Below are 144,179 nucleotides of genomic sequence, written 5' to 3'. Positions count from 1 at the left end.
GCCGGGGACGGAAAACCGGAAGGCGGACGCCCTGTCCCGTCAATCTGCAGTTAAGGAACCATTGCCTGCAACCGAGCGTTCCATCATTTCCCCGAGGATGGTATTGGGGGTTATCCAACCAGATACTTTCCTGAGGGGAATAAAGAGAGGGATCAGGTCATTCGCATGGCGGAGGTGGCTCCTCAGTCACAGAGAATGGCAGCTGAAGGACGGGATACCCCTGAAGGGCAGGTGCCTATTGATACCCACGCCTAGGCTAAGGAAACAAGCATTCATCTGGTGCCATGACTCTCCATGCGCAGGTCATTTGGGCTTTGAAAAAACGGTGGCTAGCATGGGACGGCATTTCTGGTGGCCAACCATGAGAGTGGATGTCAGGAGGTGGGGACAGGAGTGTCCTACGTGTGCTACCATGAAGGCCGACCATGGCCGAACCCAAGGGCTCTTACATCCACTTCCGACCCCGGATAGACCATGGGATAGCATATCACTGGACTTCGTGGTGGGCCTACCGGTAGACCAGGGGATGACGGCAATACTGGTGGTGGTGGATTACTTGACGAAAATGGGGCACTTCATCCCCTGCAAGAGAGTCCCTACGGCCGGGGAATTGGCGTCACTACTCCTAAAGAATGTGGTACGACTGCATGGATTACCTGGGGTGATCGTGTCGGACCGGGGGTCGCAGTTTACTGCGCAATTCTGGAAGACTTGGTGCACTGCGCTGCATGTTAAGACCGCCCTGTCCACCAGCTACCACCCTCAAACGGACGGCCAAACCGAGCGCCTGAACCAAACGCTCAAACAGTATCTGCGATGTTTTGTGGACCAGGGCAGGGAAGAATGGGTCGACTTGCTATGGGTTGCAGAGATAGCCTATAACAACGCCACTCACAGCTCCACACAGTCATCTCCGTTCTATAGCAACTATGGCCAACATCCCAGGTTCTTGCCATTTCTACATCCGTTCAGAGAGGACAGGATTCCCGCCACAGCGGACAGGGTGGCACACATAAAAGACACGTTGATGCGCTCAAGGGCTGTCCTAATAGAGGCCAAGAGAAGATACAAGGCTGCGGCAGATAGGAAGAGAAGGCCCGGGCCACTGTACCGCACTGGAGACTACGTCTGGATATCCACAAGAAACATGAGGTTTCGAAAGAACAGTGTGTTCCATCCCAAGTACATGGGCCCCTATCGAATTACCAAGTGTATGGGTCCCGTGAACGTGAAGGTGTGCTTGCCCAAGTCATTGCGGATACACCCTGTCTTTCATGTATCATTGCTCAAACCAGCACCCTCCAAGCCGTCTGGGACACCTAGGCCGGTATGCGTGGAGTCGGAGGTGGAGTATGAAGTGTCGGGCATACGGGCGTCCAAATGGCGCAGGGGGAAGCTGTGGTACCTGGTTGCGTGGAAAGGCTATGGCCCGGAGGAGCATTCATGGGAACCGGCTGAAGGGGTTCATGCTCCGCGCTTGGTCTCCTTGTTCCATCGGCGTTTTCCTGCCAGCGCTGGACCCGTGGGGAGCCGCTGAGAGGGAGGATGTACTGTCAAGAATTCCTGTCATACAAGGGAAACACGCCCTTATGTAAACAGGAGAGCTGTTACATAACTCAAGGGAAACACGCCCTTATGTAAACAGGAGAGCTGTTACATAACTCAAGGGAAACACGCCCTTATGTAAACAGGAGAGCTGTTACATAACTCAAGGAAAACACGCCCTATAAAGGGAGGAACCGGGAGGTACAAGGCTGTCGGATATTGTGTTTACACCGACGTACCTGCTTCGTGAAGAGCAGTGTTCCGGAGTGGTGCTCCAGTAAGGCAAGAACGGAGGTAGGTCGAGTCGTTACTCCCTGGGCCGTGTCTTGCCCCATCGTCACCTGTGAAGGACCCGGAAGCTCTACCGGTCAACCATTGAGCTTCGCTTTTTGACTCGGCTGAGTCCAAGCGCAGTGGCGCTTTTGCTGGTTGGAGTCGTAACTCCCAGCCCGACCAGAGACACAGGGACTGCCAGCTGTAACGCACACCAGGAGGTGTTTGCCGCGTTACAGACTCGGAAGTCCACAGGATCGATCGAGCGGCTGCTCTCGGTTCAGTCTTCTTGCTTGTGATTGGGGTATCGGTGACGCATCACCAGGAGGTGACTCCGCGTCCCGGTGCAGTCTGAGGAAGAGGTTGAGCGGCTGCTCCCTTCAGGTAGAGACCCCGGCTGGGTGTTTCCCTGACTCCTCGATTCTCCCCAACACACTTCGTGCCCCTCACAGCCTACCGATTGGCATTGTCGGCCATTTCATTTCTGCCCTCTGTTGGCATACGCCGGGATCGGCGTATATGCAGAGGACGGTTAGGACCATCCGTGCTGTGGGCTGGTAACGTACTTAGCCTGGAGGATTCCAGTGACTATAACTTTTGTTTGTTCTTTGTATTTTATTTGCCTTCATTAAAAGAACTAACCCTTCACAAGTGGTTGCGTCCTCATTGTCGTGTCTGTTAAACGATCCTGAGACGTTCAGGGCGTTACAAAAACATCCATAAAAGTACATACAAATTGCAGCATTTATCCCTATACAAAATAAAAGTTACATCAGCAATAATAAGTAAGATATGTGCAAAACAGCCAAGAAAAGTGCAAATGCTTCTGGATCTAACAGGCCATTTCCATTTTGTTCGACATCAAAGAATAAAAAGTTAAAATTGATAGCTCTACAAAATACATCCATTTAAATATATATAAAACATAAAAGTCATCTCAATGAACAGGGGTAAAACAGATCTTATTAATCAAAGCACATCTAAGGGAACACCCGTTGTGCAAAAATGCAATGTGCAAATAAAAGTGCAATGTGCAGATGGTGCGGGATGATTAAACAACCTATCAGGCCGCATTCATTGAGGCACGAGAACGAACAGCAATTTTGAGAAAGTGGCTAACTCTGGAGATTACATCGTCAGTGCTTAGCATCAGTAAAGTTCTGAAAGCCTCATTATAGTCCGTCAAAGCACTAACTCTAAAATAGGGAATTAGGAAGTGTTTGGTATATTTTGCATAAAAGCCACAAAACAATGTAAAATGCTGCAAACTTTGCTTCCCACCTTGGTTACGTGGACAGTCTAAATTTCCCAAATTATGGGTATAACCCAAAGGGAAACAAAGTAAATTTACCACACTTCCATCCCTAAACCTAAATAGCAAACTCCTGTTCCATTTGCCCAGTTTCTTGCGCAAGTAACCTTGGGGCATATTATGTGGCCTAACACAAGGTTCTTGAATAGGAATATACCTAAGGATTGCTGGCTTAGCGAGTTCAATATTTTCTCGATTCACTCGGTACAGATCAAATAAGGCCCTTCTTACTATATTCTTATGTGAAGAGTCTATTGTTTCAGGGGCTAAGAAAAGGTGCCCCATTTCTACACTTACTAAACTCTTCTGTACCGCTTTAAGCCAGGGAATGTAATTGGCCCGCTCACTTTTTAGACAATCTGAGATGATATCACGGGTCAACGAGGCAGCGGGGTTACGCCAAATTTTTAACCACAACAAAGCGGGTCTTGATTTTATAAAATCCTCTATGTAGGGGAGATTCAATTCTCTATGACATACATAGGAGGGTGCCGAAATAACCCCCCCCCCCCCCCGGGCCTTCCTACAGAATTTATTTTCTTCTATCTGAATATTGGTGCAATTCGAGTAACCCCACACCTCGGCACCATAAGTTCCTGTAGGGACGCACTGGATCTTATAAATTTGTAAGAGGGATGGAATGACCTCGACATGCTTTGGTTGGCGTAGAGTAATTATAGAATTAATGGCTTTGCCCAATTTGTTCCTCCCTCTGGCAACATGAGGTTGCCAGGATCCAAAATCAGACAACAACAAGCCTAGATAAGGGAAGGTACAAGTGCTGTTTAAAACATTATTCCCTGACGTAATATGGCAAATTTTATGTTTCTTTGGCCCGCAAGACATTATGTAGGATTTTTTAAAGTTTGTACATAAGTCAAGATCGGCCATATAAGAAACAAAGCCTGAGATTAAAGTGTGCAGTGCATTGGGTGTACGACCTATAAGTACCGCGTCGTCGGCATAAAGAAGTGCGGGGAGGGGATTGCCATTGATGAGCGGAACATCGGTGGTTAGTTTACCCAAAGATGTGCTTAATTCATTTATATATAAAATAAAAAGCAGGGGAGCCAGGACGCAGCCTTGTCTTACTCCCCTGCCAATTAAAATCTCGCCCGAAACCTCACCATCGTTATTAATACGGACACGAGCTTTCAAATCGCTGTGTAGATGGGCCAAAAATTGAACCAACGGTTCATCCAAACCGTGTCTAAGCGAGGCTGACCATAAACGGGAGCGGTAAACAAAATCAAAAGCAGAACTTAAATCCATAAAGCCTAAATAAAGTGGGGATTTTTTAGCTATGGTATATTTGTCTAAAACTAAATTTAAGTTTAAGCACTGCTCCACCGTCCCTACATTGCTTCTAAAACCTAACTGACATGGGTGTAAAATTTTATTTTCTTCAGCCCAAGTACTGATCTTATTTAAAAATGACCCTACCCAAGATCTTCAATGTATTGTCGATTAGTGATATTGGGCGATAGCTGCCAGGGTCAAGTCTATTTCCTTTTTTAAAGATGGGTACGATGGTGCTGTTAGACCAGGAATCGGGCAGTGAAGCAATAGATAAATTATTAAAAACATTACACAATAGTGGTGACCAAAAGGCAGGCTCTGATTTTATTAAATCAATGGATAGTCCATCGGGCCCCGGCGCTTTGTTTCCTGCACTTTGAAAAATTGCGTCCTCCACCTCCATTATGGAAATGTTCGGAAACTTAAAAATTTGGGAATTTACCACGGACGGGATCGGTGCCGTATAAATATTTGTAAAGTGCTCCACCCATACATCCCCTATTATGCTACAGTTTATGGGAGTAATATTGGAGCCACGTTTATTGGAGTAAACGTTTTCAGGTTCTTAACCTCGCTCCAAAACCCAGCAGCATCCTTCGTTGCTGCTGTGCGTACAAGGGATTCCCAATGGGTTTTTAAGAGCTCCTCGGAGCGTGTTTTTAAAGTGCGTTTGTAACTAGACCTCAGAGACCTCACCAATAACTGATCAGGTGGGTCAGCTTTTAGGGCAATTCTCAATTCTCTATTTGCTTTAGAGCAGGAGTTATCAAACCATCTCGGGTTAGTGTTAGTGTTAGTTAAAGCGGGCTTAGATATCTCCTTTTTTATGGTCTTGCACAGCTCCGAAAATGCTTCCACAATCGCTTGTCCCGGGCAGTCGGCGGATAGACAGGTGGATACTAATCGGGGGTTAGACTTTATAACACGAGCTAACACCCCCTTATTGTCAATCCCCTTCCAGACCACCCTGAGTTTGTCTGTTGACGCGACTATGTTTTTAGCCCCTATTTCTGTCCGTTTCACCTTTTTGTTAATAGATTTAAAACTAGATAAAATCGGGTGGTGGTCGCTATATGCAGTCCTAGCGACTATGGCCTCTAATAAAAGATCCACAAGTGGGGAGGTTATGAATACGTAATCAATTGTAGATGCACACCCTTGCCCAACATAAGTAGCCACAGGACATTTATTTTCAATAGTATTTGCCTTTTCCATGACATTGATTAAGTCCCTTGTAGCCAGATGATTAAACAATTCTTTACCTCTTTTACAAGGGGGGTTTTGACGGTGGATGTGTGCATTAAAATCTCCTCCTAAACATATCCCATCAAGTTTACCACACTTTTGTCCTTCTGTAATGTCATCAATAAAATTAAACAACTTTATAAAATTCATATTAGGATGTGTTTTAAAATCATTATTATAAAAATGTATTAAACATATTCTTATTCTACTGATGTAAAGTAATGCCTGAAAGCTCCTATCATATGTTTCCAGCTGTTCGACTTTAACGTCTGCACCAATTTTGACCCAGATGGAGAGTCCCCCACTCGGTCTACCCAGAACTGGGATTGGTGAAGTTTGGTTAAAACAACTGTATCCATCAAAAAGTAGGGAAGTAGTGCACCAGGTTTCTTGAAACATCAAGATGTCAAATTTGGAAACCCAATCCACCCCGTCCCCATTTGTTACTTTAGCGTTAAGATATCATTCCATAAGAACAAATATTAGATAAGACCAAAATAGAATAACTATCATAAGGTATCATTTCATAAGTGGAACTTCATAACTGAAATAGCAAACAATTGTACAACTGTCAGATCATTGGTGATCCGAGTTGCCATGAAGTAATATATCAATGTAGATAGATTATCGCCTAGAAAAAAGCACTGCATAACGAAAGAGGTAGAGTAAGAAGTAGAATAAAAAGTCGAGTAAGAAAATGGAAACAATGCTCGAATACCGACTTATAGCAAAGGGAGTAGAAAAAAGGAAAATAGATATGAGAAGAAAAATAAATACAGACATACAGACAACCAGTTTGTATAGAACAAAACTGTAGGGATGTAAACCCAGTTATAACTAAATACAGTACAGAGGATTGCATAGACCTGTAAACAAGAATACCAATTAGGACAATAAATACAAATCATTAGGGGCGAGAAGTACCAAGAAGAGAATCTGAGTCCATCTGAGATTAAATTGATTATCCAAGAACGTTGAAAGATCTGAAGGTTCATAAAAGATCTGTGGATGAACTTGGAAAGTGATCCGGAATCTTGAGGGACCAGAAAAAGAGAATGGAATATTCATATCAGTGAGTCTCTTGTGCAGATTCAAGAAGCCTTTACAACAGATTACCGTGACTCTGGCAAAATCTTGTGAAATTAATATTCTGTGACCTTCACATTGTATTTTCTTGATCTTCCTCATTTGTGCCAGAATCCGATCCGTATGTTGATAGCGTAAAGGTTTAAAAACCAGAGGCCTTTTAGAAGACATCGTTCTTGGTTTAAAACATGTGACCCTGTGAGCACGCTCTATCTCAAAGTTTTTAGTGAAGGAAATATTCAGGCCATTTGGGATCCAAGTAAGAAAGAAATCAATTACTGAAGGAGCAGAATTCTCATAATCCTTTGGTAATCCAAAAATACACAAATTACTTCTTCGATTGCGATCTTCCTGATCTGTTAGATCCCTCCTCAATCAAGTAATAGAACGCTCAAATTTTTATTGTGCTTTGCTTGTTTGTTTGTAAAGTCTTCCACACTACTGAACTTGTTTCCTCATTAGAAACACGTAGTGAAAGATTTTTAAGATCATTACAAATTGCAGCCACCTCTACCTGCAACAAGTCAGTATTTGTTTTGGTACTTTGTGCAATATCATGGACAGTATCGAGCTTGAGTAATATCGCTTCCAAAATTCAGGCAGACTCAAGACTACCCTTAGCTGGGGATTCCGGAGTAGGTGAGGACTGTTTGGAGCACTTTAGATTTCCCTAGGAGTCTCTGACTTTGGTGTTAACACCCATGCCTTCCACCATTGGATAGGCTCGTAGCAAGCGAAGCCAGATAGCCTTAGTATGGTTAGAAGGAGCAAGTAAGGCGAAGTATGCCCTTAAAGGTCAGGGTGAAGAAGAAACCTCTCCAAAAGCCAGTCAAATTCTCCCTGTCATGACGACAAATCAATACAAAGCGCCAAGGCAAAATACTATCATGGCACAATACGTCACATGGTGTGAGCAACCAGCACTACAACCAGGCATAATACCAGAATACAGATATTCTATTGGAGATCGCAGTATGAGAAGAAGTTTCAGTCAGCTGCCGCCATGTTGAAGTCTCCGATTATGAAGAGAAAGCAACCTTGCGCAATACTTGGTATTTATGAACACGGCGATGTGTAAAGCAAAAATAATAATACAGTACAGTACCTTACGCAGCATCAAGATAGCATTTAGCAACTTTAAGAATGAAATTTAGCTTCCCTATGTCATGTTGTGTGGAGAATTACACCAACGGCCGCCATCTTGGAAAATATTGTGACAGAGCTCTTTTTCGTGTTGCAGCTTCAAATTGAATGACACGAGGAAACAAAACACTCCCTGATGTTCCCTAGGTGTTCCGCCACTCTCCGGAGCTTAACGGCGATTAAAAATCACCAGTAGCACATAGTAAATGAGCATCCGCACCGGCAATGTTACGGAGCTCAGAAGAAAGCAGCCATCTCCGCTGCGCGTCAAGCCACTCCCTCGCAAAAACTTATTTTCAAGGTAAGTCGCATGTGAAACTACAAGATATAATTTTCACTTGTTTGATGCTTCAAAGTAAAGCAATCTTTATAGTGAGTTTTTTTAATTGTTCTTTCAAATTGTTCATTTTAACATTTAAATGGTAAGTAATTTCACATCTAATGTCAGTTACGTCACCGAAAACACAAAAATGAAGCACTATTGGTATTTCCTGTACTGTGACCTTTGATGCTTTTTGCAGATGCATCCAGAAGGGGTTGTGGCCATATGTTGTGCAGTCTGAGTGCGGCTGCTGCTGCTTCGCTACTGCTACTGATGCTAGAGATTTCGAATATGTGACGTTACAACGCGGTCGTTAGACCGCGGTACGTTACATCGCAGTTATTACAACACAAGTCGTTACAACAACTTGCGCTGGAGGGCGCTGGACTTAGGAATAGTATGATTTACTATTCCAACTCCAGCCTACGTAACAGTGGGGAAAGTGTTGGAATAGTAAATCATACTATTCCTTAGTGTATAGCGCCATCCAGTGCAAGTTGTTGTAACGACTTGCGTTGAAATGACAGCGATGTAAACATACCGTGGTGTAACGACTGCGTTGTAAAAGTCATTCGCCGATATTTCTTCACTCTCTTGAGGTTCAGAAGCTATCTCACTTGTTATTTGGGCAGTTAGTAGTGCCTCATCCTCATAGGTAATATGCCTTAAGCTCATTGAGATGTCTCTAATAAAGTGACCCATTTGCACTAGGAGATTGAGTGTTACAACGACTTGCAATAAGGTTGAAGTGGCATTTGCCAATCTCCTAATGGAACAGGTTAAACTATCCATTCGTGCTGCAGTGCTTCTCTCTCTGCACCTTGGATTGGTATTATCCTCTGCCAGTTGTAGAGATAATTTCTTAAGAATATTGGCTAAGCTGTCCATTTTTGTGTCCATCTTTACTTCATTTTCTACCAATTGATTGGCCACATTATTGAGGCCAAATAAAATGCATTGCTGCATTTTTGTGATTTTTGTTATCTATGATTATCTGCTTATGTTGCAGAGTCTGAACTTGTAGCCTGAAATTTTCAAGCCCACCAAACAACTTGGCATTTACAGCTATATTTTCCGCCAATGATGCTTGGTTGGCATGAGACACTTCCAGGCACTGAGTGTGAGCACGCTGGTGTCATGGCCTCACAACTGGCTGAAGGATTGGACAATGAGGCTGTTGGACATCATCCTCATCCTATGATGGTGGCTGTGAGGAGAACAACGCACTGCTGCAGTGGCCATGATGTGTGGTTGGCTGACTGTCTATTTCAAAGGGATCTTCCATCATCATGTGCGAGTCATCCTGTCCCTTTAGATGTGTGCCATCCTTGTCTTTTTTAGGTTAATCTGCTTAAAGAATGAACGTCAAATACATTTCTGCATGAGTGAAAAGCAATTGTTACTATTTGCAATTATTTGTTAAATACATTTCGAAGACTGATACTAGTGAGTGAATTATTGATTACATGTCCCATAATGCACTATGATAGATGTGTAAAGACTCCTTACTAAAAACTCTGTATTATGATAGATAATGAATGCATGTAGATGACACTTTTATGGTAACAGAAGTGTAAATCAAAAATATTGCACTTACTTTGAGATGTTGCAGAAGCAGATGTATCAATCCTAGCTCAACCCACAACAGCCTCTGACTACAAAATAGTCTCCACCATCGACTCCATTGTAGTGGGTGGGAGGGACAGCAGAGGGGCCACCTCTAGTTGCTTGGAACTCACTCAGCCGAGTCTTAATCTTCTCCTTTGAGCGCGACTTGAGGTCCTACTACCTCTTTCTAATTTAATCAGTAGAGTGCAGTGTTGCTCCAACAGCATTTATTTTTTTCTGCATCGCCTGCCATATTTTGTTTTCTATGCTTCTGGGACAGTCATGGAAGATCTCCCAAACAGGAGGTCATGATTGTTCTAGTACTCTTCTGTTAGAATTTCAATTTATTTCTCAGAGAACTTGAGTCTTCTTTTTCTGCTTATTCACACAGCAGAGGAGGGGAGAGGGTAACGGACCATCCTACTCCGGACCCCCAAAAAACACTTTCATACACTAGGAGGAGTAGGGAGTGATAAAATATCTCTATATGTGGTGGAACGTGCTCTGTGTCCTAATACTGCCCTCACTCACACAATTTTGTGACATGCTTCATCATAGGGCTGCTTCAAAACACCCCCACGCAACCAACGCCTGGGGTGGAGCAATAACTTACGGCTGAAACATGTCAACGAATTGGCAGTAAGGAGTGGTGTAAGGAGCCCATTGCATCTCCTAATCACCACCATCCTTTACGTTTTTAACCCTGGCCGGAGGGTCCAGGAATAAATTGTATGCACAGCGACACCTCAGAGCTAGTTTTAACTTAAACTGCACTTTCACTTCCAGTGATCCCAGTCACTTTATACATTGATTGTTTCTCTTATGTATTGTGTTTTGTCTTCCCCTACCCTATTGCTCCACCCCAGGCGTTGGTAACGCGGGGGTGTTTTGAAGCAGGCCTATGATGAAGCATGTCACACAATTGTGTGAGTGAGGGCACAGAGCACGTGCCACCACATATAGAGATATTGTATCACTCCCTACTCCTTCTGGTGTATCCAAATTTTCTTTTTCTGCCCCTTGCCTCCTTCCCAGGCTCTTGACATTTTCCATTGAAAGTGTAGTAAGCTGTGGCTTGCTGCTAAAATTTGCATGTTGCAATGGAAGCAGTGCGACATCTCCTCTCTGCATCCCTGGATTCAAATGAGAATCATTTCCTCATTTTGAGGCCATTACATAAAGAAAAGAAGTGCTTCTCTGTATTTGCAGTTGCAGTTGCAATTTTCAACAGAGGTCGCAAATTTAGTAATCGCAAAATGTGAAAACCAAAATAAAGAAGCGACTAAAATGCGAGTAGCAAAATATGGTCACAACTTGATTGTACATTCTGTTTTGCAATTCCCTAACTGTGATTTGCAAAAAATCACAATTAGAAAATCGCAACTCAGATCTTTCGTACATCTGGTCCCATGGTTCTCTAATCTTTTATTTAGCAAATCAGCTGCCCACACCAGCACGACCTTCATCTTAAACAGTGTGCTAACAATTTACGAAAAATCATTGCTGGTCTCTAAAACGTTAAACATGGGCTGCACTATAGTATGTGGATTTAGTCCCTGGCAGTAAACAAACTAAGCTGTACTTATTCAGACAAAACACATTGCAGCAATCTACTTCACTCATAAACTTTAGCATGTGCCGTGGTGATATTTTTCGGTTGTTGTTGCCTCTTCCTGAGCTACCCAATGTTTGTTGATTAAAATTACACTTTTTATCAGGTTACAAACAATATGCTGCCACAACACCTGTGATCTACACATCATGTTGGTAATACTGAGTACTGAAAGATTGCATTTGTGAGTGTATAATATGGAAAAAATATATTTTTGAAGAGAAATTGGAGATTTGAAGTGATGTGCTGATCGTATACTATAAGTTAATGTGTATTATAAATGTTTATGTAAGCTAGTGACAACATGACGTGTTTCATGAGTTCAATAATCAATCTCCTGGTCTTTGATCAGTCTCCACCTTTCTGTAACAGACAGTATGTTTCTATTCACCTTTGCACTCCCAATTGGATACTCCATTACCTGTTAAAAAGCTATAGTAATCCATTTTATTCAAGTGAATAATTCAGAATATATGGAAATGTTTGTTAGAAAGCTAATTGGGAAAGAAAATGTACAAATGAATTTCCAACTACCAGATCTATTCTCTGAAATCCATCTGATCAGAAGCAGTAACACTCAGACAGTCCCAAGGCAAATTAGTTAATGTCCCTACAGATGATCTACTGGACCAACGTACATCAGAATCTAATATTGTTTCTTTCTTCATCTGTGATGGGATCCAATATATTATCAAAATTAATGGTTGTTGATTAAGGAGATTATTAGGCTCTAACTTAATTTTTCAAAAGCATATGGCCATAACAAATTAGAAATATTTGTTGATAAATCACTAGGAACCTCTATCATTATTCATAAAGAACATTTCTTCATCTTTCTAAGTATATGAAAAAATGTTGACTAATTAAATGACAATCCAGCTTGATTTAATTAATGTACTCATGTTAGGAAGTGTTGGCATTATACCCAATACATTTTCATTCTATAATTCTAAAATAAAATGTTTTAAATTATAACAATAGTGCTCACTGGTCACTAATATTTGTATTAATTTAAGAAAGTTAAATGTTAGCACATAATTTTCAGATCCAACATATTTATTTTTAATATTTACTTCTGAGACCCAATTGATCCATTGCAAATCTTTTTTTGGATTCATAATGCAGAGTTCCTCTATATGGAAACATTATCATAGATATAAAAACTATGTTATCTATCACTTGGTTCATTCTTAATTTTTGAATTCACAGGAGTTGGATCAACCATGCTATCAATATGTTTATTTGAAGTGATAAATGAAGACAAAGCAAAAATGCTTTGACAAATGTTGAAGTCGCTAATTCTTGTTTTAGAGATTGTCAGAATGCACTGACCTGATTGCTGGATCCAATAGGAGTGATGTACTGTTCCACAGGTCACCAAATCCATGTCCAACCATTCATAGTTTGGCTATAATTGTAGCAGAAGACCCACAGAAATAGGGATGGAACAAGACAGAAAACAGAGGCACTGGGTTTCACCTCTCTGACACATCACTCTGCTGGGTGCTATCATCTACTTGAGTTGTAGTGGATTATTTAAAAACAAGATTGCCATCTAAAAATCTTATCTTGTTGCATACTCATTGAACCCTCAATATAACAAATTAAATGCCCACAGTTTATCTCTAAATCTCAGACACGCTCGGGAATATTGGCGAGCCTTGGCGTTCCTTGAAATGAATATAAACAACACCTATGCTATTGTTCTATTTGTGTTCAGTTCAGAAATTCTTTCGGGTTGTTCTCTAAAGTGAAAATGTATTATTCACCAGGTTATATAGTGTGCATTCATGCTATTGAATCACCACTCTAAACTATATTGCTACAATAGGTAGAAATATATTCCTTCAGGATCAACTTGTTAACAGGACTTTTAAACCAAAGTTTATTTTCAAATCACAATTTAGGGCCTAATTACCATGCGGTCGGAAATGGCTCAGATCATTGGTCGAAGCCACTCTGACCGCATCATAATATGCCGGTTGGATTCTTTTCTGACCATCCCATTACAATGGAGTTGGTCAGAAAGAAATGTGAACAGTCATTCCGACTGGCTTCCGACGGGCTCGGAGAGCCCATCCACCCGACGAAATGTGGTCATTAATCTCAATTGGCGGCTCTTTCCGCCTAAGGGATTACAATGTCAGGTTTACACAGCCTTTCTCTGCTGACCTTTCCAACACAGAAATGGCTGTCAGAACTTGGCTTTGGGGGCTCCCAGCAGGGCCCCCTTTGGTGCACGGCCTCCGGTTGGAGGCCGAGGGGGCACCTATGATGCCCCCCTGTTGATCCCTGCATCTTGTGGCAGGGATGAGCTGCACCTCACATTTTATAATGGGAGCCTGCATTCCGCCCGTAATGCATGCTCCCATTGTAAAGTACAGGAGTGTGAGCAAACAGTGTTCGGTCGCATCCTAATTAGTTGGTCGGGAGCGCAGACCGGGTGTTGGTTGGTCCACTGAACGAGACAATGTCCTCTGCCCGACATCGTAATGTGGCCCTTAATGTCTTGTAACTCTTCTCCGTATCTAGCTCCACCTTCCAATCATGTATTCAAAGGAAAAGTTCAATATCTGATGTTTATCCAAAATGTTGAAATGCACTAGGCCACAAGGGCCACAAGGTAACTTATACTCACTGTTTTCAAGATGGCCACCAACATTTCCAAACATTGTGAGAATTGTGAGGTCTCGTAGGAAATTTTGTTTCTGATTTGATTTCTGGTGGCTGCAAGTCATGCACCTACAGAGAAGTGAAGCCTTTCGCCAATTGGCAGCTATGCTCCAAGATCATTGTTGGCCTTTCTTTTGCTGGAATGAGTGCAGCATTGTTGTGTTCAGAGTATTTCTCTAGGAGGACAAGCAAGTTTAATTTAGGTGAGTTTTTGTCACAGATCATGTCAGATATTGTTAAAGAAACATTCTGAATAATGCACAGTACTTTAGGCAGGATTCACATTTTAATTGCATTGGTCTTTTGTATTCTGATCAAGTTTGAATCCTGTAACTTCTGGTGTCTCTCTAATATAACCAGCTAAAGACTTCAGAGCTAGATCGAAAAAACGTGATACAGGGCATCTTTTTTTAGTCACATGAAAATCATCAAAACTTTAGCATGATCTCCAGACTATCATGCTTTGAAAGATTTGTCAAATTTATCGACAAATTCTAATTTATTCAAAATTCGCTAAGTTTGCAATTTAACTCATCAAATGCCTTCACAGAGTGAAGTGACATCTTAATAAAAAGACTTGTCAGAACGTGGAACACAAACCTGGTGCTTTTCCTCCTGAGGGAGCGACACGCATCTGCTGGGCCACTGACCCCCTACTACAAACACCAAGGTGAGTACAAGGAGAACAGGAAAAGGGGGTTAAGGAGAGCGAGAGAGAGAGAGAGAGAGAAAGATATGCAGGTGATCTGTACCTCACTGGGTGGTGTCTGTCTGTGCTGAAGTATAGCCTCTCTTTTAAGCTGTCTTGGTCAAGGGAATGCTGCTCTGATGCCAATCTGGAAATAATACTAGCCTTATTACCTTTGTTTTCCTAAGTCTTGCACAGAACAAATCTCTTGCATATTCTGCTCCAATCCTCTGTTTCACATTACATACCAAACACCCCACAGTTCCCCGCTCTCTGCTTTAGAGTACTCTGACCAACGATTGATTGCACAACTGGAGAAGGAGCATCGAACTAATCGTGAATCTTAAGTACTCTCCTTTCCCTTCGAATGAAGTGTGTAAATAAATCTCAAGCTCACTTTGTCTCTCTCACTGGATGGTTCAATTTGCGGTCTGACTGAGTTCTTATCAGTTTTCCTCGTGTGTTGAATATGGCAGCCATGCACTTTTGTTCAAACCTTCCCTGAATATTATCGTCAAACTCAGGATGAGAGGAAGTGTTTTGCGCACCCAAGAATAGTTTCTTTCAGGCGTCACACAAACATAATTACGCACAAGTTGTAGCTCCTTTGCAAAAGCTATCGTGTTTTTCCTAGTACTGTTCTTCCAACTACTTAGCTATTGCATTTAAGGTGCATTAGCCTTTTACAAGTGTTACTTTTAAAGTTCTAGGTATCTTCTGTGCCCAGGTTGGTGAGCAAAAGTTCAGATAAGCTGTCTTAATTAGGTCCCTGCTCCTTACCTTAAATGTTCGGATCTTCTCTTTTGTCTTACATCTTTCTTTTGGCATTCACAGTCATTGGTGGTTTCAGTGGACCGTTCTCTGCAGCCCATTATGGTCACTAGTGGCAAAAAAAAAACAGGAAAGTGGTGGCATAGGGATGAGTGTGTCCAAGAGGAATCCTCACTCCTCCAAGGATTCTTCATAATGAATGAGGTAGACTGTTTGGACGTGGTTGAACTAGGCTGCAGGCTTTCGCAAGATATATATATATATTCTCACTGAAAAAGAACAATTATGGCATCGCAAATCACATAATTTGTGAGAACAGAGTGCATGGTAAAGTGGCGTGTTATAGTTAAAGTATTGTGGCTCCTAAATTAAATACACTGTGTATGAAGGTGCATGAGTTATAATAATTTGAAGGTGTTGTGTAAAGTATAATTTAAAGGTATAAGTATAACTTTAGAATTACTATAAATTTTGTGTAGATTAAGTTTAGTTTCTATAGACAAAAATAATGCTCCAGTGTCATTGATTGGAGTATTGGTAAGTGGAGCATCATATAGTAGAGTGGAGGAGAGTGTCGTATAGAGTAGTATCACAGAGTGTTGTTTCGTAGAGTGGAGTGGAGTGCAGTAGAGTGGAGTGACATAGCGTACAGTGGACTAAAGTGTCATAAAGTAAAGTGGTGTGTTGTATAGTAAAATGGCGCAGAATGCACTAGAGTGGACAGGTGTTGTGTAGAGTCAAGTAAACTGTTATAAATTAGATTGGCATGGTGCATTGTAGTGTTGGAACGTGTTGCATTGTGTTGTATAGTGGAGTGTAGGGGCATAGAGTGGAGTAGAACATTGTACAATGTAATGTAGGGCATTGAGTGGAGTACAATGTGATATAGTGGCACAGAGTGTAGTAGAGTCTTGTAGAGCTGAGTTGCATAGAGTGGAGTAGAGTGTGGTAGAGTGGAGTGGCATAGAGTGGAGTGTTGTACAGGGCCATATAGTGGGGCAAAGTATTGTGCAGTGGAGTAGAACGGAGTGGAGTTCAATGGAGTGGCATAGCAGAGAATGAAGTAGTGTGTTGTAGAGTGGCGTGGCGTGGAGTGAAGTTGAGTAGACTGGAGTAGCTAGCGTACAGAGGAGTAAAGTGGAGTGGAGTGGTGCGGTGTGATACAGTGGAGTAGTCTGGCATGTTGTACAATTTTACAAAGTGTCATAGAGTGGAGTAGAGTAGAGTGCTACAGAATGGATTATGGTGTTGTATTGGGGAGTGGAGTTGAGTAGAGTAGAGTGCAGTACAGTGTAGTAGAGTGAAGTTTCATATACTGTTGTATAGTTGAGTGGCTTAGAGCAGCGTACAGTGGAGTAGCATAGAGTGCAGTAGTGGAGCACAGTAGAGTAGAGTGGAGTAGTGTCACATAGAGAAGAGTATAAGAATTGGGGTGGAGAGGCATAGAGGGAGTTGTATAGAGTGGAGTAGAGTGTTGTACAGCGGTTTAGAGCAAAGCGGAGTACTGTAGACTGGCATTCACAGGAGTACAGTGTTGTACAGTGGAGTGCTGTAGAGCAGAATATAGGGTTGTAGAGTGGAGAGGCACAGACTGTCGTTAAGTGGAGTGCAGTGTTGTTGAGCGGAGTACAGTGGAGTGGCGTTGAGTGGAATTAGGTAAAGTGGAGTGGTGTGCAGTGGAATAGTATACAGTGAAGTGGCATAGAGTGGAGTGGAATACAGTGGAGTGGTGTAGAGGAGAGTGGCTTACAGTGGACTAGTGTACAGTGGAATGTCATACAGTGTAGTGGCGTGGAGTGGAGTTGCATAGAGTGAGATGGTGTACCGTTAAGTGGGGTACAGTGGAGTGTCACACAGAGGAGTGGCGTTGATTGGAATGGCATAGACTAGAGTGGCATATAGTGGAATAGTATACAGTGGAATAGTGTGGAGTGGAGTGGTGTACAGTGGAGAGGGGTAGATTGGAGTGGCATACAGTGGAATAGCGTACAGTGGAGTTGCATAGTGGGGAGTGGTGTACAGTGGAGTGGCATAGAGTGAAACAGCGTACAGTAGAGTAGCGTACACTGAAATAACAGAGTAGGGTAGCAATGGAGCAGCTTAGACTAGAATAGCATACAGTGGAGTGGCGTAGAGTGGCGTGGCATACAGTTGACTGGTGTACAGTGGAAAGGGGTCGAGTGGAGAAACCAGTCCTGGGTTGCTTGTTTTACAGTTCATGGAGGACCTGGCTTGGCTGGCAGTTTGGGCTGGACAGTTCCAATCTGGGTAGGGTCAAGAATGATTTGCGTATAGCTGGGTCCAAACTGAGGTGGCATGGTGTTTAAAATATAGATGGATTGGAATGCAGCCCAAGTAATTGCCAGTGGCTGACATTAATTCAAGCATTCCATCCATCGTTGTTTTGTATAATTCAGTTTATTGCCCTAAGTGGGATTGGTATCCCAGATGCGGGTCCTGTGCACACTGTCTCACTGGAGCCAAGCTGTACCTGGCTGATGAGCCCATAACTAGGGCAAAACCAGTCCTGGGTTACTTGTTTTCTGGTTCGGGAAGGACCTGGCTTAGCAGTTCGGGCTGGACAATTCCCATTGGAGTAGGGTCAATACTGATTTGCATATAGCTGAGTCCAAACTGAGGTGCCATGTTTTGTAAAATAATGATGGATTGGGATGTGGCCCATGTAATTATCAGAGGCTGAGATGAATTCAAGTATTCCATCCTTCACTGTTTTGTATACTTCAGTTTGTCGCCCTAGGTGGGACGGGTATGGTCTGTTATGACCCCTGTGCACACTGCGTCACTTGAACCAAGCTGTACATGGCTGATGAGCCCATAACAAGGGTGAAACTGGTTTTGGGTTGCTTGTGTTCCAATTTAGGGAGGTACTGGCTTGGCAATTCGGGCTGGACAGTTCCAATTGGAGCAGGGTCAAAACTGATTTGCATATAGCTGGGTCCAAACTGAGGTAGCATGGTGTACAAAATAACAATGGGTTGGGATGTAGACCCGAGTAATTACCAGTGGCTGAGATTAATTCAAGCATTTTATCCATCACTGTTTTGTATGCTTCAGTTTAACTTTTGTAATGGCTGTCATTAGCCATTCACATACTGCCTTGTCATTGCTATGGACCGCTGTACTTTCACGCAATACTGTGAGCTTTTGTGAAATTACAACCACCACAGATGGTTAAAATGTCTTAGAACCTAAAAAAATACTTACCCTACGTACCTTTAGCACCAAAGCTAATCATCTGCACACCATAATCTATAATTCTGTCAAATTTCATGGAAATCCCTTCAGCAATTTTTGTGCTATGTCCTATACAAGATTCAGCAAAAAATGCTTTGGTGAAAAAAAGTGCTTTGGGACCTCTCTTTTTTCTTTGCACCCCCCTTGACTAATAATGTGAAACTTCGCATCCTCTGCCAATGTAGAAAAGCTACAGCCTGGAACGTTTTGTGCAGATTCGCGAACAGGGTGTAAAATAATTAGCAAGAACAAATCGAAGGAATTCCGATACCTGGGAATCCTAACTATACCTACAGAGTAGTTACTCATTCCATGGAAAATTTCTTTTTTGGTTTGGTAATAACTTTGACACCGTTTGCCGAATCTTCACAAAACTTTCCAAAAAGATTCTCTGTATTTGCTAGTTGTTTCATTGAACATTTTGGGGTGATCTGTCAAGTGGAGGCAGAGAAAAAGTGGAGGTCCCTAAGTGCAAAATCCCCATTCATTTTCCATAGATTTATTTTTTTAGGAAGCACTACTGTAAAAACTGCTGCCATGTGGTCACATTAGGCCTGGCCAGGAACACCACCATTTTACATGCTTACGATTATTGTTGTCATCCTTTTTTGAAGGTTGACATTTGGCCCACATTTGCTTTCAAGCGTGTATGGATAATGTTCCATGAAATAACTTTGCACATTTGCACATCTTTTTAGGAATACTATCAGAGCGTTGAACATTCTGTATGAAAGCTAAAGTTTACTGCATAAAATTATGTTGTTTATTATTGTTCACTCGGGGACAGCTTTGTCAGGATATCACGATAGAATCAATAATGACAGCCTGACTGGTACTTTAGCATGGCAACATGGGTGAAGTTTATTATATGAACAACAACACTTCTTTGTTTAGTTAGGGGAGCTTTTTGCTGACACTGCTGAGGTTGCCCCATGCCAGATTTCAAGCCCAGCTGAATTCTGTTTACATCCTGAGAAGGATGATGCCCAGCTCTACACCAAGATGGGCTCCCAGATAAAAAATACCCACAGGCAACTGGGGAGTTAGATCACCCTGCAGGAATTCTGGCAGATTCGCCCACCCTAGGCATACTAGGATAAGGAGTGCTAGGTAGGAGAATCACTTTTTTACACTTACATGCAAACATATATTCTATGTAACAGCACAATGGTTGAATTGTTCATTTCTTCACCATTCCCGTGATACCCTGGTTTGTTTCCTTCTATTGATTATTGTAGCTCACGTATTTTACACAAGAATGTTATTGCCGTAATAAATATTGAAATGCCAATTCGAGTATTTCTTGTATCTATCTTTGGGCATGCATGAGTTACCAAACGAAAAGGCTCTAGATCTGTTTCCATGATTTCCTTGGAGAGATGGGGTTGTCATGTTCTGAGGTTGCACATACCGCCTGTTATCTTGTTATCAAGCCAACAACTCCTTATGGTATGCGTGGAATCAGTCTTACACAGTTTTGACATTTACGTTGTCGAACAAACGCAGAGTTTTACTGAGAAAGTATGAACCATACAACACTGCTGACTGGAATGACACCATATTTGGCAGGAAGCTAGATCTTGATCCAGAAAGCGTGCTATTTGTGATTTGGTGTAAATCCATTCAGTAGTTTTAGCGAAATCAGGGATAAAAAATATTTATATATTGCAACCGTCCCTCCAACCCACTTTAAAAAACACAGCATTCTGATTAGCCCAGGGGGCTTTTTTTCTTTCCTTTAGCCAACTAATTGTTGCAGCAGGCAGGCTCCCGCAGGAGTGACCACTATTAGTAGCTGCAGAGAGATGCCCCGGGCCAAAATAAAAAAAAAATATCCACAGGATCGCAGCAATTTAAAACAAGCATTTGCAATGCAAACGGTCTCGTCTTTGGGACCTTATATGTATTTAGCTATGCAGTACCTTAGCCTGGGTGGTGAAACATATACTGTTTTTTAACATGGAGGGAAAGTAAGCACCAAACTATGTGACTCGCCAGGTATGGGAACACATGGAGTGAAATATTGCCTTTTAGCAGGAAATGGTATAGTCCAAAGCTCTGTTTTATATATAATATCAGAGCGTTCGGTGGTTATATGCAGCCAGCTCTCACCTCGGAGCCCCCTCATAGGTTCATCGACTACATACTTACATACAGGAAACTGTGCTAAAATCAACACTGAGGGACCCTGTAGTTACTCGATGAGAAGTAACTTCAAACCTTAGTGGCAAAATCAATGCGTCACTGCGAGAGGAGTGCCCACGTGTGAACCGGCGACTATGGCAGCATCAACAATAGCCCAACAGCACGACTGACCAGCCAGGTCAGAAACTATCTTAGATTGCACTTGTCACGCAAGGCTGTGCGGACACCCTGTGATGTAGGTTTCCTGAATCAATTCAAACCCCTTGTCACAGGTGTCCAGTGTCTAACCATTGTGCCTCAGAGCTCCCAGGAATTCCTCTCAAATTAGAATAAAATTGGCGTGGAGAACCATTGTCATCTCATGCCATGCACTGATAAAGTTATTCACATTTAAAATTTACTTATCAACCCAAAATCTACTCAAGGGACATTCCCTCCACAACAAAGTAAAGTAGTCCGTTGTGCTATTATATTGGGGCACAGTTTGCAAGCAGGCCTCTAACCATACAACGCCGCGGCTGCTGTGAACCTAAGGCAGTGTAACCGGATGCCCCCCACAACCGCACATAAAACCATTCTGAGGCCATGTCCGTTTTCAGCCCTAAGAGGCCCCAGCTTTCCGATACGTTTTGAAGCCTGCATGGGTGAAACTCGCGACCGTACCGATACCAACATTAGACTAACAAAAATGCAAGAAACGGTTTCAGGAAAAAATGGTTTCCCCAGTGGTAGGAGTGTTGCACGAGAGAGTGAAAAACACTTGCGACACCCACGCAAAAGGCATGTACTAAATTGGGCTGGACAGATACGGACACTATCTCAACTGGTCCTAGTTGCCGTAGGTGGGCTCCCAAACTCACAGAAGGAAACCCTGCAAGCCGATCAGCAAAGACACCGCACAGCAACACCCTGGATGTGCTGTATACTGCCTCCCAGCCTCACAGTACACGCCCAGTCCATCTGCATGAATACTGCAGGGACAGTGGGCCCCAGATGCCCCAACTCACCACGACCAACCAATGCTCGCGATACCTCCGGACACGGGAACGCGACGATCCACGGTGGACGGCATGACCAGAAGGCACAAATGGCGATATCCTACCTTATTGTCGCCTGGCCACTTGCTTAAGATTGTACAGGGTCAATCAGGGGCCAGGATGCATGGCCAGCAGCAAATGCCCTTTAAGGTTGCCTGGCAAATGAAGGTCAGCTGGGGCTGGACTCGCGGCCCCCGGAGTAACACCCTTGCATGGTAGGGAGGGTGGGGGGAAGACTCCACGGTTTCGAACTCGGTCGAGGGCAGAGACCTGGGACTCCCACATTGTGCGGAGTTATGGCTGCTGGTGCGGGCCTACCGTTGCTAACCCTCTACCCCTAAAGCCACCCAAGCAGATCTGTATGGAAATCGTCCCACCCACCGCCTGTGTTGGCACGCCCCCTCTCTCCCCAAAGCCCCCCATTTGCCCAGACCACCGCCAGCTGCAAGGGACGCCGTCATGCCTAGCGGACCCATCAGCCCGACCCGAACTGGAGCCCACAGAGAGAAACCCAATAGGAGGTGGGGCTCCCAAATAGCACCGTATGCCACCTCCAGACACTACAACTGCCCGTCCAGGATGCGACAGCCCTGCTGGAGTGCCTCGCCGCGCACTGGTTCCAGCAGGCCAATTCTGGGGTGGAGCTGCTGCCCCCTGCCCCGCGAGGACGTGCGGTCGGGTGGAGAAAGCTCCAGTGAGTGCGCCACCCCTACAGGGGTCCCGTTCGATGGCTTCCGTGGAACCTGAAGAAATCCAGGCACTAAAGGTATTTCCGAATGAGGGGCACAATAAGTTGCCCAGAATCACAGCATATTGATATTGGGCTGAAGCCGGGATTCGAGACTGCTTCCTCATGATTCAAGGCAGGAAGCGATAGCAAAGAAGCCAACCCCTCCACGAGCGAAATAGAAAGGGACAACATGCACCCAGGGCGGAGAGACTACATGGGTGTTAGAGGGTATATGAAGGGGGAGAGCGAATGCCTACCGCCGTGAATTAGGAATGCCACTGATTTGTTGCGCATGCGTACAATGTTAGGCATCGCGTACATGCGACACAAAGAGTGCGCAGTCACCCACGAATCAGACCGCAAACAAGCATTGAAAATGCAATAGTAACTCGGATTTACCCAAGACCTATTGCATTTTAAATGGAAGTGCCGGCATGGGTGAAGGCACGAACGGGATGGGTGGGGGGTGGTTGTGGTACAGTAAGTTACAGACTGCGGAAGGAAACGGGGAGAGACAGAGAAACAAAATGGTTTTAGAAGTAAAGGGGCTGATAGCCTCGGAAGGGGAAACATGACACAGTGGCAGTCAGGAGGCGGGACTAAGAAGGCAAAAACCAAACAAAATGCAGAATTTAGCACTGCAGCCAATCATTTATGGCAGAAAAGTGGGCGGAGCTTCCCCCCGCTATACTGTATACAGCATCTCTCGACGAGACAGGGCATGCGCTGCCTAGTCGAAACCAAAAAAAGGGAATGGCAGTCATGGGCCGCCGTGCACAACAAAGGAAAACTGAGATTGCTCCTGTCTGGCTGGAGCAAGCAAAAACAGCTGCTTCCAACAGACAGAATAAATGCTGGCTCCTGCAGCACGCATGATGGATGTATGCGGGGAGCTGACGGGGCCACAGGGATGGAGGCCCCCATGCAGTCCCCAGCATAGTGTGCTATGGGTGCCCTGGGTGGGCACTGGGGCACCCACGTAAGGCCTCAGAGGATGTGGTCCCCAGGACTGCTATTGGCTCTGGGATGAGACCATGGGTCTCCCTCCCCTGAAAGACCTGGGGGATGGGGCCCCTTGTGGCTCAGATAGGGGTCGTTCCCTTTAAAAATATGTTTTTGTTCCAAGGGATGGGGTCCCCAGGCCCATTATTAGCTCTGTGTTGGGGTTGCGCGCCCCACTCCTCTTAATTACAAAAAGACCCCAGGGGGAATGGAACACTTTGTGGCTCAAGAAAGAGGGCAATGCAACCCCTCCCCTTAATATAAAAACATACAGCCCCTTTCGGTATGGGGTTCCTAGGGCCTTGAAAGACTCAGGAGGGGGGCTGCGTTCCCCCTCCCCAATAATTATTTTAAAAAAGGTCTCGCTGGTGTGCACCGGGACACCAAATGTAATAATAAATAAGATTGAAGAGTCACTCATTTATTATTTACTGCTCCTTTGAAGGCGTTCCCCATAATTCCCTGCAAGAACTATTTTTTGTTATATCTTATATTTCTGGAGCTTGATGGTGCCTCTAGAATAGGAAGTGCCTCCACAAGGTCTTTTTAATGTCTTTGGGGCGCAGGGAGTCCAGCACCCTCTAGCAACATTTAAAAAGCACTCCTAGTTGGCGCTATATGCTCATCAGCTGGAGTGCAAAGGCCTTTTGTGGTTGTTTTTATGATTGCATTTCCTGGGCTGAAAAATGTTAATAGAAAGCCTCAGAGACTTTTTTTTTAAAAACAGTATGTTATTGAGTATTTTAACTTTTTGTCACCCGCAAAATGAAATGTAATAATAAAAGCTTGGTAAAAAGAAAAAGTTGCTGACATGTATTTTTTATTAAACTTTTGTTAAACATTTTTGATTAATCAATGTTAATAAACATTGCATTGTACATTGAAATGTACATTAGATTTAAACTATTGATGATTTTTGGAGAAAGGTGATAGATCTGCTTTATATATATTGATATGCTCACCCCTTGATAAAGCCAATACGCTCACTTTTTATATTTTGGTGTTGCGGCTTTTTTACACAGCTAATTACCCCACATATTACATCACTCATGGCATGTTCTATAACGTCATTGAAAACATCACTGCAACATCTGAAATTACATAATTGATCACAAGACTGTGCATGGTGGGGGTGCAAGTTATAGTTGCCTTAGGGTATCGGTTATAGTTACTTGAAATAATTATAGCTGGTGAATGATGTTATGTTTTTCACATGAAATGTTCTTCATTTTTTCAAAGACTGCTCCTGAGATACAGCTCCAAGAATGGTGTTAAGATCAAAGAAGTTATCTTGATTAAGGGTCTTGCGAATTTCAAAAGATAGAGCAGGTGCAAGGGTGTTTTCTGTAGTTGCTCCACGGTACTTAATTTGTGGAAACATAAGTGCCAAGGCCCAAAATACTTCTCAGAAGGCCACTACAGCATTCACCACCCACGCTCCCTGCCAAATGCCCATAACAGTGCTACCTACTTACCATCACAGTCCTGCAAATGTGACAATACAGACTATTCCTGCTCACCAACAGCTGTAAGAATGGCCTGGAGGTGCTGGTCTTAATATGGTGTATGTATATTGCATTGTTGAATCTTATGCTGATGATTACAAATAGACAGTGCCACTATGTGGTGGACTGTCATAAACATGTGCTGTGTCAAGAACTAAGTGCTGGTGATGAGCACCGACAAACACTGGCACAAATTAAACATTGTTGCTCCTAGACTGTGGAATGCTCTACCACTTTCTCTTCAACAAAAGGAAAAGCTTTAATTATGAAAAGAACTTTATAACAATGTCTGTTGTTTAAATAATTGACGATTGGTTGTTTGTGTCTTCCTGCTATTCATTAGTACCATGAAGCCTTAAAATATACTTCTACATGTTATTCGTGTTGCTCACTCATTCTTGTTAGCTCAATATTTAATAATACCTACCATGCACCTAAAGCAGACATTCATTAATGCAAAGATTTCATTAAATAGCTGTGCCACCATAGTTTAACATTTCCTATAGATGAACTTCATTAAATGACTGCCCTTTAAGGTCCATTATGTTAAATGCATGTTTTTGTAATACTCTGAAGAGCGTCTTCAATAGTACAATTTTCCATCTTGGTGTCTCAATCAGTCAATCAATCAGTACGGACTTGTAGAGTGCTACTTATCACCAGTGTGGGTATCCGAGCACTGGGTTCCTGCGGAGATCAGTCGAAAATACAGGTCTTGAGTTCCTTTCTGAATTCAAGGAGATAGGGTGATGTCCAGAGGTGTGGGGGAAGTTCGTTCCAGGACTTGGCGAGGTGGAGAAGGAGCCTCCTCCATTGTTGCTTGGGCGGATGCTGGGTGTGTGAGCGAGGGAGAGTGAGGCAGAGTGCAGGAGTCTGGAGGGTTGGTGGAAGTTCAGGCGGGGGTTGATGTATGCTGGACCTTGATCACGTGGGGACTTGTAGGTGTGTCAGCATCTTGAATTGCCATCTTTTCTGGATGGCGAGCCAGTGGAGATTCCTAAAGGGGGGGTGATGTGAGTCTGTTTGGAGATGTCAATAATGAGTCTTGCAGCTGAGTTCTGTATCGTCTAAAGTCTCTTCAGGAGTTGATTGGTGAGTCTTGCATAGAGTGCGTTGCCGTAGTCCAGCTGGCTGTTAACTGGAGCTTGAGTTACAGCTTTCCTGGTGTTGATGTGGCACAACCTGAAGATCCTTTGTAGCATGCGACCGGTGTGGAAGCAGGCAGAGGTGACTGTGTTGATCTGGCATTTCATAGTGCGTTTGCTGTCCAGGATAATGCTGAGGTTGCGGTGTGGTCTGTACATGTGGGTCCAAGTTTGGAAGGCCACCAGGTGCCGTTCCACAGGGAGGTGTTGTTCTCAAAGATCAGTACATCTGTCTTGTCCGTATTGAGCTTCAGGTAGTTGGTCTTCATTGAGTCTGCGATGCTCTTCATGCAGATGTGGAAGTTGGTGCTAGCGATGGAGGGGTCTTCTGAGGGAGAAAGTATGAGCTGGGCGTCGACTGCATAGGATATGATGTTGAGCCTGTCGGTTCTGACGATGTGGGCCGGGGGGGGATCATCTATGGATCTCAGAAGTTTGTGATCATATTCTGGTTTTATTAGTTCTCTGTTGGGACGGAAAAGTCCTCTGCATGATAAGAGACGTGTACCCCTGTCCTGAGTGCCCAACTGTTCTGTTGTCTAGATCCCCAATGCTGATTTTTTTGTCATAGGTGAACACGGATCATGCGTGTGTGCCCTGAGATAGGCTTTCCCATGGACTGCTGTCTTGTTGGACTAAAAGGGGCAGCCAACGTGATGACCTCCTAGTGATGTGAGGCTACCGCCTTCACCAGGAGTTAAGCAGTACAAGCGCGGTTGTGGCAGCATACCAGTAGTAGGGAACAGGACCTTGTTACCATGTGTCACTGGAGTGAGGCCTACAGGCCCCTTTTAAAAAGTTCTGCTGCTGTGTGCTTAACACGCCCCTGGCCTTCATCAGGTCGATGTGGAAGGGTGTGCATGATGGAAATATGCTGAGTGCATGTGTTCTTGCAAAAACTACACTACACAAGGGGTGAAGTGTGGTACAGTTTATGTATGATAGTTATGCGTATGTTGGTAGTGTGCATTTGAAAATTAAACACACTCTGGTAGAATACAGATAGGTACTGAACAGTGTGCGCATATTGAATGTGTTTGCTGCATGTAGTTATCCTTAACGTGGCATAATACATGAGGATAACAGTGCTGCACAGTAAGTGTGCTGTGGATGTACTGTGAGCACAACTGTGCCTGCGCTGGTACATTACATGGAGGATCTTGAGTTCCATTTTGGGAAGCCCAGGCCTGCCTGGTGGAAAACATGGAGTAGAGGAATATCCCCAGGCAGGTTTGGGTATTGCTGCATTCCTGTAAGCTGGGAGTAACATGCGCTGGAGGATGGGGAGCCAGACTCACTGTGAATTTCAAAGGGCTCTTTTATTCAATGATAGACAATAAGGAAGGGGCCTGGATACATCTCGAGAAAAGCGAAATGGAGCTTATAAGGGAATCACAAGGAGTAAGGCTGGGAGCCCAGGATTATCATTTTGATGCACGTTTCAAGGAGGCTGATATCCAGGTGTGAACTTTGACCGCTCCCATGAATCTTGTTGTGGGTTAACCAGCTTTTGAGTCCTGCCTGCTGTGAAAGATATTCTTCTGGAGCAAGAAGAAAGGAAGCAGAAAACCAACATAAAACGTCAAAGACTCAAACACTAACTTACATTTGGTTTCTGGCAAAGGACTATAAGTAGGGAAGTTTGAGACCTCAAAGTTTGTCATCTGCTGAGCAGTCAGACGGGCTATGTGAGGATGGGAAGCTCTGCAAAACTTCTGCCTGTGACCAGGACTGGGGGCCCAGGGATTGCTAGTCTCCCTGCTGGGTGAGGGGACATTACCCAGGGAATACAATACCTCCTGTGCTAGAGCCTGGAACACCAGCACCTGCCTGCTCTCCAAGCTTAGCGTGCCCTGTGAGGAAGAGAAGAACGTTGGACGGAGCAAGGTCCAGGAGAAGCCCTTTCATGAGGACTCCCAGTGTGAGGTGTGAGGAATCTGTTCTAGCACCGGTCAGACAGTAGCCCTTGTACTTTATGCCTTGTTAACTGGGATTCAGAGAAAGCTATTTACGCCCCACCACTATCAAAGTTCATCAGTGGCCATGACCTGGGTTAAGAATAGTAAATTATATTATCTCCACAGATGCTGCTTAATAACCACTGATTGGCCAAGGATACCTAGAACAAGACTTGCACGGTCCAAAGTTTTAGATCCAGCTACCTAAAGGGTCCTGTTGAGGCCACTTAAAGTTGAGCAAATGAATCGAATAGGAATAGTGTCCCACGGTTCACCTTTACCTACTGCCCATTCATGGTTTGAAGCTGAAACACCCACTGGGGCAGCAGCCATGCAGGAAGTAGCATTTCTTCACACATGCAAAGCACAGCATCTATATACAGCTATTAATGTTGTGAAACGTGAGGAGTTGTTTCTTTCTGGCTAGAGAGTTTGCCTGCATTGCCTTCATTTTTTAAAGCTTAATGTGCGCAGGGACAAAAGGAAAACATGGGGTATTCTTGAGTATTCCCTCAATTTGAGGTGCACTACTCAGAATAATTAATACTGCAACAACTTCCCCCAGCTGTATGAGCATCTCACTGGCCCTCCCGCCGTTCATTTCTTTCCCATCAAGTATGCCTTTCTCGTAGTGTTAGACCGGCAGCAGTTTATTCTCATCATGAGTTGCTACATAGCTAACATGATGGCATCGGTCATTCATATGCTCCGTTCTTGCTTATCTTGCACTACACACATTATTCATAACAGGTTATACAGTGTACATCTTTTCCTTTTTGCATATTAATAACAATAAGTTGCCTAATCCTGAAAGGCATTATCCTTATAGTCACAACGTTTCTTCATGGTTGTCATAAAGCACTTTCCACTGCCATGACAGCTATACTTCTGTCAATTACTTGGCACTGCAGGTAGTGGCTTTCGCGGCTACCCTTGCTACGAATGTCTGACGTTCGTGGCCATGCCTGGGCTGCAAGTGCAGTGTCTGCCGAGCGCTGACAATCTCTTACCCATCTGTCTGCCCTCAATGATCCCTTCCAGGGGGCATCCTAAGGACAGTGTTCGGTCAATTGCCCTTTTTACATCCTTGTGTGCAGATATTTATTGTTAAATCTTGTGACTCCCCATCCCTTCATCTCCCTGTGGGTGCGACGCCCGCGTTAGCTGGTGTGGGTGGGTAGGATCTATTTCTTCCGGTGACAATACTGGGGACTGCTTTTCCCATTGCCATTTGGCAGTGCTCGGGCCCACGCCCTTCTTCCCTGATTGGACCCCTTTAACCTAAATTTGTTTTGGTCGTCCGCTGACCCTCTGCCTTGGTGTGCTCTTGTACTCTGCTGCTGCCATGCCCTTTTTAGGTCTCGCCTAGCTATTGCGATAGCAATCGCTATGCAAGACTCTAGTAAGGGGCTCCCAAAAGTGCTCCCAAAAGCAGATTGCATGGCGAGCACGCGCACAATCACGTGCATCGTGCCGCCATGCAATCCGTTTGGCATTGTACTTCAAAGGGTCCGCTCCCCCGCCTGTAATGCACTCCCCCGCCCTGCCAAGCGCGCGCGCCACGCTCCGCCGCGTCACAAATTTGCTTGAATGCATTTAATCGGCTAAACAGTCCTTCCCTTGTTATTTGTTTGACACAGTCCTTTCAGTCCTTTCTTTTGTTTGTGCCTTGAAAAAAGGGATCAGTGTGTTTTGTGTTTCATCAGAATATGTGGTTACCTTCTGCCAGAGCTTGTTTCCGACACTGCATGACATGTGAGGCGATAACACACACATCTAACATGGAAAACAGCCGAGAAATGATAACTCGTTGCCCGCTGTTGTTTCCAACCTCCCCTTGAACAGCGTGAGCAGAGAGGCCAGAACAGTCCCGAGTCAGCCTCCCCCTCCCATATGGCATCGGATGAGAGGACTCGGTAGCTCAGCCTTCTGCCTCCCCCCCCCTCCCATGCTGCCTTCGGACAGTATCAGCAGAGAGGCCGCGCAGCACAGCCCTCTTCTGCCCCCTCAACCACCACCTTCGGACAGCATCAGCAGAGAGGCCTCGCAGCCCAGCTGTGTTCTGCCCCCCACCCCGCCTTTAGGCAGCATCAGCAGAGAGGCCGCAACAGCACCCCCCCCCCCACGCCACCTCCAGACTGCATCAGCGGAGACGTAAAGATGCCAAGGGTTCATATTGCTTGTGTATGACATTTTCATAACTTCACTTTAATTCTGAGTGGCATTCTGCGATTATGGGTGACACTTTGTTTCAAGCAAAATGAAGACGAGGGAAACATATACATCAGAAATTACCTGTCTTTTTCAAAAATAAATTGACTGCTAAAGGTGACATTCGACATCTTGAAATCGCAAATAATAAAAAAAAAGGCAAGACATACACGTGCATACGTCATCACACTGGGCCGCCACAGCAACCTTGATGATTACACGTCATCACGCAGTTTTTACATTTTTTTTTTGCTGCTGCTCCACAGTATTGGCAAAGCCAATAGTTAGACAAGCCTTTGCCAAAGCTTGTAGTTAAATACACTGAATAACATCATACTTAGTAATAGTGGCGGTACATATTACAGCTACAATGGAAAATACCGTGTCTTTAAACACTATGTACTAATAAATTCATCTTGATCTTCATTTGAATTCTTGGCTGCAACGCTCTGTTTAGTGAGAAGGAGCGTCTAGCCTTTTACAAGCGCCTAAGGCCTTAGTTTTAGCAACAGTTGAAATCCCTGGCTGTTAAGTGTGGGGCCTCTCAGGTTTAATGTCACTTGGGGACAGGCTGTTTCCAATTTGGGGCGTGTATGTGTAATGACACTGAACAGGTGGGCAAGTGCTCTTTTTTGGGGGCCTACAGCTGTAATGACAGTGGGGTTCACTTCTAGATTGGTTTATTACAGCAGTGTGCCTGGCTGGGAGGGGCTTTAAATATAACTCGGTGATAGTCATCCTGAGGCCACTTGCCCTTCCTGATTACCCCTCGGCACTTCAAACCTAATTCAACACAGCATGGCACTATCATCAGCAAGCCCCGGGAGGTCCCATTAACAGGCACTCCTAAGAGGAGGAGCCCTTTCACATTCTGCACCACAAAGGGCGCCTGCTCACCTTGTATTTCAGAGTCAAAGGAGCAGGGCTGCTGGCTGCAGTGCACACACAACGAAAGTAAATTAAATTAGGACTGACTGGAGCACAGAGCAAGCCACGCCTCAGTTGAGAGACTCCGAGGCTGAGGCTGTACGAGGTCCAGAACTATTGACTTGCTGTGACATAATGGCACTGCACTGGCTGCCTGACTGCAGTGCAGCCTCAGTATCAGTTGAGGCACGCTACTCGTGGGTGCCGGCGGGTGCAATAGGAGGCACGGTGCGAGCTGCGGCAGGAGCTGCTTGCTGTTTGAAAACGTTTGCACTACAGTGCCCCACCCACTAGCGCGGCAAAGCCAGCCTATAAGGGTGTCTCTGTGTTACACACTAGCTGTGATTGGGCAAAATCTGACTGACCCGCCTAAGGTCAGTGCTGGTGCCACTGGTGTGTCGGGTAAATTGGCTACATTGTGGTGCTGCAAGCTCAGCTGAGCCAGCCCCCGAACCTGCCGCAAGCAGTGCAAACCACGTGCTGCCATCAGTTTGCTCAGGCACACAGTGCTATGAGCACCCTGGACAGTTATGGTGGTGCTATAAATGCGTGACTTCACTTTAATGTTGGCCACTTTAATGCCTGTCACGGTAATCAGCCAGAGACGGTATCAACCAGAAAAGAAACAAGCATTTGCAATGCAATAGGTCTTGCATTTGCACAAGTTTAAGCTATTGGCATTGTAAGTGACAATGCACTTTTTTTATGTTTTAAAAACCAAAACATAAATAAAGCATACATGCCAACATTTCAGAAGAGCAAAGTGGGAGATTTTTTAGAATAAATCGGCATAATGGGGTTTTGAATCGGGTTACTGTCATGTATGGGCTTTGGAAGTGTGCTGCTGTTTGATCGGACATTTGAAACGCAAATGCACGTTTTTTTCTTCATGGAGCGCAATGGCAGGCAGAGAGAGGGTGATGCAAGTGTTGTGCACTTGTTAAAAGGTAGCGGCAGTTGCAGTCGATAACCTTTTGAGTATTGCCCGGCGGTAATCGCCTCTTATACCATTCGATAATTAACCAACAAAGAGGCAGGCGCCGGAGACTGGAAGGCAGGAAACCAAGGTTTATTCTCTCCGGAGGAGAACACATCAGATCAGACAGCAAGGTATCGTCACGAGGTGCTCTAACCACATCTCTGAGGCCTGGCCTCTTATACACAGGTTTATGACTTTATTGCAGGTTTATCATACATGGCACATTCTTGAGATCGCTTTGATACATGAAAGAACATCCTCAGAATCCCCACTTCAAGCTCGTTCCCACACATATCTACAGTGGAAGTCCCCACCCCACACACAGTAGGAGATGGCTATCACACAGCTGGACATTCCGCCAATTCCCGGTGGTGTGTGCGACTGGTCGGGTCTCAGGGGGTGGGGGGCCTTGATCTACTGTAATCCCTTTGATGTGGGGTGTTTCCCTTACAGTAGGGGCAATAAACTGCATCCGCAGGGCTAGGTGATGGCCTGGGATCGGTTCGGACAATTGGGCGCAGAGGAAGGGGGTTATCAAAGAGATGTATGACCATGTATGGGATGTCGGTCAGGCGTGGGATGTGGTTCCATGGCAGGGTCGCGCAGAAGGAGAGGGTTTATGGCCCATGTATGAGAGAGCGGGGGGTGGCCGGCACGCGGGGGAATGTTCGCAGCGCCAGGGGGACGTGCTGGCGATCGGCAATGAGCAGGGAGAGAGACCAGGGTGCCTAAAATGGCTGCCGTGCGCTTTCCTGTGTGTCGCGCTGGGGAGAGACAAGATGGCGCAGATAATGTTCAGTTACGAGCTACTTTTCCACAGTCCTCCCTTTTAACATATCTCGCCAGCTTGTTTAGTTCGGATCTATCCCCATAATGCCACGAACTTCTACCTCGTATAGAGCTTTCATATATTCTGCTTCAAAGTTCAGAGTTTTAGGGCGGACAGGAATAATCCGACACATTTGTACATAATTACATGTGGTTGATGGGATAGGTGAGGAGGAAGTGCATACAAAATTACGTCAGCTGTGTCACATGTCAGCCCCGGAGATAGGAGGAGGGAAGCTCGCTTGAACACAAACATGATACCGTAAAGTAATAAAAAATGTTTCTGGCAAAACAAGGAATATTACGTACATTACTTAAGGCCTAGACTTTGTGTGGATCAAAAATAGACAGTATAGTCATGTGCACGGCTGGTGTTATACAAGTGTCATTATACAAAGTCAGAGTTTCTTAACTATCAGTGTACAGTTGGAAGTGACCGATGCAATATCATGAAAACTCGATTGGAAGATAGTCAATATGAAAGCGGTTGGGAGAGGAATTCAACTTAACAAGGATTACAGTCAGGGAAGGGAGTTCTTCTTTCCAGTGTCCTATTATAATGAGCCATCACTGGTAAGCTCTCATTGTTCTTCTTCTTTTGTTGGCACTGTTGAGCACCGGCGGTGGAGCTAAGGTCCAGCTCAAATCCAAGTTTTCACGTAGCAGGGTGTGACCATTCATCGTTCTCGGATCACAGTCCTGTTCCCTAACTCATCTTATCATAGGTACCTTGAGACGGGGTACCCGCATTTTGTTCTTCTGTTGTCAAGTCAAATTCAAGATCCCATATAAAAGAGAGGGGGGGGGGGAATAGGGGCGTGCTTTGGGATGCCGAGGGAAGAGGGGGTGGAGTGGGATCGGATCAAAAAGCGGACCAAGGAGAGCAGAATCTTTCAGCACTGGGCCCATCAATCGGGCCCGACGGGTTGGGACTTCAGGCACGTTGATCAGTGAGCAGGGGGCCTCGGGATAGCCCTTCGTTCTATCGCTTTTCATGCTGATAATGGTGCCTCGTCCCGTGCCCTTTTTGCTTCGTGGCTCCCCCTTGGTCGATGCCATAGGTGTTCCATGATCCGCAGCCAGGCTGTGCGTCACGTCCGACCCCTTCTCTTCCGATGACTGCATGTTATCTTTGAATGAGTACAAAAAAACAAAATCTTAGAGAGTTGGCAGGGAAGACATTTACGAACTTCATCCTCTCTCCCAACCACCGAGTAGTCGGGGAAATGTTTTGTCGGTCGCTCTATGATGGATGTCTATTAATTCTTATGTCGGTGTATGTCACTAACTTATTAATCATTGCTGTGGTGCATGTTTTGTGGGTGTTCTTGCAAATTTCCATCGTCTGGCCTGCTAGGTGTCCATTCCTGTACCTTATAATCGTTGCGGGAGGCCTGACATCGGTCAACTTTCTGGTCTATCAAAAATTCGAACCGGCTTCTCCGGTAGAGACTCGTTCTTCTAACACAAGCTCTTGTTAATTCACATTTTTCCCCTAGGACTGCTAAGTTTATGAAAAAGTGCGAGATGCTACAGTCATGGGTTCGCAATGTCTATTTTGGGGAGGGACACAAGCTAAAGATAATAGGTAACCCTCATTAGTTTAGACGACGTGTCTTCAGGAAATAAAGTCATCAGCTGTACTGTTCTAAATACCCTGGGATGGCTAGTACCAAACTGGGGCTATTCTGGGAGGACGGGGTGTTTAGACGTTCCAGTTCTGGGCAATTGGGCGGGGCGACTCTGAGCGGTGGAGGTGGTGCCGTTAGAGCTCTAAAACGAAAACCACTGACATATAGTCCCCGTGGTGAAGGCCAGATTGGGAGACATCAGTCGTATTACCTGTCCTTTCTTTCTCAGCCAGTTGAGGTCAACATTTTACAGAAAGGAGAGGTAGTAATGTGGGAAAATATGGTCGTTTTGCTTCTGTCAATTTGTTCGAACACTGTCGTGTTTGAGGCCAATTATACACATACTGAGGAGGTATAGTGTTGTTAATTTATTCAAAAAGAAAGAGGGCAAGAGAGCCTTCAGCAAGGGAGGGAGAGAGAGAGTGAGAGAGAGAGAGAGAGAGAGAGAGAGAGAGAGAGAGAGAGAGAGAGAGAGTGAAAGAGAGAGAGAGAGAGAGAGACGTGCGCATCAAGTAGGCTATTTGGTATACATACGACACAAAACGAGAGAGAGAGAGACATGTGTACGATAATAGGCCACTTGGTGCACACACAACATGGAGTAGCACGGGTCAAGTCTATGTAAGAAAACACGAGCGGGGAAAAGACATAAATTCGGCGATCACGTACACATAAATACCGGATAGGGCGTGACAGTACATACATCAAGCGCAGAAACTTAAGACGAAGACACAGAGCTACGTTGAGTATGGGGACCTCTCCTTTCCTGTCCTCTTTAGTATTTTCCGTGATTCATTTTGGGGGGGGGGGTGTCGGACCTTTTACTCCCCTCCCTTTGATCGATAGACAAGCACTTCAGTCATGCGATGACGTTCTGTTCCAGCGACCCAAGCATACGAAATGCATACACATTCATACCGTATAATCATGGCACGTACGCACAGTCATACCATACAGTTTTTCACGTTCCCAGTGGTGGTCTGCACTTCGCGCACCATCCCACAACGTTTGTCTATGTTTTTCCCTATATTGAGCACGGTGCGGTCCATGTTCACTCCATTCTTCAGTCGGAACTCCGATGTGACCTACAGGGGAGAAAAGAGGGGGGGGGGGTATGCAGCATTCAAAGTACGTTAGCGCGCGTAGACACGAAAAAGCTCTACTTACCACGTACCAGGCTAGTTGCAGGGGCGGGTAATACCACAGACCTACTATATCCTTCCCTTCGACTATACAAGACGCTCCATTTTATTCGTCTCCTAAATTCGGGTTCCCTTGTCGTGCATTTGTTTCTCAATCGGCCGCATATTATAGGGTAAGGTACCGTACCTTGCATTCGGCAGATACCTTAAGCTATAGTAAACCGTTTTCTAACAATTCTGAAAAAAAAAGGCGTGATGGGTACAACTTTCATCGATCCAAAGATTCAGGTAAAAAGAAAAAGGGTCTGCATTATCTGCCTTCTATTGCTTGTGAGTAACAGTCATTAAAAAACCTCCACCAACCTAGATGATTTGTCATGACGCTGATTCCGTAATTCCTTTAAGAAGTCCTTTATTTAAAACAATGTCAGTATACAAATATGGGCCTATAACCGTTACAGGCCGGCCACGGTGTGAGAGGCGTCGAGTATCACGAGCAACACTACCTTAACACGAAAAAAAAATAAAAAATGATAATAAAAATGGGGAGGACAGAATCGATAAGGTCGTCCGTATGCCCGATCAGTACCCTCCCCGTCCCTCCGCCCATCATGTGTGAAAACATCGCATTCATATCCTTTTAACATAAATGTCAAATAACTGAAACGCCATAAGGAGTTGTAGGCCCTTCCTACATCGGCGCCATTTTGGGGCGAGGTCGGGCGGGTCCAGCGTACAGTCTAAGTCCTTCCACTAACTAGCTGCCAGACCAGAATCCCTTTCGGCAGTTCGAGAACTTTCGTTAGAGCCAACGGAAAGAACAGACAGCATGAATCGTGATTTGGGGTGGGGAAGCACAGTTTTTGTTCCTACCGGGTCATGTTGAGGTTCCACCGGAACTGATCCGAGCGGCTAGGCTACAGTGTCTCCTGATAATTCAAACAGAAGCTTGCGTCAGCATGGCGTCACCACGGTCTCACAGCAATGCCATGATCCATTCTCAGGGCGGGACAGCAGGCGGGTCTCGCTGCCGACGCCTTGAATCAGTCTCTCTCAGGGCACCAAAAGGAGGCAAGATGGCTGCCGCCCGGGGCAAAGACAAGTTAATGTGGAATGATCAAGCAATAGCGGCGGTTGCCCCCACCGGAAGTCCACGGGAGTCGAAGGCCAATGACTCCCGCAGAATCTGCAAAGCTGAGAGGGCGTTTTCAAGGGTGTGGCCCATGCCCGAGCAGGCAAGCTTCCGAGTTCCAAGGTAGCCCAGAGCCATCTTTTAGTGGACCAGGCCTGAATCTGAAGAGCCGACCGCCATTTCGAGAGTCCAGTGGCAGCAGCAGCAGCAGCTCTTCGTTACAGCCACCGGGGTGGGTCCCTCCGACCACTTGGCTGCGGGGGCCCACTTCTTGCGTCGAACGCTGACGGCAATCTTGGTGCAGAAAGGAACCCGCGCCTGGGTGGTTGTCCGATAGGCGAGACGTAAATGGTTCCCCTGCTGCAGCCGGCTGGTGAGTGCAGGGGCGGCTACTCAGCTGGACGGCGAGTGAAACGGCAGGGGTGCCTTCTCAGCTGGTGAGCCTCCACCTGGGGAGGCGGGGGAGGCCCGTTCGCGTCGCTTCCCCCCCGCCAGGGCACCCTTCGTTGTCGATCTGTGCAGCAGAAGAGAATGGCAAGACCAGTACAAAAACCCGCTAGACTCCTCCTCGGCGCCGCCAGGGTCCCAGCGCTGCGTGTAGCCTCCGGCTTATTCGCACAACCGTCCGCCACTGATGCCGCCCTACAGGCCGATGGATTTTGCATGTCTTTTATAGCCCAAAGCCCACTAAAAGGACCGCCCAAAACAAGCCAATGTTGCTACTTCGAGGAAGGAGGGTGAGGACTGTGTCACGCGGACGTGAATGCTTTGGGGTGGAGGTTGCGGCAGGCTGTCATGTAAATAGCTGTTAAAAAACGTGTTTTAACGTGTTCACCCTGTCGGAATGTTGTTATACCTATAAGTTATTAAAATGTTTTAATCATACTACTTTGTTGGAGTGTTGTACATATTTGCAATCTGGCAACGAGCACAAGGATGTTACTGCGTAATCGGAAAATTACATAGCCCAATTGTGCGTGATCTAGCCCAGTTCGGTGACGTCGATGGTGGGTATCAGCAGGCTTCCGGTTGTGCAGGATTTTGTCGTGTTTACTGGGCGGGGTGGGTGGTAGGGCAGACATGTTTAGGCAGCGAGAGCGATGGAGCTGAGCTACCTCGTGGCCATCTTGACCGTGAGCTTGGCTCCTTCCCCTAGTTTCATATTTTTCGCAAAGGGCTATTTCCTAGTGTTTCTTAAAAGAAAAAGGATCCCATCAGTGGTCTACTGGTTTTCGGAGTCCTTCTTTGTATATTTATGCCATAGTTTGCTATAAGCTACAGCGACTAGTCCATATTTAGTAAACATGTCCTTATTAGGGGTGCCTTCCAGAGGAGCCGGATGGTTCATCTCTAATAAGCGGTCCGGGCAGAACCAACTACCAATCAGTGGGGAGAAGACAGGCATGGCGGGTTACAACGGGGACAAAAGTCTGCACTACCTATCTTTTCACTGCTTGCAAAGACTAGACAGAATATCTCTGTTCCACGTTATTTGTAAGCAGAGAATACCTCCAAAGAACCAATATCGAACAACCAGTGTTCAGACAATCAATCAATCAATGGTGAGAAAGAGATAGGCACGACGGGTTACAATAGGGACAAAAGTCTGCGTTACCTACCCTTCACTATTTGCAAAGACTAGACAGAATATTTCTATTCTACGTTATTTGCAAACAGAGAATATCTCAAAGAGCACTATTCTTCAAAACAATCAATATTCGGACAATCAATCAGTGGGGAGATAAAAATAGGCACGACGGGTTACAATGGGGACAAAAGTCTGCGTTACCTACCCTTCACTATCTGCAAAGGAAGAGAGAGTATTTCTACTCCTCCTCGTTTGTAGACAGCGAATATCTCAAAGAGAACAATCAATAAGCAATACTAGTATTTTCAATCAATCAATCAATCGTTTCGCAATTTGTCGTGTTTCACGACCTTACCCAGACCGCATGGACAGTTTCTCGTCTTCCGCCTCCAGCGCCCGATCGTCCTCTACTCTCCGTATTTGCCGCGGCACTCCTGATGGTTCCCAGTCAGAACCGTAGATCACTCGAGAGAGGTCGGTTCGGAACCAGTGAAGTTCGGATGATCGGCTGCCAGACGAGGGTCTATCGGGCAGGAGCTCTTTCCGATCGTTGCAGTCGTTCACTCTGTCGTCGGGACCTCTCCCACTGGATCCACGTGTCGCTGATGGGCCCCACGCTTGGGACGCCAATTGTTAAAAGGTAGCGGCAGTTGCAGTCGATAACCTTTTGAGTATTGCCCGGCGGTAATCGCCTCTTATACCATTCGATAATTAACCAACAAAGAGGCAGGCGCCGGAGACTGGAAGGCAGGAAACCAAGGTTTATTCTCTCCGGAGGAGAACACATCAGATCAGACAGCAAGGTATCGTCACGAGGTGCTCTAACCACATCTCTGAGGCCTGGCCTCTTATACACAGGTTTATGACTTTATTGCAGGTTTATCATACATGGCACATTCTTGAGATCGCTTTGATACATGAAAGAACATCCTCAGAATCCCCACTTCAAGCTCGTTCCCACACATATCTACAGTGGAAGTCCCCACCCCACACACAGTAGGAGATGGCTATCACACAGCTGGACATTCCGCCAATTCCCGGGGGTGTGTGCGACTGGTCGGGTCTCAGGGGGTGGGGGGCCTTGATCTACTGTAATCCCTTTGATGTGGGGTGTTTCCCTTACAGTAGGGGCAATAAACTGCATCCGCAGGGCTAGGTGATGGCCTGGGATCGGTTCGGACAATTGGGCGCAGAGGAAGGGGGTTATCAAAGAGATGTATGACCATGTGTGGGATGTCGGTCAGGCGTGGGATGTGGTTCCATGGCAGGGTCGCGCAGAAGGAGAGGGTTTATGGCCCATGTATGAGAGAGCGGGGGTGGCCGGCGCGCGGGGGAATGTTCGCAGCGCCAGGGGGACGCGCTGGCGATCGGCAATGAGCAGGGAGAGAGACCAGGGTGCCTAAAATGACTGCCGTGCGCTTTCCTGTGTGTCGCGCTGGGGAGAGACAAGATGGCACAGATAATGTTCAGTTACGAGCTACTTTTCCACACACTGGCCTGGAAGTTTGCTGGCAGTGCATACAACAACATTCCCCCCCTTGTGGCAGCCGGGGCTGAGACAGCTTCCCGGGCACACACACAGCGCCCCCGAGTACTTCACAGGTCTTTAAAAGACCATTCGCTTGTTAACGAGGCTTTGTTGTTTTTTCACCCCTTCTCAGAGCCCCTGCATCTCCACTCTGACTATTGCTGGAAGAATTGGCATGTTACACAATACCAAGCCCTGTCAGCTGAAACCCCGGGGAATCGGGTTTCTGGATGCTTGAATCGGGAGGCGGGAGACTAGCCTTGAAATCGGTAGTCTCCCGCCTGAATCGGGAGGGTTGGCATGTCTGATAAAGGCATTGTCATTTACAGTGCCAATAGCTGAAACTCGCGTAAATGCGAGATCTATTGCATTGCAAATGCTTGTTTTCCTTCCCACAGAGTGTTAGCCGTCTTCCCTCACAGCCGGACAAGGATCCCAAACCAGCCCTGACAATACAGCTGGACCGGCCCCGCTGCCGCTTTTGTTACAGGGGGCTGAACTGGCCCCCAGTAACAAAACCATTCCCCACCGCTTGAAAATCAGCCCCCACCCTTCCGGTCCACTGGAAAAATGACCAGTGCCCGCTATGGCCAGTCCGGCCCTGCCTTCCCTCTAGGGTCAGCTGCGCCTCGGCGATACATCTGGTGAATACTTTACCCTCAATACCTCCGTATTTACTGTATGAAAAGATCATTGTGATCTCTTAAATTGAAAGATTTTTGAGGAGAGCACATTTTTTAACAAGGCTGCGCTTTCTATTAACAAATCAACACAGAACGAAGATATTCCTCATTTAGCATTAAAAACAAATGAAGGCTGAAAAAGTAAATGAAAGCTGAAAGTTCTACTGCTACCACAATGCAATGGAGTCAAACACCTGTGAAAAGTTCTTTGCAGCTTTGCTTGAGTACTACTACAAACTGTGTTTGAAAGTCGAGGTTTGAGGAGCCAATGATCTGCACCGTGGGTGGTGGGGGAGGGGGGTGGGCAGGCCTGCTCCTATGCAGGAACAGGTACTTGAATATGTTATCAGTTTGAAGTGCCAGCACATTTAAAGTCAATCCATCAAGGTTCAAAGTAGTGTACTGCTTGCTTGAGCACTTCCACAATCTGTGTTTATGTCTGCATGAAAAGGACATTGACGTCAGAAATAGAGCTTCAATGGGGAGAACAGCAATAAGGAGATGGCAGTGTGCAACACCTGCGCATTACATTCAGGCCCTGCGGTATCAGGAGAAAAAACACCTGGTTGATGTATCTATTGGATGTTAAACCCCTTAGCGGTTTCTCCAGCCTGCTCTGGCGCAGCACTAGAAAGAGTGTCACCAACAGATCACAACCTGCCCTCCTGTGTCACTGCACAGTGTGGAGGCTTCCACACCTCGCGTCACACCACTCTAACACCTGTCTTTCCCAGAACAAAACATGCAGCTGGCGATATTTTTATAGGACTTGTTTACAAAGTTATAGAAATAGTTTAACCACAGCCAAAGTGAAAAGGGCCTACCTGTTAATAAAAAGAAAGGCAAACTGTAGATACAAATATGTCAGAAAGACAGAAAGCGGAGTGAGCCTGGTTTTTTGTCCCCTTCAGTGTATTACCTCAGTCAGTGTTTGCTGTCCTACCTCTCTTTCTACATCCATGGGTGGCAGTGGCACCCGCGAAGCAATACAGCTGGTCGGACTGAAACCGTCGAGGGAAAAGAGGGAAATGTCAACTGCTCCACGCCTTGCTATTTTTTCACATTTTGAATGGAGCTAATCTAGCACACGTCAAATCCCAAATGCAAAGCAACGACCGACTAATTTAGAGAACGAATATAAATAAGACAGGAGGAAGTCATATAGGGCAGAAAGTACAGCATAAGGATATTAAAAGTCACCGAGGAGTTCCATGACAGAACGTTACAGAAAGGTGAATCAACGAAATGTTAATATTCATCTCAGGTACTGGTAATTACTTGGGACGCATTCCAGTCCATCATTATTTTGCTCACCATGCCACTTCAGATTGCAGGCAGCCATATGCAAATCGGTCTTGGCACTGTTCAAATAGGAAAAGTTCAACCAGAGCTGCCAGGCCAGGTCCATGTTGAACCAGAACACAAGCCACCCAAGACCGGTTAACCCTGATTGGGGCTCATCATTCAGGTACAGATTACATTTTATGGCACTGCAAGCACAGGACCCATTCCTGTGCACTTAGAGCCTCGCACTGAAGTATACAAAAAAATGATCGGTGGAAGGCTTGCATTAATCTCAGCCACTGCTAATTACTCAGGGCTGCATCGCAATCCATTGTTATTTTGCATACCGTGCTACCTCAGCCTGGACCCAGCTATAGGCAAATCAATCTAGGCCCTGCTCCGATAGAGCTAGCATCCCAGGCCATCCTGGAACCCTAACACAAGCTACCCAAGGCCATTTTGGTGTAGCTTGGTTCCAGTGGCACAGTGAGCCGCAGACCCAAGTCTGGGCATATCCGTCACACTTAGGTAGGGTGTTGCACTGAAGTATACAAAAAGTGATGGGTGGAATTTTTTAATTCATCGCAGCCATCGTAGGAATGAGGCAGAGAAATTAGTTCCTTTATAAGGTCTTGAAACTTGCATTAATCTGAAAATGTACAGCACAGGGTATTTTATTCCTCGCAGTACATGGTCACAGCATAGCCACCCACCTCAATTTGCTTAAATCCTTGGTGGCTTGTTTTTCACATTTAAGAGATAGTCTGGTTGCAGACATGATTAATAATGGCAGAATCTAGTGTGAAAACAAACACATCTTGTTGCAAAAAATATTAGAACTGGTTTATTGTAAATTTGATTAAAGTAAATGTGAGAAAAGCGGTTTATTACATGGTGTGGTTTTGAGACCTCACCATGTAATAAACTCACAAATTGATCTTTGGTCCATTCAGGCTTGTGTGCAAAAGCCTTACCTGAACCCTGGATTCCTGTAGCGTCGAGCAGTCAGGCTTTAACAAAGGAACTAGTGCATATAGAAGTACATAATCAGCTGAATAAAAAAGAAACATGGCACAGAGGAAATCCAACACAAATTTACAAAAATTGTTCTTATTTTTATGAACTTTTGGACATGTTTAAATAAACAAAATCCACCAGAGGGTTACAGAAACATATATTAATATGCAAATAATAAACCACTGCTTTTTATTCAAATTGTAAACATGCTTTGGCAACTACTGCGGTTACTTTTAAAACTTTTGAAAATCTTTGCAAAGTTAAGTACAACTACTCTGGCCTGATCTGGTTGACCAAGTCCAGCAGGAAAAGAACTACAGTGGTTCTGTCGGGGGGCAAATCATTTCTTTACATCGATATATATGATTCAAATGATACCATTCAATTGCATTATTGTTGGAAAACAAAACAAGCAAGCCAACCAAAAAGTGCTTCTCAGAATAGCAATTTTTACTTCATAAATAGGGCAATCAAAATTCTGTACTCATAGGGCTGTCAGACAATAAATGCACAGATAAAGTGACATAAATTACAGTAAAGTGCTCTGTGACTGTGGTGCTGTGATGGTTTTTTATATACAAGTGTAAAAGTGAAATATATACAAGTTATCAAGCAAGATTTACAAATGAGGATATGGTCAGAACAACATTAGTCAATGTCTCAGGTAGATGGCATAGATGCTCATTATTTCAGAACTATGAGACTTGATGCAGCTGAACCCAAATTAATCGCCAACGTTACGACCCTAACAACAGCCTGATTAAATGATGTCAAACCGGGTCTTCTTCAAGGCTAAAGACAATGATGACAGCCCATGATGTGGGTGAATTCCCTCGCGGTGGCCTATTCAAGTCAAGGCTCAAAGTGGCCTGAAGTGTTGAGGAAGAAAAGCGATTGGTGATTTGGCACTAAATTCAATTTCGAAACACAGAGGCCCTCGATCGTGTATTGATGTGGCAGAAGTAATTAATCATCCGCCGAGGAAGCAAGCGCAAGTTATGCTCCCGTTAGCCAGGTCAGTAAGGATCCTCTTGACACATACTTTAACGGCGGCAGTCCCATTGTAACTATATGCAACTCCAAAGGAAGCAGATCACCGGGGCCAATGAGACTTGGTGAGACAGTTACCTTGCAGTCGAAGCAGTCTGCAGTCCAGTTCCACGTTCTATGGGAGGACTGCCATAGGCATCAATGGAGTTGTCTTGATGCAACGGATGGTGGATGCTGAAGATGCTAAAGGATGCTGATCCACTGATAGGGTCTTCCTGGGGGTCACCCCTTGGTCTATTAACACAGTGGGGCAACTCTGGCCACAAGGGTCGATGTCCCTTAAAGTCTGGTTGAAGCTTAGCTAAAAAACGGTTGTCTCTCATCTCCGGTTACGTCGAAACTAGCGGTTCCCTTTAACTGAGGCTAGTGTCCATCTTGGATGAGCAAACTACACTCTGATGACTCTCCTGGGTTGCGCAGGCTTGCGTGCAACTTTGGAGCATCAATACTTTATTTCCCTGGCTGCGCTTCGGCTGTCAGCCCCTGTTAGGCAATCTTGCCTACCAACTCTCCAGGTGGCTTTTTCAGCTTCTGTGGTCCTGCAACTGTCACAAGAAGTCAGCCAACTGACTCTGGGAGTCAATATTTCTGTCTGGTGCTCGCAGACTACTTTTTCTCAAGCAGGAAACTACAGGCACATTTCTCTCTTTACTAGAGCAAGGATCAGCAGGTGCTGTCCAATCTTTAGTGCAGCTTCTCTTTTCGGGTCCAGGGAACAGCACAACAGTCCTTCTTCAGTACTCTTTCCAGTGCAGACATTATCTTAAGTCTGGGTGCCAGGGATGCCAATTCTGTTGCCAAATATTGCACTTGGAGGCTGCAGTAATTACTAGCCAATGGGCTACCCTGTACCCTTACGCCTGATGAAGACTGAAGACTTAATGTAAAGTGTGCCATCTAGCCATCTGCCATGAGAAGCAGGAAGCACCAATTACACCCCCGCCACTACTATGGACGTCATACTGTTCCAATAAACTCCTAGGATTGAAGGCTTGTCTACTACAATGAGCGCAACAGTTCTAAGCGCATACAAGTGCTACTCTCGTATTTAAGAGACGACGTTTGAAGTTGGGACTCACTCTATCCACTACACTTAGGATAATTTTGTGCTTCTGCTGTCTCAACTCCCCAATACAACAAGGGGATTCTGGATCGTATCTGTGTATAAACAGTCACAGGCGTACAGTCAAAGTTTGAGCTTTGAGAAAGTTGTCTACATGACGAAACGTGTGTTGGCTGTCTGCATCCACGCTACAACTACGTGTCAACAATATCAAGAATGTATACAATATTGTACCCACATTTGGACTATATTATCTTGTCCACTTTGTTTTCCTTGGTGTTGTACTTGAAATTAAATTTAACTGACGACAGGGTCAGTTCAAACTACTTTGATGCTGTGATCTGAATTATAATATTGATTATGCATGTAGATGGAAAATCCTATTTTTCTGTACAGGGCAACACTGTGTGGGTGGCACAGTGTTTTTATTGAGCACGCCTTTACATTTAAAACAAACAATTGCAAACGTAACGGAGGTGCTGACCATTTCTCTATTACCAGTGCCACTTGTTTCTAGAACGACGTGTCGGTAGATAATGTTTACTCAGAATACCTCAGTTCCCACAAGCAATGCTCTCTCAACATCATGCAAATCAGGCAAAATTTCATGAGACCGGGTAAGAATGTCCTGATCATCTGGAGGTCTGACTACCAGCTCAGGCAGCCACAGTTTACACACTATACCTCATTGTTCAAGAGATGCTTCCCAAGAAGATTTAAAAAACAAGCATTTGCAATGCAATAGGTCTCGCATTTATAAGAGTTTGAGCTATTGGCATTGTAAAATTACAATGCCTTTTATTTCTGTTTTGGTTTTAAAACAAATAAAAGGCATTGTCATTTACAATGTCAGTAGCATAAACTCGCATAAAAGCAGTGTGTGGAGTGCAGCAGTGTGCGGCGTGCAGCAGTGTGCAGCGTGCAGCAGTGTGCGGCGTGCAGCAGTGTGCGGCGTGCAGCAGTGTGCGGCGTGCAGCAGTGTTTCATGTAGCAGTGTGAGGCATGCAGCACTGTGATGTGCAGCAGCGTGCAGCAGTGTGCGGCATGCAGCAGTGTGCGGCGTGCAGCAGTGTTTCGTGTAGCAGTGTGAGGCATGCAGCACTGTGGCGTGCAGCGGCGTGCAGCAGTGTGCTGCATGCAGCAGTGTGCTGCGTGCAGCAGTGTTGTGCAGCACGCAGCAGTGAGTAATGCAGCAGTGTGCAGTAGTGTGTGTCATGCAGCAGTGTGCCGGTTGCATCAGTGTGTGCCGTGCAGCAGTGTGTGGCGTGCAGCAATGTTTCGTGTAGCAGTATGTGGCGTGCAGCAGTGTGCGGCATGCAGCAGTGTGCGGCGTGCAGCAGTGTGTGGCGTGCAGCAGTGTGCGGCGTGCAGCAGTGTGTGGCAGTGTGTGGCGTGCAGCAGTGTGAGGCGTGCAGCAGTGTGTGGCGTGCAGCGGCATGCAGCAGTGTGTGGCGTGCAGCAGTGTGAGGCATGCAGCAGTGTGAGGCGTGCAGCAGTGTGAGGCGTGCAGCAGTGTGTGGCGTGCAGCAGTGAGAGGCGTGCAGCAGAGACACGTGGAGGGTGAGGAGAGACACGTGGAGGGTGAGGAGAGACACGTGGAGGGTGAGGAGAGACACGTGTAGGGTGAGGAGAGACACGTGTGGAGGGTGAGGAGAGACACGTGTGGAGGGTGAGGAGAGACACATGTGGAGGGTGAGGAGAGACACATGTGGAGCGTGAGGAGGAGACACCTGTGGAGGGTGAGGAGGAGACACATGTGGAGGGTGAGGAGGAGACACGTGAGGAGACACATGTGGAGGGTGAGGAGAGACACGTGTGAAGGGTGAGGAGAGACACGTGTGGAGGGTGAGGAGAGACGTGGAGGGTGAGGAGAGACACGTGTGGAGGGTGAGGAGAGACACGTGTGGAGGGTGAGGAGAGACACATGTGGAGGGTGAGGAGAGACGTGTGGAGGGTGAGGAGAGACACGTGGAGGGTGAGGAGAGACATGGAGGGTGAGGAGAGACACATGGAGGTGAGGAGAGACACGTGGAGGGTGAGGAGAGACACGTGGAGGGTGAGGAGAGACACGTAGAGGGTGAGGAGAGACACGGAGGGTGAGGAGAGACACGCGTGGAGGGTGAGGTGGAGGGTGAGGAGAGAGACGTGTGGAGGGTGAGGAGAGACGTGTGGAGGGTGAGGAGAGATGTGTGGAGGGTGAGGAGAGACGTGTGGAGGGTGAGGAGAGACACGTGGAGGGTGAGCAGAGACACATGTGGAGGGTGAGCAGAGACACGTGTGGAGGGTGAGCAGAGACACGTGTGGAGGGTGAGGAGAGACACGTGTGGAGCGTGAGGAGGAGACACCTGTGGAGGGTGAGGAGGAGACACATGTGGAGGGTGAGGAGGAGACACGTGAGGAGACACGTGTGGAGGGTGAGGAGAGACACGTGTGAAGGGTGAGGAGAGACACGTGTGGAGGGTGAGGAGAGACGTGGAGGGTGAGGAGATACACATGGAGGGTGAGGAGAGACACGTGGAGGGTGAGGAGAGACACGTGGAGGGTGAGGAGAGACACATGGAGGGTGAGGAGAGACACGGAGGGTGAGGAGAGACTTGTGTGGAGGGTGAGGTGGAGGGTGAGGAGAGAGACGTGTGGAGGGTGAGGATAGACGTGTGGAGGGTGAGGAGAGACGTGTGGAGGGTGAGGAGAGACGTGTGGAGGGTGAGGAGAGACACGTGGAGGGTGAGCAGAGACACATGTGGAGGGTGAGCAGAGACACGTGTGGAGGGTGAGCAGAGGCACGTGTGGAGGGTGAGGAGAGACACGTGTGGAGGGTGAGGAGAGACACATGTGGAGGGTGAGGAGAGACACGTGTGGAGGGTGAGGAGAGACACGTGTGGAGGGTGAGGAGATACGTGTGGAGGGTGAGGAGAGACGTGTGGAGGGTGAGGAGAGACACGTGGAGGGTGAGGAGAGACACGCGTGGAGGGTGAGGAGAGACACGTGGAGGGTGAGGAGAGACGTGGAGGGTGAGGAGAGACATGTGGAGGGTGAGGAGAGACACGTGGAGGGTGAGGTGGAGGGTGAGGAGAAACAGAGTTGGAGGGTGAGGAGAGACGGAGGTGGAGGGTGAGGAGAGATGGAGGTGGAGGGTGAGGAGAGACCGAGGTGGAGGGTGAGGTGAGACACAGGTGGAGGGTGAGGAGAGACGGAGGTGGAGGGTGAGGAGAGACGGAGGTGGAGGGTGAGGAGAGACCGAGGTGGAGAGTGAGGAGAGACCGAGGTGGAGGGAGAGGTGAGACCGAGGTGGAGGGTAAGGAGAGACCGAGGTGGAGGGTAAGGAGAGACCGAGGTGGAGGGTAAGGAGAGACCGAGTTGGAAGGGAATCAGAAGTGGAGGAGAGAGAGAGGTGGAGGGTGAGGAGAGACAGTGGTGGAGTGGGGGGAGGGGAGGATATCACTTTTACTTCATCTCCTAGTGTAAGGTAATGCCCCCACCCCACAGGCCCTGCCGGGGCCGAGAGCAGATCACTGTTTGCATCAGCCGTCACCCGAGACCGCTCCGTACTTGTTGGTAAATAGAGGTTCACTATCTGTTGATAATGGGATTCACTTGGGGGGCTGACTTACCTCCTCCACCCCCAGGGCCAACACTGAGAAGGCATCAGAGACCTGGTGCTGCCTATGCTGCAGTACTGCGAGAGAGAGGGATGGGGGGGGCGGGCAGAGGAAGAGGAGTGGGGTTAGAGAAGGGACAGGTGGGGAGAGAAAGAGGAGAGAAGGGACAGAGACAGAAAAGGAGCAAAAAAAAAATTAGAGAGAGTAAAGAGGAGAGTTGGGGAAAATGAAAACATTACGAGAGAACATGTAGCAAAGAGGTGGAGAGAGAAGATGGGAGAGAGTAAGGACGCAGCCAAGAGATAGGGCAGAGACAAAAAGAATCAAAACAATACAAAAGTATTGTTGGAGTGCTTATTTTTGTGCAAAGACTGTTTTTTGCTTACCTTGCCCTTGAATTTTTTTTGGTGCTTGTGGTACTGTGACGGCAGCTCTGGGCTTAAGTTATTTAAGTGTTTGAAGAGTTGCAGAGGGGTTTTTAGTCGCTTCTCTGATCGTTTCATAGTCATTCTTAGGAATAAGTTATCCCATATACTTTTAGTGTATTTTATACGGTTACAGCTTTTATGCAAGAGTAATGTATCCTTGCGATAGTCACCTTTTGTCATTTACTCTGGGTATGGAGGCCTCTCAATCGGTGGATCTAAATTAGTAAAATTGCTGCCACAGTTTTCAGATTGCTGCAGCTGAATAGGTTTGCATGTGACAGCAGGTAATATCTTTTCATATATGTGGACCCCCCTCACCCCGATGATATAAACAACCTACCTCTTCAAGCTTTATGAAGGTGTTGCTAGGTAGCTGATGCTAGTTTTTTAGTTGTGGATTTTGTTTTAATGAAAAAATGAAATTAAGGTGCCATTTATGTAAAGTTTGTCGGCGCTTATTAGTGTGTTTTTTCAAGGAATGTAAAGGTAATGCATACTTTGTGAGGTCAACTTTATTTTCTCACCCTGCACTGTTGCAGAGGATTGTTTGTTTCTCATCAGATGCAACCAATGAATGTTATTCATTGTGTTTCTGCTTTGAACAAGAAGTTGTTAAAATAGCGGGCTCAGTGAGCTGAACATCAATGGTGGAGATCTGTGTATAACCTGTAGTTCGTAAGTTTAAATGCTGACTGTCAACCCAAATGAAGTTGATAAAAGGACATCTTTGAGTTGGATAATTAAGGCTCATTTGATTTCAGCATGGACAGACAATTTGCTTTATGGCCGTATAATCCAAATGGCTCTATTTCTTTCCCAAAAGAATAATACATATTTTTTTTGTAGTCTGTTCCGCACGAATCAAATCCTAACAAGTAGTTACAGCTTGTTTAGTAGCTGTGTATTGAGCTTTGTAAATGATTGATGAATATTGATTATATCATAGGAGATACCTGTTAAAATCTTGCTTCAAATGTGCATTTTCAGACTTGTGAAATGTTATCTTTCAGCACAGAATACTACAGAAGGATGGCGAGAGGAACTGTCTGGGTCAGAGAGTGGACTCTTAAGTGGCTTGCAAATGTAACATAACCCAGCCCCCATATTAAAGTAACCTCACCTGCTTTAGTCAGATGCACCCAAATCTGATGTAGGCAATGAACAGTTCCGTGGTCACTCTTCCTTAATATTCTCACCGAAAGCATTAGCCCATTACATAAAGTTGTCTCCAATCCGTGAAGTAACCGCAGTGTAACATAGCGTTGTGCTTAACATCAGTGCCTGCAAAGTAGCTTAATCCTTATTTTATCCAAACATCAAAGCGGCGAAAGTGAAAGTAATGGAGCAGAGCATCAAAGGGCTGGGTGAGAAGGGAAAATGCAAGGGTCAAAGCGGCTAAAGTGAAAGTAATCGAGCAGAGCATCAAAGGGCTGGGTGAGAAGGGAGGGGGGAATGCAAGGAGCAGCAGTGCACGTGCACGCCATCGTGCACTCAAGCCCTAGGCCAGCAAAACCATGTGGGTAGCACTTTTGAAAGCCCACTTACAAAATGTCTCAAAGAGACAGCTTTCGCTGTCTCAGCGAGACCTAATGAGATGATTGCACAGCTTAGGAACAGACCACATTTTGATTCTATGGCCACCTCCAGCAATAGGCTACCAGGACCGCCAGCTCTCCTTCTCAGCTGGCTTCTCATTAGCAAGCTAGGGGTGTTTTGACTGCATAGATATGAAAAGCCTTAGTTCAGGTTAGCTCTAGTATCAGGCTGTTAGACTTCCATTTGCATCAGCAGTGCTAAACCCTCCAGCGTAACAAAATAAAATACTGTTACATTACATAAAGGAGACAGTTCAGTGTAAATGAGTGTTGTTTCTTTCTAATGGGTGCAATAAGCACTCAACAAAGAAGTTGCCAGAGGTGACCTCAGTGTGATGATAGCGGAAGAGTACCCTTGAGTGACCTTCAGTGACCTTGGAGAGGTCTTCCAGGTTGATCCTGTTTGACTGAGGAGAACTGGTGGGCCTAGGATCAACTCTGTCGAGGTGAAGTGTAGGCTCGCTCAAATTCTGGTACATGTATGACAACTAGGTGATATGGGAAAAGGGAATGATGCTCACTGTTTTAATGTAAAACTATAATTACATGTGCACTGTGTGTGATCTGTTCTCCCCAGAGAAGGAAATGGCATCTCAATTACTATTACAATAGATTATTTTATCTCTACTTCTGTTGAAAATTGTGGTAGTGTTGTGGTTAATCCAAGCTGAAGGTTTCTGTTTTGAGCTTCACCACGTCTGTATCCTATGGACTCGATTTACAGGTAGATGGTCCTGGAAAATTCTCTGCTTCTTGGAGCATCTGGAAATCATCTGTTGGATGGTCATGCAGCTGTGAAGAATCCCTTTCCATAATTACCTCTGATCAAACAATCCCTGCGGCAGAATGGGTTTTGCTAGAGGATTCTTCACCAATGGAGAATCATCCATTGGAGGTTTTTGTCACTTTTCCCACCAATCTACATATTTTCAATAACCACCCAGCTTTAAATCAGGCACCTCAGCAAATCACTGGCTCTGTCTCTGCCTTTAATATAGTCAGTTTCAATTAGGAGGCCATCTTCAAAAAGTTTCAGGGAGCTGGGGAGGCAGGCTTCATGCACAACGTTTGAGCAGGCAATGCCGTTGGATGTGACATCTGAGGAACTGTCATCAGAGGATATTAAACATCAAGTTTAACATGGTAGGCAGAGCAAAAATAGAAGCTAAGCTTAGGGCAGATGAAGATAATGTGCCGAAGCACAGCATTGGCGCTGAACTTCTGGCGAAGATAGGGGAAGAATGATGGGGAACCAGGCTTTTAAACCAGATAGGATTTCTGGTGGGATGGAGTGGGGGGTCCCTGATTGATGAGGGTATGAGGTCTGAAAGGTACTTAAAATTCAGGTGTAACAAACCTGCATGCTATAGGGAAAAAATGTACAAGTTATGGAGGTCCCGGTGTGGGAAACAAAGGACCTCTTGGGAGCAGGTGGCAGCTTCAGGGATCGCCCTCTTCAATGTCACTCTGGCTTGTGAGAAGGGGCGAAGCAGATGGAAGGGGGCACAATCCTCACTGGTGACCTTGCCTCCAAGCATCAGTCTTCGGGGGTGTGGGTGTAGATGCAGACTGACACTAGGCCACTCGGCCTCTACCCCTGCAAGTGAGTGACGAGGGAATCAAATAGCAGCTCCACCTTGATCCACTCCACAAGCAGTCACCCAAGGGTCCCTGGGAATGGAAGAGAGGGGTCGCAGCATGTCATCCAGGTTCCCCAGTCCTATATTTGAGGGACAGACCATGAAGGTATGTGCCCTGGGGATCCTTATTTTGGGCTGCTACTACTCTATCTGATGATATCTGATGCGCTGCAACCAGTTGTAAGCTAGAATATCATACACACTTCCATAAAGATCTTGTCCTAAATATCATTTAGAAAAATATTGTTCCACTGGTCAGCCGCGGCCGCTGAAGGTAAGAGCGGTGGGGCCGGCCGGGAGGGGGGGGGTTTAAGTGATGACTACAAGGGAAAATTAAATAAATCATTCATTTTCCCTGGGGGCCGTCTCTCGAAATCCCCCCCTGCTGGCCCCACCGCCTCACCGCTCTTACCTGCAGCGGCTGCCACTGGTTGTAGATTTTCTAATATTCAAACCAATGGGGCGACATTTTTGTAAACAATATTCAGTACGAGATATTAGCTTTTCTGTAACCTTTCCCTTACTGCTATCAATGCTCCACCCACATGCCTCAACCAATGAAACTTCATGAATACAGACCCGAGCATGGCAGAGCCCTGGGTGGGTCTTTAATGGACAAGAAATATTTGGTCCTGGCAATCTATGTGGGGGCATATGCGTATGAATATATGTTGGGGTAATGTTTTGGACTAGTCCTACTCAACCATCATACAAACATAGGTACCACATAAACCCTCTGAAGCCAGGCAACGCGTACCCTCTCCTATTCAGGCTGGCAACAGAAACACACTCTGATAGGTACTCGGTGGGTTGCAAGGAGGTAGGCCGAAAATGTTAATCCCTCCCACTTGAACAAGACATCTAATCACACACCAAGCACATAAGACAAGCAAAACCATCTTTAGAAGTGTCCCCTTCACGCTCCTTCCATCTCTTCATCTATCCTTCCCCCTTCTATCTCATCATCCATTCATGTGTAAACCTCTTCACCTTTCCATCCATCTATTTATCCTTTCGACCTATCATTCTTTCACGCATTCATCAGTATCCATATATTCATCCATCTATTACCCATCTATCCCTTCACTCTTCCCCATCTGTTCATTATTCATCCTTACATTCATTAAGCCTTTATCCCTTTGATCTTTTTACTCTTTCATCCATCCTTTCGCTTTCCATCCATTCATTGTTTCACCCTTTCTTCATCCTTCATCCTTCATCCCTTTCTTCATCCTTTCATTCTTCTTTTCACCTTTTCACCCTTATTTTTTACTTTTCTTTTTTCCCATGCATCCTTTCTCCTCCCATTCTTTCTTTTCTATTTGAATCGATCCATCTTTTGTCTCTCTTCAATTTTCGATCTTTCCTTTCTCCTGCTCTCTTTTTATATTTGTCCCTCAATCCATGTTTTCCTTATTTTCATAATTTCTCTTTGTGTATTTTCGTGCTCCGTATCGGTTCACTTCCCAAATCCCCCTCTCGTGATATTGGCTGAGTATTATTTGTGAAATATTTTGTCTGAAAACCTGCAGACAAAAGAAGTCCAGAAACAATGAATTGATGTTTTTTAACTGGGACCCATTTCACGAGCCCCTGGGGCCCACAATCAGCCCCCGCTTCAGCTGCTTATGTAGGGGGTTCCCTACGCCACTGGTGGGTTGGTGTGGGACGGTGACCAGCAGGGAAGTTACACGTTTGCTATGAGGTAATGTTAGTTTACAGTGAGTGCGCACACCATCTACCGCAGTCATTCATTTCCGTCGAGTGAGGCACCCGTGTAATGCACGGTTTCTATGTTTCTAAACATATGGTTCCCATGACAACGTAAGTGTAATTGGAAGAGAAAACCCGTCCTAATTGAGAAATGCTAGGTGACCGCCAAGACACGCTCCACTGCTGATCACGCTGTGCATGGTTGCACTCGGTTACTTATTGACAGCTCTCCGTCACGCGCTCGTTTCTTTACTTTTCTACTGCTGAGAGGCGCTTTACTCTCCACTGCTGGAAACCTCACTTATGCTGCGTAGCGATATGAAGCATAAAATAATATTCGCATTTCAGATGTCACACGAGGATTGTGTAGTTTATGGAAAATACAGCTTGCACCACGAGCTCTTCCGTCCCGGAGAGCCATTGTTGCCCGTAAATAAAGATCTTCTGGGTTCTTCAAATTTAGACGCAGCCCACCTGTTTAACACACAAGTCACCAATGCTAGGCCTATTCTATTATGACCTAGAGGGGCGGTGAATATGGTGCCTCTGGTGGCAACAGTCCCCCCCCCCCCTCCTCAAGGTCGACTAACCCAGAAGGAGCTCGGTGTTTTAAGCTCTGGCCGGCCGTTCACACAGTGGTGTTTGTCTTTCTAGGGCTTACGTTAGTATCGAAACCCCACCCTATGCTTATCGTCAGAGGAGCCAGCTTTTTAAAAATTTCCCGAGAGTAAGTGCACTGATGTGTCAGACACGACCTTTGAACCGTGTGACATCACGTGACGTTATTACCATTTTATGTTTCTTTGCAGATTGCAGGTGGGCAGGTAAGTGGAGCTGCCCTGCTCCCCGAGCAAGACAGGGCAGGAGTAGTTTGCCCACTCCTGAGTGCACAAAGACTGTTTGGTCGCCTTCTCGGGCCGCCCAAACCAGTAATGCGCACTCTGCCGTTCTCCATGCAGGCTGCATTGTATCATGCATGGAGAACATGTCATCCCCTGCAGCCCCTGGCTGGGCAGCGCGCCGACCAATCAAAACGCTCCACTGGAGCATTGTGATTGGCTTAGGGGAGGTAGCCTGGCTGCCTACTTCCTGTTCCTGTAGGTGGCAGGTGAGCAGGAGTAATGAAGACGCGGGACCCGGGCCTGCAAAAAGGTAGGTTTAAATTGTTTTATTTTTTATTATTGACGCCCCTCCTGCTTGATCCCCCTCCTGCTTGACCCCCCTCCCTGCGTGACCCTCCTCCCCATGCCCACCCCCCCACCTGCGAGCCATGTCTACCGCTACTGGTAAAGACCCCCTCCAGATACCGCAAAAAGACGTCTCAATAAGTTTATACTCATCCCTTTTATCTGCCACGTCCCTGCAAGGTAACCTTTAAAGGGCTTCCAAGGTCAGTGAGCACAGTTGTATTAAAATTATAAATTGGACCATCTATTATTTATATCGCTTAGAAACAGCAGCGGTGAGTATGAAGCACTGTATAACACAAGTTATTATTAGTAGTAGCAGAAGTAGTAGTATTGTTAGGATTTTTCAAGGCGTAATAACAATAGCATGTAGTAGCTGGTAGGCCAGGGGGGGGGGGGGGCACGGTGTAGTGTGGGAATCATCTTGACCAAGGAGGGAATTAACACAACAATTTTCGCCAAGAAATAGGTAAACTCCTCTATATTCACTGAAAAATAGGAACTCAAAGGGAAAGACATTGCATCTTTCCTTTTCTGTTCTATTGCAAATCCTCTGTCCTCATTTACTTAAAAAAAATGCGGAATATGTCTGAGGCACCTTAGATATTCTTTAAAGAATAAAAGGCACCTCAACATTTTCCCCTCTTCAATGCATAAATAGGCATTTGTCAGAAACAGAGAAGAGTAGGAAATCCTTCTGAGACAGGGTTGTAGTAGGGAAGATTGAATCTGAAATATCAAAGGGTCAAAACATTGTGACCAGAATACCCTGGGACAAAATATTGAACAGGTAAATACACAGAGGGAGGTAAAGATTTACTGTTCCTATCCCAATATTTATTTACCTTGAAGATATAAAAAAACTACTCTGCACTATAAGCTAGCTCAAGTGTGTGAACTATAAATATTCACAAGGTACGGGTCAGTGTCCTTTCTGTCTGGTCTCTATATGAATAAAGACAAAGGTTCTTGATGCAGTATGTAACCAAATATTTTATTGTTTTATTCTCCTCATAGGTAATCCATTCATTTATAGCCAAAGAAAATATTCAAACAGAGAGCCAGCACGTTTCGTCTCCTCAGGACTTCTTCAGGGATACAAAAGGATGCATAAACAAATATTCAAAATATATACATACAGATAAAACCAGTTTGTGCCTTCATTAAAGACGTAATTAATATTACCCAGCACAAATGCGGGATAACAATAAAACATGCCACATTGAGCACAAAAGCTATACTTACCCTAAAGTCAATAATCCATTTTTATAACAGATACCATGAAAAAAAGTCCTGACAAAGGACCCAAAATGACCCCACCATGTTTGGTTAGCCAATGGTAAATTCAAAATACAAGTGTGAAAAGTATACAGCAAGACCGCGTAAGACCACGGATAAATCACAAAAGGCCAACCTCACATGTTTATGTCAAGCATCATACAATTTTACATCACTTTGACAATGTCCATGGATCTGGGTTCTTTCTTCTTTCATCCCACCTATTACTTTGTGGCCCCATGGGTCTGGAGGATCAGTGCTCTGCATCTGAATACAACTCTGCTGACCTCCTTCCTACCACTTCCTGAACTCACCCTTTGACTAAAACAAAAACAATCATAATTGACAGGTTAAGGCTGACCTTTAGATGCCTCTTCCTGAAAGTGAAAGTGGGGGACTCCTGTGCATCTCACCTTGGTGCCTGCTACCTAAAAGAAATGTAAATGTGTGCAATTAGTTAAGCAAACAACTTTAAGGCAGCTTGGAGCCTGATATAGGTGTTATCCAATGGAGTGGCTTGGAGCTCCACTGTAACAAACATTTATTCTTCTCTTATAGGTGATTTAATGATATTACTAGTTGAGTTCTGGAGTGCATCATTTTAATGGGCGCTTAGACAAATGTTTGTATTTATAGTATGATTACTTCTTACTAAAACAGTCATATTTAAATAATTGATTTACATAGGGAGAAATGCACAAAATCATCTTGGACCACTTATATAAGACTTTTCCCATCCAGGCTGAACTCAGGTTGGCTATCCCTAGCTGGGCCAATCAAACTAAGAGAGCACATCAAGTGAATAACTCTTGTTTATGTCCCAATTCACCCAAATGGCACCAAGTAAACTCTACTAACAGAAACATTCCATTTATTCTTCTTACATCCAATTGACAACTGCAAGAAATACAGTGAGAGTCAAAAAGTAACAGGATATCTTGCAACAAAATAAGAGAATTATAGGTCAATCTTTGGAAAACGTTATTCCTTTTTAAGCCCTTTACTTGGTTCTTTGGGTCCAAATATCCCACCAAAACAATAAGGGTCTCAAGGTGGGGCGAATCATTTACTATCCATTGTCAGAGAGGTGAGGTACCAGCGCCAATTCTTCAAAGTGTCAGGTGTCCCCCCCTCCTTGTTTCTGCCTCTTTTTAAAGATACCGGTAGTGACTAATGAGTCCATTAACTTAACTTAAGGGAGTAAGTGTGTGTGTGTTTGTGTTTGAGAGAAATGCATGTGTCTGTGAACGAAGTGTGTGGGATACGACTACCTCATGCTATGTCATTACAGGCATTATTTCCAGTCCTTGCCTTTAGTGAGAAACCCAAAGTATTCTGATTATTGAAATCTTGGTTTGGTTCAATTGACCAAATTAAACCCGTCAGCATTTATTGGCAGGCGAAAAGCCCAGGAATAATAAACTGTGTCATTGTATGTGAATGTAATCGATGACAACATTCTGGTTCTGGCTTATTATATATACATTTTGGCATTAAGGGCACCCAGAGAAATGTGTACATGGACACACTAGAAGTAGTTCTTGGCATATGGGTCATCCATAGCAAAATGCTGATGTTGGCATACTAGAGGTAATTTTTGGATCTAGGGAGGACAACCATGGCAGTTCAGGTGGGCGACCATAACAAAATACTGGCCCTGACAGACTAAAGGTTACCTATGGTATATGGATATGATCAATGCCAAAATTATGGCAATTATATATTGTATGTCATTCATGGCTTAGTGGTGCACCCCATGGCACAATGGGGCACCCATGACAAAATGCTGGCTCAGGCACAATGGAGGTTATTTTAGACATACAGAAGGAATGCCTAATGTTCTCTTTGAAAATAAATGGGGCAACTTCCTAGGAAATTGGCTTGCACTATTTGATACAATTTTGTCGAAACTTTCTTCAGGGAAGGACGGCCGAGCCTAATCATTCTAGAAGAAGTCATTCTCACTTGCTGGCTGGAATTTTAAGTATTGCGACCCACCGCTTTCAAAGATCACCAGACGCCAGTGAGGTTAATACGTCTTCGCTAGTGGTTGAGGGCCAATTATTACTTTCGATAAAAGAACAAGGACATGCTAAAAATCTGGCATTTAAAGTCTTTTTTCAGTGGTATTTCTTAAAATGGACCTTTATTTGCACCCCAAAAAATAATTTTGTGATAAACCTGTGATGAAATTGTAATAGCGAAAAGGGACATGGATATAAGGAGTAGACAAGGTCACAGGAGGCCAAGGGTCTGAGCCCTTCAGTCACTGTTTAATTTGATGTATGATGCTGTTCCCCTACACACGCACTAATAACAATTAATAGCACATAGGGGCATATTTACAAGGGGACTGCGCCACAGGAACATCAGTTTTAACAACATTCCTGTGGCGCAATGCCCAGCTCATATTTAGCAAATGGCTTTAAGACACTTTTTGTGGCTTAACACTGCTTTGTAAATATAATACTCTTTCGCGCTGATATCTTCATGAAAGCGACGTGGAATGGGTGTTTCTGTGGGCGTTCCACTGCAACACCCAGTGGTTTTTTATCCTGCTCCAGATTTCAAGGATGTGTAAATCTGAGGCAGCACCAAAAATTAACGCCATGGAAGAGCAGGTGTTAGAATGGCGATACGAGGAGAAATACTTTTATTTCCCTCATTTTTGCTTTTTCAATGAGTGCTCCATTCTTCAGCACACATAGAAAGAACAAAACACTATGGGGGATATTCTCAAGAGCGCGTGATAACTACCGCAAAAGTAGCTTAACGCAACTCTTCACATCGCAGTCTATCGTGGGAAAATAACACCATGTTAACGTGGTATTCTCAACACGGCGGCACCATGTGATAGACCCACAACAACGTGTCAAATGAACTCATTAAAACCAACTCAACACCCCAAAAGTGCGAAACCCCAACTTGAAAAAAGCGGCGATGACGCAAATCGCGATGCAACTTGTGGTGAGAGGATTTACAAGGACGCTTTGCTGTTTATTGGGGCGTAACGCTGTGGAGGCTCAAACTTCGGGACTGCGAGGTCCAGGGTGCGTATCGGCAACTTCATCTCGCACACCTGGCTCCTCTTCCCGGACACACCTCCCTTGACTGACCCACGCCTCGCGGCCCCCGCTTCGCGGGAGCCGCTCGTTGGCGCTGCCTATTTCAGTCGCAGTGCTGGGAATCTCTTTGGCCGGTGCAACTTGTGGTGAGAGGATTTACAAGGACGCTTTGCTGTTTATTGGGGCGTAACGCTGTGGAGGCTCAAACTTCGGGACTGCGAGGTCCAGGGTGCGTATCGGCAACTTCATCTCGCACACCTGGCTCCTCTTCCCGGACACACCTCCATTTTGTCCTCCCTTCTAATATTGAGTCCCGCCCTCACGCGTTAGCGGTACGCGTGCGGGACGTAGCTCGGGACGAAGACCGGGCAAAGAGCGGGCCCTCAGAGACACGAGGAGACCAGACTGGGGGAATTCTCTTCATTTTCCAGTAAACGTGAGTTCTGTGTTCGATATTTCTAGCAATATTATGGCAGAGACTGTAGCTACTAACCCTCCCACAACATGCGGTGCCCCAACCAAAGGCACACTGGTTGACTATTTTAAAAAGGTTGCTGTGCTCACGGATAAGGAGACTACGCTCGCTGAACGAAGGGCTGAGCGACGCCGCTCTATAGAGTGTATTAAAAACAGGACATTATTGGACAATACATCTCCTTTGACTTTGACTTCGTCCCTCATTGTGCTAAGTCCTCCTACCTTGACGCAGGAGGCGTTAGCTATGGATAATGTCCCTGAGCTGCTTAGAACCATTGATCCTACATCCAGCAACTCTAATTACTCCCCAGGTTCAACCGATTTGCTCCCTCCCAGCCCCATTACTTTTAACAAGGAAACCGATACTGCCACTATTCCCTCTGAAAATAAGGTCAAGGCTTTTACCAAGAAGGCAGGGAGGGCGTTGGTGTCTAAAGCTCCAAGGCCCCCTCCGTCCAAGAGAAGAAAGAGGTTAGGCAATTTGCCAAAAGATAAGATCAAACACACTGATTTTGGCAAGGGCCCTATGCAAACTGTAGGTATAGCATCGCTGACAAAGGTTCCATCACCGCCACCAATAACACACGACGTGGCCATAACATCTTCTACCTCTTTGGTTCCCCCCCCTTCTGATTTGTCTCGTTCTCCGTTGCTCCTACCTGATTTAGGTCCGACGCCACCATATCTTGAGGGCATCGAGCAATTGATAAGATCATTTACTCTACCCATTATTGAACGACTAAAAAATATAGAGTCACGATTGGGGAATCTAGAATCTTTAATCATAAAACACCCGGGGTCACGGAAAGATTCTGCTCACCTAGTCCCGCCCCCCCTATGGTATTAGATTTATCTCCTACTCACACTAGGACTAACGAGATAGGTAGCTCTAATTGCCAGCATAGGGACAAGCCTCCTCACACTATAACCCATCAATGCCATCGACAAAATGATGAGGGTGAATTAAGAAAGGAAATAACAAACCCCATTTTAGCAACGTCTCCAAATGAGAGGGGTGGGAATCATCACTTAGCTAGAGCAAGAGACCAACATAGCCACCAAGTTAACCTACCCCCAGAGGCGGTTCCATATGTGGTAGTGCTAACAGAAGTTCCGCCTCTGGAAAAGGGCAAAAATGAAGGCTATTACGATCTAAAAAACAAAACCATGCACTGGCTCAGGTCAAATAGACCCCTCCCTCTCAACATCAATGGGGAGATATTGCATGTCCGGAGACTTCCTTGGCTAGGGCGCAGAACCAAGGATCTTGAAGGGGATGTAATCATCATCAACTTTAGAGACCCCAGAGCAGTCAAATACATCCTAGACTACCCCTTGGGTAATACCTGGGGGTCCATAAATCCCCGTGTACTGTCATACTTCTACCCAAGATCAGCAGTCTCTTACAATGCATATCCCAGGGCTCCAGTAAAAACGTTGACTCATCCCCACACATTGCTAGCAACCTCTGTTCCCCCTGGTAAACATAGTAACATGTATGCACCCAGTTCTGTGGCCTACGGAAATGCAGCAGAATGGGCTACGGTATTCCCTGGGAATCACAGACACGGCCCATGGAGGGTGAACTATAGGCTACCATTCACTCCTCTTGAAGTCGTGAATAGATTCGGGGCCTTATCAGGAGTCGACGATTGCGACTGACATAGTACTTCTTTTGACCATGGGCTCAGTACCCTGGTAGACCAGGCTGAGGACACGGATCTGATTCCCAAACCGCAGTCTTCTTGCCCACAATATTCTATCACTGTTGGGCTACACCTGCCCTTACCCGTGACTCATATAGTGCCCCAGGAATACGCTCCGGCGGCCGCAGATGAAACAGTTATAAAACCTTACCGTTCTGCACACAGGGAGGAGAGGGTAGAGGCGGAGGGTGGTTGTTTATCAAGAAAGACCAATGTTTCACAGGGTTCCTCATCTAAAGTACGAAATGATGTGGGGGTCTGTGCCCCTCCAAGGCCGGTAGAAAGCACTTTGCATGAGATTGCTACGTCCACACATAGGGCTATGAGGTCACTAGAAATACTGTCATGGAACGTGGCTGGGCTCCCTAACAAGTTAGACAATATTGACTGGGAAACCTTTATCAAAGAACATGATATATGCATGTTCCAAGAGACGTGGGCCAGAGAAAACCTTTGCCACCCTGGGTTCGCAACTTTCAGTATCCCAGCTAGATGGGGTGGGAAGGGACGCCCGTCTGGAGGTCTATCAACATGGATCGCTTGTCATCTAGGCTGTACGGCTGAGGTGGTAGAAACAAACTCACCTGACATCCTGTGTGTGGTCTTGCGTTGGCCCACGGGATGGGTCTGAGTTTGGTAAATATATACTCTAGACCGGTCAGAGTTGCGGCCACCTCAAGGACAATGGAGGATTTAGTGACTTTCCTTGACTCTCTCACCGGCCCAGATACACTCCTGGTCGGAGGGGATTTTAACATTCAGTTTGAACCACTTCCGACTCACTTAGATGGGATCAGCAGTGAGGAGGATGATCTCTGGGGAATCCAAAGCATTGTAGGTCCGCCAGTTAGGGCAACATCACCCCTCCTACTGCAAGTGTTAACATTAACTTTGGCAAATTCACTTAGAGCATGCAATGGCAGGTTCAAAGGGGACAATCCGCCCCAACCAACTTTTAATAGACCAGGCCAGGAGTCCCGGATTGATTACATATTGATCAAACTCCAGGATTGGAAACTGGCATTAGATTTTAAAATAGTCCCAAGGTTAGATAGCGATCACAACCCCCTAATCCTTTCACTAACCGCAGATGGTTTCCTTAGGGGCGAAGTTCGAGGAAATAGACTACCTGCCCCCAGTCTCACCTTATCTAGTAATAGGCGAAGACTAAGGTGGGACAAATTGCTAGAGAAACCGACCCACATAAGGGCAATATACGAGCAAGTGGCATTAACCCTGGAAAGAGTGGAAAGTCTCCTCCCTCAACTGTCCTCGCCAGAAGGTTGTTGTCCCCTCGAGGATATCCATCAGACCCTCTGCGATAATCTAGCTGAGGTATTGAACCCTGTGGTCCGGGGCAGGAAACTAAGGAGAGAAAGAGCCTCATGGTTCAATGCCAGCTGCAGGGGAGCTAAGAAAGATCTTCTCCAAGCGCTTAAAAATAAGGAAGCATCCTCGGTGATTAGGGAAAAGAGGGTGGCTTATAAGCTCCTCCTTGAATCTGCTAAAATAGACTGGGACTGGGAGAACTGGACAGAAATAACAACTGCTCTCAAAATCAGAGATTCAAGGAAATTCTGGCACATAGTCAAACATGGCTCAGCCGAGCCTGTAATGGCTATAGAGGGCAACATTGCACCGGAAGTTTGGGAAAAACATTTCTCATCGCTCTATAGTAGAGCTGGGCTAGACCAAATTGGAACTCAGGCCGGGAGCCTAGTGGCCCTCACCACTGATACTCACTCTGAGATGGAAGACTTTAACTTGGAGGAACTGGAAATGGCAATTACTTGCCTTTCCTCAGGAAAAGCGCCAGGCCTAGACAAGCTCCCAGGAGACCTCTTAAAGCACGAGGTCAGAATTTGGGCACCATACTTCCTGGTACTGTTTAATGCCATCATCCATGGGATGGCGGTCCCTCCAACTTGGCTCGGGGCGGAGATTGTGCCCATTTTCAAAAGGGGCTCACCTCTGCTCCCTGCCAATTACAGACCGATCAGTCTGATAGACGTCCCACAGAAGCTTTTTGCGAGGCTTCTGTTGGATCGACTTTTGGACTGGATCGAGGAGAGGGACATCCTGAGCCCTTTTCAGGCCGGGTTTCGTCAGAAGACTTCTACCATAGACCAGGTGTTTAGGCTGTCCCTTTTACATTGGAAAACAATACAGTTGGAGGGTGGCAGCCTCTACACTGTATTTGTGGATCTAAGGGCAGCCTTTGACCTGGTTCCACGCGGTAAGCTCTGGGAAGTCCTGGCGAATGTTGGGATGCCAGCTGATCTCCTGACCATGATCATCCGCCTCCACACAAACACCTATGCTCGTGTGAGGTGCGGTGGACAAGGTGCACTCTCAAATAAATTTCCCGTTGAGAGAGGGGTAAGACAGGGGTGCGTACTTGCACCAACCCTGTTTTGCCTCTTTGTCAACGGTGTTATTGACCACCTCAACGGGGTCCCCAATTCGGATGTCCCGAAGTTGGCGGGAAGGAGGGTCCCGGCAATTATGTTCGCTGATGATACCCTCCTTCTCTCCAAGTCATCTATGGGAATCCAGCGTGTGTTGGATGGATTTGGGGACTTCTGCAGAGAGCATGGATTGGAGATAAACACTTTAAAGACCAAATTCATGGCCTTCAATCCGCCACCCAGGTTCCACCGTATTCCTCGCATAGGGGACAATATACTCGAACGAGTAAACACCTTTGAATATCTTGGTGTTACACTCAACGAGGAATTGGGGTGGGGTCAACATCAGGAGAAAGCTAGGATGAAACTAGTGCAACATATCGGTGGAATACTAGGGATGGTGGGGAAGAACAGGTCGACCCTCAAACCCATAGGCCCTCCCCTTCACATTTATAGGGTACAAGCCAGAGGAGCAGTTGCATATGGGAGTGAACTATGGGGTCACAAAGTACTGGACAGCTTGACAAAGGAGGAGAACAGATTCCTCAGGTGTCTAGTAGCTCTTCCTCCGAGCACACCTCTAGTGCCTCTAAGACTCGACCTAGGCATTAGACCCCTGGAGGAAGAGTTGGCACTTCGTCCCGTGATCTACTGGCGTAGATTGTGGACGGTGCCTGAACTGACTCATTACAGACAGGGTCTTCAGGAAGTCCTCAGCTTCCCAAATTCGGGGAACATTGCCTGGCTTAAATTCGTAAGGAATAGTTTGGTGAGCCTAGGTCTAGATGCACTATGGAACGATCCTTGCAACGCCTGTTCCAAGCTTTCCAAAAAAGCTTTAACTAAAGTGTATTACGATTCCAAGGCTCCTTCACTTCGACCTTCTAAATCTCTAGGGTCTTTAACAAATCAATTCCTTCACATGAAGAGTATTTACACCTTTGAACTGGCCCTTGACAATGTTTACCCTGCAATAATCAGGAAGCTTTATATGCAATGGAGGCACGGGTCTTTGCCAATTCGTGCTTTTACTAGTTCCTGGTCCGTGTCGACACCCAGTATTTGCCCGGCATGCAGAGAAAGCGATGAAACTGAGCTGCATTTCATATTCTTCTGTCCGGGCTATACTGAGGTGCGCAGAAAATGGATCATTCCTATCTGTAGGAACCTGGGCTTCACCAGGTGCTACGAAGCCTTCAGAATTCTTAAGAGCGAAATGGCCGTGCACATTGTGTTTGCTGTGGCAAAATTTCTGGGGGCTTTTTGGCACAAACGGAAAAGATATCTAAAAATGCCAATCTGATTCATTTGTATGTAATTAGCACGTGTGGCTGCACCATTTTTAAACATTTTATCTATTGTTCTTAAATGTTTTTATATTCATTTTATGTACTTTTATGGAGTTACTCCGAAATAAAGTCTTTCTTGACTCTTGATTCAAAAATCAGTGGAAACCAGCCACAGGCCTGCAATCCCCACGCGACATGCGGGAAATTGCACTACAAAAGTTGAAAAAAAACCACATACAAAAGTCAAACAACAGTGGAGTCAGCCGGAGCAAGTGCAGAGGACAACCAGAACCCCACAAGCCCCCCGGAGGACCAGCCTGGGGTCAGGGAAGGAGAAGAAGAGTAGGAAGAAAAGGTTCAGTCCGCAGAAAAACAGGATCCTGATAACGGAGGTCATAGAACACCATCAACTACTGTTCGTCACCTCCACTGTGTCACTGGGAACTAAAAATGGAATATGGCAGACCATCGTGTACAAGGTGAATGCAGTCCGAGTGCTGAAGAGGACAATGGAAGAGGTCAAGAGGCTCCGGAATGATGTCAAGCGCAAAACTCACAAACAAACGGAAGGTAGCAATGCAGACTGGAGGTGGGAGCCCAGTGCCACAGGAGGAGTTGGACGAGATGGCGGAAACGGTGTCCACAGTCATCAGTGGGGAGACGGTGGCAGGAGTTGGGAGACCGGACACTGCTCAACATGACCAGACACAACAGCAACATGGTGAGTAACGACCAGGGACTGGGGGACGTGGGGAGATAAGCACAATGGCACACATGCACAAGTAAGCATAGCACATCTGTGGACAAACAATGCCCCAGACCCCCAACTCCCACCAAGAGACCAATGCACCCAAGTATGCAACATCACAGCACTGTATAAGCACAGAAGTCAGGGGCATACTGCATGTAAGGGATAAGGGCAGCCAAATCAGAGCTACAGGGGTGACTCCCCCAAAATGCAGCACACACACATCACATGCAGAGCACATCAACATTGAGAACGATGTGGCTCAATCCGCAACACGTCTACAACACAACAGAGGACACAACTGGTACCACTTGTGGGCAGGAACTGGCCAATCACATGTGGCATTGCAGGGAAATGTGAGTTGAAAATGTACAAGTACAAACACACATCTATGATGTCGAAATATCCACTGTCCCGCATCAAATAGGCCACTCCCCACAAACAGTCACAATGTACACTGTCATGCAGTCTGAATGTAAACATGTACAATGCGTCAACATACATGTGAACACAATGTTAAACTGCATCTCCCCTTCACATTGCAGAGGGAGAAACAACACCTCCTGCAGAGCAGTCCCAACCGCTCTTCTCTGATGACGAAGAGGACCACCACACCTTCGACTCCGATGCCCTCCAACAGCTCGTGGACAGCCTCTGCAGCCCAATTCCAGGAGCAGGGCAGCCTAGCTGCTACAAGGAGAACCCACCCCCTGCACAGGACACACAGCAGGCAGCACCCACCACCACGGCTGCCTCCCAGGACCCCCACAACACACACATGGCCTTCCAACTCCGTGTGTTGGGGTGCCAGGAGAAGCTGGCTGAACAGGTGCAGGTAGGAATCGACCGCATGGCAGCCAAACTAGACGCCATACGTGGGTGTCTAAGTCCCATCAGGGCCCGCTCACAGTCCCTAAGGGACACCGACAGTCTGCTCCATGCCCTCCAACGAACCATGGCTGACATCACCAGTGTCCTGACTCAGAGACAAGAACGACTGTCCAGAAAGAGTGGCTCCAGCGAGCTCGCCCGGGAGTTGGGACTCATGCGGAGGCTCATGGAGGACAGGGAGCGGACACATGCGGAAAGGGTGGCTGCCACGGTTGCACACCAGCGAGAGGTTGCTGGGTCCCTCAATGCCCTAAAGACCATCCTCATGGCATTGCTGCCACGAGGCCTGGCGCTGAGGCATGCTGCTGCTACCACTCCATCCACATCTCCGACCCCTGATGTGTCAGTGCCACACAGTGCGGCACACATTCCACCTCCGGCCCCTGAGGTGTCACTGCCACACAATGCTGGAGACATGACTCCACCACCCACATGTGAGGTACCTGATACAGCAGAGGACAAAGATGCGGATGAATCTGCCCTCATGGTCAGAAGGAAGTGGTAGCATTCATCTCCGCCATATGGCCTGTTTCTGCTTGGGTCTGCCCTCTGCATCATCACCTTCCACTGTCCCCCGATGCACTCTGCGACACTCACCTTGGACCTCGACATGGACTGCCATATTCTGTTTGGTCACCAATGACACAGCTATCAGACTGCGGACTGAACTCCTCCTCTTCTGATGTACTTGTCCTTCCCTGAAGGACTCTGGCTGGCCCTTCACGGGCTATCAATGTAAAGTGGGGTTTGCATGGCCCTGTACTGCTCCAGCTATGACACTCCATTGAATGTGCTTTAAACATACATTGTCACACCGATGTGTCATGTCTATGATCTTGCAAGTGTGGAGGTATGGATGAATGTAGGGTCAGTGATTCACCCTTACGTCCATGTTGCTCATGTTGTGGGACTTGGGTCACAGGGTGACACATTGCCGATTGCGTTCCGGGTGGTGCCAACACTAGAATGGAGACACCCGCTTTAGTCGCTTCCTTGTACAGCCCAGAACGGAAGCACGCCCAGAGCCCCGGGGTCATTTTCCACACCCTTACGCAGGACTGGTATACGCCAGGCCAGCCCACTCGGCTTACGCTCACAGGGGAGGGGGGGACAATACTACATGTCCCAGGTCTTCCCTGTAGGGATCTGCTGCTCACAGGTCTAGTTGTCAGCATGCCACAGACACTCCCTCATGGCTGGTTCGCACCCACAGCACACCCATTCAGCACCAGCATCACAGGACATGTGACCTTGCCAATAAAAAGGGCCTGGCGCACGTGCTGGATGCCATTTCCACTCTGTAACTGGGTTTCTCCGTGTGGGTATCATATCTGCCTGAGGGCCTAGGGCCCCGGCACAGCACATTGCCCGGTGCTGGGGTGACATGATGGCGTCAATCATAAAGGGTCCATGGCTTGGGGTGCACAGACTTGGTGGCACCAGATACACTGCGGCAGGCACAGGCACACCGCCACGGGATGGTGTCTTTGGGTGCACAGAGGTAGGGGCACCTAAAGTGCTGAGCGGGTGTGCAGCCTGCGATGATGCGCTGTCCAGGCAATCCGGAATGGTGGCATTAGTGTGAGCCCTGCTGGACCGCAGTGTAGGCCTGAGCCACAGGCAGTGCGGGCCTACCGACACATGGCATCGCCACGCAGTTCACAGAGTTAGTGGCACCTCTAGTGCTGAGCGGGTGTGCAGCCTGCGATGACGCCGGGTGCACTGATATGTTCTCTGCCATAGCGAAATCAAGACCCAGAATCAAGTGTGTGACCTGGTGGCCCGCGGTGCGGGGCAGCAGGATGTGGAGGGTGCCATGGTCGCGGGCCCCGGCCTCCCAGCGGCACGTGGTGGGCCCTCTTGGAGACACGCCGGTGGCGGAAGGTGAGCAGGGAGGCCCGGTTACGCAGGGGCAGGCAATCTCAGCTGGGCGGCGGGAGGGTCTGGAGTGCAGCAGCCTGTGTGCGCAGAGGTGGGCAAGAGCGGATGGCGTGTGCTACTGTATGGACTCTGCCATTCATGTCTCTGGCAACTGTTTCAGATGAGGGACCTGGGGGACTGCAGTGTGCACTGGCACATGGTTGGAGACACACCGGTGGCTGCAGGTGAGCAGTGAGGTCTGGGTCTGCAATGTCGGCACTCTCTCTCCCTCTCTTTCTATCTCTTTCTCTCGCCCAGTCTTTCTCTCTCGCCCTCTCTTTCTCTTTCTCTCTCTCCCTCTCTTTCGCTCTTCCTCTCTCCCTCTCTTTCTCTCTCCCTCTCTTTCTCTCTCTCCCTCTCTTTCTCTCTCCCTCTCTCCCTCTCTTTCTCTCTCTCTCGCTTTCTTTCTTTCTTTCTTTCTTTCTTTCTTTCTTTCTTTCTTTCTTTCTTTCTTTCTTTCTTTCTTTCTTTCTTTCTTTCTTTCCTTCTTTCTCTCTTTCTCTCTCTTTCTCCCTCTCTTTCTCTCTCCCCCTCTCTCCCTCTCTCTCTCTCTCTTTCGCTCTCTCTCTCTCTCTCTCTGTACTTTGATGGGCATATGACACACGTTCTTACCTGTATTTCTGTCTTGCAGGCTTTGACTTACAGAATGCCCAGAGAAGACCCGCTGTGCCTCTTCAAGATTGTCGTTTGTTGTTTAATCTGTAATAAAGTTTTTATTTGGATTACATGATTTAAATGTATGATTTCCATTTTTCTGGCTGCACCTGTATGTTAGGTGTTGTGATTGTGCGACTTCAGGCGATTTGTTTGGTTCATGGTTTCATGGTGTTGATGTGCATTCTCTTTGTCCAAAGGGGGGGGGGGGGTGGTTGGTGGGGTCCTGGGGGTGGTGGCAGTGGGTGTTGTTGCCCTATTGGGGCTCCGGGCTGAATGTTCAGTTGCTCAGGGGCATCTGTTGTTCTTCATTTTTGGCTATGGGCTGTGCTCCCTTGGCTGCTGCCGGTTGTTGTCCGACTTTACACCAGGTCAGAGCAGGTGTTAGTTTCCTGCTGCTAACGCACCTTATCGCCTGTTTTGGGATCTTATCGCCGATCTGGCTGATCATTGAGAATGTTGTGGAGTGGTGTTGTCGTGGCTTTTTGCTCGGGAATGCCTACTCTGCATCTCATTAATGATAGTTAACGGGGTCATCCGTGGCGAAGTTTTTTTGAGGATGCTATCGCCGGAAAACTGGTGATATCGGCTGTTAGCACCAGCTTGTGAATGGGGCGATAAATTTATCGCGACTTTGGCTGCGCTAAAGTGCCGATAACTTGGCAATAGATCCTTGAGAATATGCCCCTATGAATGATTGTTTATGTGCAGTAAGGTGTTCCTTCCTGCACATAAACAATCATTCCCTGCAATGCAGGCACCCTTGCACTATGGTGCAAGGGTGCCTGCGTTGCCGCTAGGCAGCTAATTTTAGCGCAGCGCTATGGAAAGCAGAGGGGTTTGTCGTATTTTGGAAATGCTGGAACATGGAAAGCTGCATATGGTGCAGATCTTAACATGCATTCCAATCGGGAATCGCATCGTTCAAAACTTTTATTTTCAGACTTTCTGAATTGAGTTTTCCATGTGGGAGAACTCCATATAGGGGGAACTGAATTCCTTGGACAAATGCACCTATTTTCTCTGTGGGGAAAATATCCTTCTCCATGGAGAAAGTGGTACTTCCTCACTCTTGGCGGATACCTCTGCCCCTGTGATGGATTTACACCGTCCAGGAATCCTTTTGTGAATTCCTGGCAAAAATAGAAAAGGTAAAGGTATATTAACAACCAAATGTACTTCTCTTTTTAATACATTTGTCTTATAATCGACTGACTGCTGTTTACATGCCCCATCAGTTTACAAACAATATAAGAGCATGAATAATACATTCAACTGAAAGGGCGGGCCCATTAGTTCTAGAACTGTTTTAGAGTCACACTCCAATGGTTCTTCTTTGCAGCATATAAGCCTATAGGGGAGAAAAGTCGTTATGAAATAGTCAATATGCCAATAACTCTCCTTGATACATAATAATTCACTGACTACTACTTAAGGTTAGTTAGTTTATTACAAAGCCAAAAAATAACTGAACATAGGGACACCTCAACACAAGGGTATAGAAATATATACCAGAATTAGCATGAAGCCAAATCAGCGCATCCAATTTAGACCAAGCAGCATAAGCAAAACAATTAATTCAAGAAGTAGGCTGCAGAAAATCAGGAAGCATGAGTCCAAATTTCCCTGCATCAAGGGTTGGTGAGTAAAAAGCATTAAATCTATCCCTATTCTGTCTCTAAGGTGACATCCCTATTTAAGCGTTTGCAGTAGACAGGAGAAAAAGGTGTCAGTGCTTGGAGTCTTCCTAAGAAGTCTCTCCACCATCGATGGGTCATGAAGCATAAACCCACTATCATTAGAAATAGTTAGCTCCAAGATTCTCTCTCTCGGAAGACAAGAAAGAAGTGGGGCCCTTTCCCTAATTCCAACAACCAGTTATCTACAGGTATGCTTCCCATGATGCACCACGCATCACGCCATCCACTATGGGTATGGTCCTGAATGTAATTTTCCACGATGTTGCCCATGTACCTTCCTTGCAACAATTTGTCCTTGGTTCCTAGACTCCTTTGTGAATCGCAACAGCATTTCTTTGTCAATTCAAGTTATGTTATGTTAAAGCATATTTATAGTGCGCGCGGCTACTCCCTTGAGTGTCCCAGCGCTAAAACCAAACATAAGTCACGCAACATAGAGCAAAACAAACCACCGCTAAAGAGCTCATAACTGGAAGACCCACGTTTTAAGACTTTTCCTGAAGGTAAGGAGCTCAGGACTCTGTCTGATAGAAAAAGAAAGGCTATTCCACAGCCGTGAGACAACTGCATGAAAAGATCTACCCCCTATCGGGGAGAGTCGCACCTTGGGAGTAATAATCAGAAGTTGGGATGAAGATCTCAAGGTGCGCTGAGGGAGATAAGGTTGGAATCGATCCCTAAGATAAGGGGCTCCAATCTTGTGGAAGACTTTAAAAACCAGAACCAGGGCTTTAAACTGAATTCTCTTCCGTACCGGAAGCCAATGAAGTGAAGACAGGAGCTGGGTGGTATGGGTTCTAGATCCTGTCAGAAAGATGCCTCTAGCCGCTGCGTTCTGGATCACCTGTAGTCGGCCCAAAAGATATTCAGGAAAGCCGAGATACAAGGAATTTACATAGTCCAATCTAGACATTATTAAAGTCTGAACCACTGTCTTCCTGTAGGGGACAGAGAGCAAGGGGAGAAAATGTTGTAACATTCTCAACAGCTCGAAGCAAACCCCAGCTACCGAATGCACTTGGGTCGCACGATTGTGATTTCTTCTCTCCTTGCCTAGCCAGATAAATAAAGATATTATTCTGCCTAAAGGAGCGCTTCTTCATCTGCAATACAAAACATGAGAAAGAACAGCTTCCACAGCACAGATGAAATTCAACAATTAATTCAAAAGCGAGAGTTGTCAGGGATTGCATTCCAGGCCTACGATTTTCAGCTAAAATAAGAATGCATCATGTAAGCTTCACAAATTCAAATAAACATTAATGCAATTTCAACTAATGCATTGATCTACTCATGGCATGTCATAATAAATAACATAGTTAGTACATGAATATTGGTCAGTTTTACAACATGAGTTCTCCATATTAATGTCCTGCAAGTTACATTCATTTCCCACATTAGTTCTCCATGCTACTTGTCAATAGCCTAACATTTGTCACATATTTATGTTAATACATTCCAAAATCTAACACTTCACGTTTACATATTTTTGCAAGATTATATGCGGGTGTGCACTACACATGATTATGATGCACACCTACAGGCAAAATAAGATTTCCTCTTCATCAGTTCCCCCTCTGATGACGTTGAGTCATCATAAAACTCCACAACATCCCTGCAAAGTAGACCGATCTAAACTGATGTCGTAGCTAGTCTTCTCTGTCTGAACTCCTCCATTCACGTCAAATTTTTATAGTGAATCTCCTGCAGTCTTTCCATCCTTCTCTCTCTTTCCCTTAAGGCGTTCTCCACTTGTCTCGCCCTTTGACACCTATATGCCCTTATCATCCCTAGCAAAACAATGATGTAGATTATAGTTATTATTATCGACTTCAAGATGTATCCAAAAATTCCACTCCCTAGGTTTGTGAATCAATGTCCCACTGCACCAATTTTTTTCAAATCTTATCCCAAACTTCTTCAGTTGCTAAATCCTGTATTTAATTATTTATATCAGTGATGTTATTAATATATCCCTTCAGACCTTCAGCAGCCAACAGACTCTGCCTTCTTTTGCCAGTAATACATCTAATGCAAGACGATTCTGCATCACCATTGCCCTTATCAAGACCATCTAAGAGTAGTAAAGACTGAGTTGTGTTAACAAGTAACGTATCCACTATTGGATGCAGCCTTCTAATCTTAATGTCATTCAACACCACTCCCAAACTAGGTATTATCGCTCCAAATATATCAACTACAACCTCTACTGCACTCAATCCATGTTGTTCCCTGCTGTTCGATTTTACTTCCAAACTCTCCAAATGGTATATTTTTGGAAACATGACAGACAAATAGCATATACCATACCATTTGCTCGGAAGCTGAACATACGCATTCATTACACACACAAAATACACTTCAGGTACCATTCAAATTGACTATTGCAAAAATGTCTACCAAGGACCATTGACCAGAAAGAGATGATCACACACACTCTGTCCCACAAACACAGTATCATACCAACTCGCAACTCAACGGACGCAAAGCATGCCTGGTTGTTCCCAATCTAAAACTATACGACCAGAGCTTCCCTTAGCCTTGTGAGCTAACACCTCCTTGGTCCACTCAGAATTCTTGTCCTTGTTGTCAGCCTTAACAACTTATCCCCTATGTCTATCTTCTACTTGATCTATGAATTTCTTTTCTATGTCTGTTAGTATGTAGGTTAAGTTATGTCAATGCGCGTAAGCAGTATCTAGTGTTACTGTTGGTGAGAAGAAATGTTCCATTCTTTCTATTTGCTAGTAATAATTGTATTTATTCAGATGCTTATATACAGGAATTTCTGAAAGTACCGCATCATAGTTTGAGAAGCAGTACTTGTAATTGCCTTTTCCATAAAACATTCTAAAGAGTAAATTACAACTAATACCATAAGTCAAAGGCAAGTGGTAGTAACAATTCCCTCTTCAACCGAAGCAGGTAATTGCATACACACATAGGAATTTCTCAGCTCCATAGTGTCAACATACTAATACAGCAACATAGCATAATCATTCAATGTATAATCACCCTTGGATAAATCTACATGAAGAAAGCAACAAGTTTGCTCTATTAAGCCTTTCTCTGATCCTAGTGTACCCTCTTATGAGGCCGCAGTGGTAGATGCGGATGTCCCGTATTCCCCCACTCCATGTTTCTCACTTTTATGTGCACTTAAAATTGACTCTGCAATGACTAAAGCTATTACTATAATTTCTCCTACAATGAGTGCACCTATCATACATTTGTCCCTACGATTGGAATTTCCAGACTCCATTTTTAGAGTAGCTCCGATCACAGTTCAAAGACGATCAGCACACAGAGTCTCTTTTCTCTGCCTCTTATCCACGTGTAACAATATCCTTAAGCAACTTTCTTTTTGAAATCTTGTGAAGTTCTTTCAACAGTCTCTGGTTTACAGTATTTACACAGCTTGGAAGACATCCCTAGTCCTCTTTCTTCTTCTTCTAGGTGAACCCCCCTAAGTTTGTTCTTCTTCAAGCAAAATATTTACAGGTCAAAGTTCAGTGCACATCTCTTATTATGTCAGAGCCCATCTTTTCAATGACTCATTGGTCTACTTTAGATCTCAATGCTGCAATCTCCTGAGGAGACAGTGGAGCTCCGAAGCGCGGGAATTCGATGTCCTCCAGAATCAGAGTCCGTAAGCCACTTAACCTTGGTGGGAAAGGTACAGTCAACGACAGAAGTGCATTTGCTTCAATTCCAGGAACTCTCAGCAAAATCTTGACAATCAGCACTGAAATCTCAGACCTCGCTCTACCCGGCATTTATAACTGGATAAGTCCACTCGGGACAGAAATAGCTCAGGCACAGCACTTGAGCTTTCCTGGAGCTTCTCACCCCTTCTGTGTTTAGCTCAGTTTCCCTCAGATAAGACTCCAAAGAGTCATCTATGGGTGCAAGTTCTCTTTCAGATGCAAGTCTCAGATTTCTCCTCCTGTGTCTCACAGGCCACATTTCATCTGCAGCATCTTTCTTCCTTAACTGCACACGACCAATTGTCATACCAATCTCTTCCACTAAGTCAGGTCTCTATCACTCGCAATGTTACTGTCTCCCTCAAAGTCTATACCAGGGTCTTGTGAGGCTTGACTCCCCTCAGATTGACTTGGTGTGTGTCCAGCCCCTTCAGGTACCTCTACAGCTTGGCTTTCCCCCTCCTGTGACCCTTTGGTCCCTGCTGCAAATACTTTTGGCAGAACAGCTATTTCAACAGAGGGACCTGAGACTCGGGTTTGAAAGCATGGACCCAGTTTGGCACTCTGCCACACTTCACAGCAGTGTTCGTCACCAGTATCACTTGATGTGGCCCACGCCAACGAAAGTCAAGACAGTTTTTCCTCACGTGATTTCTGATGAGAGCCCAATCCCCTGGGTTCAGGTCCGGGCAGAGACCCTTTGAAGTCTGTGGAGTTGCTGCTTCAACCTGATGAGACCCAGAATGAACCACGTCAGCCAATCCTTTACAGTAGTCAAGGACTAAATCATCTGTGATGTTCACTAACAGGGTGGCAGGCACAACAGGCAAAAGCATTGCTCTTCCCATGAGTACCTCATGTGGCGACAACCCACTTCTCCTGTCAAGAATGCTGCGCAGACTCATTCGCTCTAGAGGCAAAGCATCAGGCCATTTCAATGATGTTGTAGCACACACTTTAGCCAACTTCGCTTTTAAGGTACCGCTGACCATCTCCACCATTCCAGATGCCTCTGGCATGTAACTACAATGCAGTCTCTGATTCACGCGCAAGGCGGTGAACAGCAATTTCATACATTTCATAATTTCATTGTGGGAGTGTGTACCTCTATCTGATTCCAGTGTAGTTGGAAATCCAAATCTAAGAATGAGTTCCTTCAACAACAACTTAGCTACTGTGAGGCTATCACACCTTCTAGTTGGGTAGTCTTCAACCCGTCGAGAAAAGATGCACACGATAACCAGAATGTACCTCAAACCATTACACACTGGCATCTCAACAAAATGCATTTGGAACCAATAAAAGGGACTTCCGATCTGCCAATGTGACTCAAAGCAACAACAGTCTTCTTCTCAGCATTAATTTGTTGACACATGACACACCAATGACACACAGCTTCCGCTATCACTCGAAACCTCAGATTGAACCAAGTATGCCTGAACAACCTCACCATCGCTTCTCTTCCTACATGAGCTGCTCCATGAATCTGCCTTGCCTTTGGATGTAGCAAACAATCTGGCAATGCTGCCCTGCCATCAACTGACACCCAAATGTCATCCTTCCCTTTCTCACAACCTGCTCTGATCCAACACACTTAATCCTTGTCTGTGGTTTCCAATTGCAACCGTCTCACTTAATTCCACATGTCAGTAACAGATAGCATCATGCTGAGTACGGTCTGCTCTGCACTCTTGTCAGTATATTCCCCATTGAAAACACATGCATGGATAGCACAGAAACGTGGCACTTCATCTGTGTATCTATTTCCAATGGTAACAAAATCATGTCCCATTTGCATTTAATGACAACCACTTCTCTTGGCAATTGTAAAGCTTCCAACAGTTGTCTCACATACTCCCCATTCCATGTCAGGGAACCTGATGATGTTAGAAACCCTCTCCGCAACCCTAGCTGTCCATAGTCATGAACCGCACCTAACCCGTAATGGCTATCGGTATGGATAGTGACTCGGATCTGTTCAGAAACAAGGAATGCACGGGTCAAGGCAATGATTACAGCCACTGTGGAGAATGTAATCCTGGTAAACAAGCAGCTTCCACCACTCCTAAGATGGTACAGACAGCAAACTCTGCTCTCAGATTTCCTTAATTGTCTATTAAGCATGAACCATCAACAAAAAGGATTTGATCGACATCAGACAATGGCTCATCCCCAATGTCAGGTCTCGGCTTCGCGCAGAGCTCAACGACATCCAGACAGTAATGGTCTTCATATGCTTCCGCATCAGCATTTCGAGTCGGTAACAAGGTAGCAGGATTTAACACAGAACACCGCTTTAGAGTGTGAACAAAATATGCTCATACCTGGTCACCCTGTTATTTGTCAAATACTGCATTTTGGTTCCCGTCATCAAAAGCTCAACTGAATGTGATACATATAATATAAGAGGATGACCCATCACAATGCTTTCACACCGTTCGATACTTACACCACTTGCAGCAAAGGGCTTGAGACATCTGAGCACGCTGAGGCTACAGGATCTAGAGCAGCTGGAAAATAGGCCTCTGGTCTACCGGAACCTCCATGTGTCTGGGTGAATACAGATAGAGCACAATCCTCTTGTTCATGGCAAAACATTGAGAATGCTTTGTTGTAATCAGGTATTCGTAAAGCTGGAGCGTGACACTGGAACTCTCTCAACTCCAGGAAGGCAAGCAGACAGTTGTTATCCCAAGGCACTGGATATCACACATCTTTGTGGGTCAGAATTTGCAAAGGCTTCGCCATCAAGGAGAAATTAGGAATCCACTGTCGACATTAGCCAACCATTCCTAAAATCATTCTGACCTTTGGTAATTGGATGCATTCATTTTCATGATCGCCTCCACTCTATCTGGTGACACCTTCCTTTTGCCTTTCTCGATTCGATGACATAAATTCTGTACTTAGTTTAAACAGTACTGAAGCTTACTCAGAGACACCTTATGCACATTGTCAGCCAGATGGTTCAGTAAGGCGACAGTATCGTCCGTACAAGCCTATCGTGTTTCAGATGCGATGAGAAGGTCATCAATATTTGGGACTAGCACTGAGTTTCGGGCCAGAATCAAGTTCTCAAGATTCTTCTTCAAGACCTGATTAAATATGGATGGACTATCAGTATACCTTTCAGGGAAGCGGCACCACGTTAAGAAACGATTCTCCAGACTGAAAGCAAATAAGAATTGGTTTTCCTCACCGAATGGAATGGAGAAAAATGCCTGACCAAGGTCAATCACCGTGAACCATTCGACTTCTCAAGGAATCACTATGTTATTGACCATTCTAAGGTCTTGGACAATGCAATTTTCTCCACGCAGATTCTGCAACTCCATAATAGGAAAATTGCATGGACTTTCCATAATCTCCTTTAGAATGCCCTGTTCAATTATAGATTCAATAACAGGTATAATCCCTGCCACGGTTTCTGGGGTCAGATTGTACTGAGGTGTGCTTTGAAACAGTGCGTTTGGCTTGACCTATATGCAGACTGGCTCGACTCCTCAAATCAGTCCGATTTCTTCCCTTGTGAAGTCCCATACCACTGGCGAGACAGAGTCTCTGAGATCCAGCAGCATGTCTTCTACTGTTAGTAAAGGAAACAAGGAAGTGAAAAAGTTCTGGTTTGCCAGTTTAAAGGCAAAGTCCTCATTGTTAGTCTGCAATTTGATTTTCTTTGGTGTGCAATAGATGGTACAATTCAATTTGCACAACAGGTCATGGCCTAGCAAACAGACTGGACTCAAATCACACACCACAAACTGATGGTGATACTGAAAGGTTCAGATTTTCACCAGCACCTCTTCCGTCAAAGTGTGTGTCATTCTCTTGTTTGGAACTCCTGCAACTTGGATCTATTTTCCCAAGAGGGGCAGGTTTGGGGCTACTGCAGATCTCACAGTAGAATAGGTGGCACCAGTATCAATCTAGAATGACATGAGATGACCATTAACGTCTGCTTCTGTGAATGGTCCACTCTGGTCTACCTCTAAAACTGCACCAAGTGTACAGTCTTCCTTCCCCCACAGGAACCGTCATAAGGATGGGTCCAGATCAAATCCATGCAGAGCTTCCATTTAGGGCATCTGATTATAGGTTTGATTGTCTTGTGAGATTCTCGGAGGCTGAGGCACATTTACTAACTGGTTCTGATTTCCTCCTGCATTAAATGATCTCGGCCTAGTCACTGTCGATTACTGATTTACTCCATCTGCCACTTGCATGAGTTCACCTTCCTGCTCCTAGTTCACAGGATTAAGGAGACACTCACGCTTCCAATGCATGATCTTGTGACAAAAATGACAGGCATCGGTCTTCTTCAAAGTCACAACTTCTACCTCTGTCTTCGGATCTATAGGGATACCGCTTTCTTTTCACTGTCCCATTGACCCTGCGACTGATGGTACCTGGAAACCTCCTGAGACATTCCCTTAGCCACGAGCTACAGTTCTCATCATTGCCTGCGCCTGCTCTCCCTTTTGGGAATTTCACATTTATACCTGCATCAATGTCTCCTTTATCCTCCTATGTTTAGAGTCCACCTCATCACTGCTGTACCTGGCATATCATAGGATTTAGTCCTGCCAACAAATTAGATGCTGTTGGATCATAAGGCTGATCTGTGGCTTCAGTCCAGTCACAAATTTAAATACAAATTGTCCCATGTCGGGGTTGAGTGTAACTAATCCACTGTACTGCTTGAAAGCCTGTAGCAGCCTCTACCAATAAGCATGTACCAACTATTTAGGTTCCTGAGTCGTTCAGTCTATCTTAACCCAATCGAAGCCCTGTGGGGCTATTTTGGACTGCAACCATGTGATCACTTGATCGTGCTTCTTCATAACCATTGGCGAAGGACCATGAGTTACGGAGTCCCTCTCTGGTTCAGCAGTAGGCCACTCAACAAACAGCTATCTTTCACGCAAACCGTAGATCACTGGGAACCACAATTTCGAACAATGTGTTTAAACAATCCACAATACTTTTGAGATCTAAACAAAGCAATCAACTTGCTTGTGCCAATCAGCTGGTGTCTCCCTCAGCCTGGGGAAATCATTTGTGAATGCAGCAACATCACCCTGACTCCAGGGAACATGCACGTATTCTCCACTAGGCACCTCCCATTGCTGATATGCCTCTTCTCCCTGTGTTCCCCCTCCTGGAGGTGGTGTTTCTCCTGTCGCATTTCTTATGCTCTTCTTCTTTGACCATCTCTCCTCCCACTTACCCAGCATACTTTAATCCCTTATTCCTATTACCAATTCTCGTATGTGCATCTTCAACCCAGTGACTCTCTTTTCCTCTAGCTCTTGGTCAGTGTAAGTAAGTCTATGATTTCCCTGTAGGGTCTTCATTCGGAGCAAGTATAATCCATACCTCTGAGCCAACTCCAACAACTTCTCATGTGCCTGTCTTGTCCTTCAAGTAACATCCTTGGCCGCAAACAACAACTCATCCGGCTCACAGGTATCTATTTTGTCTAAAGGTACCCCTGTTTATCTTGATACACCTTCATAGTTTTCTTCATCTTCGGTAGATATTTCTCTCTTTGCTTGGCATTAGCTGCACACATCCATGCATCTAGCGCTTCAACCTTTGTGGGTCTAGGCAAAGGTCACAGCGCAAACATTGTTTCTCTAAGTTGATTCAATACATCCAAACGGAATGAATCAAAGCGTGGAAGTGACAATTCACCCTCCTTCTCAGTGATCTTATGCCAATTTTGGAGCCAAGTTATAGTGTGGAGCCCAACTTTTGTTGCCATGTAGTATACTGGAGTGTCTTCGGGTGGTGCCTCTTCACCCACTCGAGTAAAAACCCCTTCATCACCTCTGAAGAGGTACTGTAACACCCTGAAGCATCGCATGATTTCAGAAATGGAACTTGTTCAATTGATTACGACGGACCAATCTTTTTCAACCACAACTTCCAGATGACTACCAACCAATCCCAGTTCAGTGTTACACCAATTGACCTATCATAGCACAGCACAGTCTGACTTCACTCTTACTCCTCACAGAGGTTCACCCTTCTTTACAATTTCCTCGTGCCCATTCACTCACACAATCGTCTTAAATCCATAATTGTCCATCTTCTAAAAGATCAATAGAAATTAATCACTCAAGGACATTCACACATGGTAACCCTCGACCAGCATGGATCACCTGAATCAGTATAGTTAAACCCTGTACACAAGGTCCACTAGACGATTCACATACGTCCCATTCACACAATTTTCCCTGTATTAGTTGGAACTGCCAACGATGTCTCATGACAACTCCTCAATTATTCGGTCAGACAATCACAATCTCTGTGTCTTCTACACCATTTTTTATATACCAGGATACTTAGGCCACCTCGGGACCCGCAACTCAAATCTTAATACTTTGACCACGTCTGGCCCGAAACCACATTCACTGGACTCTCACTCCAACTCTCCAAGACATTACACAATCAAATCATTTGCGCAATTTAACATGCTGCATACACCCTATTAATAATCACTCCTCCTTCCGCCACTGATCTTGCCGCACCATTACACTCCGTCGGTCTCTGCTAGATTTCGTTGCCTTCCGTTCTCTATTATTGGGCTCTAGTTTGGGGCTTTGGGGTTCTAAGTTCCACTCATTCTTGAATACTTCTAGATTCTCCCCTTGCTTCATGTGCTAACCATCCTACTCTGCTACCAACTGAAAGGGCCGGGCACATTAGTTCCAGACCTGTTCTAGAGTCACATTCCAATGATTCTTTTTCGCAGCATGTAAGCGTAAAGGGGAGAAAAGTCGTTATGAAATAGTCAATTAGCCAACACGCTTCTTGATACATAATAACTCATGAACTACTACTTAAGCTTAGTTAGTTTATTACAAAGCCAAAAATAACTGGACATAGGGACACCTCAACATGAGGGTATAGAAATACAATGCAATTAGTATGAAGACAAATCGGTGCATCCAATTTAGATGGTGTAGCATAAGCAAAACAATTCATTTAAGTGTAGGATACAGAAAATCAGGAAGCATGAGTCCAAATTTCCCTGCATCGAGGGTTGGTGTGTAAAAAGCATTAAATCTATCCCTTCTCTAACTCTAAGGTGACATCCCTATTTAAGCGTTTTCAGTGGACAGGAGAAAAAGATGTCAGTGCGTCGAGTCTTCCTAAGAAGTCTCTTCTCCATCGATGGGGGAAGTAGCATAAAGTCACTATCATTAGAAAGAGCTAGTTCCAAGATGCTCTCTGTCTGAAGGCAAGAGAGAAGTGGGGCTGTTTCCCTATTTCCAACAACCAGTTATTCACAGGTAACCTTCCCATGATGCACCTCGCATGAAGCCATCCACTCTGGGTAAGGTACATGTTGCCCATGTACCTTCCTTGCACCAATTTGTCCTTCTCCTATATGAATCTGTTGGAAAATGGGTTATTGGTAGGGGCAAGTGTAGGTCTGCCACTGGCAATAAGACCACTAACACGTGATAGGACTCAGTATAGGTCTTGGAAAATTATTCCTATGCTCAACCCTTGGTAGCGTGGCTGCGATTAGACAGGCTTAACTTCAAAGACAGGTATGTAAAGCATTTAAAAACACCATTTCAGTAAATAATTTAGACACAACTCATAATAAAAATCCAACACCAATGTATAGAAATAGGAAACATTTTTATCTTTAAAATGAAACCAAAATGACAAACATCCATTGTAGGGAACCAGAGATATGAATTTTCAAAGATTTGATAAAATATAGCACTTAGAAGATTATAGCACCATATTGTGATATCTGCTCGCGATAGACCGGGGCAAAGTCAAAGATTCAGGCCGGGAGCGATGGTGCCCTGAGCGGCTACAGCTCCCGGCAGGTACCGGTCTCAGTTTCTACCTTCACACTTAGAAACATTTCAGGAGCTTTTCTTCCCGAGGCTCCACAAAGCTCCCAGCCTTTCCAGATCTGGTAGGGGTTCGCCGGCTTGACTTGTGATGAGGTCCTGGTCAACTTCCCTGGAGCAGACTTAGAAAATATTTCAAGTTTGCTTCAGCGAGACAACACAGGAATCCAGGCCGACATGCGATGGAAGACAAGCGGCTTGGCTCTCGCGGTTGCTCCCGGTCACCTTTTCTATGAGCGGACTTAGAAACTTTTCTGGAGCTTTTTCTCGCAGGGTCTCTCGATGCTCCTCATGTAGCCGGATCCGGTGCGGGTTCGCCGGCTTCAGATTCTCTCTAGTCCCGGTCAATCTCTGGAAGTTGATGCGATGGAGCTTTTTTTCAAAGTTGCTCCAAAGTTCTCCAAACTTCTTGAACTTGTTCCTGAAGTTTCTCAATGGGTCCCAAAGTGTCTCAAACTTACTCCAAGGGTCTGGAAGTTCCAAGATGGTCCTTGAAAGTTGAGGACGTCAGTTCCCACAATCCACTGGTACAAAACCCTTACAAATCCACTGGTGGTTCTCCAAGTTGCGGAATTAGTTGGTAATGTTCCAGTTGAGCTCTTTTCACCTGTAGCTTTCAGGGAATCCACTCTTTACTTATTTTCCAGCAAGGTAATCCACAGGGCTGCAGTTTCAGATGGTGCAGTCTTCAGAGGTCAGGCCGTAGAATTCTTTGCACAGCAAAATCTTCTCAACAGGGCACTTCTTGCTTCAGTAAGTTTCAAGCAGCAGATCTGGAGGGCTCTGCCCCTCTCAGATACTTATTCCAAGTTCTCTCAGTCGTCATGCAGGAGGTCACTTCTGACCAATAGGAGCAGGGTAACCTCAAAATTATGACCACATCCTGTAGAGTGTGGCATTATTTTGCCCCAGAGTGCATCAAATCTTCCAAATCCATAATGGCTGATTTTACAGCAAGGAGGTAAGAGCTGGCTAAACACACCCCTTAGGATGGCTTATTTCCATAGACTCTCCCCCTACCATCTGCACATACCTTCCCTAATCCTGGGTCTGGTGGGGGTCAAAAGTGTAAAGTGGAAACTGACACTGTGGCCATGCCTCTGCCTTTGAAGACCATGGTTTACGACTCCTCCCCCTGGCCTGGCATTCCTATTAAACAGCACACTGCCCTGCCAGCAGAGCTGTTTAACCCCAGGGGCTCTTTATCATCTCTTCAAGGCAGCCTGCTAATCCACTTAACTCTGCCCAATCAGGACAGACCACTGGAAGGCTGAATTTGGATCCACAAACAAGAAAGTCTAATAACTTCTTGTCTGTACATTTTAGGAGAAACTCAACAATATAATATTGTTGGATCTTTCACTACCATTCTATGAAGTGTTTGAATGGCATGTCTAGTCCTCTCCTATCAATAGTTATTAATCAATAACTTCCTACCATGTTAACCTATGTAACTGGGGTTATGCAATGGGAAAAATGACTTGGGCCATTTTTTCAGCACCAGGAATTACAAAAACATATTTTATAAGTACTTGCCTTATATCTACAGGAACCCCACCCCATGAGCAACTAGGGGAGATTTTAGGGGTCCTGAATCTGTAGAAATATTGCAGATCCCTCTTACCCAGTGCTGCTAGCATCAAAGTCGAATTTGAGCAGCACTTTACCACAATTTGGGGAGTGAAATGTGAAATTTCACTTTACCCAGGCATATAAAAATTCATTTTATAAGGGTGTACCTTATACATATATGACCCCCCACCCCTGGGATACCTAGGGGAGACCCTGGGGGTCCCTAATATGCCAAAACATTGTAGGTTATCCATTTTAAGTGCTCCAAAAACCAAAGTCGAGTTTGGGAACAATTTACTTTTTAAAAGCAGTCCTGGCACCCAGGGCTGCTTTTAAACTGACCTCAGGCTTCAGCAGTGCACACATGCAAGTGCAAAAAGAGCTGCTGGCCTCTAAACTGCCATGCCCCAGGGTACTGGGGACTTCTAGGTAGTTTAAGTCTCCCTGCCCTTTTATATACTAGGGGCTTATAGGGTAGGTCATGCCAATCACAGGAGTACCCCACCATACCTTTGTGTACCCTAGTGTATGTAGGTGTTTTAACTGTATTCTAATGTGTCTCTTTCAGCTTAGCAATGGCCCTGGGCCTGGTTAGGCAGAGCCCAGGGTCAGTGAAAGTCAGTTACCACCAGTATCAGTCAGCAAAAAATTGGGGCGTGCCCAGGGCACAGGATGACTTTGCAACAGAATCGTAATGACCTTAATTTATCGACTCAATTCACACGATTGTAACTTCTTTCCTTGCCTAGACAGTAAAATAAAGACATTAATCTGACTAAAGGAGCGCTTCTTCACCTGCAATGCAAAACATGACAAAGAACAGATTCCACAGCACACGTAAAATTCAACGATTAATTAAAAAGCGAGAGCTGTCAAGGACTTGCATTTCAGACCTTCGATTTTCAGCTAACATATGAATGCATCATGTAAGCTTTACAAATTCACATAAACATTAATGCAATTTCAACAAATGTGTTGACCTACGTATAGATTGTCATAATTAATAAACACATTTAGTAGATGAGTATTCGTCAGTTTCACAACACAAATTCTCCATGTTAGTGTTCTACTAGTTACATTCATTTTCAACATTAATTCTCCATGCTACTTGTCAATACCCTAACAAATGTCACGTATTTCTGTTAATACATTCCAAAATCTAACACTTCACATTTACATATTTTTGTAAGATTATATGCGGGTGCGCACTATATATGATTATGATGCACCCCTACAAACAAAATGAGATTTCCGTTCATCACAATCATTAACTCCTTCACCCATATATTATAAGAATTTGCATCCGAGTGCAAAATCAAGTGTTTGCATCAAGTGTTTGCAGTGGCAGACCTGAAAAAACTTCGCCTTATTAACAAACTCTTTTCCCTTAATCACCCCTCCAAAAATAAAAAAAGACACATTTTACCTTTGTGAATGTAGCCCTATAGGTGCAGCTTTAAAAGAATGAATTATTTGTATACTTTTAAAATGATTACTTTTCTCAGACAGCCACATAAAGTATATATGGCTGACATTTAATAAACACTGCTGTTTTGTGATTTAAGAAAACATATAGCCATAAAATTAGCCGGAATGTTTCATTTGAATAATAATTGGAATTTTAAGTGCCTTTGAATACAGAATCATAGCATTCATGACATGCCCTTTTCAGAGGCTGTAAAGGTGGCAGACAAGAGGCAAAGCCTGGCATTTCCATAAAGGTAACCTTTGCTTTAAAAAAAAGCCAGGTGTTTGACACAGCTGCAGAAAGCATGGTTTACTGTGAATTCCGCCTACGCCCCACTCCTCCACTTCTCGCCCAGGGCATCATCAATCTTCAATAAAACGTTCATCCGTTCAGAAAGCAACCACTTTCACAGCTGCAATAAACAGGATTCATGTTAAAACTGAAGAGCAAGATCGCAGTTACCTGGTAATTGGTATATTGGAAAATTAGCGCAGACCTGCTCTCGAAAATGTCACTAAAATTAGAATTTGGAATTCATGGCACTTCTTAATTCACCATTTGGTAATAAAGCACGGGGCTTGCGGAGAACGGCTGTTCCAACATCCTAAGGTGCTGATCTGAATATATAAATATGTTTTCTTTTCTTTATTACTATAAATTGGACACCCAAGAGGTCTCTAGTGACAAAAGTGCTTTGCTGTAAACCGAATCTGGTTTTCTCGAAAAAGGACAAGGCATGCTCCAGGTCAGCAATTAATTTATTTGTCAGAGGTTTGTCATAAAATCAGCTTTTTTGGTCATTGCTTTAAATCTGTTTCTGAGATAATATTTGCAGGGCGCAGTAACAGCAGTCCCAATGAGAGCAGCATCATACTTGCAGAAAAATAAATACATCCAGTATTTCTTTGTAAGCCTCAGGCTTAAGGAAGTGTTAGCTTCCTGGTAGATCTAATGAAGTCTACATAGAAAAAAAAGAGGCCAAAGGGGTCAGCCAATCTGAGCCATTCGTTGATGTCAGCTCATTCCCAGCAGCCATTCCAACACACTGTTTGATCCCAGGCAGTTTGTTTCTTTTCTATGTGTCCCAGAACATTTATCTGTCACAGCTGACAGAACGTTAGAAGCATCATTTGTTCCCTGATCTGTCACCCTCACTCATTCATATTTAGCGGGAGCATCACTCATGAATTCTCACAAAGTAGTTCACCCACTTGCCACACCACCAATTCACCCTTAGCCTTTGGCACCAAAGTTCAGCCATTCACATTACTAAGTTCTAACTCAGTACAGTATATACATTTATACCGAAGCCAACTGCTAGAACAATTCACTCATCCTTGCCATCTTAGTTTTTTTGTTCTGTTAATAAAAAAAATAACACATTTTAAAATAAGAAATTCCGTAAAAGAAGAATAAACTGCTGTCTGCTGGCTTTTAGTACACAAACTAAAAACATGTTAGTCAAAGCAGAGGCGTTAAAAAAACACTCCTGATCAGCACGCCTGTCCTCCTACAATGAGAAGAGCAAGCATTTAGGGCCTCATTACGATGGCGGACGGACTAAAGTCCGTCCGCCATCGATATGGATTTGGGACTCCCCACACTCCTAATCACGATGCGACCACCACCACCACCACGGTGGTCGCATCAACTATATTTTTCATTGTGGCAGGGATGCGGTCAGCAGCCCCCACCACAATGCAAAATGGAAGGGGCAGACACATCCCTGCACTACGTGGCAGGCACCCTGTGGTGCCTGACACATGGGGCAGGGATATGGAGGGGAACCTAACACACAATGAGCCCTCGGATCTGGGGTCGCACCGGGCGAGTGTAAGAGTGGAAATAATTATGCTTTGAAGGGGGGTGGCCCTTTTAAGGACGGTTTCCCTCACACACCAGAGGTGTCATGCATTATCATGGGGATACCTCCTCGCGTCACAAACCTAGTAGTGACGGGGGCTGCAACCTCCTCGCTGCGAGGGAGGAGCTCAGGGATGTTTTCAAAGCGGGGGTATTCATAAAACCCAATGTGAGCGTAGTATGTGGTGAAGGGAATGCAGTGCTATCTGAACAGTGATTCAAAGTAGCTACGAGGTTAGCCTGACAGAGTTTATCATTGCTACCTGGTGCTGGGATTAAAAACAAATAGTGGGTAGTGTAACTGCCAACATTAGAGGCAGGTGCATTAAAAAGTGATCGGCATGTTTCAGCCTATTGATCTACACAAGTATCGTGGCTTTCATCAGGATCTCTTACTAGCTACTGTTACGCTACGTGTAAGTGAAAAATTAAGTAAGTGACAAAAGGCAAAAGCATCAGTGTGTAATACTAAGCCAGTTATCCGACAATTCAGCAGATGCACCGGTACAACCTGTGGTAAAACAAAAGCAACATACCGCGCCGATAACATAAAATAGTAGGATACATCATAGTTGGACCACGCTCTCACAAATCAACAAAGACCATTATATATAACTTATACGTGATGTTAAATTGTCATGCAACTGAAATAGTGTGGCACTTCCCTCAGTAATAGATTAGTTCAGTGTCACTCACCTCCAAAAGTCAGGTATTCTACCTCATCTGTCCTTGGCTGGTGGCCTTGGGTATATACGCCTCTCCAACCTAATAAGTAGCGGTGGCGGCATTAGAGTATAGAAAAGGTAGTGTCCAATTTAAAAGTGACAAGAGTCCAGAATCCAAGTATTTAGCATATTGAGAGACCAAATAGGAAAAGACAGTGTGGGTGGAGGCTCAATTATGCATGAGAGCCACAAAGTGTGTTGAATCTTTGATATAATGTATCTATACTTCCCAATTTTAATTTCTGGACATCATTTTTCACGCTGTTTTAAATAGCCTTGTGTGTAATTTAAACTGCATGTGTTTATCTTTATAATACTACTGAAAGTTATAATAATTAAATTAATTTCCTCTTCCCTTTTAAGTTCCTTCTATGTTTTCCTTCAAACTCATTTGATATGTAATCCAGTATTAAAAAATTCTATTTAAAAAAAATATATAGTATAGGTAAAATACACAGAGTACATGGACAACCATCTACCACTGCTACTGATGATACCTCCACTCCAGACCAGGAACAAGCCTTCAGTGAGGAGTCCACTTCTGCAAGTCCAGGTGAGGAGGAGCAGGCTAGTCCATCTGGTCTGCCTGGATAGACACCTATAGTGTCTCCAGCTGCTACCACACCTGAGGAGGAGCAGGTTGGTCCATCTGGTCTGCCTGGATAGACAACTATAGTGTCCCCAGCTGTTACCACCCCTCAGCTTCTGGATACCTCCGCTTCCTGTGTCCAAAGGAACATCACGCCAATCTTGTGCTCTCTAGTCCTGGCTGCTGTTGATCCAACACCACCTCCAATTCAGCCAAGAACCAGTGGGATGGGGAACACTGGGTCAATGGCACAAGGTAGTGAGAGGAAACCTGTGAGCCCACAAAGTGAGGCCACTCTGCTCATAGTCAACCAGGAGACCAACAACCAAGTCTTGGGATCCCTCAATCACTTCCAAAATATGATGGGCCAGGTCCTTACAGAGCTCTGGAGATGAAGCAGTTGCAGAGGGACCACTATATTTAGATGGAAAATCTCAACCCAAATTTGGGTTACCTGACTGGGGTGCTGCATGATGGTTTTACCCATGTGTTCAGGGCATTTCCAGCAGCATCTTCCCCTGTCGGTGGCCCAACAACATCTGGGCCTATTACATCTGCCTCAGCCACAGAAATAGAGGCCCTGCCACAATAGGAAACACATGCACCCTGCAACTGTAGCTCCATCAATCCCCCTTAGGGGTCCTTCATCCGGATCAGCAGGAGAGGATGGTAAGACCTCTACCACCAGCAGCAAGAGATGTGTGACTAGCATTCACTCTGTGGACTATTTTCTGGACACATTTAACTTATTGATGCCAGTTTAATTTTGGACTTTGGATTTCACACAATTTTGGTGTGTAGTGTAAAGATCAGCGTAATAGCGAAGAAGCTTGACCTGCATATCCACTGTGCCGACAAGACGGGTGTCAACCTCCCGGTGTAGTTCAGAGATGTAGGACATGCCTCTAGGGGGCCACAAGAGTCTAGTTAGTGTGTGTTGTATTTCTTTTCTCAATAGATCACTGATAGTCGCAGAGACTCTTTGGTTTAGACCAACTCACTGAATTGAACCTTGAGAATGTGTACATTGAGAGGCAAGGGGTGGTTTACACCTGCGTACAAGGTGACAGACATGCCATGGAACACAGTAGCTTCAAGTATCACCTCATTCACCATGGGTTGAAAGACAGCTGAGTATGGTGTGACCCTTAGCCTTGGAAAGAGGGCCTTAATATTGCTGAAAGTTGTGTGTGTGAAGCACACACAGACTAGCAAACACTTCAGTGCGTACATGAGGAACAGTGGCCACAACTAGGGGTGGATGGGAAAAGCACACACACTCTAGAATATTCCAAATAACTCTTGTGTGACTTCAAAGTCTCTGCAACCATCTTGGCTAAAAGTCTATTTAAGCTGCACCGTCAGACCACACCCATTTTCTAGGCAATCAGTTTTCGAGCGGTTGTGCCACAAGGTTTAAACTCACCTGAAGCAAATCCAGTGTCCGGAGTCCTTGCGTGTTCTCAGCAGCTCCTGGTGGTGGTGGTGGTGGTGCTAGGATCTTCCTGCAAAGGTAAAGACAAAGAAAGGAAAAAGCAAGACAAATCAGTGAGTACTGAATTTTGGGTGTACGTTTGTGCAGAACACTTGTCAGCACTAACCAACTAACCATATGCATGTGATGTATGCAGCAGACATAATACAATAACACCAACTCTTTCTTGAACAGTAAAGGCTTGAGCGAAAGACTTCCAGTACAAGTGAATAGCTCAGTGAAAGGCATCTCTAGCTTCTTGGTTGTTTAGTAAAAGGACTTGGACTAAAGAGACTCTTAGAGCTACTTAGCCTCCTCGAACTAGAAGCTAAACAAAATTGGCCATGTAATTGAGGCTACTGAGCATTTGCCAAGTGACCACGATTACACTAGGGGCCCGATTACGATGTCGTTAGGAAAGCATTCCCACCGAATTGGTCCCAGAATGCTTTCCGAACGACTTGAACCAGTGGAGTCAGACCGAGCAATTTGGATGCATTCGGATGCATCGGGTACGATTTGGTCGTACCCCATTGACTTCAATGGGAGCCTTGGTTCTTTACGTCCACACAGGCTCCCATTGAAAAAAATAGTGGTTGGGGAAAGTCGTGCACCCTGTGGCGAGCATCCCATGGTGCTTGCCACACTGTGCAAGCATGGGTATGGGAGACACATGGTTACCCCCATGGGCCCGATTCGGAGGGCCCTGGGAGAAGGGGGGCCTGCTTCGGCCCCCCGAAGTCCGATTCCCACAGCTGTTTCCTCTCTGCCAGACCGATTGGGAACGGCTGTCCGATTCGGTCATCGTACTCGCTCGTTCGGAAAAACGTCTCCATTGGGCTGTACGATTTGGCAATGAATGACTCAGGCTGCCTGAATCCTGTTTAGAACCCATTTGGAGAGCCCGTTTGGCTCACTTGTATCGTACTTGGTCGTCCGGAAAGGTGACCGATTCGTCAAAAACAAGTCTTCCGAATCGAATTCCAACTAATCGGATGCCGTTTGGTGTATTTCCTAATGATATCGTAATTGGCCCCTATGTTGTACAGTCATAACTCCAAGTTCACATTGGGGTAACCAAGTAACCATGCTTAAATAGGTGTTATATGAATGAGCAGTATACAACAGTTGTAAGAAAGCCAGCAGTAGTGATTACACTCAAGTAATTCTTGTGCATGTTTGTTCCTTACCAGCAGATCATGAAAAACACAAGTAACATCACTCCCCAGAAAGTACCAGAGTGAAGGAGGTATGAGTGTGACAGTACGTGGTCAGGGGCTGGCCATTTTCTTACTTTGTCCCTTCCCCCATTCCCTTCAATGATTCTCAGATGTAAACAAGATTGAGTTCACACCGCGGGGCATTGGTGGCGGAGGTAGGATATAATCGCTCCCCCTGGGCCAGATACCACCGGTTAGTGCTCTGTTGGTAAAATTGAGCACTGGTCCAGGAAGTCCTGCCAATAAGGCCCTGACCTGCAGCCTTGGAGGGTCCTAGGCATCAATGGCTCATTTACCTATACTTTCAGGCCAGGCTGAAAGTCAACCAAAGTGGCCTTCTGGTCATGCAGAGCTTCATCACCTCCTAGCTGGCTTTCAGGTGTGTAGTGGACTTCTTTCAGAAACACTGCATCTGGTTACTAAGAGCCATCATGTAGCTGACTACATCCTGGGCGGCATTCTGGAAGCTTTATCCTACCACTCCTTTGCCAAACAGAGAGTTCCCCAAACAGGGTGGCCATAGAGGAGTTCAAATGAACTAAACCCAACCCCCTTGTGTGGCATCTCAAGAGTACATCCCACTCATGAACTCACGCAAGCCCAAGATTATGCCTTTCAGGGCCTTGTTGAACCTCTCAACAAGCCCATTTGTCCGGGCGGATAGATAGGGTATGGAAAACTTGTAGGTTACCCTACACTTATGCTGCATGGACTTCATGTATGTAGATAAGAAGTTGGTGGCCCTGCCAGACACCACTTCTTTGGGTCACCTCTCTCGGGTGAAAATCCCCAACAGGACCCTAGCCACTGTAGGTGCTGTCACAGATCTCAGACATATGGCCTCTGGACAAGTAGCGGCATTATACCTGGCTCACCTCACCAGGAAAATGACCCCACCGACAGACATGCCTGAAGCGAGCTGCATGCTATTGTTGGCTGTGGCATGTTGATGGCAAAACTGCAATGCCAGCATACTCTCCACTAATCCCATTGCGGTAGACTGAGGCACTCCAGAGTGTTATTTGACACCACAAAGTCCAAGGGTGGCAAGAAGCAGGACTGACACGAATGGGGGACCTTAATGGCTTGTCTCTCTTTGCTTGATCTTAGTGACTCTTATGATACCTCCCCTGGTAAATTCTTGGCATACCACACTGTACACAGGGCAGAAACATCGCACTGGGGAAAGGGTCAGGAAGAACCCTCCATGGCCCCCACTTCACACGGCTCTCACGCATGAAAATGGATGCAGGCTTACCGCAGCCATTTACACTGCTTTACTATCTTACAACTCTTCACCCAATAATGGTCCATGCACATGTTGGTCTTGTGATCTTCATATGCCACTCTCGAATAAACAATGGGCGTAATCCCTGAACAGTCATCGAAGGACATTCCTATTGGACAGCTCGAACGGCTGCACATCAGCCCCGCCCACTAAAGAAAAAGGAAACATCCTTTACAGGTGTTCCGTCATTTCCATCCCCCCATCTGGCTGGAAGTGTTTTTAAATGTAATATCGTGGCGGGACTCGACTGTGAAGCGCGAGCGTGTCCCCCAAGCCCCTAAATGAACCTTACCCAAGACTGTTCTGCTGTATGACAGTGCCGTCACTATGCAAGTCGACCGAGGCTACTGAAGTCTACATTGATAGAGCGTGTTGGCGGGAAGCAATAGGCAATGTGAAGAACTCTGAAGAACATAATGTGAAAGCAATGATTTGGTTACCGTTGGGCAAATTATGACATGCCAGGAGTTTACTGTGCTGTACACACATCAAAAGACTAAAAAGTCCAAGGTATGGCAAGATGGATTTCTGAAGATTGCTGCTGAAGGGAACAAGGGATATTCACGGAGGAGCTTACCTGTCGCCCATCAACTACTCAACTACTCGGCGCACCCGCTTCGCGGGTGCCCCTTCGCCCGTTCTGGAGGAGCGGTTCACAGACAACGATTGGGAGCAGTCCGGAGGCGGGAAACCTGCGGCTGGTGTGTGGCTGCAGCGGGGCTGCGAGCGTGCGGGGACTTCATTGCCCAGAAGTCCCTGCCAGACCGTCAACGAGCTTCCGGTCCGCTCTCCCTGCTGCCCCGCCCCCCATCCGCCCTCCTGAGGCTTGATAACAACATTCTACTCCCGCAGCGCGGGACGCAGCCCGGGCTAAGACCGGACAAAGAGCGGGCCGTTTGTGGCCGTTCGTGGGCGGCTGTGGTCGGGGCGGGCCCCCTCCCTAATTCGAGCTGACTGGAACAGGCTACATACTCAGCTGGTACTGTGAGTACATGCACCCTTGCCAACCGGTGTCCTGCTCACATAACATTGGCCGCCCATTTCTTGAGTACAAACATTGTAGTGTGTGTTGGACATTTTTTTTTTGATATTTATCCTCCTGTTACAAACGGTGGTTCTTCTGTTTCCTATTCTGTGAGCTTGATCGCCTGTTTGTTCATTCCCCAAATCATGACCTCCTTAAGGTCTGGCAGGAAGGTGGCTAGAAACAGCGTAGGGGGTCAGGTTACAGGGACCCTTGACAATTTTATTACTAGAGCTGCTCGTGTTCTCGAACACGAAATTTTGTTAACGGAAAAAAGACTGTCCCTAGAACTTTCTGCCAAAAGTTCATCCCTTGGCAATATCATGTTGGCTGTCTCGCCTGAAAACAGCCAACCTCAAATTCCTTCTATTTTGTCTGGTGATACTTTAAATGTACTACCAGACACTCTTGACCATTGCCCGTTGGTGGATATTCAGGAGATAACTAGTATCCCTGATACTAGTAGCGACCAAACCACTGACAGTACTGATATCCCGCAACCTACTACTGTCCAGCAAATTACAGGAACAATGACCCAGGTCCCTAGGCCCAGGCATATTCCAAGTAAAAGGAAACGTATGGGAGCACCCCCTAAGGGGAAACGAGCCAAAATCCCCAAAGCGTCCAATCCACACAAATCTGCACCCACTAGCGAAGTCCTAAATTCTGCTATGTCTGCTAGTTTACATTTGGCGTCTGGTGCATTGAAGTCCCCGTTCCCTCCCCCTGTTCAATCTAACGCAGACTCTTCTACCTTCGATCTTCTCAAGCCTATAGAGAAGTTACTTAAATCATTACTCCTCCCATTATTAGAGCGAGTTACGCGTCTAGCCTCTGCACTTGAGAAGCTAGAGGGTATGGTATCTGCTAACACGTCCCTGCTAGAAAAGATTGCAGTGTCTTCTATTGGTCATGCACCCTCCTCTAACAACGACATTGTCGATAATTCTAGGCTTGCCTCCACTGCCCATCCACCCTTGGATGGAGTAATACCCAGCATTCCGACACACAATGTCCAGGAGGTAGACGTTCCATGTCCTCAGGCTAACACTGAAGTCCCGAGAGAAACTGTTTGTAATATCAACCCAGAGGCAGCTGTTTTATACCAATACTTTCCGTCTATCAATCTCCCACCTGAGTCGCAGCCATATACCATCATACTGCTGGATGTACCCCGGCTTCCACAGTCAAAGTCCGAGTGCCATAGTGACTTAAAGAATAAAGTCTCACATTGGCTAAATACCAACAGGCCATTACCTATTGGTCTGCGGACTGAAATATTGACCGTCCGCAGGGTAAGTTGGTTGGGCACTAGAGTTAAACAGGTGCAGGGTGATTGTGTGATTATAAATTTTCGCGACCCGAGAGCTGTCAGGCATATCTGCTCCTTTTCCAATACCTTGAAAGGGACTGGCATTTCTACAGTGGATTTGTCATATTTTTTTCCACACAAACCCGCTGTCACTACACGTGATATGTCCTATGTCTGGGAAAGGGTACAAAGGCCTTCATATCACCAGTTAAGGCCGGATTTCCATCTCCCCTTGTCAAACTTCTACACACCCTTGAGTTCATTAGATGGGGTTGACTGACAGTCACCCCACCTGGTAGATTCGAATAACTTGGGGGAAGTCTGTTTTAGTTTAGTTAACCCAGTGCAAGTAAGGAGTGGGTGTTCCCGGGGTGCCCGAGTTGGCTTGGTAAATATGTCTTCCAGGACTCTGTTTTCCCACCCTACTGGCCAGTCTCTCCCCCCCATTGACCCTTCCCTAACTGACAGCGAGACTAGGGGCCCCATTAATACCGATATCACCCCGACATCTGTAGTACCATGCACAATGCCATCTAGTTCTATGCCCCTGACCCTGGTTTCGTGGAATGTTGCGGGCCTTGGTACCAGGGTATCCTCTGAAGAATGGGTAGGCTGGGTCGACACCCATGATATCCTGGTTTTCCAGGAGACATGGGCTGTGGACCCGATCTATCTCCCAGGGTTTGTGAATTTTTTCAAGGGGGCTATTCGTGGCACTAGGGGCCGCCCGTCTGGTGGCCTTTGTATCTGGGTTAAGCAATCCCTTGGGTATTCAATCAAGGAAATAGCTATTGATAGCCCTGACCTACTAATTATTTCCTTGCAACATGACAATGATCCTGTAGTCCTAATTGTTAACGTCTATAATAGAGGCCTCCCTGGGGGACGTGGCACCAATACCTTTTTACTATTAGACGGGTTTCTGGACACTATTGACATGTATACAAATGTTCTGATTGTGGGTGATCTAAACTGTTGTTTTGAACCTCTGCTCTCCACTCTAGACTCATTAACCTGGGAAGTAGACGCAATTTTAAATATTCCTTCCCTCGATCTCCCACCTATTAAGAGGTGGACAGAGTCAGCCACTCAGTGGATGGGACTATGTTTGGAGCGGGGATTCAGGGCCGCCAACGGGAGGACTGCCTCTGACAGGGGTGGAAAGATGACGTTCTCAGACGGCCGTCGTTGTAGCAGCAGAATTGATTATGCTCTAGTTAAAATCGAGTTCTGGTTCACTCTAAGTGATATGGCGATATTAGACCGCCCGGAGAGTGACCACAACCCGCTGGTTTTAAGTCTCTTACTCTGCTCAGCCCAGAGAGCCAAACCAACAGAATTAGTCACTGCGGAAGCCGTCTTAACTAATGACCAACGGCGGGTACGTTGGGACAAAGTTGCAATGGATGCTGAATTATTGTTCAGGATTAGCTCCATGGTATCCGGTGCTCTGGCGGACATTCAGTCCCTTCAGTACACCGAGGATGTGACTGGTAAAGCAACATGCATACATGATCATCTTTTCTCTGGCCTTAAATCCCTTTTTTTAAAACCTTGTAAGGCCAAGAAATCCATAGCTCCAAAACCATTGTCCTGGTACAATAAAACTTGTCGAGAATCTTTTAGCAAATTAAAATCTGCCATTGCTAATAAAGAACCAGATAATGTTAGATTGGCCAGGATAAATTATAAAAAGGCAAAGGCCAAGGCCAAACAGGAGTGGGATAACGATCACTGGAACAACCTCTTGGCTGCTAGTAAGCACCGGAACCTATCCCTCTTCTGGCATACTATTAAGTGGGGTAACAGCCAGAATAGTCAGGTCCCCTCTAATCATGTTCCCCCGGAAGCCTGGGTGACCCACTTTGAATCCCAATTTTCAGATCCCACAGTTGTCGAGGGGCCTGCCCCAGTTATAACGGGGGACCCTTTCCTCCCCATAACTTTAACTTTTGACTGCGCTGAGGTCAAACAGGCTTTGAGCAAGGTTTCAAGTGGCAAGGCGCCGGGCATGGACTGCGTTCCCGCAGATCTCTTTAAATCTGATACAGTGAACTGGGTGCCCTACATCGCACACTTTGCCAATGCCGTAGCCAGAGGGGCAGATATTCCCGATTCTTGGGGGGGGGCCGAGATTCTCCCCATTTTTAAAAAAGGTGACCGTTCACGCCCGGGGAACTACCGCCCAATTAGTCTTATTGACTCGGTCCAGAAAATTATCGCCAGAATGATCTTGGCACGAATCCAAGCTTGGATTGAGCAGGAGGATATCATCTCTCCTCTCCAAGCCGGTTTTAGACCGTGTACTAGTACCATCGATCAGGCATTCAAATTCCAACTGATTGTCTGGAAAACGGTCTATTTGTGTGGCGGTACTTTATATGCTGCCTTTGTAGATCTTCGGTCAGCATTTGACCTAGTCAATAGAACTAAACTTTGGAGCGTACTGGCGGAGCTTGGGCTTCCCCCAGCCCCTTTTGAATATCATCATTAGGCTCCATGACAACAACTACGCACAAGTCCGCTGGGGAAAACAGGGCCAGGTTACTGGACGGTTCAGGGTCAATCGGGGTGTCAGGCAGGGGTGTGTACTTGCTCCCACATTGTTTTTATTGTTCATTAACAGTGTTGTTAAGTACTACTCCAATACATCGACGGACGCTCCCACGCTTGGAGGTATTAAAATCCCACTCCTTATGTTCGCTGATGACACCCTACTTCTCTCTCAGACTCTATCTGGACTACAGGCGGCACTTAATGTTTTTACACATTTTTGTTCCGATTTTGACCTGGCGGTCAACGTGTCCAAAACCAAGTATATGGTTTTTAATAAAGGGAGAGGCATAAAGGGACATGTTTTTATGGACAAAGCTCTGCTTGAGCGTACACACGTTATGACCTATCTAGGGGTAGTTTTCGAAAATAAGCTGGACTGGAGGCCGCAAATTGATGTTTTATCTCTAAAATTTGCCCAGCTTTCTGGTTGCCTAGTTAAAGAACATAAGCAATCAAAGTCGAGAATGATGGGCCCCCCCATTAAAATTTTTAATGCGAGGATAAACTCTGCAATCCTCTATGGTGCTGAGCTCTGGGGCTTTGCAGATCTTTCTCCTTTGGTAAAGGCACAATATAAATTTTTTAGATTACTCACGGGCCTTCCATGTTCTACTCCAGTTAAACCTCTCCTGCTGGATCTGGGCTGTCATTCGTTTGATGACATTGCGAGGTTTAAGCCACTGGCCTTCTGGAGGCGTTTATGGACTGTCCCTGAGCTGGCCCTCTATGCAAAGGCCTTCCTTGATGTACGCTCTATTCTAGGGGCTGGCAACATACCATGGTTCAAACAGACCAGGCAGCTCCTGGAATCTATGGGATTGGGCAACTTATGGACCGACCCGGTTAATAACCCCTTTCCCTCTAAGAAAGACTTCAAGAGTCTCTACTGGTCTATGGTGCAGCAGAAACATATTAATTCAGTTACTGCAGAGTCCTTGACGGGAAGGTTCCTGGTCCAAAAAAGAACTCCATTCCTCGAGGCATACTGGGATACCATCACTAGACCTTGTGACAGAAAACTTTATCATCAATTCAGGGTAGGCACACTTCAGACTAACCTTTTCACTAAAAAGTGGAAGGGTATGTCTAATGACTCATGTAAAAGTTGCCCTGACTGCATTGATTCTGTTGGTCATATTTTCTTTGCATGTCCTGCCTATGCTGCACCCCGAGCAAAATGGCTCAAGCCCTTATGTCGAACATTGGGCACTAGGCAAGGGTCAGAAGCCCTAGAAATGTTGAGATTTGAGCCCAGTGAATATGTTGCTATTGCTGTTGCTAAGTTCTTGGCTTGGGTTTGGTTTATTAGAAACAAGAGGCATTAAGACATTGACCCATTTTTAAACATTTTGATTATGTTTCCTTTTAAAATCGTGTTTTTTAAAAAATTTGTATCTTTGAAAATATGTACTTTTATCTTTTAATGCTTTGTAAATGTCTTTTATGATGAAATGCATCGACAATAAAGACTAATGAAATGGAAATGGTATTGTGCAACTCACGCCTTCACCACACACAATTTGGCTATGTCAATCAGACTTACGTTACACCCTGATGGATTGCACACATGTTCCTGACTGCCTCCCTTACCTACCCAAGATGTAGAATTAGGACGTGGGTTTCTTCCATATGGTATGGAAGTGCCTGGTGCTGGCATGTGCTGGACAAATATAATAGCTGTAACATCCACACTGATTGACACGGTCCTCCCGCACACACCTCTTTCTTGTTTAGTGGGGATTCACAAGAGGGTTAAACGGGATCAATTTCTACATAGATTTGCTGATTTGGCATTTGTAATGTTTAAACGATTCATTTGTATGTCCTGGAAATCGCCGGCCTCCCCAAGAAGCGGTGCTGGCTCCGTACACTACTCAAACTGGCAGACGCAGAGGCAGATCCCCATATCAGTTCCACTAGGAGCTTGTTTAGGTCTGCAAAGAAGCAAGCAGGGAGGCTCAGTGGTAGTGCTTCAAAAAAATATAAAAGAGGAGGGAGGAAAAGCATCTTGGAGATTGCCACCCTGCTCATTGGGGACGGAGTAGCGATGTCCAGAACGGTAAGGATCCAAATATGGAGATTAGGGCACCACCAAGGTTACTATCTAGGAGAGCAGCATCATTATAATATACTTTGGTACTTAAGTGTGGTGAACTGCCACGTCTATTAAAAAACGGTTAAATGCCGGAGGGTCTAAGGGAACATTTTTGAGACCACACAGGATTATATCCCCAAATGAAGTATAAAAAAACACTAAGAACCCTGGGGTCTAGAAGTACCAAAAGGAAGATGAAAAGGTGATGTGTGAAAAAGAAACAAAAGCCCAATTCACCTAGTGAGAGGGCACTCCCTTTAGGAACTTAATCCCTCACTCACCCTAGGTGACATGCTTCATCATATGGGATTCTCCTCCCAGAGAAAAAACCTAGTTTCTCTGGGGGCTACAACCCCCTCTATGAGAGGGAGGAGCTCAGGGATGTTTTGATTTTGCACTAAACGGTGGACTAAATCCACATATGAAGAGCTGGGTGTGAGTGGGGGGTGCAGTGCTAATGAAATAATAGTGCAGTAAGAGTGTATTAAAACTAGTCACGGGACGGCATGGAGGAATCTCTTAAGACCACCGAACCGATGCTAGATTAAAAATGTGAGAACCACTAGTTCAATGTAACCAATGGTACAATGCATAAGACAATGGTCGACATGTTTCAGCCTGGGCGCCTAATTAGGCTCGGCTTTCATCAGGACCTAGTTAGCTACTGCAAAAAGGAAAGGATTACGCAACAAAGGATACCGTGAACACCCCGAAGTTGCTTGTCGGGTGTACGTCTCCTTTATAATGTAAACATCACCTAGACAAAAGAGAATCAGTGTAAGACAAGTTGGTCACAAATGCTAAGTAATGAAAATATATGAATGTGGTAACTTAAAGCATTGGCCACTCACTCGTGAAAACTGGGCGGAAAATTGACCTCCACCTGGCAACCGCTCAGGAAGGAACACCGCTCTGAAACAAGATGTAAGACTACTGAAGAATGGGGTGCTTACATATCATGAGCGAGTGTGATAAACATGTGAGCTGATCATCTAACAACGAGGGAGACTGACAAAATCAACGAATGCACGAAGTGCTAGTAAATGCAAAGAATAGGTTCACCAAAAGGATAGAACCATGACAAGACCACCACATGTCCTATTTGGTTGGGTGTGGTGAGTCTAAACAGAGAGCAGGGAGGCTCGAAATAACTGTGCTTCGTATACAGTAATGCCATGACGATTAGACCAGACATGCCAAAAGAAGATTTTGGAGTTACCGCCTTCGTGAAAACGTAATATAAACTAGAAAAAAAGGACGGTGTGCGCATAGCATAAGAGATTGAAAAAAGAGCCTACCTCTCCGTCGGGGAACCGGGCCGGAATGAGCCTGCAGCCGGAGGTCCCGTGGGGCTCGACGGAGTAAGGTTAAAAAGAAATGAGTCATCAAATATGGGCCAATCAGGGGACCCGTTTCTTAAACAGCGAATGGGGAGAACCAATCGATGGTGCTCTACCACCCGTGTGCCAGTTACCAAGGAAACCGGTAAGCAGCTGACGGTTGGATTCAAGCTGTCAGAAAAATGTGGGAATGCGCGCCACAAATAATTAAGGAAATAGGTGACAGCGCTCGTTAACAATGTCTCTCCTTTTGTAGCTAGTGCCGTTTTAAACTAGCTCGTCTCCGCTTTGGTTTTACTTATGCATTGTTAGCATGAGCACATTTTGATTTCGACTTTTGCGAACATTATGCGCTATTGAGACAGTATCACGCTTTTAGTTTTCCTTACTTCCCTGCTTAACCCGCAGACATTGTTAACGAGCGCTGTCACCTATTTCCTTAATTATTTGTGGCGCGCATTCCCACATTTTTCTGACAGCTTGAATCCAACCGTCAGCTGCTTACCGGTTTCCTTGGTAACTGGCACACGGGTGGTAGAGCACCATCGATTGGTTCTCCCCATTCGCTGTTTAAGAAACGGGTCCCCTGATTGGCCCATATTTGATGACTCATTTCTTTTTAACCTTACTCCGTCGAGCCCCACGGGACCTCCGGCTGCAGGCTCATTCCGGCCCGGTTCCCCGACGGAGAGGTAGGCTCTTTTTTCAATCTCTTATGCTATGCGCACACCGTCCTTCTTTTCTAGTTTATATGACGTTTTCACGAAGGCGGTAACTCCAAAATCTTCTTTTGGCATGTCTGGTCTAATCGTCATGGCATTACTGTATACGAAGCACAGTTATTTCGAGCCTCCCTGCTCTCTGTTTAGACTCACCACACCCAACCAAATAGGACATGTGGTGGTCTTGTCATGGTTCTATCCTTTTGGTGAACCTATTCTTTGCATTTACTAGCACTTCGTGCATTCGTTGATTTTGTCAGTCTCCCTCGTTGTTAGATGATCAGCTCACATGTTTATCACACTCGCTCATGATATGTAAGCACCCCATTCTTCAGTAGTCTTACATCTTGTTTCAGAGCGGTGTTCCTTCCTGAGCGGTTGCCAGGTGGAGGTCAATTTTCCGCCCAGTTTTCACGGGTGAGTGGCCAATGCTTTAAGTTACCACATTCATATATTTTCATTACTTAGCATTTGTGACCAACTTGTCTTACACTGATTCTCTTTTGTCTAGGTGATGTTTACATTATAAAGGAGACGTACACCCGACAAGCAACTTCGGGGTGTTCACGGTATCCTTTGTTGCGTAATCCTTTCCTTTTTGCAGTAGCTAACTAGGTCCTGATGAAAGCCGAGCCTAATTAGGCGCCCAGGCTGAAACATGTCGACCATTGTCTTATGCATTGTACCATTGGTTACATTGAACTAGTGGTTCTCACATTTTTAATCTAGCATCGGTTCGGTGGTCTTAAGAGATTCCTCCATGCCGTCCCGTGACTAGTTTTAATACACTCTTACTGCACTATTATTTCATTAGCACTGCACCCCCCACTCACACCCAGCTCTTCATATGTGGATTTAGTCCACCGTTTAGTGCAAAATCAAAACATCCCTGAGCTCCTCCCTCTCATAGAGGGGGTTGTAGCCCCCAGAGAAACTAGGTTTTTTCTCTGGGAGGAGAATCCCATATGATGAAGCATGTCACCTAGGGTGAGTGAGGGATTAAGTTCCTAAAGGGAGTGCCCTCTCACTAGGTGAATTGGGCTTTTGTTTCTTTTTCACACATCACCTTTTCATCTTCCTTTTGGTACTTCTAGACCCCAGGGTTCTTAGTGTCTTTCGAACTGCCACGTCTGCCTGGATTGGGGTAGTCACTTCTTGGATCTGATGAAAAGAGAACAGTCATAATTTGGACAAGTTAACTCAAAGGCCCATAATCGCTCCGAAGTCTTGTTTTAAGGAGTGAACACAAATACCTTCGCACTGGTTAGCAGTTTTAAAGTGAACAGAGTCCTAATGCTAATGAAAATGAATTTCAGCAAAACAGGAGGGGAGTAGGCAAAGGGTTTGGTGAAAATATATATATATGTATATATATATATATATAACCTACTGGCGGTCGCCAGTAGGTAGTTATAGTTACAACCTAGTTTCCAAAGGAAAAGCATTTTTTGATTTGCTAAACTCTTTGGCGTCGTTTGACGAATCTTCTTGAAATTCTCCAAAACAAAAATGTCTATCCAGGTCAGCTCCTGGCCTGAAAGTTTGGGGGTGATTCATCAAGCGGTGGCTGAGAAAAAAGGGGGGTCCCAAAACTCGTTTTCTCTATGTTAATTTCCATAGGAAAATTTGCGACGAGTTACAGCCCGAACTGCTGAACGGAATTACCCCAAATTTGGCAGAAAGGTAGAGCTTGGCTCAGAAAGCGGCCTTTTAAAAAATGGTGTAAATCCGTTTAGTAGTTGCTGAGGAATTAGAAAAATAAAAGTTTCAATATCTGGGCGGAGCCTAAGTGGCGTGTGCGAGCTTCACTGTGATTGGCTGCTAGTAGTCCAAACCAGGAAGTGTTGGCAGCCATCTTGTGGCTCTGTAGAAGCGAGTCCCCCGAAAATAGAGAAACAAAGGTATAAAACAAGAGAAGGGGGCAGGGTAGAAAAACCCAGACCTCCTAGGCCTGCTCAGGGGGTCCCAGAAGGAACCCCAGGGCCCAAAAAATCATTACAAAAAAATAAAACAAATCAGCAAAAATTCACGCTGGGGTCGCGGGTTCTCGCGTTTCATTTTAACGAGGCCCTTGGGTGGGGTAGGTTCCGGGGGTATTTCTTAAAAAATAATAACAGGGGTTGCGGGGGTGCGCTGTTGGGAGGGGGGTTGCGCGCCCCCCTTCTGGAGCCTTCTATGTGCTTGAAACTTTGGCGTCATTTGACGAATCTTTATAAAACTATCCCAAAAGTTTCTTTTTTTTGAATAGCTCTTATATTGAAAGTTTGGAGGTGAATGGTGTAGGAGGGGCTGAGAAAAAAGAGGGTCCTAAAACGTGTTTTCTCCATGCAATTTCCTTATGAAACTTTACAGAAGACTACAGGTGAAACTGCTGAACGGAATTACACCAAATTTAGCAGGGAGAAAGGTGATGGTCCAGAAAGCACGCTTTTGTTTAAATGATGTAAATCCGTTCAGTAGTTTTTGAGAAATATCAAATTTTACAGATATCGATTTTTGAAAATTCTGACATGTGATTGGCTGAGGGGTTACAAGCACCAGCTTGTGTCTTATTGGCTGGGAATGGTTGAAACCAGGAAGTGTTGGCAGTCATTTTGTGATTTACTTCGTCAGCCCGCATCTCTCCGTGTAGAGGCTATCGGGTTCGTGATTTTACCTCTGCGAGGCAACACTGGCATCTGTGTCTGTGTGAGATATGCCTTTCACGCTGCCTCTCATCATATCACCAGGTCGCGGCTATGCCTTTAGAAGTCCGTCTGTCGGCTCGGAGCTCTGTGAGTCAGTCTGTCGGTACGATCCCCTACACTACCCAAAGACTACCCAAACACCACTGCACTGTCGTAAACTCTAAATAACTACCCGATGCATGATCCCCTACACTACCCAAACACCACTGCACTACCCTAAACCCTAAATCTACCCCCAGCACGACCCCCTACCCAAACAATACTGCACTACCCTAAACCCTAAAATACTACCCCCAGCACAACCTCCTAAACTACCCAAACACCACTGCATTGTTGTAAACCCTAAACCACTACCCCTAGCAGGACCCCCTACACTACGCAAACACCACTGCAGTGCCCTAAATCCTAAAACACTATCCCCAGCATTACCCCCTACACTACCCAAACACCACTAGACTACCCTAAACCCTAAAACACTACCCCCAGCACGACCCCCTACACTACCCAAACACCACTGTTCTACCCTAAACCCTAAAAGGCTACCCCAGCACAACCCCCTACAGTACACAAATACCACTGCAGTACCGTAAACACTAAAACACTGCTCTGAGGATGACCCCCTACACTACACAAACACCACTGCACTACCCTAAACCCTAAAACACTACTCCCAGCATGACCCCTTACACTACCCAAACACCACTGCATTTTCATAAACTCTAAAACACTACCTCCAGCACGATTCTTACACTACCCAAACACCACTGCACTACCTTAAACCCTAAACCGTTACCCCCACCATGAACGCCCAAACAGTACACAAACACCACTGCACTACTCTAAATCCGAAAACAGTACTCGCTGCAGGACTTCCCACACTACACAAACACCACTGTGCTACCCTAAATCCTAAAACACCACTCTCAGCACGACCCCCTACACTACACAAACACTACTGCACTGCTGTAAACCATAAAACACTACTCCCAGCATGACCCCCTACACTAACCAAACACCACTGCACTGCCGTAGACCCTAAAACACTACTCACAGCATGATCCCCAACACTACACAAACACCACTGCACTACCCTAAACCCCAAAACAGTACTCCCAGCATGACCCCTTACACTACCCAAACATTACTGCATTGTCGTAAACTCTAATACACTACCTCCAGCACGATTCTTACACCACCCAAACACCACTGCACTACCTTAAACCCTAAAACGCTACCTCCTGCACAAACCCCCTACAGTACACAAACACCACTGTACTGCCCTAAAGCAGTACCAGTCCGTTGGTTCGCAGGTCTGCGTCTGTGAGCCATCGTGTCCCTTGCTGTACATGTGCGAGCCAATCCGTTAGGTGATAGGTGTGTCTCTGCTAGCAGGGCTGTTGGCCCATTGGTGTCCCTTTGCGAGTTAGATCCGTGCTCTCCCTCTGCTAACCAGCAAGCAGGTGTGCGTTTGCGAGCCGGTGGCCCGTACCTCTCCCTGTGCGAGCCGAGCCAACGGGCCGCAGCTCTCCCTCTGCGAGCCTGCCCGACGGCCCGCAGGTCTTCCTGTGCTAGCAGAATCGCAGCTGTCACTCTGCGAACCGATATTGGGAATATAAGGCGGCTCTAAAAAGAGCCCTTATGTTTATTAGTTGGAGCTACATATAAGTGCGGATGCACAGCTTCAGGTCATTCAGAAAAACTCGATTTCCCTGATCTGTGAAGTGTACTCCATCACTTCTGTAGATATCAGCCATATCAAAACGTATGTTGTTGTTGTAGATCGACCCCATTCTATGGTCTCTGAGGTGTGCAGACACAGCTTTGTTGACATTCTTCCTAGATTTTTCAATCTGAGGAAAAAATTGGTTTGACCATTTCCACTTCTGTCTTTGGCATATATTGGAATATACAAACACAGTTTGAGGCAAAACCAACATCAATTGTCGAAAGGTGTCTTTCATTAGCATTTCCAAACCTACACCAGTCAATGTGCCCAGGTCGTTTCCACCATAGTGCACAATCATGAGGTTGGGGTGTTGGAGATGCAAACAGGTTTTAACCAAAGGCAACAATTGGTGCCACTTCAATCCTCTCTGTCCAAACCATTTAATGTCCACATTTTGTAAACCGAGGTCTAAGTCAATATGTCTCTGTTCTGCATACCTCTTACACCAGAAAACATAGCTATGTCCTACGATCCACACTAGCATTTTGAAGGTATGGCTGGGAAGTATGGATAGATGTCTGTAGCTCAGGCAGTCCGTTCGTAGAATATGAGAGATGTTTAAAGGTGGGGAACTACTTTTTTTTCTCATTCAAAACGATAACTGATTGGGAGATGAAAAGCATTGTTTTTTAAAAGTAGGGTGCACATTCGTTTTGTGGAAAATCATCTTTGTGATTGGTTAAGAAAAATCAGTTTAAATGTGGAGTACATATCAAAGGATAAAATTTGGTCAACTCAACCACACCTGCTACTTGCATTTGGAAGGCACTGTTCGAACTTAAAACAATCGTGAACTTTTAACCTGCACGTGCCGTTAAATGTTCGAGAAAATGTTGCAAAAAACTATCGTTAAGTTTAAAAAAAATTGATGAACTTTTAACCTGCACGTGTTGTAGAATGTTCTACAAAGTGTGTTGATAGAATACGTTGCACTTCTTACTTCTATATGTCCTTGAATATCAAAAAAACTGTTTATATGGAAAATTAAAAAATAACCAATAGAGAGAAGTTTTGAAATCTAAAAGAATCAAGGAACTATTCTAATTTGTTCTTTACATGTATTTATGTGTGGAGTAACAAAATTACAGACACAACAGCACCAGGAAGAGGAACAAGCAGGGAGTGGGGGGGCGAGGGGAGATGGGCACAATGGCACACATGCACAATTAAGTACAGCACAACTACAGACAAACCATGGCCAAAATGAAACACACCAACAAGTAGCACAAGTCAAACAACCCGCCAACATCACACCACTGAACAAGCACAGAAGTGAAAACCACACTGCCTGAAAGGGAGAAGGGTGAACAAACCCTCACATGAAGGGACATCTCACACACAATGCAGCACACACACGTTGACAGCAGAGCACACCAACATCCAACACAATGTTGGCCAAACACAAACATTCGCACAATCGAACACAGGACACAAATAAACTCGCTTGTGGCGGATAAACGTCCAAAAGCGTCAGTACGAAACAGGCACGTGGGGACGCATAAGTACAAACCCACAGTCCGGATGGGGTAGCAATTCACGTATGGCAGGCAACCAGAGAGTCCGTGACACACACATTGGCATACAAATGAAGACACAACACATTTGGAGACAAGTGAAAATGAGGAAACTTTATAAAAAAAAGTGTGTGTCACGATATGCAGACAAATGAAGCAGCATGCCTGAATAAGGTACGTAGGAAAACGTCCATGTTCACATCGGGGTAGTCCATCACCAACACACGTCAGTGTCAAGCAGCGTTGGTTGTCCGCGTCTTGGACATGAGTTGACGCCAATGCAGCCATGTCCACTGTCGTCTTGGGACATGTGAGCAGATGCACAACGTGCAATGATGCTGCGGGACAAGTGCAATGTGGCACATCGAGTCGTGGTTGCAGGTACCTTGTTACTCGTCAATGAACTCGAGTGCAGCTGCGTAAGGCACTATCTCTAATGAGTGAGGGTTGGTCACAATATTTGACATGTCGTTGACGTAATCCATCAGCTGACCGAGACAGATGTGCGGACTCCAACCACTGTACCCAATGTGCACCAAAGCAGAATTGGGAAGTGGGTCAAGTTGCTCACTGCATACTACGACATGTGCAATCCCCCAGGCCCAGTTCCCAACATGCATGCCAAACATCCATGCATGCCATAAATGGGCATCACCATGACACTCCTAGTTGTGGGCCAACAGGGGGCGCACACACCCGTCTTAATCCATGTCAGCTACCCACACGTTGGAGAGGCACACGTCCATGCACCACTTGGATAGGCACATGCGCCATTGCAATACAGGTTGATCGCTGGTGACGTCCGCAATACGGTAGCTCAGCCGGTAAGTGATCCGCAGCACTGCCAAAGGCAGTGCACCCAGGACATGCAGCAGACGTGAAAGGTATAGGTGGACGTGAATAGAGTCGACCATGTTTTCAGGATGCCCTGCCATTGCGTCAGTGGCTCTGCTTGTAGCTGCACTGGCTTGCCGTGTGCCAGTCTTGTGGCTGAAATGGCACAGCTTGGTGTAAGGAGCCGGGTCTGTGTGCAATGGGTGCAGGGCAGGGTTGTGGTGAGAGTACGTGTGAAGGCCATTTTATGCACGCTAACTACGATGAAGGACTTTTGAGTGTGGGATGTGTACTCGTGTTTCTCAAATCGGGCAGTGCGTAGTGTGGGAGACGGATACAAATATTATCGTATCTGTCAGGGGGGCGGGCCACTTGCAAGTTCCTTCTCGGAGCAGCAGATGTGTTGGCACAAGATAGCTCAGACAAAGAACCTTTCATCCCTACAGTAACTTCTCCAGCTGCATTCATACAGGATGTGTACAAAGGCTGGTTGTGGGTGTTGTGGGATGTCTGCGACCCTGGTCATCATTGATGAGATGCCCAGCAAGTGGCACATGGGCGGGTTCACTGTGTGTTACGTTGCCAAACAGCTGTTCCTCTCTCCCACGAGCCCCCAGACTTTTGTGCACTGCGCTGTTGTATGCCATGCACTCGTACGGCACACCATTTTAATGCCTATTTACACATGTCCTGCAGCATTCCAATCACACCGTGACACTGCCGTTTGGAGGTGGTGCATGCCACTTTACAACATCGATTGCTGCAGCCCTTGTGGTGGCCACACCAGAACACAGAGACACACTTACCACACTTCTTGCACACGGACATGTCCGAGACACCCCGCCCCCCTTGCCGGATAGGCACACCCCTGCGCTGACCTGTGTACGCCGGACCAGCACACGCCGCTTGTGCATGCAGGAGATTGCATGCGTAGTTACATGTCCAGGCTCACTGCCAACGCTGAGGTGACATGGTAACATCCGCTGAAGACAGCACGCTGTGATGTTGCAGGGCCCGTGCCCATCATGCTAACACAATGACCACACGGACACACTTGCTCAGATGCGGGTTCAGGGGGCGTTGGCGGTCCTGGGGTTGTTGCGATTAATTTTGTGGCCCTCATGGGTATCCGTGTATCATGCTCATTGACTCTATGGCACCTGTGGGTGTTCCGGTGTGACTCTTGGCTGTGTTGCCTTTCATGCTGCAGGCAGTCGTCCTGCTTAACACCAGCAGAAAGCAGGTGTAAAATCCCTGGTGCAAATGCGGCTTATCGCCGGAATTTGTTTCGCATCGCAGTTTTTGCCTTTCGTTGTGAAAGTTGTGATGTGGTTTTTTTGTGTACAGAAGAATAAACGAACTGGGCAGTGTATCCCGTCAATATTCAGCACCTGACCCACTATTCCCAATCAATATAAATACAATGAGATTTCTTCATTGATTTTGTGTGTACACTGTAAATGCACCCACTACCACAGGGCAATTCAATACAGGATTTTAGTATTTAGAATAAATCGCAAAGGTGCACCTTGTCTGTTTTTGCACGGGAACGCCTACTCCGCATCTCATTATCAGCACTTTAATGCAACTAAAGTTGAGATAAATCTAACACACTATTCAGAAGCTGGGGCAAACTGCAGACATAACCAGTATTCCCGCGATAACTGCCCCAAAATTTAACACCATGGTGGACACCACCAAATAACAGTAATAAGAAAGAGAAAGAGTCACACAGCACTTATGTAACAATCAAAAACTTTATTGAAAAATGTGTTTTTCAAACTTTATTTTTCCGTTTGCGTATATATAGAGGATAAACTAAATTTAACAAACTCAACACAAAACAATAAGGCGGAAGACTCCTGTTGGGTCCATCAATGTCGACGACACAACCTGGAAAATAAAACACAAAATAAGGGCGTGTGTAATATGTATATCAAAGGAGTGAGACACAGAAAAAGAGAGAAGGAAAAAAAATCCAGAGCGAAAAAGAGAGGGATGGAAAGAAAGGGAGTGAGAAAGGGAGAAGGGAGAGAGAGTCAGAGAGATAGAAGGAAAGGAAAGAAGAGAGTGAGAGAGAGAGTGCAGAGAGGGATGTGTGTGAGAGAGAGAGAGACACTGCCGCCCCTGCGCATCCATGACCAAATAATTATCTGCTGCCACTGGAGTGTCTACCAGTGGGCACTCCACGTGCCCGTGAAAGCTCCAGTGCCCGGTCACGCCACCATGGCTTAGTGCACATTATGTGGAGCCGCTTCGCGGCCCAGCAGATCCCACACATGTCGCTGAGTCCTGAGTCATCAATGGCGGAGACCACATCAGCTTTTGGTGCCGCTAACCCTGTGCAACACAAGTCAGCGCCACGTGGTGGTAGGCCGCTGACGGCCATCCATCTTAGGGTGCGACTAACCCTGTGCAACTCAAGTCTGCGCCACGTGGTGGTAGGCCCCTGATGGCCACATCAGCTTTGGGTGGCACTAACCCTGTGCAACTCAAGTCCGCGCCATGTGGTAGTAGGTCCCTGACGGCCATATCATCTTCGGGTGGCACTAACCCTGTGCAACTCAAGTCCGCGCCACATGGTGGTAGGCCCTTGATGGTCACATCAGCTTTGGGTGGCACTAACCCTGTGCAAGTCTAGTCCACGCACGTGCTAATAGGCCCCTGACAGCCATACAGCTTAGGGTGCGACTAACCCTCTGCGCAACTTTTCATGGACTCTTTATGATTGAGACCCGTGGAGCGTCCGCCATCTAGTCAGCACCGGCAATAAAGGATGTGACGTTGTCGATCTATTATATTTGCGTGGTCACATGGCTTGTGACGCATGTGCCAGATGGGTGTGGGGTGTGTGCAAACCTGCCCTGAGGGAGTGGCCGTGAGATGTTGAGAACTAGACCACTGACCTGCACACCAACAGCGAGTACGCCTGCGACAGGTAGCTATGTGGAGCCAACGTCGGAACGTAATCGCAGTGCTGTGGCGTGGCGTACGACGGAACAGGGCAGGGATAGCTACAATAACGCGGACGACTCGTAGTACTGCATCTGTGAGTCGAGTGAACGGGCCGCATCTGGCCCTCTGCGAGCCTGGGTGCGAACTGTTTATAACTCACAATACATAAGCATTGAAAAACCATTTTGTGATTCAGTCCGTCAGCTGGCATTTGTCCGAGGCATTTGTGAAAACATATCGGACTTCTTTCCGTGATAGATACCCCTTTGACGCTGCCTCTCCCCACATCAGCAGGTAACACACCCTCTTTCCACATTACCATCATACCCCCAACAACCTTCTTGGGCCTGGAAGTGTCCCTGTGCGGTTGGACAAAGAAGAATCTTAGTCATGTATAGATTTACATATAAAAAAAAATATTTCAAGAAAAGAACAACAAATAAGACTGAAGGGAGTCTGGTGCTGTGGTCGCTGCCACGAAGTTGGGGTCACTGCCATTCAGGACTCAGGACACAGTTACACATGTGGGATCGGCTTGTGTTAAAGAGGGTTAGTGGGACTATGTGTCACCAGCCTTGCATATCGAAATATGCGTCACTGATTGAAGGGAGTGTGGTACTGTGGTCAATGCCACGGACTTGTGGTCACTGCCATTCAGGACTCAGGACACAGTTCCACATGTGGGATCGGCTTGTATTGAACAGGGTTAGTGGCACCACGTGTCACGCCTTGTGTTGTACAGAGTTAGTGGCACCACTTGTCGCCGGCCTTGCATATGGAAATATGCCTGACTGATCAAAGGGAGTCTGGTGCTGTAGTTGCTGCCACGAAGTTGGGGTTACTGTCATTCAGGACTCAGGACACAGTTCCACATGTGGGATCGGCATGTGTTGAACAGGGTTAGTGGCACCACGTGTCGTGGCTTGTGTTGAGCAGGGTTAAGGGCACCACGTATCCAAAATTCGAATTGCGAGCTCTGCTGCCCGCAGTGTAGAGTGTTATTGAGTATTCGTTTGCACTTGAAGATGAATTTGGTGATTGTACTAAAGCTATAACTGATATAAGAAAAGTTCTTGAAGCAAGGATACTAAAAGGATATTATGTAGGTTTTATGCCTGTGATAGTTACTTGCCTAGTGGACTCTGTAATTAATGAATCAAGATTTAATTTTAATTGTGATCCTTACTGACCGCAGTGTAGGCGTATCATGAAGAGATGAAATATGTATAGAATATACTGTCGAAGTGTATGAGCCTGTGATGCTGTTTGGTGCGGACGGTCCGCACTGGGAGCAATGTCTCTTGCCTACTGCGTCATCTGCAATCGCGACTGTATCTGAATTGTGAGCCCTGCTGACCGCAGTGTAGCCAGAGGTAGCAGTGAGCAAGGGCCCACAGCCACGTACATAGGTTGGTGGCCCCACCGGCCTGCGTACTTTAGGTTCAGTGGCACAACGTGTCGCCGGCCTTCCATATGCAAATACGCATCACTAATCGAAGGGAGTCTGGTGCTGTGCTCGCTGCCACGAAGTTGGGGTCACTGCCATTCAGGACTCAGGACACAGTTCCACATGTGGGATCGGCTTGTGTTGAACAGGGTTAGTGGCACCACGTGTCGCGCCTTGTGTTGGGTTAGTGGCACCACGTATCGCCGGCCTTGCATATGGAAATATGCCTAACTGATCAAAGGGAGCTGGTGCTGTGGTCGCTGCCACAGACTTGGGGTCACTGCCATTCAGGACTCAGGACACAGTTCCACAAGTGGGATCGGCTTGTGTTGAACAGGCTTAGTACCACCACGTGTCGCCGGCTTCTGTTGAACAGGGTTAGTGGCACCACGTGTCGCGGCTTGTGTTGAACAGGGTTAGTGGCATCATGTGTCGCGGCTTGTGTTGAGCAGGGTTAGTGGCACCACGTGTCACCGGCTTGTGTTGAACAGGGTTAGTGGCACCATATGTTGCGGCTTGCATTGAATTCTGCCTCAATAAGGCCACGTGGCGATGACTTGTGGTGCAGTGAGTTATAAGTACCTTTGGCGCTGAGAGTATACGAACCCTGCGATGAGTCGTGGTCTGGGGGGGGCGCACTCGGACCAATGTCTTTTGTCTATTGAATTCTGCCTCAATTCGATATTCGAGTGATAGTATGCCTCACTGTGGACATAAAACTGTTCACTCTTCCTTGTGATGACTTATGGTGCACTGAGTTAGTAGTACCTTTGGCGCTCAGTGTGTACGTACCCTGCGATGATGCGTGGTCCGGGGGGCCGCACTCGGACCAATGTCTGTTGTCTATTGAATTCTGCCTCAATAAGGCCACGTGGTGTTGACTTGTGGTGCACTGAGTTAGTGGCACCTGAAGCACTCAGCGTGTGTGCACCCTGCGATGATGCGTGGTCCGAGAGGGCTGCACTGGGAGCAATGTATCTTGCGTACTGGACTGTGTCATCTGCAATCGCTACTCCATGTGAATTGTGATGCCTGCTGTCCGCAGTGTAGATCGAAGGCAGTAGTCTGTAGAGACATAAGTCTGCGGTGCTGTGCTGCTGGGTTCGCAGGTGGCCTGTGTCAAGGAGACCCGCGGTCATGGCGGCAGCCTGGTGGCAGGGTGAGGTCCGCCGCTCTGGCACAGTCGTTGGTCTTCACAGTTCACAAGTGAACCACGCCCAGATCCCCGGCCTATTTATTCACACTCCTACTCTGAAGTGGCGTACGTCAGAACAGCCCACTCCGGTTATGCTTATGCTTACAAGGGGGGACGACACAGCTAAATGACTGAGATCTTCCCTAGTGTTTGATGTAACATGGTTGGGTCCACTGTCCACAACACTACAAGCACCAGTAGTATTTGTGCAGATTGAGAGGTGTGTGTTCTGCATACTGAGATGTGTCCAGCACATCACCGCTACACTTTGCATTGTGTGTATTGTTATTCCTGGGTGAATTGCTTCCTTCACATATAGTTTGTTCACATCTTTACCAATATTCAGCTATTGTGTGGCTGAGGGGCCATGCCGTTTTTGGAAAGTTCGCTGTCTTGTTCTGCGCTGCCTCGGTGGTGGGGGGGTTCCTGGGGGTGGTGGTGGGTGTATGACATGTGTTGGTCTTCAGATGTGGCTCTGGGCTGGGCTCCCTTTCATACTGTATGTAGTTGTTTAATATTTAAAAAACAAGAAGAAATTATATAGTTTAAATAACAAATACAAAAATTACAAAAACGATTTTAAGGATATTAAAGTTACAAAATATCAATTTTTTCAAAATTACTGAGAAAAACATAGGTTTTCTGAACATCATAATTAGAAATTAGTGTTTAAATAACCTTTGAAATTCACAAAAAAACATAGGTCTCAGGAACATTAAAGTTAGAAAATAGTATTTAAAAAAAACATTCAAATTTACTGAAAAAACGATTGCCACATTTCCCAACATTGAGCTATTATATGGCTGAGGGACCATGCCGTTTTTGGAGGGTTCGCTGTCCTGTTCTGCACTGCCTTCATGGTAGTAGGGAGAGGGGTGGTATGGGGGAAGGTCCTGAGGGTTGTGGCAGTGGGTATTGTGTCCTTCTTGGGTGTCGGAAAAAACTATAGGTTAAATGAACATTATAATTAGAAGTTAGCATTAAAAAAAACATTGAAATTCACTGAGAAAACCATAGGTTTCAGGCACGTTATAGATAGAAATTAGCATTTAAAAAGCCTTTGAAATTCACTGAAAAAAACATAGGTTTCAGGCACGTTATAGTTAGAAATTAGCATTTTAAAAACCTTTCAAATTCACTGAAAATACCACAGGTTTCAGGGACGTTATAGTTAGTTGGACATTTCACTCATACAAAACCATAGAAATTCCACCGTTATAGTTAGTTCAGCTAACTATAACTCACGCCCCCGCAATGCACTGCTGATGACGTCACATATTACATCATTCATGACATGGTCAGGGACATCACTGATGACATTACTGATGACATCTCAAATGACATCACTCTGGGACTAGGAGTCCGATCGACCGGCAATAGCAAGCTTCAGATGCAAGGCGCGTCCATCAATTCTAAACTGAGGTCTTCAAAGCTCATATTTTCTTCATTGTCTACATCCATGATGAAATGCTTTTCTTGTTTCCGTGACTGGTATAGCTTGCTTCTCTCTTCAGTCATTGGTTTAGAGCTGGCACCTTCTTCTCTGCGACACCCCAGGACGTGACTGTAGGTCCCAGGGTTCTTGGTGCCACCTCACCCCTTTAGAAGTGGAGCTGCAGCACTTGTTCCCTGGCGAAAATGAGCTAAAAGATGTGCAGTCATTTCTCCATGCCAAAGCAGATCCAAATATCCTCACTTTTCTGCTCTTATTAGCCAAGAGAGTCTTCAAATCTGGCGACCTTGAACTCGGGTGTTTTTGTTTTTTGTCCTCGGAGGAGCTGTACTTCCTTTACTCACGTCACACTTTCACAGTCTTGATGAATGTATAGAAACTTTCTTTTCTTGGTCTCCCGTCAAACTCGGCGAGGTAGGCAAGCAGCTTATTGTCTGTGGCTCCAGGAGCTGCTCTGCACACACGCCTGACAGAGGCTGCCTCCACGGTGCACTCAACCAATCCAGCCACCTCGCTCAGCGGCCAAGCGAACGGCTGCTGCTACCCAAGCCAAGACTAACGAGCTCGTCTCATGCACGCGCGAAGAACGTCACTCGGGTACGGGTATTCTGTGACAATCCCCGCCTCCTTTGCTACTGTCACGCGTACCCCAAAAAGCTCCGGCCCCCTGCCAGTGACACAGTTAAGATCAGATTTCACTCTTGCAAAACCAGTGAAATTCGGCAGTTATAGTTACCTGCGCTAACTATAACTTATGTCCCCGCAATGCACTGCTTATGACCTCACATATTACATCACTCATGACATGGTCAGTGACATCACTGATGACATCTCAAATGACATCACTGATGACACCAGCCAGTGAGTGTAAGTATTTTGTAAGAGTTTATGATTATTAAACATATACACTCAGGCATTACAAAACTTAAAGTAGTACAGGTAGGTGTACTACTAATGAGTGATAATACTTTTAAGATATATCATGTGAGTGGCTGTGTGACTGTATGTATCCTTGTGTGTCTGGGAATTACTGGAGGTAACAAGAGGGCTTGTTGGCTCCCAAAGACCCTCAACATTCAAGGGAACTTCATTTCCTAACCACTTCTGCCCCAGGAGCGGCATTTGCAAAGTGGTGGTGAAGGGGGTGTGGCCTTCGGTGACTTGCTGTTTTTTTCTTTTCCTATTAAATATTTGTGTTTAGGGCAGGGGGCCATGGGAGGGTTGCCACGTGGCCTCCCACCCATGTCCAATGATGGCCCCAGGGACCCATTTCCCTGGGAACTAGCCTCTTCCTTTTTTCCCCATGTTTTCTAATAAAGGAAGGAAGGCCCCATCCCCCAGGAACTGCCATTGCTTTTGTTATTTTTTTTACATGGGAGAGGGGCTGCATGGCCCCCCTCCCCAGGCATATTTCAGCCCGGGGATCCCATCCCCTGGGGCCAGATCTGCATAATTTTTTTTAAATGGGAAGGGGGCCCACATGGCCTCCTCCCCTGGCCCATATCGCCTCGGGGACACCATTCCGTGGTATGGACTCACGTACCCAGATATCTATATTTATTAAAGCTATATATCTCAAAAACTACTGAACAGATTTACACCAAATCACAAAAAGCACGCCTTCTGGACCAGCATCTAGCTTTGTGCCAAATTTGGTGTCATTCCGTTCAGCAGTTCGGACTGTAGTCGTGTTCAAAAAATGAAAAATCCCCAGAGACTTAACATGGGGAAAACTCTTTCTGAGACCCCTCCCTTTTTTTCTTGGCCACCGCTTGACTGATCACCCCGAAACTTTCAACACAGAAGCTGAACCAAAAAGGGGAAATTTTGTGAACATTTAGTGGAGACTCATCAAGTGGCGCCAAAGTTATTGGCAAAATAAAACACTTTTCCTATGGAAACTTTAGTCCTAACTATAACTACCTACTGGCAGTAGGTAATATATATATATTTAATTTACACCATGCACGGTGGGGGGGTGGCCACCAGCAAGAGGAGGGGAGGGTTAAGTATCACTTTTTGTTAAAAAACCTTGAAAATTCATTAAAAAAACAAAGGTTAAAGTGTCTCTTATAGTTTTTTTCTTAACAGAGTATTATATAGCGCGAACTTGAGCCGAAGGTATCGGGTATCAGAGCGCTTTACACGGGCACCAGTTGCATTACATGAGGACACAGTCATTTTTGTTAGGCACAGGGAGATTAAGGGATTTGCCCAGAATCACAGGATGTTGCTCGTCCTTGCAAAGACTCGAACCCTGTTCCCCAGATTTGAGGTTGACCTCCCTAACCATTAGGCCAACTCCTCTTCCCAGATAGTTAGGTATATTACTAATATCTTTCTTTACATTGAAATAACATCAGAAAGTCATTGGTATGCATGTTAAAACTAGATTTTAAAAAATCGGTTGAAATAGTGGATTTTAAACCCAAAAAACCCACTGAAATCCACCAATTATAGTTTAAGTAGAACTTGTGTACCTACTATGCTCTGCTCATGACTGGTGGGTGTAACTTTCTTAATTCTGTGTAGGGTTATCATGTGGAATTGCCTAGGAATTCCATTCGCTTGAGTTACAAAAGAAGAAGAATTTTGTGTTGTAGCACAAAAATGCCCCCTCACCCGCATGTAGAATCAAAATGTAATCAATGTATTCACTCATGCTAACTGTATTTACTTGGAAGCCTTGTTGATTCAAGTTGGCCTAACTTGTAACCAGGTCTGAGCCACACATATTTTACATGCATAAATACTCTGAAAGTTTCTTGCTCTTTTTCCCTCTGCTGGTTGCTTATCAGCATGCTTGTAAGCTAGAATAGGCTCATTGTTATTCTGAAACTGTTAAATAGCTTTCAGTCATGTATTAATTGTATGTGTCATAGAATAGTTTAGCAGACCCTGTCCTCACTTCACTGAGAGAAGACCTTTTCTAAACGCTGTTGATTTCTCTTGCCCAGAATGACGAGCTTCGTGCTTGAGTACTCATACTTGTTCATCTGAACTTTAAACTTGGTTCAACTGATGCTGACACCTTTCTTCTTAGAAATCCGCTGCCTCTTTCAATGCTGTACTTTAAAGTAGGGAAGCTTCTTTACGGAACCTATCTGCTTGATATTTTGTCTGCTCTATGTGGTATTTTCCATCTTCTTCCTAAAAATATAAAAATTCATATTACATGAGCATTTAAATATGTAGACCATTATCTTATACTTACTGAATCTTTGCTAATCTATTGAATTGTAGCCGTAAATAATTTTGCAAATAAAACCCTTCACAACATTCTCTTTGTCATTTCTTTGATGCCACATTGGTTTCATAGTGAATAAAATGTATTGCTGATGTTAGCTCCATTCTTCCACTTCAAGTCGACAATCAATGGTCCATATGACCAGTGGTGAGTCCTATTTGAGGACTTTACTAAGTGATTGAGATACAAGGATCTCTACTTCATCACTAAACAGCAGCGGTTCCTCCGCAATGGCAGAGGAGTGTCACCCCACTGCCTGGCTCAGAGCCAGTAAATGAAAAATAAAACAATGTAATTGTTTTATTTTTCATTTTGCGCCTCCCGCTTGCGATGGGAGGGGAGGGGCATTGAGAGAAGGAGTGCAACGTGAACTCGACTTCCAAAGTACGCATATGTGTTTTGGCCGGCCGTCTCAGGCTGACCAAAACACAAATGCGCACTTAGTTTTTCTCTAGCCCAGCTGCATTCCTGCCTGCTATGGCCAATCCCCATGCTGCTCACACGTGAGAGCAGCGCAGGGATTGCAGGGAGTCCGTGACGTGGCCCCAGTGCTTGCTGGAACCAGGAAGGACAGAGACCGAGTGCGACGCAGGAGGCAGCTCCAGGTAAGTTTTCACTTTAAATGAATTTTGTATTATAACCCCCCGCACGCTCCCCCTCCCACGCTCCCTCCAACCGCCCCACCACCTCTTTATTATGGCAGATGCGTCTGTCACTAAATCGGCTACTGGGACAGAGGGCTGTACGGGGCAGACCTGTGAAAAGTAAAGCTGTTGTCCCTGCCTGACTAAAATACAGTCCTCAAGTTGCAAAGGTCTGCTATGCTGCTTGTCTCATGCAGCACTGCACCAAAACTCCAACCCCCAGTCATGTAAATCCTAGTGATAGTGCAAAAATGAGTAAACAGTATAGTATGCTTCCTGCAGCGTGCAAACGTACACCCACTCTATAGTTCAGTACAGTTTGTGCAAGGGTATTTCAGTGCCTGGTTTTACATCAGTCTGTAAATGAGGCTCTTTGTTTCCCAGAGTATCCTCGTCAATTTTTCACAAAGCGTTGTTATGACAAAAGGTAGCATTTATCAATGCTTATCACCATTTTATTTGACACCACTCAAATTGGTGGAAATAATAACAAATGACAACAGCAACCATGGGAAACTGACTTCAGCTCACATTTCTGAGGAAATAAGCAAATCCCGCTATGACTGAGAGTGACTAGCTTATCATGATGCATCAGATGGCACATTAACCAGACAACAACATCACCATGAGTCACAGTCAGCAGCTGCACATATCAAGACAATCCTCTAACCTGTGCAATGATGGAAGATACATTTACAGGGAACATTTACAAAGTGCATCAACAATCAGACCTGTAAGAATCATTTAATTCAGTGCACTCCATGGTATTGTTCCGGTTTTTCTGTGCCATGCACATTAAATAGGAAGTTGCAAGTTGCAGTTGTAAAGTGTAATTGTGAATTTTATTTATATAGTGCTTACTACCCATGACAAGGTGTTGAAGTGTCATTTAGTTCCTACAAATCTATATAGGATCTGCACGTTTAGACAACATAAATGACGGGATTGGTGTCCAGACTGATTTCAGCCACCCCGAAAGGATATGTTAGGCTGTGGAGCAGCTAGCTCACTGTGACACTATAAGCCCAACAACCTTACCAAGGAGTGAATAGTTTCTGGCAACTCTCGAACATGACAACCCTGACCCCTCAGGGATCGTGGAAACAGTGTACTATTTTTCGCTCAGTCACTCATGCACACTTGTTCTCAGAGAGTTATACAGAATAAACGGGGGGTTCAATAAGCATTTCTTGAACCAGCGTCATTCTAGTATAAAATATGTGTTCTGCAACAAGCATTAGACAGAGACAGATATACGTTTATATGCACCAACAGAGTAAATAAAAGGTAGAATTCTACCATGGTGCTAAAACAGTGAATATATGCAGGCATATAGTTACATGGCAGTAATCATGAACACTCCTAAGATGCAAACACTAACTAAATGTACCTGAATGTATGTAGGTGTATAGCCAAGAATCCCCCTAGGAAAGAGCCAACCCCGTTACCTGATGGGAGAGAACAAAGGATCCTGTCTTGGTCTCGAGTTGATGCCATAACACTGCACGCTGAAGTGTCTGCGTGCAGGGTCTTCAGCGTCTCATGTCAGCATAGAAGTTTCTCCTCTGGTTTGGCCAGCGAAGATGTGGTGCATATATACCCAAAAGGTACCCTCAGTGGTTCTACCTAGATGTGTGATGATACTGTGGGCCTGTCATTCAAGGATGACGATAGTGGTGTCTTTTGTACAGAGTTATTATACAGAAGATGGTAATCCAGCTGAGATACTAAGAATCCACATGCATAATAAATGAGGCTAGTTTTCTAAGAAAGCCACCAACATTTATTCGGCACATAACTAGGCAAAAGGTCAGCGCCAGTGCTGTTATGTAGAGAAAGGTAGGACAAATGTAGGTAAAAGGTCGCGTTGCTACCTAGGCCTATATTGGGGTACATTGGGGCTCATAACAGAAGTGCTTTGCGGCAAGTAGCACACTATTTTGGAAACTAAGTTAACAGGCAGTAGATTAGTAATGTGTGCTTCCTATTCCTTGTAGTGAATTTCCAGGAGGTGTTTGAAGAGAAGGACTGATGCAAAGCAAGATTGTCAGACTCTTATAGCAACAGTAGATAATATCTGAAAGAAGTTTTTGATTTCTTGAATTAGGGAAGTCAAGTTGAAGAACATTTTAGCTGCAGGGTATCAGACGTTAGGCATTGTTTAAAAAAAGAATTGAGTGCAGTCAGAAACCTTTCAGCCATTCTGCTGTAGGTGGAAAGCCATTTGAGGTTTTTCAGAATTGTATAATGGGATCACATTTTTGTAAAAGCATCCAATGAGATAATCTGAGGATTGCAAGATGGCCTTCAAAGGAGCAATAGAACACCTGTGATGCCTCTTTTCCGGGAGAATTACAATAATCAAGCCTGAACAGCGTCAGTGCCTACACTGAAGAACAGCAGTAAGAGGGGAGAAATAATGGCTTGATTGTATGCAAAAATTGGAAAGGACATAATTTTTTAGCTCAGTCAATGCAAATGTTAAAGTTGTAAAGAGAGTACAGCATCAGTCCTATATACTTAGCTGGTGGAAAAAATAAAGAATATGCCTTATCAAGAAAGGGAAGTAAAATCCACTAAAGAATGGAAGGGTGAAAGTCAGCAGACAAGAAAAGTAGGATTTTGGTTTTGGAAGGCTTGATCTTCTGAAAGTTGGGGAATTTCCAGTTTTGAATGACAAGAGGCTCATTGGCTATGCATATTACAACACTAACTGGTAAAAACTGGAATTATCTGTATGTTGTTAAACGGAGACTATTGGGACATTATGAAAATAACACTGGCGTACAACATGGATATGGAAACGAGAAAGTGACAAAAAAAACTTGACAACTTCATGATGTTTGGAGAGAGAGTTGGATCTTGCTGATTTCCCAGAGCAAATCTGATGTATCTGGAAGGGAAATAAGAAGCCACTTATGAACTTTGCCTTGGAAACAAATATGATAGGAAATTGTAACCAATGGGGCTGTGATTAATAGCAAGAAAAGATGCTGCTAAGTCTCAGAAATATGTTATCCTGACTTCTGCACCAGCATCAACCAAACGAATAGAGAGAATGTTATGCAACTCAATGTGCTTAAGCACTAAATGCACATGGCTTGACTGTTGAGGGAGGGTTCTTTGAGGGGAGGTCATATCTGACCTTCTATGAGGTTAGGGGGAAAATGACCTTGAGAAAGCACTAGATTGGTTATGATGACAGGAGTCTAAGGCTTGCAGAAGGTATCAGAGAGTTGTTTCATAAGATAACATGGGATGGCATCATTGGAGTAAGATTTCATTGTAGACAAAGCAGGGTACAAAGTTCCTCTGGTACATAGAAGAGATCACTCAGGAGGTAAAAGTGAGTGTGGGAAGGTCAATCCTTCATTCATTCCCGGGAGTGGCCGGGAAGTGACTTGGGAAGTTCCCTTGGTTGAACTAGAGCTCTCACACACCCAGCAAGCTGGGTGTCATACTTCATCATATGAGCTCTGCCCCTCGTCAAGTCGGCGCTGCAATCCTTGACGGGCACCCGAACCGGATCTTTTGTTCCTGCCGGTTGGTGCTTGGGGGTGAGGGGCCTAGTGTGTGTAGATGTGCGACGGAGTGAGTTTGCTGGGTGTGTGAGAGCTCTAGTTCAACCAAGGGAACTTCCCAAGTCATTTCCCGGCCACTCCTGGGAATGAATGAAGGATTGACCTTCCCACACTCACTTTTACTTCCTGAGTGATCTCTTCTATGTACCAGAGGAACTTTGTACCCTGCTTTGTCTACAGTCCTTGGGGCTTGTACACTGGACCTCATTAAACTAGCCCCCCCCTGTCCTGTCCCTCTTTTGGATTACAGTAAGATTTCATTTTCACTTTGGACAAAAAAATTAAGAAAGTTGGCAGTTTGGGGAAACTGAACCAATTAGGCACAGACCCAAAATGGAGGAACACTGAACTGAAATAGTCCAGTGAGAGAAAATAACACTTCATACTACATTTCTTCTATTTCTCCGGTGAAGAACAGAATAAATGCTAAGGTTTCATAGGTGGAGCCTGGAAATGCTTTGGCAGCAGATGGTTAATACAACATGCAACAAATTGAAAGATTTCAAATGACAAAGATGTGAGTTGAGTTAATCATGATTTTTCATGTATTATATTTTCTATGAAGTTTTCCTCCAAATATTGAGAACAAAAAGGTCATAAGATATTTATTTTGTGATTTCACTGTGTGATGGATCATCATTCTCCTTTCCCAAAGACTCTCAAAGTACATGTTGGCAGAATACTGAGACCTATAGGAATGAGCTTTATTTTTTTATTCGAATGTGTTTGCACAATGTAGTGTCTTGCGATATTTTATGACGGAACACTTTTGGCTCCTAACGAACTCCACAGAGCTGGGACGTAGGTGTGAAAGCGCAATGCCATGAAAATTTGTTCTTGAATGTTGAGTTCACAGTTACACACAGTGGATGAAGGCATGTAATACTAAGCTCCGTGTTTGGCGTAGTCATTGGCGGGTATCCTGGCTCGGGAGTACACCACAAATGGTGACAAGATAGGGGATAAGTAACTCAAAAAACAACTGTGCTCTCCCAGAGAGTTTGCTGTGGTCCAAGCAAACTGCTTGCGTGTGCCATGTGTGCCGCTGTCAAAGTACAGAATCCACGCTTCGTGCGTGTGGAGTCAAAGAGCAACTCCAGCCTCTGTGAAGCAGTTGAGGACAACTGAAGCATTGCAAAGACTCTAAATGTTTATGGGCGAGAACATGTTGGTCAGGCCATACATATAGGTACTGTACTGCCACACAAGATAAAGTTGTACATTATATGGAGTGTTAAAGCTGAAGGCGGGCTCAACCCGGTTGATGAAACGCAGGCGCCAATAATCATAACTTGCCAAATAATTCTGTGAACAGAAGCGCTGCAAGGTAGAGATCAGCCACGTGTCAGGAAATTCAAATTGACATTTAGAAGAGAAAAAATAAATGACTTACTGAATACACTAAAGAGTCATGATACAACAGCACTCGCTGAAGTTGGCTCAAGGAGAAGTGTTCGGGGTTGTGCTTACGGATCTGTCCATACCCGAAGTGGTTCATTCACAAAGTTGCCAAGTGGGGCTCAGAACAACTCCAGAGGTCTCCAACAAGTGAAGGGCTCCGATGGAGACCGAGATAGAGGTCACTGCTTCCCTGATTGTCCGTGACGACTCTGAGGTCGGTCCATCGTAAGACCTCAGAAATAGAGCAAATGACGCAGGTTTAAATGGCCAGGCGACAGAGACAGAGAGAGCTCCACCCTCACTGTTAGCCACTCCCTTAACTAGTTACCATGCTCCCGCCTTCCTAAAACCACCACCACCTTCCAATACCGACAAAAGACAAAATATTGGCGATAGATGTATTACTTGACTAGAGACATCTGATGATTTAATAATGCACTGGAAGAGACTGATAAAAAGTGAGTATGAAGTATCTTAAAACTCTTCCTGGGGATGGTGCGAAGAAACTACATACTGTCAGATTAAAGAAATGCTAAATCTCAACTTCAATGCAGTACAAATGTTGATTAAGAAAAATTAATTTTCAGTCAAGAATGTCAGAAAGTTGGTGAAACCATTGATGAATTTGTGGAGAGGCTTGATACACTCATCAAACACTGTAAGTTTAATTAATTTAATTATGAAGAAGCAATGTATTTTAGAGTTATTCATGGGTGCTTGTCAGATTCATTCAGATGACAAATGCTTAGAGAAACTCTTAGTCTGGAGTTAGTGTAGATGGCTGCCAGATCTGAGGAGAATACTGAAAGACAAGTTGCTGACATGGAGGCTGGAGGTGACTAGAGGGAATCAGTCGTGAGTATAAAAAGTAAGACAAAGCAAAAGACTGAAGGACACAAAGTGATGACTACATGTAAAAAGAAGTTATGTTTTAGATGTGGATTTTCCTCGCTACATGATGGTAAATGTCCCGCCACTGGATGATATATAAAGGCTGTGGGAAAAATAACCATTTTGTGATGGTTTGTAAAGTGAAGGAAAAAGTGAGTGTGTCACAGGGCACAGAAAAAATGGCTGCAAGAAAATTCCAGAAGCAACGTTTGACGCACACCCACAAGGCCAAGCAGTGAAATAAATTGAGGCAAATCGACAATGTACGAAGACGATCGTCATCTAAATCATCGTTAAACAGTACTTCCACCTCAATATCAAGTGAAAGTGAGAAAGATGGTTACCCAATGTTGATGTTTACCGTAGAGAAACATGCGCATGTCGGACTGGCTGCATGTAAGGAAAAATGTCATTCAAAGAAAAGTTGACGTGCCAAAGGACCAAAAATATACAAACATTGTCTGAAAATTACATTGAAAATAAATATTTGCTCAATACCTTTCATCATCAACAGTGGTGCATCGGGAGGAGCCTAGCGCGCAACCAAGATGGCCGCGTAGGTGCGAGGCTCCCGAGGACCTCCGCGACCTCCTACATATATCCTGACAATATCCTGTCCTAAATGAGGGGACTGTGTTGGTGAGCCAGAGCTGAGGTGGCACCTGCTTTCCGCTTCCAAATTGGACCTTGGACTCCGGCGGTAGCGCCGTTTGAGATTTCCGGCCTTCTCCACGCCGGACCCCGGATTGGAGTTGTGGGGTGATCCGGAGGCAAAGTCAACAACAGCGGCGGGCTGGGCGCGGCGGCTCGCGTACCCAGCACTTTCACTTTCGCTTTTGCACCCTCCTTGCTGTTTCGGCGAGGTTGGGTTGCGGGGCACTGTGAGGTAGTGTGGCCCCGTTGGGGTGCCCTGCCGGCCCGCCGGCTGTGACTTGCCCCGTGGCCCTGTGGTGACCCCCCCCCGGATCCCGTGAACCGGCTTGCCCGCCCTTTACGACGTGCCTGGCACGGCCGTGGGACTGGAACCATGTCCACAAAGCAAGATGGAGATCGGGCAAAGGTGAAATCGACCCGACGTGGCGCAGTCCCCCAGTCTAACAGCATGGACCGCTACACCCTCCAGAAGGGATCTCCCGAGGTGCCGCGTAGGTCCCCTGAGGGCCCGACTGATGCTCCTGCTCTGCCCGCGGACCTGACCCTGCGAGACGTGATGGGCGCAATCGCTGAGATGAAGGCCTCGGTGGACCAGCGCTTTGATACACTGGCGCAGAAAATCGACTCGGTCCTTGTGGATGTTGGCCTGGTAAGGGCCGATTTATCCAAGACTAATGACCGGGTTGATTCGTTGGCCCACACCACATCGGGCCTCACGACGGATGTGGCAGCCCTCCAAAAGGAGGTGCGCCGGCTTGGCCAGGCGAGCGCGCTGATGGATCGTCGCCTGGAGGATTCTGAGGGTCGGGCCCGGAGGAACAATGTCCGTATTCTCGGGGTGCCTGAGGGACGGGAGGAGGCGGCGGCGGATCTATTCGTGGAGGACTTGATTCTTACCCACCTCCAGCCCCGGGGACTGTGTAAATTCTTCGCGGTGGAGCGGGCCCACAGGGTTCCCGGGGGAAGGCCTAAGCCCGGAGCCCCCCCGAGGCCTCTCATCGCCCGGATTTTCAACTTCCGAGACAGAGACGCTATCCTGCAATCCTCCTGACTACAGGGGCCGGTCAGACTCGACAATATGGATATAAATTTTTATCCTGACTTCACCCCAGCGGTCCAAAAGCAGAGGCTAAGCTTTCTCGGAGTCAAACGTCGTCTACGGGACCTAAATCTCAAGTACGCTAAGCTTTTCCCGGCTAGGCTGCGGGTGGAGTTGGATGGCCGTACGCACTTCTTTGATCGTCCCGAAGCAGCCGGGGACTGGTTAGATACTTTGCCTGGGGATCGGGATCGGGGGGGTGGGGGGGGAGCGGTGGGGGGAGAGGGCCCGCCGGATCAGGACTGAGGGCCTAATATTATGCCTCGCTCTGGACAAAATTGATGTCACTTTAGACTGTTCACCTGTGTGAGTAAGTCTCCTCCTGTGGAGGTCGTATGGGGTCTCTTGGGGGTTCTCCCTCCTCCTCTGGGGGTTTAGTTAGTTTCACCATCTATGGGGCGACAGGCACACTGCACTTTGGGGGGGCTGTTTGGGCTCATGCAGGGGTGCAGGGAGGGGGGAGTTCTGTTGGGGGGGGGGAGTTGGGGTGGGGTGTTGTTGTTCGTTTTTACCACAAGGCAAACCCTTTTCTGTATTGTTTTTAAGGTGCTCTCCGGGGGACGATTGATGGCTCCTATGTGTTATGGGGGGTAGGGAGTTGACTTTGCTGTCCTGGAACGTTAATGGACTGGGGGATAGGATCAAGCGAGGTGTGGTCCTGCAGTATTTGAAACGAATCTCACCCGATGTAGTCTTCCTGCAGGAGACACACCTTATTGGAAACTCTTTCTGTGCCATGAATCGGCGTGGCTATCGTTTGGTGGCCCACTCGGGCTTCACGTCGGGCTCACGGGGTGTGGGCATTATGGTGAAGAACTCGCTCCCGTTGGAAATTGATGAGGTGCGCCATGATGATAGGGGGCGCTATGCTGTTTTAGTGGGGAGAATGGAAGGCAAAGTGGTGGTTTTTGTATCGGTATACGTCCCACCGGGGTTGCAGGCGACCACTTGCAGACCTGGGGCGCCTCCTCCTGGGCCTTCCGGGGGGACTCCTGGTGGTTGGGGGGGACTTCAATGCGGTGGATTCTGGGACTCTGGATCGTCACCCCCCTAGGGACCTCCCCCGGGCCCAGGCGTGGCTACCTGGCCTCTTGGATACACTGGGATTGGTGGACTGCTGGCGCTTAAAACATCCCACGCAGCAGCAGTACACTTTCCACTCGGGGGCACATGGTAGCCTCTCACGGCTTGATCATGTCCTTGTCCCGGCGGCCTATGCTGGGAGTGTGGGGGAGGTGCGCCATCTGGCGCGGGGTATTTCAGATCACTCCCCGCTCCTGTTCCATTTTGATGTCCTTCCGAGGGGTGAGGGCAGGGTAGTTCCCATCAATGCCTGGTACCTGCGCGACCCCACCATTCGCGCTGCTGTGATTAAATCCCTGCAGCGATACTTTGATGAGAATGTGGGGTCCGTCCCTTCGGCTATTTCCTTGTGGGAAGCCTTCAAGACAGTTCTCAGAGGAGAGGCCCTGTCCCTCATTTCCCATGCCCGGAGGCGCGAGCGGGAGGAGGTTACCCGGGTGGAGGCCGAAATTGCTGAATTGGAGGGTGATTTAGAGGGCGGAGTGACGGATGCTGCACTGCATGTCCTACAACTTAAGCAGGCGGCCTACAGGGCCCTCGTTACGGAGGCGGCCAGGGGCCTCAGTAGGGAGCAGCAGGGGCGACTGTATGATGTGGGTGATAAGGCGGGCAAACTGATAGCGTGGTTGGATAAAAAGGAGAGAGTGAATCGTGTGGTCCCGCTGATTGAGAGGACGGATGGTGTGAGTGTCACCGAGCCAGAAGAAATTGTCTCCTGTTTCGCGGATTATTTCCGCGAGGTGTATTCTCCGATCTCTCCTTGCTCGGAGGAGGACTCCCATTCCCTGCTTAGGGATATCGCGCTGCCTTCCCTCTCGGAGGAGGACAGGGTGTCACTGGATGCCGCTCCTACATCCGACGAAATTGCCCTCGCCATACGTTCGGTTGCCTCTGGCAAGGCCATGGGCCCAAATGGCATCCCTATTGAGTTATATAAGTTGCGACCAGATGTACTGGCGCCCCACCTCCGCGCGATGTTCCTGGCGGCCCACTCGCTGGGCTCCCTCCCGCCGGACCAGCGTCTGGCTACTATCGTGGTGATCCACAAGGAGGGGAGGCCTCGGGACCGGGTCACATCCTATCGGCCTATCTCGCTTTTGAATGCGGAGCCCAAAATTCTCGCCAAGGTGCTGGCCAATCGGCTGGTCGGCGTGGTGGGCAACTTGGTCCACCAAGACCAGTCCGGCTTTATCCCCCATCGCAACACAGCCCTTAATCTGCGGCGCTTGCACGGGGTGCTCGCACGTGTCCCATTCGTGCGGGAGCCGGCCATTTTGGCGTCCTTAGACGCCACTATGGCGTTTGACACGCTTGAGTGGCCATACATTTGGGCGATGCTGGCGAAGTTTGGATTCGGCCCAGGCTTCATCAGTTGGGTCAAACTGTTGTATTCGGGCCCATTGGCGCAGGTGGTGGTGAATGGAAGAGTTTCGGCCTCATTCGAGCTGGGCCGGGGCACACGACAGGGCTGCCCCTTGTCGCCGCTCCTGTTTGCGCTGGCCTTGGAGCCCCTGGCGGAGTGGCTGCGGTGGCACCCCTCCATCCGTGGTCTCTGTTGGACCCCCGAGTATGAGGACCGTGTGTCCCTATACGCTGACGACATCCTTTTGTACCTAGCCTCCCCACGTAAGTCACTCATAGTCCTGGTTGATGTTTTACGTTCATTCGGCCGGAACTCAGGCCTTGTCATCAACTGGGCTAAATCATGCGTGTATGTGCTCTCTGGGGAGGCTCCTGTCCTTCCGCGGGGTTGTCTGATTCAGATTGCCTCTCAAGGGTTTCGATACCTGGGTGTCTACATTACTCTGGACCCAGAGGCTCGCTACGAGCGGAACTTGCTTCCCCCTCTCCAGCGCTTGAAGGAGGACGTCGTGCGCTGGCGGCGCCTGCCGCTTTCGCCGCTCGGCCGGGCGGCGTTGTTTAAGATGATGTCGTTGCCACGTTTCTTATACGCTCTCCAGAACACTATGGATCCAGTCCAGGCGCGCTACTTCCGTGAGGTGGAGAGTTTACAGCGCCGCCTGTTCTGGGACGGGAGGCCGCGCATTGCCCTGGCGAAATTGACGCTCCCATGGTATGACGGGGGGATTGCCCTCCCGGACATTAAACGGTATTACTGGGCCTCCCAGCTAGCTGCAATTAACCATGGCCTCTATGGGCCCGCCTTGAATCCGGCGTTTGAGATGGACAAGATGCTACTGCCCGGTGGCGACTACAATCGAGCGCTCTACTCTGGCGCGCCCGATGCTCGCTTGACGGGACCTACGCGTGTCATGATCAGAGTATGGCATGCGGCTAATGCAGCTATGGGGTGGAAGGACCGTTTGACCCGGGCGTCACCGTTGTATGCGTCTGAGAAGCTGGGCTCTCTCTGGACCTCGAAGGGCTTCGCGAAATGGGACATGATAGGCATCAGTAAAGTGGGGGATCTCTGGTCGAGGGGAGGATTTAAAACATTTGAGATGCTGCAGACGGAGTTTCAGTTGCAGGGTAGTGAATACTTTCGATACCTGCAGATCCGTCATGCACTGGGCTCCGTCTTCCCAGACGTCGCCTCCATCCCGGAGTCTTCCCCCCTGGAGGATAGAGTGCTAGATGGCCACGTTCCAGATAGTACGATCTCCCTTATTTATAAAAAACTGATTAATGATCGATCGGGCTTGCTGATTGGCCTTCGCGAGGCTTGGGTTGCTGACGGTCTGGAATTGGACGATGAGGACTGGATCTCCGCGGTGGCCTCTCCGAAGGAGGTGGCTATACCGGCTCGCCTTCGCTTCGTCCAGCTCAAGATACTCCACCGGGTCTACATGACGGGGCCAAGGCTTCTGCGCATGGGCTACACTGTGGATGGATTGTGTAAGCGTGGTTGTGGTGCCGTGGCGACCTTCCTGCATATTTTATGGGAATGCCCGAGGGTGGAGCGATTCTGGCGCGGGGTGCACGAGGTCCTGCGAGTGGTTACGCGTGTTGCGCTGCTGCCGGAAGCGAGGAGATGCCTGTTGAATGTGTGGGAACCAACTGACTACTCGGCTCCGCAAACGTGGTGGGTGACTCTGGGATATATGATTGCTAAGCGTGACATTGCGCAACTGTGGGGATCCCAGAACCCCCCGACGGTGTCGGCCTGGAAAGAGCACATGGATTGGTGCATGTTTCGAGAAAAAGTGGTGTATGTGGCGAGGGGTAAGCCTGCGACATGGGTGAAAGTGTGGGGCCCCTGGAACGCCTACCGTGGGAGTATTTGCGCGCCACCATTGCTGCCTGCTGCCTCACCAGCCCCGTCCCCTTAGCTGACCCCTTCCCCTAGCCCCGGGCACAGGTTCCCCCAGTCCTCGCTCTGTTTCCCTTCCCCTCTTTGGACTCCTCTAATAGTTGGGGTTCCCCTTTGGGGAGCACGTGCTGTTACTTTCGACTGTAGGGTAGCCTTCGTGGGTGTTGGTTTGTTTTTTTGTTGTTTGTATAAAATGAAACCGCACTGTGACGTATTATGGCTGTGGCCCATGATGTTGATGACTCCTGCTTATGCTCCTTTGTAATGCCAAGGGTTCTATGAACGTATGCCATATGTTTCTGCCATTCCTAGCGGCCGGCCGGAAGGTTGTGGGCCCATAATTGTATATTATTGAGATTTGTAATAAACGGTTTAAAAAAAAAAAAAAAAAAAAAAAAAAAAAATGGTACGTCGATAAACATAGTGCCTGAAGAGAAATGCAATGATTTATCTCCATTGCCCCGACTTACGTAATTGAAAACCAAACTGTACACATGAGCTGCATCTACACCCATAAAAAGTCAAGGTTAATTTGTAGCGACAATAAAACCATAGAAAACGAAAGTGCAAGCACCCATCCATGTACTTCAAGGTATGGCATCAAGTGCCTGTCTACTCAGTTTCAGTACTGCTACTGATATGGGACTGATTTAGTGAATTACAACATGAATGCTCACCAGAAATATTAAGTCAATTTCTTTCATTGGTTCATGGTTTAGGAAAATTTAAGAACATGAAAGTAAAGTTGCATATTAATGAAGATTTCCATCCTGTTGCTCAGAGACATAGACACATTTCTTTTCATGTACAAGAAGCTGTTGAAAAAGAACTTGAATTAGTACTTTAGCATGACATTATTGAGCGTTCAACCGGTCTGACGCCATGGCTTTCTCTCATTGAGCAGTGCCCAAAAAGGACAGTGAAGGAGCTGTACACATATGCATTGACATGATTCAAACAAGCAAACCAATTGAATGAGAACAAAATTGAGGTCCACACATTGCTGACATGATAACGCAATTAAATGGTGCAACATTCTTCTGTCGCTTTGATTTAAATATAGGTTATCATCAGTTGGAACTTGAAGAAGATTGTAGGTGTATTACAACCTTTTCTACACATGCTAGTCTGTTTCGATACAAAAGAATCAGTTTTGGTGTGTCATCGGCTGCAGAACTTTTCCAAGATGTCATTCGACCTGTCATACAGCCTGTTGTGAATGCATTCAACCCAAAACTTCATACAGAGGTTTTTGTTGAAGTTAGTCCAGTCAGGTTAGACGCTATTCTTGCACAGCACAGCAGACACCCAAATGCTTGAAAGAATATTGTGGCATATGCCAGTCAAAGTTTGTCCCAGACAGAATGTGCTTACTGACAACCTGAAAAAGAAAGTTTAGCCGTGGTATGGGTTTGTGCATATTTCCATATATTCCTGTATGCAAAGCTTTTTATGCTGGTAACTGATCATCAAGCTTTACTTACTATCTTTGGCAATCCAAAAGCCAAGATGCCTCCTAGCATTAAACAGTGGAGACTACGATTACAAGAGTGCAATTATACCATTGTGCATCATCCACGGAAGGATCAAAACCCTGCTGACTACTTTCCAAAGTACTTATGCTAGGTCAGAGTACTCCATCGAAGACAGCTGAAGCCTACATTCATTTCATTGTAAAATCAAATACTCCAGCTGTTTTTTCATTAGCCCAAATCATCACTGACATGAACTATGACATGCTGAAGTTGAAAGATATAATTACTCATCAGGCATGGAACCGGTACTTTCGACTTTTCAACAGTGATGGTGCACACCAAAAATACAAAAACGTTATTGATGAACTGTCTATAATTCAGAAAGGAGTTATACTGCGATTGTTGAGAATTCCAATTCAGGAGAGTTTGCAACAGAAAATAATTGAAGTGGCTCACGAAGGACATCGTGATATTGTTGCCACCAAAAGAGCTCACCAAGACCGAGACCGAGTTTGGTTTACATATTTAGATGAAAGGGTTGAAACGAACTTAAGGCCTGTCATCTATGCAGCTGCCTTTCTACAAACATTACTCAACATACTCTTAACATGTCAGAAACTCCCTAAGCATGCATTGGAGAGAATAGCCATCAATTTCTTTGGTCCACTCGATAAGAGACATCATCTGATGGTAATTGTGAATGAGCACTCATGTTTTTCATTAATAGAGAATGTCTCATCCACAACTCATGAGCAGCGAGTCATTGAGAGACTACATGGCATATTTGTGATATGGGGCATTAAAGCCATTTTGAAGTCCGATAATGGGCCACAGTTTAACAGTAAAAAATTCAAGGATTTACTGGAGCATCTGAACTTAAAGCCTCATTAGAGTAGACACGTGACCACAGGCCATCAGAATTGTTGAGCGTTTTATGAGTACGCTAAGGAAAGCTGTACAGAAGGGAACTCCTGAGAGGCTTAGTTTAAAGACTGAATTGAATTCCACTCTACAAGCCAACACCTTACTTGACCACAGGTGAAAGTCCTGCAACTTTGATGTTCAGGATAGCTGACAACCAAGTTACCTCAATGAACCAACAAAGGAGAAGGAAATGAGGACACAACTCATACAAAGGACTTGGTTAACAATCAGAAAATGAATGCCTATGCAGACAGGAGGCGACATGCACAGAACGTTTAGTTTAAGAGAGGAGATCTCGTGATTATCAGATAAATGCAAAGGAGGAACTCCGATGCTGCATATGATGCTGAACCTTTCCACCTAATGTCCACCAAGGTACACATGATGACTACCCAGCATCCTGGAAAGTATGTTACCAAAATCTCTTCTCCCTTTTGGCACTTGATGCATTGGTCTTCTTTTCGAGATGGTGAAGGAAAGACTGAACCTAAAAACTCAGTGACTGCTGTTGGCAAGTCATTGTTGCGTGTATTAAGTTGATCCATCTATAATTAGAATCTGGGGCACCTATACGGCACACATGATCCCTGACTTGCCTTTGGTTCACTAATAGCATTGTCTTTATAAGGGAGCGGATGGCAGGAATATTCCTTTGTTCATGCTTGAAAACTCTAACTTTTAATAACTAAATAATCTAAAGTACTAAGGTCAGGGCCACTAGAATTATGTGTCAGGAGAGCAAGGCAAATTAAGTGGCTTAATGTGGCATACTTTTTGATTAGTTTGATTCGTTGTTTTTTCACATGGTTGACTGTCTGTGCACAGATTTAATCTCATACTACCTTTGTAGCAACCAAATGCCGAAATAAGCAACTGAAAGATGACCAGTTAACCTTTTTGAAGGGCTTTCCAATGTGTTAGAATGCGTTACCACATTTTCAGTAACTTTTGATCAGTTTGAGTTTGAAACTTTTTTTTGTTAAAATGTGAAGATTATTCAGCAGATGATGGGTTATGTGCCAAATGCGGCAAATCCATAAATATATGAAAAAAGCTGCAGAATCGCATAATTTCAGTGGCCCAGGTTAAGGTGAAATGCTTCCACATTTTGTTAATTTTTTTGATTTTGAAGACGCCTTACATATTCCAACATGATCTATGCTGCATGATAGATATGCCACATATTTTCAAGGCTTGGTTTGTGCATTGGCTCTTAAAAGCCAGAGCCGTCGCAGTTAATTTGCTGGCTCACCCACCTCTACCTTGCACCATAATCAGGGCCACTGGAATTATGAGGAAGGAGAAGCCCAAATTATATTTCAAGGGGAATTCTGCAGCAAGAAAAGGCAAATAAAGCAGGGTAATGCGCCACATTTTGTGATAGTATTACTTCAATATTTTGTCATTTTCACATATACCAATACTGTCTGGGCAAATGGCGAACCTCATAAGTACCAATTTAACACCAAAATATGCCAATTAGCAAAAGAAAGATGACCAGTCACCCTTGCAAAGAAGTCTTCCACTTCATAGCAATATGGTGAGTCACGGCTTTAGTAACTTTTGATACATTTGTGCTAGCAATTATTTTTTGGGTATAAAATCTGCTGATTATACAGCACATGATGGATTATGTGACACATGGCAAATCCATAGTTACGTGGGAAAGGCCATGTCTGCTAAATTTCATAGTTCCAGTTGCCCTGACCTTAGTTCAAGGGTGTGAGCATTCTCTCAAGCATAGGTTTTGTACTGGAAGAAGATCCTTCCAGCACAAAAAATCTCCATTAAGACTTTTTTCATTGTATGTGTGCTGTACTGTGCAACATACATGAAACGTTTGAAAAATATTGAGACTTTTACAAGTTGGTTCACTGTTATGCCTGCCTCAAGGAGACATCATTTTTCGGCTCAAATCCCTTCTATAAGTGCTAGCAAATAGGGATTTGCCTCAAAACCCCCTGGTGGTTGCATGGAAACCCCCCTGTACCACCGATGATATGCCCCTTTAACGCAAAGTAGCGCAAGGTAGGGCATACTTCTACATTGCGTTAATGAGGGCAACTTTCCCACACAAATCATGATTTGCTTTGGAAAATAAATCCCACCACGACACTGTGTGCTGGGTTTGAGTCACTTTTGTGATGCAAACTCAGCACAAAGTGTTAGTACATCTGGACCAGAATCCCTAAGCGAGTACTTGTCAATATTATTAGGACAATTTGTGTTCTTACTGCAAGCTAATGCGAGTGGGTGTTTTTTATTACCAACCCAGAGGTGAGGGAGCATTTTTTTCTGGTTTGCATTAGGGCCCATGGCGCCATTACTATACCACTGATTTTGGTCACTTGGACACCGCACATGCTTGCATATTAAGTTATTGCTTGTCTTAATTGCATGTAGTCTTAGCTGCAGTGCACGGAGCACATTTATTGTAGGGGGGAAAATTAGAAGGAGCATTGGTTCTGAGGGTCCCTAGGATGCTGTTTACAGTAACTGCACAGCTAAACCTCTCAGTGTGTGATGTCATACTTTGAGGCCACAACAGAAATCACCAACCAGCGATTCATGGAGATGATCTCATCCTGTAGGGAGTGTTTTCCAAAATGTGGGTCACAAGCCAATATTTGGTGGGTTGTGAAAGTCCAGGTATATTAATATTTTAAATAATTAACCCTGTTTGTGCACCAGTACAAAGGTGCTGTACACTGTCCCTAAGTCCAGTTTTGAAACAAACCCGTGCAACGATTCCCAAGCAACTCTCTGGGTGAACCTTCCGGCATTTGTTGCTGATGTATTTTTACTTCCTAAAACCATTTTGAACATGTAAATGAGCTCACTGTACATGATCATACACAGCCATCCACTTCTGTATGACTTTCACATATAACTTGAGAAATATGGATGTGGCCCAACAGCCAAATCATGCTGTCTTTGATGCTGGGTATCTCAGTTTGAGTCCTTGCATTGGCTCTACAATCATTGATTCTAGGCAAATCACTTAATCTCCCATGCTTAAAATAAAATAAATCCGACCTTGTGTAATGTTGTCCAAAATGCACCACTGGGCCTCATTTTAACATAAAAATAGATATGATGCCTTACCCCATACTCTGCTGCAAAAGGGGGTTCTTGGATTTTCTAAACTCATTGGTATCAATCAATCAATCAATCAATCAATTTCATCTTTATTCGAATTTTTCAAATTCATAAAAGCAATCACATATATACAAACCCAAAAAGTAATTATAATTCTAAATATATATTTAAACAACACACAAAGCAATGTTGGTAATGCCCCCCCCCTTATTTTTGGAACATCCGTAGTTGCCAATTTTAGGGAGTTACTTAACCCGTTAATGTACATAATAAACAACAGGGGTGCTAGAACGCACCCCTGCCTAACTCCTCTTTCCACTCTTATGGCCCCAGAGGTTTCCCCTGCCATCCCATTCCTTACTCGGGCTTTTGTATCAGTATGCAAATAGGCCAAAAAATGTACAAGGGGCGCATCTAAACCGTAATTTAAAAGAATAGACCACAGTTTAGACCTATTTACAAAATCAAATGCGGACGATAAGTCCATAAAAGCTAGGTAAATCGGTGACGACCTGGCGATGTCATATTTGCCAATTACTAAATTTAAATTTAGGCACTGCTCTGTAGTCCCAACCCTACTTCGAAAACCCATTTGGCATGGGTCCAAAATACCTGATTCCTCTGCCCATGTATTTACTCTATTGTATAAGACTCGTCCCAGAATTTTCAGAGTATTATCTAAAAGTGAAATAGGTCTATAATTTACTGGATCTGTTCTCTCCCCTTTCTTATATATTGGCACTATTATACTTGTAGACCATGTGTCAGGCATAGGTACTAGAGGTAGGCTATTAAAAACATTCATTAAAATGGGTGCCCAAAATTCCGGTTTCCATTTAATTATGTCTATTGGGAAACCATCTGGCCCAGGGGCCTTATTGCCAAGACTTTGTTTAATAGCCACAGTCACCTCACCTAAGCTAATATGTGTAGAGCATAATTGACCAGATGTGTACTCATCATTAACTTTTGGGGATATGGCATATACTTTTGAAAAATGATCTTCCCACCGGTCGCTCGGGATAGTACACCTAATTGTAGATAGTTGGTTTCCCATGTTACGCATCTTTTTCACTACAGGCCAGAAAGTAATTGCATTCTTTCCTGTTGCGGCGTCAGATAGCTCCTCCCAATGCTCTTTCAGAATCGCTGCCTTACGTACCTCTATTGTAGATTTATATTTCTTTCTTGCCACCCTAACTTCCGATTGGGATCTCGGTTTTGCACTCAGTGCCTTACGTAAGACCCTGTTAGCAACTGAGCAAATTCTGTCAAACCACCTGGAATCCTTATCTATCCTTTGGTTAGATACAGATAGGAGTGATTTTATGACTGTACATAGGCTAGTATCAACACTAAGATTTATCAGATAGCCAGACCCAATTTTTTTGAGACATACTGAAATGGAATTGGTGGTGAGTCAAAATTAGAGACATGGCTAGTTGTCTGATATTGGAAGCTTATGGTCTGAGGGGCCCCAGGATGCTGTTTACACTAACTGCACGGCGAAACCTCTCAATGTGTGATCTCATACTTTGAGGACACAACTGTAATCACCCACCAGCAACGATGGGACAAGCCAGCACTTCACTCTGAAAAAGTGGTCCAGCTTTAGACTCAGGGGATCTTCAGCATCTATCACTTTTATGGGCAGATCAATATCACAGTATGATTAAAAAAGGGCGTGGTCAAGGTTGTGACGTTTACAAACAATTGCTGTTATAACATTGAAAATCACTCCTGCCGCATGTCCATTAAAGCAATGTGGATCACAAATGTTTGTCGTTCTAATGAATGGGTCGTGATTCTAAATAGTTTGGCAAGCACTGCTCTAGGGTTCCACATGTGTGATCTCTTACAAATTGTCAGGCCCCGTCGAAAACTGGTATGACCAGTATAAATAGGATTCTCACAGCAAGTGTTGGTGGACCCGTCCACTAGATTTAAATGTGAATTGAATGGGGCCACTGTGTATCCACATTGGTTGCCCCAGATTTTGCTGATATCGTATGGGAGCAATCCAAATGTAATTCCACCTGCATGCGATATTCAGGGTTAGTGATGATCTCAGAGATCTCTTTGGCCAGAGCTGACATTGGGTCTCCAATGGGACTTGTGTTCTCTAGTGTGGCTCTGAACTAAGCAGCAAGGTTTGGACTCTAATCTAACCACAAAGCACTTCTACTTTTTGTTAATGTTTCCTGTCTGTGGTAAGTGACATATAGCACAATACCAGATATCATCACATCTTTCCAAGGTTCGTAGAAAAGATGCAGGGGAGGAAGACCAGTTCTTTCTTTTCATCCCAAGTAAAATAATTATTTTCGAGACACCAGGAGCACCAGTAAGTACTAAGATAGATAGCATCGTAGCATAGACTGACTTTCTCCTGAGACATGCAGGTTCAAAGTAGCAGGGCCAAAGTACAAGGGCCATATTATCAAGAATGGCGATAACATTATCGCCGCTTTAGCGGCAGGAAACTGCCACTAAAGCGGCGATAAGGGGCTTGATAATATGCCCTAGAGAATTCCAATAGAAGCCCAGGTTCTGGTGTCAAGGACATCATAACCTGGGCTTTTATTGGAATTCTCTAGGGCATATTATCATGCCTCTTATCACTGCTTTAGCCGCAGTTTCCTGCTGCCAAAGCGGCAATAATGTTTGCGCCTTTCTTGATAATATGGCCCCAACTCTTTTCTGGTTCAGGTCCACTGATTATGGTGAGTACATCCCTCCTTTCTCCCATTACTTGATAATAGGTGAGACAGCCTAAAAGCTGAAGGTGGAACAGAGTGATGTGTGATTGCAGCATGTGTCTCTTTCGTCTGGTTCCGAGAGTGGGTATGCCAGCCAGAGGCACACCTCAACAGCCCCTGGGAGCCATCCAAAGGAACATTCTTCTGAGAATGTGTGACTTTTTTCCTCATGCTGCAAAGACTGTCATAGACGTAAACTGTTCGGCCAGCAATAAGAGTGACAAATCAAGAAAAATCTGGAGTAAAATTAGACTAAACTAAGTGGAATGTCTTCCTCCACTCTCACTTTATATTTTGCTGTGACTGCAACAGAGATGCTGCTACAGAGCACCAAATGGTTATTTCACAAAGAGCTATTTATGTCCTCTTCTCCTGTAACTGTCTCAGTTTTTAGTCCACACCACAATGAGGCAACACCATATCCAACACCTGAAGATTTGCCAAAGTGGAAATTCTAACATCTGCAGGCAATTCTACAGCCTTCTCCATCAATCAAGATGCTGCCCTCGTTACATGGAATGCCATTACCACATTAGCTTTCAACTCCAAGTTAGGAAACAGCACAAGGTATTTTTCATAGCTTCCTATGGAGGCCTTTAATGCTTTATGCTAGGGACCAAGATGCTGTAGCATTTTTAGTTTAAAATACAAAATTGGTACCCAAACACTTTGACTAGGTATTTGCCATTTTGTCACGGATCATTCATCATGTGCACCATCATCAACTAATTCTAAAAATCTCTGGTTAGTTATTTCACTTTTACCATTTAAATAGGCAGTAAATCCTTTCCCTTCCAAATGTATGCATGTCTGATTTTGCATTTGCTTTTCATTGAATTTTCTTCTCTTAATATTGAACTATCCAGCCTTATAAATGGAAGGTTTATGCTCAGTCTAGCAAACGGAAACTAAGCAGCATGCTGAGATTTAAGAAGCCACAGTAATGAGAAAATGTATTTAGACCAATGGTAGTTTGAAAACTCGACATTAATGCATTGGTGCTCTTGTACATTTCTAAGAATGGAGTACGTGTCCAAAAAACACAAATCCTCCTAAAACCTGATAGATAAAATTGTGTTTGGAGACAAGTTAGTGGCACTGGGAGCAAGGACATTGTAATTCCATCATAAATTAATTTCACAATGCTTTTTATCTACACATAGAATGGGTCTCAATGGGTTTTATGTAAAGATGCAGAAGACACTGTACTGCAGTGTCTCAATGAGGCAGAATGCATGCCTCTCCAACCAGTGCTGAGTACAAAGCCGATAAAGCGGTGCCTTTCAAACAAAATCTTACGATTTATATACTTGTGGTGGATTAAATCGCTGGTGTGCAATGTGTGAGTTTTTTTGGTGACTATTTATCCGGACTGGATTATGACCACATTTGATTTGCTCTAACGCTCCGTCCATCATCCCCTTTGGTATTGCACATATAGGCCCAGGCAGCCAAAAAATGTGGCCCACATTTGCAGATCGCCAACTTTCGCAAACCACTGCTTGGATAGTATCGTGGAGCTATCTCTGGAAAACATTTGCAGCAATAAGAGGTTTCAAGGCGTATAGGGCCAGTAACTTTTGTGAAGACTGAAAACAAAATTATATCACTCCAGCACACCCACAGGGTTCATCTTCTTCAGGGCTATAAAACTCGTTCCCGCCATGAGGTGCCAGAATTTGCATCTATACCTTACATCCCATGGCCCATGCTCAATCTTAGATCCCTGAATGTCCTGTCTGCCAGCAGGCTCTAATGTTCCTGTTAGACTTTAAGGATCCTTACTTCCCCATGACCAGCAGGTCTCCAGAGACTCATACTCACTCTTGGGTCTTGAGACTTGTCTACACCCTCAGGGAATAGCGGCCCCTGCTTGCACCACACCAAGAGACCCTTTGGGGGTAGTGAACGAAATATAAATGCCGTGACTCGCTAATGTCTCAAGGCTCTAGCTCATCATCAGTAACTCTTCATCCTTAGACCTTGTAGCTCTTGCGATCTGGACCATTAAGAGCCAAAAGGATCAATAAAACTTTTATTTACCCTGAGCTCCACACTGGTGCTCTTGTCAATTCAGTACCCTGAGGCACCCACTCACCACCGGAACTATATAGATCCTGCTCATCTCCAAGACCCAACAGCTCCTACTCATGCAGAAGGACCCCAGCAAGGGCCATGATCAATTTAAGTCCTCAAGGCTGCTGCTCAAATCCAATTCTTTGAGGCTCCTGCTGACCCTCAGTTCCCTTCTTGTTCTGCTCATTCTTCATCCCCAGATCTCTTACTCATAAAAGGCCAGAGCTGTGTCTTTAAGACCGAATCGCAATGGTAAAGCTGTGTGTACACATATTAAATGCACTAGGTGACTGAGGAGCACTGCTAAGGTTGTGTGTGAACAGTGTGCTTGCAGGTTAAGACTGAGGTTCACAGGTAGTGCAAGATGTACCGGTTAGGAATGAGGTACATTGGCAGAGTTGCGAGCACATAGTGTATAAACAGGTTATGATTGAGGTTTGCTTGTGAAGCTGTGGGTAAGTGCAGGTCACATTTGCGGTGCATCAATAGAGCTTTGGGTGCATCTGGGACTAGGAGATCAGAGTTGAGGCCATTGGCGGAGCTGTGTGTGCATATTATACATGTATATCAAGGTTAAGTTACAAAGGCAGAGCTGGGTGGACACAGGGACTTTGCAGATCAGTGTTAATGTACACTGGCACAGCTGTGTGTTCTTAGGATATGTGCTGGTCGTGGATGAGGTAGACTGGCAGAGCTGTATATATGCACAACTGTGTTGCATGTCAGCAGTAAAGTGCACTAGCAAAGATGGTGGTGCATACTGGGCCTAGCTGCATGCCATGTGCACAGGATTGTTTAGGGGGTCTATGCCAATATAAATGTAGGGGAGGTAGTTCCAATACAGTAATTTGTAAAGAGTATTTGCTCAAAGTCATCAATGAAAAATTATTATGTTTTTAAAAACCTCTGAACAGCTCTGAGGACATGTTTTTAGTACCCTAATATTTGTGAATGGTACACTACCCTGGGTGCATCATAATCGAGGTTTGTACCTAAAATGACCGCAAGTAGTCGGGTCAGAAAATGCCAAGATTGAAGTGACTGGATAGGGGGACCACTTTTGGCACAGTATTTCACTGCCTCAACGTCATGAAGAGGGGCTGTAGTTTTGCTAGGAAAAATTACAAAAAACACGACCTTAGGTTTAAATCATTTTTTATTGTAACACCCCGTATACTTTAACAAATAATGTAAGGGTACCAAAAATGCTCAGAGAGATGAACATAACCCAAGTAAAGAAATACAATATGTGTTAGCTCTGAGTTCTCCCACTGAATTCCCACTCTGACCCACTTCCCATAGCAATTGAGATAGAGGACTGGTGGGAGCACATGGGAGGGTTGAAAAAAAAGGTGGATCCCCATCACAACCAGTAATCACACTTATCTTCAAACTGAAAGAATTCCCTCAATCTCTGCTCATTGGACACTATCCAGGCATGCCAAACCCAGCGCAATCTTGGTTCTAGTCTATTGTAACAGCACCTAGTACATATCCTGCCAAAATTATTCCCGCTCCGGTTTCTTTGCTTTTGAGAAGGTCTCTGCTGGTTCAATCTGTGTGAAAACGTGGGATTTACCCTCAAGGGTTATGTTTATCTTGACAGGCTACCAC

The sequence above is a fragment of the Triturus cristatus genome, chromosome 10, assembly GCF_964204655.1.
Source record: "Triturus cristatus chromosome 10, aTriCri1.1, whole genome shotgun sequence".
In the NCBI taxonomy this organism is placed as follows: domain Eukaryota; kingdom Metazoa; phylum Chordata; class Amphibia; order Caudata; family Salamandridae; genus Triturus; species Triturus cristatus.
This window is presented reverse-complemented; position numbering follows the sequence as displayed.